The sequence below is a fragment of the Nilaparvata lugens genome, chromosome X (genome assembly GCF_014356525.2).
Source record: "Nilaparvata lugens isolate BPH chromosome X, ASM1435652v1, whole genome shotgun sequence".
Taxonomy (NCBI): Eukaryota; Metazoa; Arthropoda; class Insecta; order Hemiptera; family Delphacidae; genus Nilaparvata; species Nilaparvata lugens.
The window spans coordinates 41,452,943-41,597,121 of NC_052518.1; the positions used below are offsets into that span (position 1 = coordinate 41,452,943).

At 35.5% G+C, this 144,179-nt stretch overlaps 4 protein-coding genes and 1 long non-coding RNA gene across 5 annotated transcripts in view; 3 read left to right on the forward strand and 2 right to left on the reverse strand.

Annotated features, from left to right (window-relative positions):
- Window positions 1-1,184: 1,184 nt before the first annotated feature.
- On the reverse strand, window positions 1,185-2,132 carry LOC120355024 (tigger transposable element-derived protein 4-like). Its single transcript, XM_039443266.1, has one exon. The coding sequence runs from the start codon at window positions 2,130-2,132 to the stop codon at window positions 1,233-1,235; it is 900 nt and encodes a 299-aa protein (XP_039299200.1). The 3' UTR covers window positions 1,185-1,232.
- Window positions 2,133-14,911: 12,779 nt separating this feature from the next.
- LOC120354581 lies at window positions 14,912-97,941 on the forward strand. Its single transcript, XM_039441929.1, has 3 exons — window positions 14,912-15,293; window positions 88,963-89,270; window positions 97,833-97,941. Exons 1-3 carry the CDS (start codon window positions 15,159-15,161, stop codon window positions 97,939-97,941), a joined length of 552 nt encoding a protein of 183 aa, XP_039297863.1. The 5' UTR covers window positions 14,912-15,158.
- LOC120355026 lies at window positions 77,169-87,742 on the reverse strand. Its single transcript, XR_005573373.1, has 3 exons — window positions 87,549-87,742; window positions 87,175-87,443; window positions 77,169-77,316 (listed from the first exon to the last, which is right to left on the reverse strand). It is a non-coding gene; the product is annotated as an uncharacterized LOC120355026 (long non-coding RNA).
- A 42,424-nt stretch (window positions 97,942-140,365) lies between the features above and the next one.
- LOC120354582 lies at window positions 140,366-142,459 on the forward strand (the record flags this gene model as incomplete). Its single annotated transcript, XM_039441930.1, has 1 exon — window positions 140,366-142,459. A coding segment is annotated over exon 1 (2,079 nt), but the record flags the coding sequence as incomplete, so codon positions are not given.
- The window catches only part of LOC120355027, a 2,655-nt gene continuing 925 nt past the window's right edge, over window positions 142,450-144,179 (forward strand). Inside the window, exon 1 of the mRNA XM_039443268.1 lies at window positions 142,450-142,544. Within this exon, the coding sequence (XP_039299202.1) occupies window positions 142,466-142,544 (79 nt within the window). The 5' untranslated portion in view covers window positions 142,450-142,465. The remainder of the gene's footprint in view (window positions 142,545-144,179) is intronic.

Genomic DNA, 144,179 nt, shown 5'->3' on the forward strand with positions numbered 1-144,179 from the left:
TATCTTTGCAGTAAACACATGTATACGCCATGACAGTTTTGTTGGTCACATGAACTGATACTCCTTGCTCACTGGTTCTTCATCTTCATATCCACAGATGTCCGTGTTTGAAATGAAGCATTGTAACAGCTGTCTGTTTTTGAAACAGATGTTGGAAAACATGGATGGAAATAGCATATAAGAAGCCGTTCTTGATCGAAATGGAATGCACCATTGGAAAGAGCGCCAAAAATACTATAAGAATCAATAGTTAGTTGAATTTTGACCAGGAAGTCAGATGTCATTCTTTGATATTAGGCTACTCTACTATCAATCAAGATGTAGTACACCTAAACAACAGGAGGAGGAGGAGGAGGAGAACGGAGGACAAAGGAGGACAAAGGAGGAGGAGAATGGAGGACAAAGGAGGACGATGGAAGAGGAGGAGGAGGAGGAGGACAAAACAGCACAAGAGGAGGAAGAAACGCTCTCCTGTAAAAAATTTGCAACAGTCGACATGCATTGGTTCAAGGGAAATTCTAATCAAATTATCGTGAAAGAAATCGGAATCGTATATCAGGTAAATAGCTTTGTTGTGTTGCATTTCAAGTTGCCATTTGCAAAGTCGGAATTGAATGGTGAATTGCATAAGCAAGCAACATGGGCAGAGAACAATTATCACAAAATATGCTGGGAAGATGGTCATTTTATTTATAAAGACAAATTATTGATATCTTATCTTGAAGGATATGATAAAATCTACACAAAAGGTACAGAGAAAGCAAAGTTTCTTAGAAGGTTACACAAAAACATACAGTGAATATCGTTTATAGTGACCTTCAAGGGACCATCAGTTTTGGGTCACTATAACTGATAGTCACTATATCCGATACTAGGCTCAGGAAGTACTAAAGTATACATTAGTGAAAAAACAGCATAAATAATGACACTTACGTTTTCCTTGCAGCATTTTATTCCAGGTAAACACACTTTCCAAACTGAAACGTCCTTTATATTATTATAATGTACTGTAAATTTTTAATAATTTTTATGAAAATTGAAACGAAATCACAAACGAAGTCACATTCAAATGAAAGTCCCGGTTAATACAGTATACAAATATGGCCCGTTCAAAAACTCAGTAGGCTACTTCATAAATTTCATTTTAGTTTGAAAATACAGTAATTCAATGTTTCATAAAAAAAAACTTGAACTCAAAATAAGAAAAAATTGAACTCAAAAAAATGTTAAAATTAGGTCTTTTTCAAAAAGTCTGTAATTTTCGTTTGTTTTTTGCACTTTGAATTGTAGTACGATGTTTGAAACTGTTTCTCTAGATTAAATAGAACATTTTTTGTTGCTTCATCTGCTGTATTTGTGACACTAAGAAATTGGCAAATTGTCTTGATCGCTTTACAAGCTTCAGTCAGTGTTGGTGGATTGATTTCCTCATCATTATCATTGTCTTTCTCAGTGTTTGTAACGTCGTCTTCTTCTCTCAAAGTCGAAGTCAGCAATTCCTCATCACTTACAGCTGCCATCGTTTCCAAATCCTTGTCTACTTCTTCATACTCTTCAAAGAAATCCTGAGACACTGGTTGAGCCAAACTTCTCCCCCATTCTTGTAACGACTCTTCTGTGCATGCAGATTCAATAATGTTATCAGACTGCATTAAAAATCCTGCATGTCTGAAACAGTTTTTCACTGTAATGGATGTGACTTCATTCCAAGCTCTTTCTAACATTGTAATTGCGTCGAGTACAGAGACTTTTGTTTCACATCCTTCATCCAAATCTTGAATGATTTGTAGAATGAGACGTTTCCGATAGTTGACTTTCAGAGACCTTATAACACCTTGATCCAAGGGTTGCAAAACAGATGTTGTATTAGGCGGGAGGAACACCAACTTTATAAATGTAAGATTTTCAACATGTGGATGTGCTGGACAGTTATCTACCATCAACAATATTTTATCATTTTTCAATTTCAGTTCATTGTCCCATTTTCGTAGCCAGGAAGCGAACAATTCACTTGTCATCCACGCTCTTTTGTTACTTTCATATGTTACTGGCAATAAATTAACATTTTTGAAACAACGAGGTTTAGCACTTTTCCCTATAACCATCAGCTTGCGCTTATCACTTCCATCCATATTCACGGCAACTAAAACAGTTAGTCTGTCTTTTGACAATTTCCCCCCCTTGCACTTTTCACCTTTGAAACTTAATGTTTTTTCAGGAGTCAGTTTTAAGAAAATTCCAGTTTCATCAGCATTGTAAATTTTTTCATCTGGATAAATATCACGTAATTTTGGCCACACATTGTTTAACCAGTCTTCAGGAATACCAGTTGGAACTGCTGCTGCCTCACCACTTATTCTACCACTTGTGATTGCATGGCGCTGGCGAAATCGTTGTATCCATGCAGATGTAATATCGCGAGGTCTACCCAACTTCTCAGCCAAATCATTTGCTTTACTCTGCAAAATTGGACCGCTTATAGGAATATTATTCGCTCTTTGTATCTTGAACCATTTCAGCAACGCTTGATCTACGTCATTGTTTTGACTAGGACGAAGTTTTTTTGATTTCATAGAACTTGTCTCGAAGCTCTGCTTAATTTTATCGCGATTTTTCCATATTACCGAAATTGTTGAATGTCCAACCCCTAATTCCTTCGCTATGTCCCTATTTGCTTCACCATTCTCAATTCGCCAAATGATGTGCGATTTTTCTTCAATAGTGAAAGTCTTACGGGAAGAAGCCATATTATCAACACTGTATACAATTAAAATAAGAGTTCTGTTTGTAAAATTTAATGAAACATGCACTACACACACTAATATAACACACACTTTACAGTAACAATCCAATCACACATCAAACCGAAATACTGTAGGATGCAACCGAACCGAACGAAAGGCAGAATTGAACTGAATGTCTGAATAGGCCTATAATGTTCAGAGGAATGCACATTTCACGATTTCGTAATAAAAGACTGACCAATAATACGGCTCAACTAGAATAAATACAGACATGATGATTCCTGTCTGGAGAACATCCTGTTTACTTAACGTTTCGTCATTATATACGATATTATTTTCCTCATTTTGATAGAAATCCGGTCATAATAGCCGATATGTGATTATAATCGATGTCACTATAAGCGATATAATAAAGCATTGTACACATAGCAAACCAAACAAGGGGCAGCTTTCCGGTCACTATATCCGATAGGTCATTATAGCCGATGTCATAATAAACAATATTCACTGTATGTTGTTTACCGGATGAAATTGAGAAACCAAATTTTAGCTACTTTACAAGTTCATGGTGTTATAATGCCTGTGAAATTCATCATTGCAATCCAAGTGGGCGATGTGCCCTCTTCACCGCTCTTCATTATAATTCATTGATAATGAAAAATATGGACTTGTCTCCAAATTTCATGTGCAAAAACAATAGAATGCTTAGCATGAAAAAATGTCAATTCTATTCAAATACAGAAAAGAAAAACTTTGCAGGATATGGCTTTTTCTATAACGGACAAGAAATTCAATGTGTTTATTGTATGCAAGCATTGAGATATCATACTGCTCGCGTATGTTGCATTGGAGGGAAGGGACAGGAGCCATTTAATTTCTCTATATTAGTACAGACATATGTATAGTTTCTTCATTCGCTCATCATGGACCTGTGCAAGTGGATGCAAGCTGATAGTGAATTGGGAATGAGGTTAGAACAGTGTATTGATTGGTATGATGCTTGTGAAATTGCAATTAAACATTCAACTCATGAAAATCATCATTTGGTGAAACAACTAAAAGACATTTTATTAAACACAGTGAATTTGAACAATATAAATGATTATCTATGCTATTACAGACCCCATAAACTGTCTGTGAGTAAACTAATAAAAATTGAAGAGGAAGTGATGAATAATTGTGATGAATTGTGTAAATAAATTTCCAGTATATACTTGATTGTTTTCATTTCCATTGTACCTGCAATGTCTAGGTTTAATCGTTCAGTAATGCTTTGTTAGTTGAGCTGTAAAGATCTCACATGCATTGAAGCTCAATTCTATTTATAGAAGTGTGTAGTATAGTGTGCAGATATATGTTCATTCAAATAGTTTCTTATCACGTTTTACCTGTACATACACTCAACTGAAAAATATGGTTGATTGTTATAGCTTTTCAAAGTTCAAGAAATTATCTCATCTCTTGATATCAATTTCATTCAATGAATTTGATCTAATTGCAAAGAATAATAAATGTTTAGAAATATGAACTTCTGAAGAATGAATTAACATTTGAAATATTATAAATGCATAATATAGAAGTTTGTTTGTAGGAAACAAGTCACAAATATAATATAAAGGCAATAACATTTTACAGAACACACTACAGTTTTGTACCACTTTTTGTAGGTGAAAGAGGTTGTCACACTAGTTTTTGGAAGATTTACTGCTGAAACTCTCATAACTCTCTTCCTATCCTAATTTATAGTATCTATCAAGATTATAGTAAGTTTACAGCAAAATAATGTACATGTAGGTTTTAGATCTTCATTCAATTATCTTCCATATTGTGTGAATCACGATAACTATTTGTCTGTGTTGATGTTCTAGAGTTATCTATAATATAGCCTAATTGAGGAAATGATATTGGCTAATAGACAGACGTAGGTGACAGGGAATTCACGAATGACGCATCATCACACCAGAACTACTGAGCTGATTGACTTGAAATATTTTGCATATTGATTCTTAATTTACTGAGGATGGTTATAGGCCTATTTTGAATTTTTGAATATTCCAGTGGGTCAAGTTTTTAATTAGACCGCCATTGAGGAACACGGGTTATCTACTAATTATAATTTCAGAGAATCTCACATCTACAGAGCACACCCAACATACCCCAAATGTTTTCATTACATACTTTATTGGACGCAGGCCCGGCCTCAGGGATGAGCAGACTGTGTGGCCGCTCAGGGCGGCAGATTTTTGGGGCAGCAAATTTTAAGGAATGGAAAATTTTAAAATGCAAATGAATGATTAATTCATAATATTGGATCTGAATAGTAAAATTATATAAGAAGCTTCTCCAAACTCGAGCTAATGAAGACTTTTCTAAGAACAACACTGTCCCAGGAACATCTGAGTGGTCTAGCGAACATAAAATAGATCAGTCCCTAGATCTTGAAGAATTGATGAAGGAATTTTCCCATGCAAAGGTCAGACGAGTTCTACTTGATCAAACAGATGTGTTGATCAAACTTGTGTTGTAGAAACTGTAATTTCAATTGCTTAGAAAGTTAAGTAGGCCTTATACTCTCTTGCAGTCTATGTCTTGGCTAAAAATAAACTAAATAAAAATGAAGGCTGTGCAAAGGCTGAAAATAAACTTTCTACTGGTGATATTTTTCAAAATTTTTGATTTGTATATTATTAAGCTATCAAGATGAAAAGATTTCTTAGAACATTTTTCACCAAGTCATTACTTTTTGAGATATGAGCGCCTGAAGTTTGAATTTTTGGAACAGAACATTTCACATTCCACTTCAAGTCATCAACCTTTTATCTCCACCCATATCCATCAGTTTGATCCCCCCTCCACATCCAGATCTATCATTTTGTTTAATTAACCAACTTTTTATCCTAGTCAGATGTTTTTTTTGGATATAACCATCATATCGATGTTTTAATCGATGTTCTTCTGGTGTTAAAAAATCGTCCTTATTGAATGGGATCTCTGGTTTAGACATTTTAATTCTTCGAACAAAATTCTCTACACTATGTTCTAATGTGAAGCCATGACCTTCAAGCTCTGCCCAGTCGAATGTTCTTGAAGCCATTACACATTCTCCTATCAGATAACATGCGTATTGGTACATCGCATCATGAATATATTGTTTGAATTCAGAATTATTGTACACATAATCCATCATACTCTCTTCTAATAACCTAATTCCAGTCTTAAGATTATCATAACTAACAAATCCAACTTTTTCTTTTTCATACTCATCTTTAGTTAATAGATTATTAATACTAATCATCGCTTCTTCAGTAATTATCTTCAAACTTGATTTGAGATGATCAAATGACAATAGTCTAGCCTTCTCCTTATTAAAATCTGATATTGTCAAAACTGTTCTTTTAAGTTCTTCCAATTGTTTCTTCAAACTATCTTTGGATGTAATCAAATCTGCCTTTTCCTTATCAAAGTCTGATCTAGTTAGAACTGTTTTCTTATGCTCACTTAACTGATTTTCTAAATATTCCTTAGCATCTATTTCATTACTTTTACCATATGAAACACATCTAAACCTGTCCACAGATATGTTGTAACTGGAAGACTGAATAAGACTATAACTTCAACCTTTCCTGATACATTTCCGCTCAGCCAGATCGAAAATAACCTCCCACAATTGATCACCATCTGTGATTGTTGTTATATGATGATCATTGCTACATCCATAGTGGAAATGCCCACGTTCCTCAATTACAATATCTAAGAGTTCATACACTTCAGATAAGATTGAATACTTCAAACTCGAATTTGACCATTTACCATCATCAGACAATTCTTTATTATCATTTTCCTTATCTTCACTATCATTCTGAACACAATATTGTGAGAATCTAATGCTATTAGCCAATTCTGTAAATTCGTCCAAAGTTATTCCCATTAATAACCTGGACAACTTTTTGAATTTGGAATAACTAAAACAATGAGACATATTTGAGGTTATGTTCTATTAAACAAGAAGTACTCATGTACAACTGAACTGCAGCTCTAACAAGCTTATACTAAATCAAATCTAATACTTACCTTCTATTATATATGCTTTGCTTTCCACCTTTTCCACCTGACAGGAGGATATGGGTATATAAACTTGAAAGATGCATCAACTTTCAACTTCATATACCCCCATCTTTGTGCTGTACGAAGCGCAGGTGTTAGCTTGAAACGCTTCCTCATTTCAAAACTGAAACATTAATATGAATTCCATACTAAACTGCTATGAAAAAACTCATAATAATTTAATATAAAGAATTGATTTGTATACAGCTAAGAAATAGGCCTACTCTGTTATATTCCTTACTCTTCTAGTTTCCCACATCATCCAGAAGTACCAATGATAGTTTATCCTCCTGGTGAATACATCTCATAACATACTTCCCATTATTAAAACTTTCCAAAGTTTGTCCATTTAGGTCTGATAAAAACCTTTCTGGCAAAAATACCTCAAAAAACACACGTTGTCCTCACTTATTTTTCTCATATAATTGCAACACACTTCTCAATCCGAATGGTGTACGAACTATTCTTGCCTTATATACTGGATAGCTGGAGTCAGACTTCAAGTCACGTATCTGCGCAATGGGAATAATCTCCCCTGATGTCTCATTGAATTTAGTCAAATTGAACTGCTGCTGCTGCATCATGTAGGAGTAGAATAGCATGTCTCTGCACTCAACTGTTCTTAAACTGGGAATGAAAGCCACTTCACTATTGTATGCGGTATCACACTGTTTTCCCTCCTCCACTAATCAAGGTTTTTTATGTTTAAACCGGTTTGCAGTTCACCATTACTGTGACCATTCTTCTCTCTTCCATCCCAAGGTCAGACATGATTGAACATGTTTGCAAATGTCAATAACCCTAAGGATCCTCTTTGTTAGATGAACCTATATTGCGCAACACTTCATCACACTTTCAATTTGGATTAGTTTTTGAACATTCAATTTCATAGGTCAGTAATAACATAGGTAATCATTTATATCACAAACATTCACCGTGTTTAGAAGAATTAATTTTAATTGTTCAGCAATCATAACATCACGATTTTCACATTTTGCTTTTGCAATAGCTTCTTCACATAAATCAAACCAGTGTATGTAATCACGTAATTTTGATTCCAATTCTATATCAGCATACAACCAACATTTGGGATCCATTACAACAATGATCAGATCTGTTCATAACAGCACACTGGAATGAATTCTGTTTGTAGCAGAGCTTTTATATGAGTGGTACCAGAACTGAAAAATTTACTGGATTAGCAACATCACTCTTGCCTTGTGCATGTATAATTGATTTCCACACCATACACAAATTACCTTTTGCCCATTGTAGTAAAATCCTTGTCTCACATATTTGCGTTTGTTTTCCTTAGTATAAAATTGACACATCTTCATACTTTTCATTCACTCTGCTCCACATAAGTTATCCACTTTCAACCAAATACTTTCTCTGCCTTGGACAACATCAATGACAAATAATGTTTAGTGCTGAATAAAGCACATCTACCATCAACAATACTATTATGAATTTTGCAAACATAATAAGTCCAGCAATCAGAGAACTTTCTATAATTAGGCCTTTTAAAATTATCAGGTATTGTTTCAACATTATTATGAAATTTCTTTAAGAATTCCGCTTTTTCTCCACCCTTTGTATATACTCTATCTTGGTTTGCATGTTTTGTAAAATACTTTTTTACAGTAGAAGATGAGTGTATATTCTGGAATATTATGTTATTTTCTGAATGTAGTGTATGTAATTTCTTGAGAGGTGAATATAATAGCATTTCATCTTGATTTTGTAGTCTATTAATTGTGAAAAACCTGTGTTTGAACTGTTAGTCATAGGTGAAGTGTGTTCATGAACACATAAGACATGAATGATAAGCAGAATCTGAAGAAAGATGAAAATGTACATGGAGATGAAGTTGAAATTCCTATTTTAAATTTTGATGAACTAATTGTCACTACAAAAATGGCTGACATGAAGAAAAGTAAGCATGGCATGCTTTTTCCAAATCATATCTGATCAATATCAGTTGGTGGTTCTTCTTCTGGCAAGACAAACATTCTCCTAAACCTTATTTTCCATAGAAAAACATTATGTTTTCAAAGCTTATATTTGTTTAGTAAATCCTTATATCAGCCCAAGTATGTATTTTTGGAAAAAGTCTTCTCCACACTAAAATTCATAAAGTTTTGTATGTCGAATGATATTTCAAGCATACCAAATCCAAATGATTTAGAAAAGGATAGTTTGGTGATTTTTGATGACTTGCAATTGCAGAAAGTTGCACATATTCGAGATTATTTCAGCATGGGGAGACATATGAATATTGATGTGATATATCTAAACCAGTCCTATGCAACTATAACTAAGCATATAATCAGAGAAAATATGAATCTGATTTTGATTTTTCGAATAGACTTACTTTCTTTGAAGCTAGTCTATAGAGATTTTGCAGAGTCCGATATGAACTTTAACACTTTCAAAAATATGTGTTCAGATGTTTGGCTTTCATCCATGAAAATTGAGAAACAAATCAAAAATGAAATAAATGATTCTGAAGGTGAATTCAATATCAAGAAAGAGGAAGACCCAACTGATGATGAAGATTCTGTAGATGATGATGATGGAGATGAATCTGAATATTTCAGTGATGAAGAAGGGAAGACTGACAGAGGGCTAGATCCACCACCTTTAAGCAAATCTTTTCTAATTAGGAAAACCATGTTACAGGATATACTTGACAGTTATTTGGATACTTTTCATTCGTTAAAAAAGAAGTCTATTCCATTAGGTATACAGTATGATTCTAAAACAAGTTCATACTTCATGTGAAAAAAAGTCATGATCACATTCTCAGATAAACATATTTTTGTTGGAAAAGGTAAATTCTAAATAACAAGAGGTTTACTAGAATCATTATTCAAGGCGCGACCAAATGAGGATTATTATAGCATGAATGATATTTGCAATTATAAAAAGATTCTAATTGCAACAGGTGCATATTTAAACAGACTGGGTTATGTAAAGAGGAATAATGGGATTGAAATGCTGTTAGTTCAGAAACTATTCCCATCAAAAACACATAGAACTAGACGCTCAACAATGGGGAAAAGATTGAATTTCTTGAAAAATATAACAAATAATAGATCATATGTTTACTATGATGATCCAAATGAGTTTGTTATATGTTTGCAAATGCTATTAGAATCGCATAAAGCTTGTAACGATTCTCATTCAATCGAAATAAATTCAATTTTAGAAGAACTAAGAGAATCGCATATAATATATTGATAGGTGGGTGGGTAGCACAATTAAGTTATTGTTAGTATTCTAGAGATAGTCTAGATGGGAAGATGGTAACGTTGCGCTGTCATACTAGTAAAAAGAAGACTAACACACACAGATAGAAAGGGGTGATAGGTAGTGGTCTATTATCCACATTGGGTAATATTGCTAAAGGTATTGTGAATAAAGCGGGTAGCATTACTTCAGGCGTTCTGAATAGGACAATAGACTCCCCACCAATTGAGCTATACCTTCCAGGGGGCTACCAATACTGCGGTCCCAGCACAAAGCTAGACAAACGGCTTAAGCGAGGTGATCAAGGAGTTAATTCATTGGATAAAGCTTGTCGTATTCATGATATAAGTTACTCACAATCTTCAGATAACTTATCACGTTCAAGAGCAGATAAAATTTTAGCAGATAGTGCTTGGGCGATATTCAAGGATCCCAAAACAGACTATAGTCAGAAGTTATTAGCATATTTAGTCACATTAGCAATGAAGACAAAGTCGGCAATTGGATCTGGAATGAAATTACCACATATTCATAGAAAAAGGTCAACACAAAAGAAGTCCAGCAGGAAAGGGAGAAGTGAAGGTGTAACTAAAAGAAATAGTGAATATATATGGAGGGAGGCGATTAAACGTTTGATGAATCATGTTAAAGGAAAAGGTTATTATCTACTTATCAACTACTTTGGTGGTGGTAGTGGTGGTGGAAGAGTATTGGATTCTCCATCTGGATCAGTGCCACCTCATAATGTGCATGGTCTATTGATGAGGGAAAGTAAGAGGAGAAGGACATCAAAGCAATTAAAACATAGAGCAAGAGGAAGATCAAGGAAAGGTAGTAAAAATGATTGCCAAACTCAGTAAAGCTATGTCTGGTCATGATCTAGAACAATAGGCGGGATTGTTAAAAATTCTGCTGCATGGTGTGTATATGCTTCATATGCTGCCCAACAAAATCAACCATGATGAGATGTCTATTGTTAATCTGGATTCTCATACCGGACCAGGTACACATTGGGTGGCCTATGACAAACAAGGTGATAATGTATACTATTTTGATCCCATAGGCAATCTACAGCCACCATTACAATTGGTGAAGTACTGGAAGAAGCAGGAAGTTGTGAATGTATTTTATAATGCTGATAAGATACAAAAACCCAATACAAATATTTGTGGTCACCTATGTTTATTATTCTTGTCTGGTCAGTTGTAACTATTTTTAGGTGTGGTTAAGTACTACTACCGTGATTACTATGGTTGTGATAACGCTTTCTGGAAAGAGTAGTGATTTATATGAAAATCTACTACAAGTTTTGGATTTAGATAATAATATGGAATATGAGATTGAATTAGTGAACCTGTGGACTTTCAATTCTATTCCAAATGTTATTAAAGGGAAAAATTACAGTTTCAAATATGGTGATCAATTTAAAATGCTTGAAACAGGTTCTTATGAAATTGATAATATCATAAAAATTGAATGTAACTAGTAAAAGTCTAGCTATACGTGGGAATAATAATACAATGAAAACTGAAATCTATTCTGATAGACCTATTGATTTAACTCATAATGATTCAATTGGTGCAATACTGGGTTTTGAACATAAGGTGCTAAGTCCAAATATTTGGCATTATTCCAATAAACCTGTTTCAATATCAAACATCACATGTTTAGAAGTTTCATGTAATTTGGCTTGTGGGAGTTATAGCGATGGTGAGGAAAAACATACTATTTATGAGTTTCTCCCAAAGGTTCCTCCAGGATATTTAATTAATGAGACACCAAGTCCGATTGTATATGTGGGTTTAAATACACACAAGTTTCAGTGCATTTATGTCAAAGTGACTGACCAAAACGGATCCTTAGTCGATTTCAGAGGAGATAGATTAACAATTAAACTACATATACGAGAGAAGAAGTGAGATGGGATTCATTGTATTCAAATCGCATACCTCAAATCATAATCCATGCAGAGGAGATGAAACTTTTGAGAGGTTGAAGATGAGGAAAAAGAGGGAGGTAAATAAGAGTTGTAATAGGACGTTTAGTAGAGTTTCACATTTCAACGTGATAACATCTAAAAATGCAAGGATATTAGAAAAATTATGATTTTGAGTAAATTTGGATAATGTCATCTTCAATGGCCGCAATAAGTGAGATCTAGGATGTTGAGAGGCAAATACATTTCTTCAATGAAATAAAGAGTCTGGAATATCACACCCACACTCCTTATGCAAATCAACGCTTAACAAAATCTGATGAAATTAGAATTCCAATGAATTCACAAGATAATTATAGCCTTCCATGTAAATTCCATGTTCATTCTTATACAGGGTGATGTTACATGCAAGAAGAGTGTGAAAGATGACAAGGGAGAAACTAGTATTCAAGATGCAACATATAAACTAGTAAGTAATGCAATAGGATTTATGTTTGATGAAATAAGATATGAGTTGGCTGGTCATCCAATTGCAAAGTCATGTCTTGTAGGAATCACAAGTACAATTAAAGGCTTACTTTTGAAAAATGTATTTGATAAAAATACATATTTTCTAGCAGGTTTTGATCAAGAAGGATATACTTTGGACAATAACAAGTTCACTTTTTGTATTCCAGTGAGGTTGCTTCTAGCCTTTTTTGAAGATTTTCAACAAATAATATTGAACTTGAAACAAGAACTTGTATTATTAAGATCATCAACAGATATAAATAGTATTACTACAACAGATGGTCAAAGTGTATCAATCAACATTACAAAATTGCAGTGGAAAGTACCATATTTACAACTTGAGGATCATGTACAACATGAGGACCATATTTCCTTATGGCTCATTTCCTCATGGCTATATCCATGAGGATCATATTTACAACATGAGGACTAATTTCTCTCTAGCTTTAAGTTAGTTTTTAGTTTTTGACTTTTTCATGTACATTTTCATGTATGTTTTGGAAAGAAAATAAATGATTGATTACGACTCAAGTTTTTACATATACTAGATAGTGATCGTCCACTAAAATTAGCATTCCACAAATGGGAAATACATGAATATCCCATATTACCCACAACAAAGGTACTTAGTTGGACAATTAAAACTGCGGCACATACAGATGCACCAAAATATGTAATTTTAGCTTTTCAAACAAATAGAAAATTGCTCTTGAAGACTACAATGGCAAATTTTGACTTGTGCAAGCTGTATAATGTGAAATTATATTTGAATAGCATTTATTACCCTTATGACAATCTATTAGGTGATAAACAGTTAATGTATAAAATGATTTTAGACTTTGCAGGTAGTTATTCAAATTCACCAGTGAATTCTGAACATGGGAATGAAATTGATTATACCACATTTACAAAAGATACACCAATTTTGGTAATTGATTGTTTGCACCAGCCAAGTACATTGAAAGGATCAATAGATGTGCGACTCAAATTTGAATTTGTGAGTGATGTGCCTGCTTCAATCAGTGCTTATTGCATTTTAGTAAGTGATAATATTATAGAATATACCCCACTAACATCAATGGTTCGAGAGGTGCAGTAGTTTTACCAGTAGAGTGCATGGTGAGAGCAGGTTGTATATAACCTAAGACTGATTGAAAAAGCTTTAGTAGGATAAGAACCATGCTATCGAGCGGAACTTCAACATCATCATCGCGCAACTCTCTTTCATCATCCTTACTTCAAACTGTGAAGGAAGAAGAGGAGGACCAGAAGGACTATAATAGTTTATTATCTCGCTATACTGGTGACTTATCATTGGGGTTGAAGATGGGAGGAAATTGTCATTCAAAACCATCGAAGAAAGTGGAATATGCAGATGTCAGTGTGCAGTGCAACTTGGACAAGGAGGAGGAGGAAGAGCTGTTGATGAAGGAGGGAGGGGTTGCTGAGGGAGGAGATGATGGGGATTGCAGCACATTCAAACAGGTTAGAATTGATGATACATTTGCTGTTGTTGAGTTTCATGGATTCAAAGATGAGAATAATCAATTTATATTAAAGGAATTTGCAATGATTGATCCTAAAAATACTTATGTTATATTACATTTCTAACCACCATTTTCAAAATCACAGCAACCATGGAGAACCCATCGAGATGTATGTTGGTTAGAGTTTTATCATTACAAGATAAAATGGGAATTGGGTAAAATAGATTATTCTGATAATCTAATAGAAGCTTGTCTCAAAAACCATGATAGAGTAAATACAAAGGGTGGAGAAAAAGCGGAATTCCTAAAGAAATTTCATAATAATGTTGAAACAATACCTGATAATTTTAAAAGGCCTAATTATAGAAAGTTCTCTGATTGCTGGACTTATTATGTTTGCAAAATTCATAATAGTATTGTTGATGGTAGATGTGCTTTACTCAGCACTAAACATTATTTGTCATTGATGTTGTCCAAGGCAGAGAAAGTATTTGGTCGGAAAGTGGATTACTTATGTGAAGCAGAGTGAATGAAAAGTATGAAGATGTGTCCATTTTATACTGAGGAAAACAAACGCAAATATGCGAGACAAGGATTTTACTACAATGGGCAAGAGGTAATTTGTCTATGGTGTGGATATCAATTATACATGCACAAGGCGAGAGTGATATTGCTAATCCAGCAAATTTTTCAGTTCTGGTACCAATTCATATAAAAACTCTGCTACAAACAGAATCCATTCCAGTGTGCTGTTATGAACAGATCTGATCATTGTTGTAATGGATCCCGAATGTTGGTTGTATGCTGATATAGAATTGGAATCGAAATTACATGATTACATAGACTGGTTTGATTTATGTGAAGAAGCTATCGCAAAAGCAAAATGTGAAAATCGTGATGTTATGATTGCTGAACAATTAAAATTAATTTTTCTAAACACAGTGAATGTTTATGATATAAATGATTACCTATGTTATTACAGACCTATGAAATTGAATGTTCCTGAACTGCAAACCGGTTTAAACATGAAAACCTTGATGAGTGGAGGGGGGAAAACAGTGTGATACCGCATACAATACTGAAGTGGCTTTCATTCCCAGTTCAAGAACAGTTGAGTGCAGAGACATGCTATTCTACTCCTACATGATGCAGCAGCAGCAGCAGTTCAATTTGACTAAATTCAATGAGACATCAGGGGAGAGTATTGCCATTGTGCAGATACGTGACTTAAAGTCTGACTCCAGCTATCCAGTATATAAGGTGAGAATAGTTTGTACACCATTCGGATTGAGAAGTGTGTTGTGATTATATGAGAAAAATAAGCGAGGACAACATTGTTTTTTGACATATTTTCGCCAGAAAGGTTTTTTTAGATGTAAATGGACAAACTTTGGAAAGTTTTAATAATGGGAAGTATGTTATGAGATGTATTCACCAGGAGGATAAACCATCATTGGTACTTCTAGATGATGTAGGAAATTAGAAGAGTAAGGAATATCATCTTCATCCTCTCAAAAGTTTCATCTCCTCTGCATGGATTATGATTTGAGGTATGCGATTTGAATACAATGAATCCCATCTCACTTCTTCTCTTGTATATGTAGTTTAACTGTCAATCTATCTCCTCTGAAATCGACTACAGATCCATTTTGGTCAGTCACTCTGACATTAATGCACTGAAACTTGTGTGTATTTAAACCCACATATACAATCGGATTTGGTGGCTCATTAACCCTACAGTGCATGAAGTAGCCAAACGGCTACCGCTTTAAGAAAGCTTATTTCTATTCTCAATAAAAACCAATTGGCTACCTCATGCATTCATGTGATAGATGCTATCATCTGCTATCATTCTAGTTCATTTCTTATAACACAGATAGCGTGAAAGGCTCTTAGAACAACATTATTTCCAAGGCCTCCTAGATGTCAAGGAATTCAAAAACACTCATTTTCAAATGTGTATTTACCAAATTGGGTTTATGAATTTATGATATAAAAAATATAAATCATACAATCATAACTTGAAAATATAATTTACCTATTGAAAACATGTGTTTCATCTTCTAAAAAATTTTTATTTGCAATTTTTATCCAGTTGCTGACTGGCAACTCCATGCATCTACATATCTATTCAGTTTGCAGGTTATGTTTGTATTCTGTGTTTCCTGTTTGTGATTGAATCACGTACGGTTTTGGTAGTTTATCTGTTGAAATATCGGTGTTTTCAAGTTATATTTTGTTTTAGTAGTGTGAAATGTGTTTGTTTTAGTAGTTTGAAATGTGTTCAAATGAAGAAATATATTTAGTGGGATAAGATGGGGCATTACAACTACAAGAAAACATTTTATTTGGTGTTGACATTCCAAGTGGAAGTGAGTACGACAGTGATGATGATGAAGATGAACCAGTCCCAAAAAATAATGCTCTTTTCAACATATTAGATAAGGAAATATTACCTCAATCTGAATCGATAGTAAGTAATTTAGAGACTGATCAATGTAATGTGGAAACCAATCAACCCAGTACAAGCTCTGGTATCTGTCATCCACCTACTGCTTCCAGAACCAAAAAACCAGATCACCCAATTTCAAGCAATCTACGAAAAAATACAATTTGGAAAAAACAAAATCTGCAAAAAATTGAAACGGAATTCACAGACTTGCCAGAAATAATCAAATCTTTGAAAACTCCATATGATTTCTTCTCGTATTTTTTTGATAAAGACATTTTGAATTTGATTTCTGATCAAAGTACATTGTACAGTGTTCAAACTCAACCGCAGCGGCCATGTAAAATATCTGTGAATGACATTAGAAAATTCCTTGGTATTTGTGTTGTGATGTCAGTTGTATCCATCACTAATGTGAGATACTATTGGAATAGACTATTAGGAATTCCTCTTGTGTCAGAGACAATGACAGTCAATGAATTCGAGAATATAAGAAGATGGGTACATTTCAATGATAACACAAAAGCAATTCCTAGAGGTGAGGAGGGACATGACAAACTCTTCAAATTACGGCCTATCATTGACCATTTGAATAAAAAGTGCTCGGAAATACCTATGGAAGAGTCACTATCTGTGGATGAACAGATGTGTCCAACCAAAACAAGACATCATATGAAACAATACATGCCAAACAAGCCACACCACTATGGCTTCAAATTATTTTTATTGAGTGGAGTATCCGGTTTCATGTACTCATTTGAAGTGTATTCAGGACAGGAGAATGACAACTCAAACAGAAAAGAAAATGAGCCAGATTTAGGAGCTTCAAGCAACGTTGTTGTGAGACTATGCCGACCAGTTGCTGAGAATAGGAGACATAAAGTTTTTTTCGACAACTATTATACAAGCATACCACTTATGCTGTACTTGAAGAGCCGAGGAATTTTGTCATTGGGAACTGTGAGACGGAACCGAGTAACAAATTGCAAGCTTCCAGAAGAACATTTATTCAAAAAAGAACCTCGAGGTACAACTGTGGAATTTGTGGGTAATTTTGATGGGCATGAACTCTCAAACATTTCTTGGTGGGACAACCGTATAGTAACCGTATAGTAAATATGCTCTCATCGTTTGCTGGTACAAATCCCACAAAAAATGTGAAACGTTTCAATAGGAAAACGAAAAATTATGATACAGTTTCTTGTCCAGATGTTATATTGACATATAATAAGCACATGTGAGGAGTGGACCTAACCAACAGTCTGATTGGGAGATACAGGACAACTATGAGAACAAAAAAATGGTATATGAGGATCTTCTACCACCTTCTGGACCTCTCAATTGTGAATTCTTGGATTTTGTACAAAAAAGTTTTTGAAGCAGATGGGTCCAAGAAGACAATGAGCTTGCTGGACTTCAGATTGGAGTTGGCAGAAGTTCTCTGCAAGATTGGAACTTCAAGTATGAAGAGCAGGGGTCGTCCTTCAAATTTTGAAGCAGAGGAGCATCAGCCAAAACGTCAGCGCGCCAGTAGGGATACTCCTGATGATATTCGGCTTGATCGCATGGACCATTGGATGGAACATATTCCAAAAAAACAGAAGTGCAAAATTCCTGCATGTAAGGGATACACAAGAGTGAAATGTTCGAAATGTCAGGTCTACTTGTGTTTCAACAACAAAAACAATTGTTTCCTTAGCTATCATACTGAGAAAACATTGAAAGCATAGAAGATAAACAAATATTGATGAATAATATGATATTCTTTTAGACTAGAGTTGTTAGTAAGTTATTTTTTAGAGAAGAGTGTTTATTCAGATTTATTATAGTCAGATAGGTTTTATTATTGCCCTAATTAATTAATTTTTTTCCAAATTTATATGGTTTTTATGTTCAAGCTATTATTATTTCCTCTGAGTAGTTGTTGTGCAGCCTACTTTATTTCTCATAAACATTTCAATTTAGAGTTATTATTGTCCAAGTTAGGTTTAGGTTATTGCTATTCAATTTGGGTATATTCTTTTCATGGGTGGGGGGAGGGGTTTAAAATGCTTTGAAATTAAAGACAAATGTAACAGGATACAGTGATTGAGTGTAATAAATGAATTGTGATAATAAATAATGTGAATAGAGAAGTTGTATCAATTGTGTACCAATGAGTTCTCAAGATAACTTACTGATGGCAAACCACCTTCACTGCATGAAGTTGCCATTTGGCTACCATCGGAAAAATCATGGGGGGGGGCTGATATGGTGAGTGAAAATTTTTTTTATTATTTTTCCTCTACTAATAAAACCAAAATCTAAGTAAATCCATTTATTTTTACAATTTTGAAAAAATCATGCATTGTAGGGTAATTAAATATCCTGGAGGAACCTTTGGAAGAAACTCATAAATAGTATGTTTTTCCTCACCATCGCTATAACTCCCACAAGCCAAATTACATGAAACTTCTAAACATGTGATGTTTGATATTGAAACAGGTTTATTGGAATAATGCCAAATATTTGGACTTAGCACCTTATGTTCAAAACCCAGTATTGCACCGATTGAATCATTATGAGTTAAATCAATAGGTCTATCAGAATAGATTTCAGTTTTCATTGTATTATTATTCCCACGTATAACTAGACTTTTACTAGTTACATTCAATTTTTCTGTTATTGCTTTTACGATATTATCAATTTCATAAGAACCTGTTTCAAGCATTATAAATTGATCACCATATTTGAAACTGGAATTTTTCCCTTTAATAACATTTGGAATAGAATTGAAAGTCCACAGGTTCACTAATTCAATCCCATATTCCATATTATTATCTAAATCCGAAACTTGTGGTAGATTTTCATATAAATCACTACTCTTTCCAGAAAGCGTTATCACAACCATATTAATCATGGTAGTAGTACTTACCTCCACCTAAAAATAGTTACAACTGACCAGACAAGAATAATAAACATAGGTGACCACAAATACATTAAAATACATTCACAACTTCCTGCTTCTTCCACTACTTCACCAATTGTAATGGTGGCTGTAGATTGCCTATGGGATCAAAATAGTATACATTATCACCTTGTTTGTCATAGGCCACCCAATGTGTACCCGGTCCGGTATGAGAATCCAGATTAACAATAGACATCTCATCATGATGGATTCTGTTTGGCAGCATATCAAGAATATACACACCATGCAGCGGAATTTTTAACAATCCCACCCATTGTTTTAGATCATGACCAGACATAGCTTTACTGAGTTTGGCAATCATTTTTTACTACCTTTCCTTGATCTCCCTCTTGCTCTATGTTTTGATTGCTTTGATGTCCTTCTCCTCTTACTTTCCCTCATCAATAGACCATGCACATTATGAGGTGGCACTGATCCAGATGGAGAATCCAATACTCTTCCACCACCGCTACCACCACCAAAGTAGTTGAGGTATGGTCTGAGATAATAACCTTTTCCTTTAACATGATTCATCAAACGTTAGATCGCCTCCCTCCATAAATATTCACTATTTCTTTTAGTTACACCCTCACTTCTCCCTTTCCTGCTGGACTTCTTTTGTGTTGACCTTTTTCTACAAATATGTGGTAATTTCATTCCAGATCCAATTGCCGACTTTGTCTTCATTGCTAATGTGACTAAATATGCTAATACCTTCTGACTATAGTCTGTTTTGGGATCCTTGAATATCGCCCAAGCACTAACTGCTAAAATTTTATCTGCTCTTGAACGTGATAAGTTATCTGAAGATTGTGAGTAACTTTTATCATGAATATGACAAGCTTTATCCAAGGAATTAATTCCTTGATCACCTCGCTTAAGCCGTTTGTCTAGCTTTGTGCTGGGACCGCAGTATTAGTATAGGACCCCTGGAAGGTATAGCTCAATTGGTAGGGAGTCCATTGTCCTATTCAGAACGCCTGAAGTAATGCTACCCGCTTTATTCACAATACCTTTAGCAATATTACCCAATGTGGATAATAAACCACTACCAATCACCCCTTTCTATCTGTATGTGTTAGTCTTCTTTTTACTAGTATGACAGCGCAACGTTACCATCTTCCCATCTAGACTATCTCTTGAATACTAACAATAACTTAATTGTGCTACCCACCCACCTATCAATAAATTATATGCGATTCTCTTAGTTCTTCTAAAATTGAATTTATTTTGATTGAATGAGAATTGTTACCAGCTTTATGCGATTTTAATAGCATTTGCAAACGTGTAACAAACTCATTTGGATTATCATAGTAAACATATGATCTATTACTTGTTATATTCTTCAAGAAATTCAATCCTTTCCTCATTGTTGAGCGTGTAGTTCTACGTGTTTTTGATGAATAGTTTCTGAACTAACAGCAATTTAATCCCATTATTCCTTTTTACATAACCCAGTCTGTTTAAATGTGCACCTGTTGCAATTAGAATCTTTTTATAATTGCGAAAATCATTCATGCTACAATAATCCTTATTTGGTTGCGCCTTGAATAATAATTCTAGTAAACCTCTTGTTATTTTGAATTTACCTTTTCCAACAAAAATATGTTTATCTGTGAATGTGATCATGACTTTTTCCCATGAAGTATGAACTTGTTTTAGAATCATACTGTATACCTAATGGAATAGACTTCTTTTTTAACAAATGAAAAGTATCCAAATAACTGTCAAGTATATCCTGTAACATGGTTTCCCTAATTAGGAAAGATTTGCTTAAAGGAGGTGGATCTAGCCCTTTGTCAGTCTTCCCTTCTTCATCACTGAAATATTCAGATTCATCTTCATCATCATCATCTACAGAATCTTCATCATCAGTTGGGTCTTCCTCTTTCTTAATATAGAATTCACCTTCAGAATCATTTATTCCATTTTTGATTTGTTTCTCAATTTTCATTGATGATTCTTTTAATTCTTGAAGAGGATTTTTAATTGGTGCTAATCGTCTCTCCAAATTCAACTCTGATTCAGATTGCATACCTCATAGAATATTATATTTTTCAACAATTGATTTTCTCAAATCATGAATTTCATTTGTTAACACATCTCTACCATCCCTCACATCTGTAATCTTTCCTATTCTTTCCTCTTTTACCTTCACCCCACCTCCTCTATTAACAATCTTACTTACACCCATATTTACAGCAAACACTCAATAAGAGTACGGTTTGACAACTAACTCAATATTATAATTTATTCTGCTAAACTAACTCTCCATGTTCATCACTGAACTTTGTTGGATCCAAGAATGTGTCCAAATTTAATCTATACCTACTATCATGCAACTTATAATCAGTACAAATGGTGATAAAATTATGTCCATTACCCTTCATCCAAACATCTGAACACATATTTTTGAAAGTGTTAAAGTTCATATCGGACTCTGCAAAATCTCTATGGACTAGCTTCAAAGAAAGTAAGTCTATTCGAAAAATCAAAATCAGATTCATATTTTCTCTGATTATATGCTTAGGTATAGTTGCATAGGACTGGTTTAGATATATCACATCAATATTCATATGTCTCCCCATGCTGAAATAATCTCAAATACGTGCAGCTTTCTGCAATTGCAAGTCATCAAAAATCACCAAACTATCCTTTTCTAAATCATTTGTACTTGGTATGCTTGAAATATCATTCAACATAGAAAACTTTATGAATTTTAGTGTGGAGAAGACTTTTTCCAAAAATACATACTTGGGCTGATATAAGGATTTACTAAACAAATATAAGCTTTGAAAATGTAATGTTTTTCTATGGAAAATAAGTTTTAGGAGAATGTTTTCTTGCCAGAAGAAGAACCACCAACTGATATTGATCAGATATGATTTGGAAAAAGCATGCCATGCTTACTTTTGTTCATGTCAGCCATTTTTGTAGTGACAATTAGTTCATAAAAATTTAAAAAAGGAATTTAAACTTCATCTCCATGTACATTTTCTTCTTTCTTCAGATTCTGCTCATCATTCATGTCTTATGTGTTCATGAACACACTTCACCTACAACTAACAGTTCAAACACAGGTTTTTCACAAATAATAGACTACAAAATCAAGATGAAATGCTATTATATTCACCTCTCAAAAAATTACATACACTACATTCAGAAAATAACATAATATTCCAGAATATACACTCATCTTCTACTGTAAAAAAGTATTTTACAAAACATGCCACCCTTGCTAATGATACAATTTTCTATGTTCATGTTCAAAACATATTAATAACTATTACAAGCAAACGAATTAACTACATATATTCAATCTTTAATTACTAAATTTTTTCAATTTATAATGTACTAACAGTTGATTTTAGAAAAAGCTTTTTCATTTTGTCTTAAAATTAATGTAAGCTAGATTTGCGCATTTAATCATTGTTTCCATAAAAAGTTTATCTGTATCCATATCTGGTTTTGCTCTTTCTTTGATGAATTCCCTAATTTTATAAACAGAATATGATTATGAATCACAAAAACATCGTTCAGGAAGCTCATAGGCAGATTTCCTGCATATCCTCTCACTTAGTAATTTGCTACCAGAATAACATACACTCAAATGTAGCTGTCTTTCTAAATCACTTTTTCCTGGTCTCACAAACCATAGAAATTCATCAAGGTCTACAAAGTTTTTTCTGTAATTCGCTATTAAATCAACAAAACTCATGAGAATGTCACACAAATACAACATTGATAATGTGGAATTATGCTAGCTATGATATCCATGTCTCTGAAAGCAATATTATAACAATATTAGTATAATTGCTACAGACAATTACTTTTCTCTTTTAATCCTGCTTCTAGACCACACTGTTCTGATAAATTGTGAGAAAAATCTTCACCAGCTGATTTTAAAGTTTCATTCTCATTAATATGCTTTTGTATGATAGATACTTTCATAGCTAGAAAAGAACAGGGACATGTATCTGTTACATCAGGACAGCGTTTCCCTTCACGTTTTAACTTATCAAAATCTTTTTTCGACATATAACAGAATCTTAAATGTCCAAACTTTCTTTTAGCCCTTCCATCTAAGAACAAAAGATAGTCCTTTAATGTAAGACCAAGATTCCCATTCATAATTGCCAGTTGCAGTGAAATAATGATATATGCACGACTTTAGAGTTCTGTTGAAACGTTAAATAAATGCTGCATGAGAATTGGAGTAGACACTATAGTGATGTATCTTATAATGTTGTAGTAGAGCCTTTACTTGAGAATTATAAAATTCCTTCCCATTGTCTGTACAAAATAGCTTGATGCCAAGATTTCTCTTAAATATTGGTCTTAAAGCATCACTCACTTCACGAGCTGTTTTTGTCTTTAGTGGCACAGCATATGCAAACTTTGTAAATGCATTTATAACAGTTAAAATATATTTATAGTTCGAATTCATTTTAACAAAATCCCCCATTTCTATAAGGTCTGCCTGTAACATGTCATTAACCCCTTTTAGAATATAACTCCTTTTCATAAAGTTCTTACGGACAGGTTTATGCAACTCATTTGCCAACTGCTCTCGTACATTGCTCATTTTATCCTGTTCTCTCTTCAACTAGCAGATGGATACTAAAGTCTCAATCATATCCATGCTTCTTCTATACACATATTAATTACAATCAATATGGTTGAGGTTATCCTGTTCACTGCATTGGGATTTACTGTACCAACACTTCTTCTGTATCATTTCCATCATTATCTTCTTCAGCTACATTCAACTCTTTTTCAAGTCTAATATGATGTTCAATCTGATTATGTCCCCAGGCTAGTGTATTGATATTATCGGGTAGAATAAAGAATTTGTCATCAAGTGGGGAAATAGCTATCTTTGATATCCTAATCTCAAAAACATTATGCAGATATGAACGTAATATGTTGGATGATTCATAATGAATCTTCCTATTGAATAGAGAATCCTTATATATTTCAAATTTCAAATTATTATCAATTATATAATGTGACATGCCTTTAGCTATATTCTTATTAGCGATTTCATTTGATTTATTCACATATAAGAAAGAATAAAGCTTTGGTCTCAAACCTGAGAATTTTGTTATTATAAGCGAACACATTTCATCCCTCATGACACCGAGTTTCCTGTAATTGGTTAAACTATAACATTTGTGGGTGGGAGGGTATCCACTCATATCAAATAAATGTGAATTATTTCTCATATCCTCGTGAAAATCATCTGTTTCTATATGATAAAGAAAAGAATCTGTATCAGACATGAGTATTCTCACCCTTTGGTAATCATACATTTGGAGAATCTTATTATAATGAGAGTCATACATAACTAGTTTGCTGAAATCTAGAACTGTAAACCCACAATAAATTGGTTGGTTCAATACAATATCATACTTTTTCAACTCCACTCCAATCACATTTGCATTAAACATATTCCACTGCTTTACATTTGGGCATGATAATACTCTCACTAATCGCTTCTCATCTGTAATCAATCTCATATTCAATCTATTTCTAACACATTCAATTAATTTCCCATGAATCGAGTTCGTGAGATTCTTGTACTGTGTTGATTCAAATACATTCTTACTCTCCTGATGATGTTTTGTGTTGAGGTCAATATATTCTTTCAACCAAGCAGATTGGCTAAAAGCGATAATACAATGAATTTTTGTTAATTCCATTCCCAGTGTCAAATATAGTTTCAAATTTCGGTAATGTAATACATAATTCTTTCTACAATCCAGTGTGGCTAGAAGCTTGGTTGACACTCTCTGTGTGCATTGATTGTTGGTTCTTTGATATTTGGAAAATAGCTCTACAGGTGGTAAACCTCTTATTGGGGCAAGAGGGTAATCGTTGTGTTTATCATGAAGATGAGAGGGGTAATTTAAATCCACATCTAGGACATAGCCTGTTTTAGCATCATCTGGAATGTTAAATACATTGAAGGAAGTTATTTCCGTCTCTGTCAACCACCTGAAACCAACATATGGCAGATAATTTGTCATACAGAAACCATAAAAGCCGTTCGCATCAAGGTAGCAACAATAGGATGTAGGTTTTCCGCTATCATATACATTATTCATGTAGGGGTTGTTGGCTTCCACATATCTGTTTGGAATCACAGATAAACCACCTCATATTGATGATTCAAAGAGACGGTGCATACATGAATCAGTCAATAATTCCAATTTAACTTTAGTTTTATATAGCATAGCCTGAAATGAGTAATGAGCTAATGATAAAAATTAAGCTACATCAAGACCATAATTTTTATAGAAGATATATCTTAAATCTTCAAATACATCTGATAAGCAGAGGATGTCTCTCAAAAGATAATTATCATGATAATCACCAAAAGTTTTCATAGAACAAACCCTCCAAACCTCTTGTGCATGTTTATAATCAACTTCATCTAAAGCTTTCTCAGTTAGACTGTTATAAAAATGTTCCATAGATAGCAACCAGTTTTCATTGAATTTATGGGGTCCATCAATATAAGAATATGGATATACCTCTTTTCTTAAAAATAGTTTCTGTTGTGACTGATCCTTGAAAATTGAACACAGTCGTTTAAATTTTGTTCTATAGTCATCACAATCAGCTAGATTCTTCACTAAAGTATCTAATGAAGTATTTAAAAATTGTAAACTGTCTATGAATCTAATATGACCTAAACTGATTGTTAAAAATTTTTCACTGTTATTAGCAATTCATCTCAATTTATTGTTATTGAAAGCTAAAGCTTGTATTACAAAATGACTATCATACCCTCTAAAATTATGGAATACACAAGGAATGAAAGTAGGTTTCTTAGCACTAAGTTTACATGTTGCATGAGCAGCTTTTTCAAAATGACCAGTAGCTTGATTGTGATCCTTCACCTTAATATTGGCAGGTGTAAAAGGTTTTTGACAAAATCCACATGTTTGTGCATTATCAAACATAGATTGTTCTTCTTCTGTTAAGTCAAACATGGGCGTTTCTATAATCAAATCCTTGTAGAGTTCATCACCAATATTAGTAACATGTTTCAAAAATTTTCCAATAATATCTTCATCTACAAAACAAATATGGACCCATACAAATCTCTCTATTCTCATTCAGAACAACAAAAGCATAGCTGCAAGCGATATGTCTGGCGCGTTTTTCAGTATAAGACCTCAATCTTTGTGACTCACCCTCACCTGAGCTATCTCTGACTTCTTCTACTTCTTCCCCCCTTTTTTTTCATTATTCATTGGTATTATAAAATACTCAAAATCTGCATATATTATATACTTACAGTTTTTTGTAAATGTATAGTTTGTAAACTCAAGAATGTTCTTCCCAGGCTTTGGAAGACTGACTTTCTGTTCACCGAATTTGCTACAAATTTCAATGTGTTTTTGTAAATTTAACTTGCCATCAATATTAGTTCTCTTATTTGATGTAAACCGGTGAAAACAGAAAGGACATATATGAACAGATTTTCTACCATTTTTTAAATGACATAAAAGATGGCTAAGTCCATTCTTATTCTGACTTGTGTTTATAAGAACATAATGCGAACAGTTTGGGTAACATTCTCTAAATAGCAGAAGCAAATGTATATTATACTCTCTCTCTGTGTGTAGTCACACGGTATGAGAAAAATTTCTTACGGGCGCTGTCATAGGCGATGACAGTTATGCTTATATCATAACTTATAACAGTTATGCTTGGGTTTAATCCTTCAAATTTTAAAATATCACGTGAAGAAATTGGAAATTTTATAGAATCGGTTCTAAGTTCACTTTTAAATTGTTTCAAGTATTGAACATTCAAATTACTACGTCTATAATGAAAAAAAGCCAAGATGCTCCAAAGAAAACAATATGAATCATTATTTTTAATGTTTATCAGAACTCTCTTGTTGACAAGTTCTGGTGGTGTTTCTATATATGTTGAATCACCACCATAAATGGGATTATATTTTATAAAATTGATATCTAAATTTAAAATACAATTCACCACCCAATCAGAACCATGAGAAACAAATTGCTCCAAACCTGTATTTAACTTACTAGATGCTAAATCAAATTGATGTATTAATTCATCGGTATTTTGATTTATATTAATCATATTATAAGATTTGCTATGAAATGTTGCAATTGTCTCCATGTTCATAGTCTGTTCTTGACTATCAATGTTGGCGGTAAAGGTGCTATTTTTATCAGATGAACTTTTACAGCAATAAACCAACATATGTTCCCATCAAAAATCACTGAATCATTGATTAAAATCTTGAATATTGTTTCTTTCAAAGTTGTTAAAATCAACTGTAAATCCAACTGCGTTTCAATGATCGAAAATCTATATTTAACAACATTTCCATCAATAGCTGTAGTTTTTTCTAATGTATATTTCATAATACTCTTATAATAAATAATAATCGGATCTCACCAGTCTAGTGTTTTCTACTGTTGAGTGTTCGCTCTTGATGGGAATCCCTTGATAATACCTTGTCTAGTATAGTCAAAGTTTGCTGTAAGATGACTCCCTGATGTGGTGATCGAAAGTTCACTGTTCTCTGCAAACATGTGATTTTCTTTGATAATCACTATTGCTGATGGGATGATGCTTGCTTTGATTGGTAAAGTTGGAATTTGTTGTTTGTAAAATAAGGTGATATCCTGGAACAGTACAAGAATAATACTGTGAACTATTTGTCTTATACATAATAATTTATTGAGAATGATAGTAAAGTTGAAGATAATGGAGATAAAGAATTGTCAGATGATAGTAAATGGTTGAATTCAAGTTTAAAGTATTCAATCTTATCTGAAGTATATGAATTCTTATATATTGTAATTGAGGAATATGGATGTAGCAATGATAATCATATAATTACATTCACAGATAATAATCAATTGTGGGAGGTTATTTTTGATCTAGTTGAGTAGAAATGTATTAGGGAAGGTTAAAGTAAATGTCGTATCTAGCTTTTCAGTTACCTCATGTCTGTGGACAGGCTTGGACATGTTCCACATGGTGAAAGTAATGAGATAGATGCTAGGGAATATTTAGAAAATCAGTTATGTGAGCATAAGAAAATGGTTCTAACAAGATCTGACTTTGATAATGAAAAGGTGGATTTGGTAACATAAAAAAAATAGTTTGAAGAAACAATAGGAAAAACTTGAAAATAGTTTTGACAATATCAGATTTAAAATGGAGAAGGTTGAATTAGTCTCATTTAATCATCTCAAATCAAGTTTGAATGATTTTATTTGAAAAAGATGATCAGAAATTGAATCGAAATAAGTATTTGATGTATGTATATTATATTTGTTGTATATTTTTGAAAGGCCTTACCTTATTCCTTGGATTTGCTTGATAGGTGGTTCTGTATGAATCTCACATTGAACACTGGGTGAAGACTGAAGGTTGAGTGGAAAAGCTGGTCTATTTTATAGTAGGCCACTTACAAAAATTAAAAATGAAATTTAGTTTTCATGTTTCATCCTGCATAAGTTTGCAAACCAGTTTCCTCCACTCCAATTGTGGAAAAGTATATTATGAACCGTTGCAAAGAGAGAATGGAGAGAGGTGTGCGGAGGGTTTCAGAAAGTTTGATATAGTTAATTATATTCAATCACAGTTTTTAGATTGTGATCTTATTACATTCGACTTATAGTCCATCAAAAGGAAACTATACTATCATTTTGACAGTGTTCAATTCATGTTTGGATAATGATAATTACACCTATACTTTTAAAAGAGTGAACATCAATTCTACATTACAAAAAAATAATAATATTGTTCTAATGACTCTCAATCAGAGTATACAAATTTTTCACTTGAGAAGGAAATTGTAAATTCAAATTAATTATCACGAACATTGCGGGTTATCTTGAATAATGATAATTACACCTATGCTTTCAGAAAAATTGATAAAAATTCTACATTACAAAAGAATGCTAATCCAAAGACTCTCAATCAGAGTATAGAAAATGATTTTCCATTTGAAGAGGAAATGGTAAATTCAGTTGAAAAGGACAATTTAGATTCAGATGCATATTCAAATCATCTATCACAAACAGAGCAGGATAGTACATTTTTTATATTTGTTTCCTGTTTAAAAAAAGCTCTGAATTATAATTACAATAACTCATTGGAACTTGAAACAAGAAAGTGGTTTTATAGTATAAATTCCTTACATGATAGTGTTTGCAGTTTTTAAAAATCTTATAGAATATTAGATAATTGTGTAAGCGATTCCTTCAGCAATAGCAATTTGTTTGATTTGATAAATACAACTAAATTATTATATCGGTACAGTTTATGACAGTACTGTCAGAGACAAGACAAGAAATCCTATGCTTAACCTTTATCTATGGTACTGTCTATAACCGATAACTGATTTTGCAACAGTTTGGAATCTCTGCCGCTAGATGGAGGCACTCACCGGATAAACCATCAATACCTTTGAAATAGCAGACTACCTCAGGTGGGAAGTGGTTGATAGTGGGCGTGTGCTTGGGACTATGATGAGGGGGAACTTGTTTAGCTCTTGAGGCAACTGGTTTAGTTCCCCTCCCCCTCTGGGGGAGGGGGGGGTTGCCGCTTAGAGCCTCAGAGGAGGAGGTTGTTGGCCTTGGCACTGGTCCCCGGGTCCTGGGGGCAAGGCCACGCCCCTGTTTGGGTATGCTGTTCCTGTAATATCTTACTACTTATTTGAAAGAAAAACGCCGATATCTCTCCAGTCTTTGAAATGGAATTCACCTCGAAAGTGGAGATATTTTGTATCTATTTCCATTTACAATAATAATAGCATTTACTTTGCACCCAACCACAGCCAATTAACCAGTGACTGGTGGGTTATTTTTTATACTCTTTGCATTTTGGTTCTGTTAACTACTAGAAGATCGATATCCAAAGGGTCTGATTGAGACTCTGATTCGAAAATTGGTTTTCATGGTTGAGTATTGGAATAGATCAGAGATATCAAATTGAATTCTATAAAAGGAACTCAGGAACCAATTCAAGGAAAGTTGAGAGAATAGCAAATGTTATGCTAACAATACTCCCCTGTACAGGAGTCAACTCTATCATTGGAATTACTACATTTTTGAGAATCATAGTGATTCTAGATTAATCTGTGATTCTTCAAGTCAAGGCTTGGAATGAGCTTGTAAAATATAATTATCACACAAGAGACAATACAACATGATTTTTCATTACACAACATGAAGGAGAAAGAGAAAATAGCTCACGCCTCACTAACTTCATTCAGGTGGTTAGTTTTTAGCATATACAAGCAAAATATTATATTGCCAAGATCATTTCGTAGCCGGAGTTGAGAATACTTTTGAATGGGGATGAATGGTGATTCAGTTTTTTATCTCTTTTATAATTTGAACCATATAGATTAATTTTGAGGTCTCACAGCATTTTACAAGTCTTCTTTAGTTTTAGCATTTTGCATTTTCTCTGATATCGTATCAATCTTATTCCGGTCGCGTATTAATGGGGAGGATATTATTTCATAATTATACTTTTCCGACAGTTGCATAACTTGGCAAACATATAATGTATTCAAGAGTTTCAAGTATCATTTAATCTGTTAGATTTCATCAGGACGGCAAAAAATCAAACGTCCAAAAATCTATGTGTGTAACTGGCTTAACTATCACTGGCTTCACGAAGCTCAACAACTTTTGCAATATCAATATCAGTCAGACAAAATCCCGCTTGAATAGGAAATTCTACTTCACTGTATGACTCAAAAACTTTATTTCGCCATTAAACATGACATCCACAAACACTGTGGTTGAGTGGACATTACAGTCCAAACTTCGCCACGTCATTGAAATGAAGAAGTCATTCTATTCTATTTAATAAAAAAAGAAGTCATTCCATCCAGGATCTGCAATATTGAATCTCTAAGTTGATTTTTTCAATTTGGGAGGTGGTCATTATAATGCTGATCATTAATTAGTATTGCAAATATCAATTGATTTTTAGTAAGCCACAAGTCTGTGATTAACACTCCACATAGCTTTGAAACGGTTTGTCCTATTGATTTAAGGTTCTCAGTCTCACCATTCATTTCATATTGAAATACCGTATTGGAATAGAATGGAATCGTTACCTTCATTTCAACCTTGGAGGGCGGGGCCTACTTGCTTTGCTACCGCAAAGTTAAGTGATAGGCCTATCATGCATAACAAGACCAGCTTTCAATTTCCAATAAAGAAATACTATACGGTATGGAAAACTAGAGATAAATGACTTTTATCCAAATATATTTCATTCTATTTCGAGTTTCTAGAATATCAAGGTGAGAGGCCTACTAATTGTAGGGCACTGTTAATCCTACATTATAAAAAGCATGATTCCATTACTGAATAATGGATATTTTTTGGAAATTCATTAATATTACAATTTTCTTATAACATGCTCAGAAGATTCTCTTTTTCCTCTCAAATTATTTCTCCCAGACTTTTTATCGGTTTTTCTAAACACTTTTTTCTGTTCATGTTTTACTACAATCTGCCTATTACATGATAAACCATGATTTATAAAATATTCTTCCTCCTCATCTTATCTTTCCAGCCGATCCCACCTAGAAAAAGTAGTTTTTTTCATACATTGTTTGTCATTTATACTTTTCTTTCGCATTGTAATGAGTAATGTGTGATAGGATTAGTGTTCTCATAATTTTTTTTGTTACAGCAGCTGCTACAAACCGGTGCTGGCCGAAGGCATCCTGATGAAAGTTGGTATTGTCAGATGTCCCAGTTTGGCTAGGAATTTTTCAAATTTTCCATCATGCAAAAATCGTCGAAAATTTGGCTCCCCCCCGCACCCACCCGACCCGAGAAAATTCCGGCTGGATGGCGGGCTCCGCCCAAGTAGGTTAGGTAGAGTAGTTAGGGTAGGGTGGATTGGATGTAGTAGGCTAGGTAGGGTGGGATATTTGTTTAGGTAGAGCAGGTTAGTTGGGGTAGTTCAGATGAGGTGGGTTAGGTAGAGTAGGTTAAGGGGGATGGGATGGGTATAGTTGAGTTCAGTAGGGTAGAGTAGGTTAGGTAGGTTATTCGTTGATGGGGGCAATTTAATAAGTGTTGCACCATTTGAACATCACCATTTGACAATAACATTTTTATTTGTTCCAGCTCCTTCTTCAAATAGCCTAGCATTGCAGAAGGGACATCTGGAACAATTATTAGATTGTAGAGATTTATTTTTTAAATAGAAAGGTTTAATAAATTTCAGCTCCTCCCCAGAATACTGACCTAGAAGTCTATCATTTCTCAACTCTGTAGGAGAATTAGATGTTTTAGGTCATCCTCCCTTATCCATAGCAGGCCTACCAGGTGTGACATCAGAAATCACTTTATTACAACCATCATTGCTTGAAACTTTTTTGTGGGGCATCATTTATTTTTAGGGGGCCTACCAGGTCTTTTGCTCGGGTTTATATCATTAGATTCAGCACTTGTTGAGTCAGATACTTTGGGCTTTCCAACTCTTGCCTTTGGTGGCCTACCCCCCTTATTCTTGGGAATTACAGTAAATGATTGATTGTCTCTATCTGATAATACAACTGAACATTGAGCATAAAGTTCTAGATCATTGTGATTGTTTTTTAAGTTGTCGATATATTTATTATTTAGGGATGAAGTTGCAGCTTCAGGATGTTTTTCTAATATGACTGAGGTTTTTGTGAACAGCTTATAATCATCAATATATGATTTTGGAATATTCAATGCTATTTTTATCTCCTCATGGACTGACTGGCTTTTCAACATCTGAATCTCCTCCAGTGATTTCAACCACTATGACCTTATGAAGGATAGGTTGAGCTGTTTCCTGTGAAAAAATGGTTGGTGATATTTTGTAGATATTATAAGAGGCATGCCCCCATTCAAGTTCATGTGAAATATGAGCGGATTTTAATAGTAACTGAGCAAGGGCCATCAGATTACTACACTTGAATACACGACCTTTTCCTCCATCAACAGACTCATTGTTCTCATTGACAGAATGAGAATTGAACATATAGAAATCATTATCATCATCACACCACAATGAAAAAGCCCTACCCTGTACCACAAAAATGTAACCACTTTGACTATCATGCATGAATACATTTTGAAGTTCAGTATTCAATCCATTGACACCATCAACATATTATACTCCATACCCAACCATTTCATGCTTGATTCTGAAGTACATCATGTCATTGAATTGAAGAAACTCTGAAACTTCATCTACCAGTAAGAAAGGTTCTTCATGGGATGGACCAAGCTCATTCTTAGTTTTCCTATAATAAGCATCTCCTGATAATTATGATGACATCATTAATACTTTGCTGCGTGAATATGCTCCTTGAAACTGTGTTTATATAAACAATGTTCAAAGTGGATATACATACACATTGATTATTATTTGAAAGATATGAAAACAAGAACTCATTATCCTGAGAAATACTACCAGATTGTATAACACAAAAGGATTGTTGACATGGGTTAGTTTGAAAATACGAGTTTTCATCTCCCCCACCTCTTTCATCAGACATCAATATCTTATCTACAATGTTTGATTCTGGAGCTTTTAATATCCTCGCCTCATGAGAATTATCCTGATCCCTGTCAATTGGAAGTGTTTCCTCTGCTGAATGAATGCCACACAGGTTCCCTACATCCATGGAAACCTCTTCAGTATAACTCATCTCAGCTAATTCAATTTTCTCAATAGCAACCAAACTATACTCTGATGCTACATCCGATCCACAGTCATCAAGATCTCCTCTCTCCAACTCAACATCATGTGGTAGCATCTTCTCCCTTTCAGGTCTCTTCTCATCACAAGCCCATTTCTCATCGAACTTCTCTCATGATTTTGCAATCTCCTAGGCTTTCTCCTCCTTCTACATGAGGAAGAGGCTGGAACTTTCGCAGAAAATATGGAGTTTGAAGAGCCAGATAGCAATGATAAAGTATGATGCTGTAAGTCAGCAGATTCTTCACATGATATGAGTTTGGTGAGTGATGAAAATCTGTTGGTTACTGGAATTGGATGAAGCAGCAAGGTGTGTTTCTCAGCTGGAAGAGAGTTGCAATTGGCTGTTCTTGACTTATTCTGAACTAAGTTTCCTGAATTGGGAATGACTCTTCTTTTTTGGGTTGGTTTGTTGGGTTTGAGTTTTGAAAGATTGGATATGGAAAATGGCATAAGTTGTGGTGACTTGGTATTGGAAGATATCAACGTTTAGCCTTGGAAGGGGTTTGGTTAGGATTGAGTTGGTGAATTTCCAACAATAGAAACAGGAGTAAGAAGAGCATCCCTGTATGACACCCTCCCATCAGAGATGTGAGAGTCAACTGGAGTGATATAAGACAGCCCACTTGATTGGGGATTCTCAAAGCATTTCCCTGATTGAGGTTGAAGATAGGAGGTTGATGGAAAAGAGTGAAATTTCAACCAAGATAGTGGAGGAGATGGCAGAGTGTTAGGTGATGGTGGAGATGAATATGAATCAATGACACTCACCACATGTCTCAATATTTTACCAAGAAGTGCTGGAATTCCAGCAGGAGGCAGATGAAGACCATCCTTTGACAAAAGATGGCGTTTGACTTCTCCATGTTGCCCAACAAACACAGCATCATTATTGATGAAATAGCAGTTGGGAACTTTTGACAGCTGTTGCCTCATCAGTACATTGGTGACTGCAGCCTAGAAATGATGAAAAGGTAGTTAAAAAGAAATTTTCATAAGTATTATATCATAACATTCAAGAAGTCATTTATGAAATTTATTTATTTATTCGTGGAAACAATAAAAAATCATATAAATATGATTGAGAAGGAACAACAGGCTTGACCCAAAACTATTACATTCCCAAATTTTGATTACATGTCCAAAAAATAGGTTATGTTTCTTTTGTAAAAAGTTCAAGCTCAACTCTCGTCCAAAAATGAATATGGGATGCAAATTTCAAATTTAGAAAAATTAAAACACCAAATTATAGTTAAATATTACACTTGATTATCACTGCTTAATTATCAATGATAAGTTAAATTTATCTTTAACTTTTCAAACTTGAAATTCATTAAGAACAATTAAGATCAATCTCAGCCTATAAGTGGTGGAGAACAGCTATGAAGTTCTCATGAGTTAATAATCGAATGATTATTTCTTGAGAGAATCATCAAAGTGAGATGAATGATGGGAAAAAATTCTATTTCAAGTGGAAAAAAAAAATTTAAAGTATCTATGATTTTGAACTGCTTTCATTTCTGCCAATATATTCTGATTTATTATATAAAATTTGGGCAGATCTTCAAAAATCGATACAGATTTCCAACTTCCATTACATTGAAAAAACAAAATTAATCATTTCAAAATTGTCAAATATTCAATCTAATTTTGTGTAATTCAGAATGAACTCATGAAATAGCAGAGAAACCTGTTCCTCTGATTAATTTCAAAAATCACATTCACACGGCTTCTACCTTCCACAGAAGCAATTTATCACTATTTCACCTCAATATTATGCAATTTACCTTGCTGTTGCAGAAGTCAATGAAATACATGTGCCTTTGGTAGTCTCTGGACTGTCTCTGCCTCTCTGTCCCATACTGGAAATCGTTTCTCTGCCTAGGAAAAGTGATGTGTATCCTACAGGTGGGATTAACCATCAGGATCCTATCCACCAAATCATGCATTCGCTTGACAATGATTGGTGAACTATCAAAGCGGTCAGGAATATTATTAGTATCAAGATGAAGGACCACATCAGTGAATGAAGAGGTCTGTTCTACAATTGCAGAGTCAATGTCCTGCACCTTTCGACCAGACCTGAAGTTAACAGTGACCTGTAATAATGAAGAAGTTGATACAAATATTTGAATGAGTGGTACTATTGTGGAATGAATAACAAAAATTACTTCGAAAATTGGAATTGCTTGGAAATTCATGTCAAATTGGCTGAAAAAACAAGTAAACAGGAAATAAGAGTAATTTTATGAACCATTACCCTTCAAATTATTTAATATGTGAATCACACATACACATCAAAACTAACTATATGAAATAGTGAAAAGCTTCAATTTGACACATCAATTTTGATAAGTATTTAGTGACAAAGTACATATTTAGTAGTAGGTAATACAAAACTCACATCCAATCCAGTTTCAGCAAATTCATTCAAGTATTGATTGAACCACTTCCCCTGGCTTGCACTCACAATAAGGAGTTTATCCATTGTATTGATTAACTTGATGGTAGTCATGTCAGAAAGAAAATTGGAAAACATTGAATAACATTGTTTTTCAAGTTAATGTGCTTAAAGAAACACCTGAATTGGAAATTAAGAATCATATTAAATAGATACCAATCACTCATGATGAAGGAAATACGAAAAATACATTTAGAAATTTAAATTGGAATAACAAATTCAATTCAGTCTGTTGGCAATAAACAAAGCTCTGATACTGTGAAAATGAAGATTTGATACTATAATCTTAGATCATAACATCGAACAATGAAACTGTTCAAATTATAATACCGGTATCATGTTCAAACTTTTCAAGAAGGTATAATGTTCATACATTTCAATTGAAATGTTTAAAATATAATAGAACAGCCAGCAGCTGAAGGTTATATGAAACAATGCTTCTTCAATAACTAACCTTGAATAGTTTGATAAGAATCTCAATAAAACTGCACAGCAAATAATTGTGTACGAAGTTTGAAAACTTTAGCTTATTATACCTATCCTCGTTTGTTATCAGAAATCAATGAGATACTTCTGTCACCTCCAATAATTTCATGAACTAAAATAATGTGAGAAATGCCACTTTGTGAAAATGTAGAACATTTAGTTGACATTGAGGTACTGATTAGGCTACATCTAAATGTGAATACTATGAGTGAATAATGTGAACTACCCATTTAGTGGGTGGGTGCATAGTGAAGTAGTGAACAGTAAAATACCAAAGTGATTTTTTAAAGATACCAACCTTAAACTATAACACAGTAGAAAACCACTGAAGAATCTGATGATATCAGTGTCAAAGAACCACTGAAGAATCTTTTGATATCAGAGTCAAAAAATGACAAGGAATAATATTCTGTCCACAGTATAGAAAACTTGGGAAAAATACTCAATTCTTAACAATGTTCGAAACAAGATAGAGATATAGACAGCTCTGATCTGCTGTTGTGATGAGAATTCAGTTACACTTTGAATTTTAGCAGTTGCCAACCTGAAAAGCTGAATGATCATAATTTATATTATTTGAAACTCATAACATCTACAGTATCTTTCTACTGATGCAATGACAACACTCATGTGATAATTGATTTGAAATGAAATTTTTGATAGAATTGAAGATCCTGCATAATATCATTGAAATAAAAAGTTACAAGTCCAGACTCAAGAGTGACTTGAGAATTCTCCATTGTGACATTTCATCACTATAGGATGGATAATCCGGAAAGTATACCTCAATACAGAGCTGTGGGTGAGCATTTTGTCAAACAGAGGAAGCATCCATAATGCGTTCTATTCTATGGCAAAAGATTTTGAGACTCTGATTGTTTTTTTGATCATGAAGGTTGTTGAGTTAGGTCTGGGATTATAGCAGGTTAAAAGAAGATGAGCCAAAATGGAAAAATTGCCCAGTATCCCCCCTATTGAATTTTTTCAGTTAGTTAGCATGGAACTATTGTTGTTTTGGCCACTGAATGTAATATCAACAACAAAATTAAATGTGGAATCACAAAACCCATAATATCTGATGTGTGAGAACCAAAAATTTCCTGTGCCAGAATTGAAAAAAAAAATTGAAGTGGTCCTAGGTGACCCCTTGAATATTTGTTATTCTTCTCCATTGCTCTATCACTTTTTATTATTTTCTGACATATTTTAACATCATTTAAAAGTCCAGTGTGACTGAAGATTTTCTCAGGATTGCCAATAATCATACAGCCCCCTCAAGTGCCCCCTGGATTTATGTTTCTTGAATGTAATAAATAGCCTTATTTCAATGTGCTGAGTAAGATTGTTTCTAATGACTTTGCTGAGGAATTTACCAATGGAAAGTTTAAAAAATTATAGGTGGAGGGGGGGTTGATGGTGGTCCTGGGTGACTGGGTGAATTTTTCTGGTTGGTTTGTGCTCGACTCAAGTTTCTTTTGGCTGCTGGATGCAATCTCAAAAACAATATCTGATTTGTATATTACAAAACCCATCAAATCTTGACTGCTAAATTGTGAGGGCCAAAATCAGAAAAAATAAGGAAACTGCCCTTACATCCCTCAGATATCATTCCATCCAGTTTTTATAAGATGAATAGCCTTATTCCAATGTGCTGAATAACATTGTTCCTCTTGACTTTTCCATAAAATAACAAATTGAAAAGTTGAGAAAATTGAGGGGGTCCTAGATATCCTCTAAGGTAAAATATGTCATTTTTGCTATTTTTATCCACTCTTTCATTACTTTTGATCATTTTTTGACATATGTGAACATCATCTCACAGTTCAGTGTGACTGCAGATTTTTCGAAATTGCCAAAAATCACACAGCCCCCCTTGAGTGCCCCCTGGATTTAATTTTCGGTTTGATGATACACTATCAGCAGCATGGACGGCAGGTTATGTGATTCCAACATTGAAAACTGATGTAAAAAATACATAGACCATCAATTCATGACTGCAAAAATCCTCAAATATGAGCCAAAATTGACAAAAATCGAAAAATCACTCTTGCATCCCCCCCTTTATATTCTTATGGTTAGTTTCCTCAGCACTGATGTTTTTTTGACTGCTGAATTCGATTTTGAGCATAAAAAAACCTGTAAGTGTGATCCATAACCAGCACTGTATATGGGGGTCCACCCCACGCCCCCCTAGAATTCAGAAATTTGTTATTTGACAGTTTCTCTGTGGGTTATTTTTGGTCCTCTCTCTAATGATATCATTCAAAAAATTAAAGGATTCACAGTTTTTGCTGGGAATTTCACACTTTTTTTCTGAAATTTTTCTTCAAAAAATGAGGGGGCCCAGCCAGTCAGTAGGGGATTGAAAAAATCGATTTTTTGTCTGTGCGAGGCGATGTTTTGGTATCTTCTGAGTCGATTGACCTTGGATTCGGATCTGTAGCTATTCCCCCCCTCAATTTTCCAAAAATTGAGGGGGGCATTATCGACCCCAAAAGGAAAATTTTGAAAAATCAATAATTTTACCAATGCCTGCTAAAACACCTAGAGACATCCTGATGGAAGTTGGTATTGTCAGATGCCCCAGTTTGGCTGGGAATTTTTCAAATTTTCCATCATGCAAAAATCGTCGAAAATTAAGCTCCCCCCCGCACCCCACCCAACCCGGTCGAAATTTCATCCTTGCAATCTAGTAATGTAGGGGCGCTGAACAAAAAAGATATCTTAAACTTTGCTGAGAAATGTGCCGTTCAAAAGTTGAAAATATTGTGGGAGTCCTGGAGCCCCCCAAAATAATAAATTTCCAGATATCATAATCATTCCCATGGTTTCAACCTTTTGTCAATCGAATCCAACAGAGCACCAACCACCACATCAACCACCCTTGTCAGGAGGTTTTGAAACGCTCCGGCTATAGTATATATATAACTTGCCCTTTGCGCTCGGCGGTGGTTTTGCCCCCTGCACCCCTATTTGGGGTGGGTTAGCAGCCTCCACGTTTTGCGCTCCGGCTGGGAGGCAGGCTTTGCCTGCCCAATCGTAGGCAGGTTAGGTAGGGTGGGTGGGTTGGGTAGAGTAGGTTAGGTAGGGTGAGATAGGTATTTAGGAAGAGTAGGTTTGGTAAAGTGGGGTGGGTTATGTGTGGTTTGTTTGTTAGAATGGATCAAGTATAGTTAGGTGGAATAGGCTGGATAGAGTTGGGTAGTTGGATTGGATTGGTGAGGTGGGGTGGTTAGGTTGCAGAAATTAGGTTGGATAGGTTAGGTGAGATGGCTCATGTAGCATTTGTTAGGTAGTGTGGGATATGTAGAGTAGGTTGAGTAGGGTGCAACTGTATAGGTTTGAGTAGCAGCCTCTGTCTTTACAACCCGATTGTCTTTTACAACTGTATGGGTGAAAGCAGTTTAATTAGTTCAATAGAGTATCTTAGGTAGGGTAGGTTGTGAAGAGTAGGCCAGGTTGCAAATATTAGGTTGAGAAGGTTAGGTAGGTTAGTTCAGGTAGGGTGGGTTAGGTAGAGTAGGTTAATGGGTGGGGTCAATGAGTTTGGGGTGTTGGGGATAGGTTATACAGCATAGGTAAATTATTGAAGATTTTTTAGATTGAAGATTTAGATTGTCAGTAGATAGCAGACTCAATTTAATGAGAGATTCGTTCATTTCGGGTAGGGTAGGGTAGGGTTGGTGGGATTGGTTTGGTAGGCCAGGTAGAGTATAGGCTGGGTTCAAGTTTTGAAATGGAAATTTCGAAAAATCTTGAGGCACTGAACAAAAGATTTCTTTTGCATTTTGCTGAGAAGTGTGTGGTTCAAAAGTTGAAAATATTGGGGGGGTCCAGGAGGACCCCCAAGGTGAAATTGGTTATTTTTGCTATTTTCTATCCACTTAATCACTTTTGGTCATTTTTTGACATATGTCAACATATTTCACAGTTCAGTGCAACTTCAGATTTTTCGAAATTACCAGAAATCACACTAGCCCCCTCGAGTGCCCCCTGGATTTGTCTTTTGGCTTGATTATACACCATCAGTTCAATCCATCCAGTTCTCATTCATGATAAATAGCCTTTTTCCGATGTGCTGAGTGAGATTGTTCCTCTTGACTTTGCTTTGAAAAAGTTGAAAAAATTGAGGGGGTCCTTGGTCCCTCTCAAGGTAAATTCTGTCATATTTCTTCCCTTTTTTCATCACTTCCAATTATTGTCTGAGATATTCTAACATCATTATACCATTCAGTGTGACTGCATATTTTTCAAAATTTTCTCAAAAAAATGAGGGGGCCAGGCCCCCTATCGAGAAAATCTATGTTTGTCTGTAAGGCGATGTTCAGGGATCTCCATAGTTGATTGAGTTGGAATTCGAAACTGTAGCAATTCCCCCACTCAATTTTCCCAGAAATTGAGGGGGGCATCATTGACCCTAAAAATGGAAATTTCGTAAAATCAATGATTTTCCCAATGCCTGCTAGTACTCTCACAGACTTTCTGATGGAAGTTAGTATTGTCACATGCCCCAGTTTGGCTGGGAATTTTTCAAATTTTCATTACAAAAAAACTTATGAAAATTTCGCTCCCCCCCCCACACCCCCTGGAACACGGTCGAAATTTTATTGTGAGGATCAAGTAATTTTGAGGCACTGAACAAAAAATTTCCTTTGCACTTTGCTGAGAAATGTGCGGTTCAAAAGTTAAAAATATTGGGGGGGTCCTGGAGCCCCCCAAAATAGAAAATTTTCAGATATCATAACTATTCCTATGGTTTCAACCACTTGTCAAGCAAATACAATAGAGCATCAACCACCAAAACAACCACCTTTGTCAGGAGGTTTTCAGACACTCAGCCTGTAGTATATATATAACTCACACTCCTGTGCTCGGCGGGGGCTTCTCCCCCTGCACCCCTATTTGGGGTGGGTTAGCAGCCTCCACGCTTCGCGCTCTGGCCCGGCTGCGGGCTTCACCCGCCCAATCACCTTTTATGACTGTACTGTGTTGGGTAGCAGCCTCACCGCTTGGCGCTGCCAAGTAGGTTAGGTAGGGTAGTTTAGGTGGGGTGGATTAGATGGAGTGGGCTAGGTAGGGTGGGATAATTGATTAGGTAGAGTAGATTAGTTATGTTAGGTTAGTTAGGGTAGTTCAGATGAGGTGGGTTAGGTGGAGTAGGTTAAGTGGGGTAGGATGGGTATAGTTGAGTTCAGTAGGGTAGAGTAGTAGAGGTAGAGTTTAGATGAACAGGCCCAATCGCCTTTTATAACTATGTAGGGTTTAATAGCAGATTCCGCACTTTGCGCTCCAGGTGGTAGGCGGGCTTTGCCTGCCCAAGTAGGTTAGGTAGGGTAGTTTAGATAGGGTGGGTTATATAGAGTTGGTTAGGTAGGGTTGGATAGGTGAATAGGTAGAATAGGTCAGGTAGGGTAGTTTGGGTAAGGTGGGTAAGGTAGTGTAGGTTAAGTAGGGTGGGATAGGTAGTTTGGAGTTCAGTAGGATAGAGTAGTAGTAATAGAGGTTAGCAGAACTGGATGTCTGGGTCTAAGCATTGTTAATAACCTAGCAATCCAGAATGATGCACATCATAGGAATAAAGATTATGTTGGTAAAGTGGGGTGGGTTATGTGAGGTTTGTTTGTTAGAATGGTCCAAGTATAGTTGGGTTGAATAGGCTGGATAGAGTGAAGTAGTTAGATTGAATAGGTGTGGTTGGGTGGGTAAGGTGGTGTAGGTTAGATAGCATGAGGTATGTTAGGTAGAGTAGGTTGGATAGCATAATTTATGTAGGGTGGCTTGGGTGGAGTGGGTTAATTAGATTAACTGAGAGAGGGATGAGTAGGTAGGTTAGGTATAGAAGGACACAGAGGATGGATAGGGTAGATTAGGTTTGGTGGGATTGGTTGGGTAGGTCAGGTACAGTGGGTTAGGTTTAATCAGGTGTGCTAGATAGGATAGTAGTTCAGTAGTTTGTGTTGAGTGATTGCAGTATAGAATGGTGTACTTTAAAACTGCCATCGCATCTCTCATTTGTCTTCCCATACTGTTTTTATATAATGAATAGCCCTATTTCAATGTGCTCAACATAATAGTTCCTTATGTCTTTGCTGTGAAATTGAAGATTGGAATGTTGAAAAATTTAGGGGGCCCTGAGTAACACCAGAAATCAAATCTCTTGTATTTTACATTTTCCTTTTCTTTCTATCCTTTTCAATTATTTTTTGACATATTTCAACATCATTCTATTTTCCAGTTTGGTTGTAGATTCTTTTCAAATTACCGAAAATCACCCAGCACCTATATTGTCCCCCTGAGTGCCCCTCGGATTGAATTAATTTCAAGTTTCATAATGCACCATAGACAGCTAGTTATGCAATCTAAACAATGAAATATGATGTGAAAATCACAGAATCTATGATAATCTGGCTGTGACATTGTGGTGGTCAAAAGATTTCTGGGCCAAAATTGGAAAAAATCAAGAAACTGCCTTTACATCCATCATATATCAATCCAACCAGTTCTCATTTATGATAAATAGCCTCATCCCGATGTGCTGAGTAAGATAGTTCCTCTCGACTTGAATAGTTGTCAAGATTAGGTTAAATAGTCTAGGTAGGTTATTTCAGGTAGGGTGGCTTAGGTTTAGAAGGCTGGGTAATAGAGTGGTTTAAGTTGGGTGCAATAGAGTAGGTTGAATAGCATAATTTATGTGGGGTGGCTTAGGTGGGGTAGGTTAAGAAGTTCAACTGATAGAGGGTTGAATAGGTAGGTTGTTCCTAGAAGGCTCGATAGGGTAGGGTTGGTGGCATTAGTTTGGTAGGCCAGGTAGAGTATAGGCTAGGTTCAAGTTTTGAAATAGAGATTTTGAAAAATCCATAGTTATCCTGGAGCCTGCTGGGACTCCTAGAGACTTTCCTGTGCTAAGTAGGATAGTAGTTTGGTAGTTTGAGTTGAGTGATTACAGTATTGAATGGTGAACTTAAAAACTGCCTTTGCATCTCTCATATATGTCCAGAGTTGGAATTCGAAACTGTAGCGATTCCCCCCCTTAATTTCCCAAAAATTAAGGGTGGCATCATTGACACTAAAAATGGAAATTTCAAAAATCAATGATTTTCCTGATGCCTGCTGGGACTCTCACAGACTTTCTGATGAAAGTTTGGCTGGGTATTTTTCAAATTTTCATCACAAAGAAACTCATGCAAATTTTGTTCCCCCACGCACCCCCTGGAACACGGTCGAAATTCCATTGTGAGGATCAAGTAATGTTGAGGCACTGAACAACGAACTTCTTTTGTACTTTGCTGAGAAATGTGTGGTTCAAAAGTTGAAAATATTGGGTTAGGGGGTCCGGGAGGACCCCTAAGGTAAAATCTGTTATTTTTTATTCACTTTTTTATCACTTTTGATAATTTTTTGACATATGTCAACATCATTTCACAGTTCAGTGTGACTGCAAATTTTTCGAAATTGCCAAAAATCACACAGCCCCCCTCGAGTGCCCCCTGGATTTAATTTTCGGTTTGATGATACACTATCAGCAGCATAGACAGCAGGTTACATGATTCCAACATTGAAAACTTATGTAAAAAATACATAGACCATCAGTTCATGACTGCAAAAATCCTCAAATATAGGCCAAAATTGATAAAAATCGAAAAATCGCCCTTGCATCCCCCCTTAATATTTTCATGGTTAGTTTTTGCGGGACTAATGTTTTTTCAACTGCTGAATTTGATTTTGAGCATAGAAAAGCCTGTAAGTGTGATCCATAATCAGCACTGTATATGAGGGTCCCCCCATGCCCCCCTAGAATTGGGAAATTTTTTATTTGACAGTTTTTCTGTGGGTATTTTTGGTCCTCTTTCCAATGATATCATTCGAAAGATCAAAGGATTCACAGTTTTTGCTGGGAATTTCACACTTTTTTCTGAAAATTTTTTTCAAAAACATTAGGGGGCCTGGCCCCCTATTGAAAAAATTGATGTTTCATCTGTGCAAGGCAATGTTTTTGGATTTTCTGAGTCAATTGAGCTTGGATTCAAATTTGTAGCCATTCCCCCCCTAATTTTTCAAAAATTGAGGGGGGCATCATTGACCCCTAAAATGGAATTTTCGAATAATCCATAATTTTTCCAATGCCTGCAGGAAATCCTAGAAACTTTTGATGGAATTTAGAGTTGTCACATGCCCTAGTTTGGCTGGGAATTTTTCAAATTTTGACTCTTGAGATTGTTTTCAAAAAAATGAGGGGTCCGAGCCCCCTATTGCGAAAATCGATTGTTTGTCTGTGTTGTTTGTCTGTGCAAGGCAATGTCTTAGAATCTCCAGAGTCGATTGAGTGGGAATTCGAAACTGTGACGATTCCCCCCATGAATTTCCAAAAATTGAGGGGGGCATCATCAACCCCCAAAATGAAAATTTCGAAAAATCAATAATTTTCTCGATGCCTGCTAGTACTCTTACAGACTTTTTGATGAAAGTGAGTATTGTCACATGCCCCAGTTTAGCTGAGAATTTTTCAAATTATTATTGCAAAAAAACAGATGAAAATTCAGTTCCCCCCTACAACCCCTGCGACCCAGTCGAAATTTTATTTCAGCAATCTAGTAATGTTGAGGCACTGAACAAAGAATTACCCTTGCACTTTGCTGAGAAATGTGCGGTTCAAAAGTTGAAAATATTGGGGGGGGGGGGTCCGGGAGCCCCCCAAAATGAAAAATTCTCATATATCATAGTTATTCCTATGGTTTCAACCACTTGTCAAACGAATCCAACAGAGCACCAACCACCACAACAGCCACCCTTGTGAAAGGGTTTCAAAACGCTACGGCTCCAGTATATATTAACTCACGCTTCACGCTCGCACCCCCATGAGTGGTATGACTGTACAGGGGTGAGTAGCAGCCTCCAGTAGGTCAGGTACAGTAGGTTAGGTAGGATGAGATAGGTGATTAGGGAGAGTTGGTTAGGTGGGATGGCTAAGGTTATGTGGATAAGGTAGAGTAGATTGAGTGGGCCAGGGTAGGGTAGGGTATGGTAGTTCATGTTTGGTGGGTTAGGTAGAGTAGGTTAGGTAGGGTGGGATAGGTGATTAGGGAGAGTTGGTTAGGTAGGATGGCTAAGGTTATGTGGATTAGGTAGAGTAGATTGAGTAGGTTACCTTGGGTAAGGTAGGTTAGGGTGTCAAGATTGGGTTAAATAGTTTAGGAAGGTTAGTTATGGTAGGGTGGCTTAGGTTGGGTAGTATTTTTCAATAAAGTGGGTTAGGTGGGGTAGATTAATGAGGTTATATTGGGTAAGGTAGGTTCGGTTGTCAAGATTAGGTTGAATAGTTTAGGTAGATCATTTCAGGTAGGGTGGCTTAGGTTGAGTGGGTTGGGTAGGGTGGGGTAGGTAGAGTAGTTTAAGTAGGGTGCAATAGAGTGGGTTGAATAGCATAATTTATGTAGGGTGACTTAGGTGGGGTAGGATAAGTAGATTGACTGATAGAGGGTTGAATAGGTAGGTTGGGTAAAGAAGGATAGATATGGTAGGCTTGGTGGGTTTGGTTTGGTAGGTCAGGTAGAGTATAGGCTGGGTTCAAGTTTTGAAAAGGAAATTTCAAAAAATCCATAGTTCCAGTCAACAACTGTCCGATTTGAAATGCCCAACTCATCAATGATCACTTTTGCGGCTACATTTTTTGTCCACAAATATATGAAACCTATAATTTTCCACAATGGAAGCTTTGACTTTTCAAAAAAAGTTCCTTGTCTAAGATTCACAGAATAACCACATCTTTTCCTTTTCTCCTTGTTCTCAGATCTGTAATTATTGCAATACCATTTATAGCCGTCTGTTTCAGAATTACACTTCTGTAATGTCATTTTACATTCATCCCGACCACAAGCTGAACAAACTATAACACACTTTAAAATCCCCCATTTCATACACTTATCAATCAACAATTCCCCCTCATCACTCCACTTTTTTATATTCACCAGATTCACTTTTTCACCAGCCATTCTTATCTATAAAAATTATAACTTCAACATATCAAACTTTCATTCTACAATCCACACACGAAAAATTGAATTTATCCTCTGAAAGCTGATGCAGTTATACCATGTTGAAATAAGTTGAAAATAATCATGTTCAACAATTAAAAAAACTATATTATTGATTTATTATTCTTATAGAATATAATAAATAAAGATAAAAATTATGAATAAAATTTTGAGAATTTTTTATATTTTAAATTGTTTTTATATAAAATTATTGTAAAGCAATAGGAAACTAAAATCAAAATCTGAAATCGATACTTGAAATCGATCCAGGAGCTTCGTAGAGGAAATTATCGATATCAATAAATTGATAATTCTTTTCACCATCGGTAAACACCAATTTATCCTGCACCAATGAACTACATCACAGGCTATCATAGTGTTGATACTATTGTAATCATTTAAAGTACCATAATATGAATTATTTACTATAAAATAATAACATTCTGAGACAAATTTTATTTAAATTAATGTTAGAAATGAGCAAAAAATACAAGATACAAGTATTTCAACAGTAAATAAAGAGTAAAAATACTGACTAAGTACTGAAAATAAGGTTAGTTCATGTGAGATTTTCGAAGTTCCTTTATTATTATTCAGAATTATTTTTTTGAGTTGAAATGAGTCTAGCAACACCTATTTTTTCTACCTCTTTCATTTAAAAAAAAATTGAGTTGATATATTCAAAAATAGTGGGGCTACAAATGTGCCATAATTAGTAACATTAGCCGGTGGGTTAGGTAGAGTTGCTTAGGTAGGGTGGGATAGGTGATTAGGGAGAATTGGTTAGGTAGGACAGCTTCGGTAAGGTGGAGTAGATTGAGTAGGTTATCTCGAGTAGGGTAGGTTTGGGTGTCAAGATTGGGTTAAATAGTTTAGGAAGGTTAGTTATGGTAGGGTGGCTTAGGTTGGGTAGTACTTTTTGATGAGGTTGGTTAGGTAGGGTAGATTAAGTAGGTTATATTGGGTAGGGTAGGTTACGTTGTCAATATTAGGTTGAATAGTTTAGGTAGGTTATTTCAGGTAGGGTGGCTTGGGTTGAGTAGGTTGGGTAGGGTGGGGTAGGTAGAGTAGTTAAAGTAGGGTGCAATAGAGTGGGTTGAATAGCATAATTTATGTAGGGTGGCTTAGGTGGGGTAGGTTAAGTAGATTGACTGATAGAGGGTTGAATAGGTAGGTAAGGTAAAGGAGGATAGATAGGGTAGGGTTGGTGGGATTGGTTTGGTAGGCTAGGTAGAGTATAGGCTGGGTTCAAGTTTTGAAAAGGAAATTTCGAAAAATCCATAGTTCTCCTGGAGCCTGCTGGGACTCCTAGGGACTTTCCTGTGCTGGGTAGTATAGTAGTTTAGTAGTTCGAGTTTAGTGATTGCAGTATTGAATGGTGAACTTAAAAACTGCCTTTGCATCTCTCATATGTCTTTCCATACAGTTTTTATATAATAAATAGCCCCATTCCAATGTGCTCAACATGATAGTTCCTCATGTCTTTGCTATGGAATTGAACATTGGAAAGTTGAAAAATTTAGGGGGCCCTGAGTAAAACCAAAAATTGAATCTCTTGTATTTGATATTTTTTTGTATCCCTCTCTGTCCCATACTGGAAATAGTTTCTCTGCCTTGGAAAAATTGAAGAGATGTGTATCCTACAGGTAGGATTAACCATCAAGATCTTATCCACCAAATCATGCATTTGCTTGACAATGATTGGTGGACTATCAAAGCGGTCAGGAATATTGTTGGTACCAAGATGAAGGACCACATCAGTGGATGAACAGGTCTGTTCCACAATTGCGGAGTCAATTTCCTGCACCTTCCGACCAGACCTGAAGTTAACAGTGACCTGTAATAATGAAGAAGTGAAAATAAATATTTGAATGAGTGTCACTATTGTGGAATGAATAACAAAAATTCAAATTGCTTGGAAATGTATGTCAAATTGGCTTATTGTTGTGAATCAACAATGAATTCTGAGTTACATCAATCCATGTCATTAGATTAACTTCAGATAACTAAAGATACATTTCCAACTCTAGCTTGTAATTCACAAATATTATACCAAGTGAATTGAATGAAGTAGGGTCATGAAATTTACATTAAGTTAGAGTTCACAATAAGTTCCAGTTTATAATATTATTCACTCATAGTGATTGTTACATTGAGTAAAAAAGAAGTAAACAGAAAATAAGAGTAATTTTTTTGGAACATTGCCCTTCAAATGATTAAATATGTGAATCACACATACAAATCAAAAAACTAACTATATAAAATGGTAAAAAGATTCAATTTGACATATTTATTTTGATAAGAATTTACTGACTGACTGGTCCAGTAGATATAGTGCTTGCATTAATAGCAGCCTAGAGATCCTAGGGTTCAAATCTGGTAACTAACAAAAGTTTTCAGCCAGGTCACTCCCATGTCAACAAATGGGCATCTTAAACTGTGGATCCCAGCTTAAGTATGTAGTCATAAGGCCCATTAATGACTCAAATCATATGATTATTCAGGCGAGGTGGGATCTTCCTGGGCTCCCCATCAACAAAAAGGCCATACGAATCCAATTTTTAATGACGGTAACATACTCAACCATGTTGAAGATTCTAGATACTGATCTTACTAGATTATACATGATATTGATTATCATGCTTCGAGAAATTTCAGTTGCTCTTCGAATGAAGCAAAATGGTAACAAGTTATACTCTTGAATGTAGGCTATAATAAATATAAATGATGAAAATGGATTTCATGAGAATAGAGAAAATAGCCTTTATGTGCGAAATGCTATCAAAAGCCTGTGTGAGATCTAAAAATATCCCGACTGCTCTTTCTGAGTTATCTATCGAGTCAATGACAGATTCTATAAATTTTGTTGCTGCTGTCTTGACTGATTTTCCTTTACGGAACCCGTGCTGGAAGGAGTCAAGAAGTTCATTTTTCTCCAAATATTCAAGAAGCTGGTCAGAAACTACACGTTCGTAAATCTTGGAAATTGCTGGTAATAGAGAAATCGTACGGTAATTGTTAATATAATTTTCATCATTCTTTTTATGTACTGGGATAATTTTTGAAATGTTTAACTGCTCAGGAAATATTCCGGTAATTTAAGGGACGTGAGTTTTTTTGTCTCATTTACAATATAGATATAACTGTGATTAATTATTTTGAATTTGAAGTTGCAATGGGCATTGAGATTTTATTCATTAATTTTATAGAAGATGTCGATATAAAAAACTAAAATATAATTTTTTAAACAATAAATAAAGAGCGCAAATGATTTATACGTTATTAAGAATTAAAAATTTTTATGATAGTCTGTTTTCCTATTTTTTGTGGAAGTTTTTTACTGAACATGTTCCTCGAAAGAGCGGGTACAGTATATGTGAAATAATGATGATGTGGACATGGAAAGGATATAATATATCAATATTTTTGATGGATATGATATAATATTATTCCAAGGTGGGGTTCGATTATTAAGCAGAGCCAGTTCAAGTGCGGTCATTGGTTTAAAGGAGTACGGTAGCAGCCTTGAATCTTTCATCGTTTTGAGCGATAAGATACAATATCTTGTATAATAACAGCATACTTTATTGCTTGATGACAGGTTTATTGCATTTTATCAAAATTTGAGTCTCGTAATTCATCCATCAAACAAATTTATTCCTAGTAAATTAATATAATTCGCAATGTATGAAACTCGTGATTGAACTTAAAAATTCGCGGTTAAGTAGGAATAGGAAGTGATAAAAAGGTAACAGCTAACAAGAACCGCTATCCATCCGCTACAGTAGCGGTTACCAGGTTTAGGTACCAGGTTTCAAAGTGGCCTTTTTAATGATGATGATTGGTACGTCATCGTATCCTGCACTGTACTTACATTTCAAACTAGAGATAATTTTATCAAGTTTCATGTAATCAATAGTTTTGAATCTAAATTCTTGATTGATGAAAATTTGCAAAACCATCACTTTGTGTTGAGTTTTGAGAGTCTCCTATATCTATTTCCTCTTTCGAAAAGTAATTCAAGAAAAGTTCACATATTCTCTTTGGATTAGAACAAATCTGCTCTCCACTTTTTAAAGTTAGGTTTTTAAATAGTTTATTTTTATTTCCAACCTGCGTGTTTATTATTCTCCAAGTCTCTTTTATAACATTTTTGGAATTTTTTATTTTGTTATCATGATAGTTTTTTTTTTTTTTTGCTTTGAATTAGTTTCGCCCTCAATATCCTAGATCTTTCCCTAAGATTAATACATCAAGATCTATCCCTGGATAATCTTGCACTATTAGTTTGATTGTTGAGTTCTTCCTTATCTACTTTCAACTCTGGTGTTATCCATGACTCTTGGTTAATATTCTGTTTCTCCAACTTTCTTGGAAAATATGTATTAAAGTAATGGGAGAAGGCTTTATTGAATGTATCATATTTACATTTGACGTCGGAGTTAAATACATCAAGCCAAGTTTCCTGACTTAAAGCTGAAATGAACATTGAGATGTTGTCATCAGAGAAGCTTCTACAATATTTAAATATAAATTTATCTTTTTTACTTTTTTTTGCCTCATCTATTTTTATCTCAACAAGCTGTGCATCATGATCAGATAGTTGTGTATTTATTCCAGAAACACTGATTATCGAGCTGTCAATATTTGTGAAAACATTGTCAATGACTGACTCTGTAGTTTCGGTGATCCGAGTAGGAAAATCAACAATGTACCAGAAATTATAAGCGGTAAGAAGATTAATCACCTCTCTACTAGAGCGAGTACTTTTTGTCATGTCTATGTTAAAATCACCAATCAATATTACATCATTATACTTATGATTTGCAATATCTAACAACGTGTTTAGTTTCTGGATAAAAATACTTTCGTTTGTAGGTATGGGGGATCTATACAAACCCAAAATCAGCATCTTTCTTACACCATGTGTGCATTCCAACATACATATTTCTGATATTTTATCTTCCGTAAGATCTGAGATATTCTTAATTTTAGCCAGTTTAACATTCTGTAATTTTTTGTGAGTATCATTACACCTCCCCCCTGGTAGTTTTCCCTGGTGTAAGAAGTATTTAAAACATAATTTAAAAAATTTATGTGAGGTATTTGATGAGAATAAACTTTGTGCTCTGTGAGAACAACTATGTCAGGTTTTATGTCATCTAAAGTGATTTCTAGAGATTCAATAGCTGAAGAAAGATGTCTGATATTTTGATGTAATATTTTGACTTTTTTGTTTAAATTACCTATTATTGATTTGTTTGATGAATTTCTTCTACTATAACAAATATTATATCTATTATTATTATCAGAGTTCATGACTTCTATACCTTTATCAGTCTTAGTTACACAGTCTTGTTCAAGATTTTGTCTGATATGGAAATTTCTAAAAAATCAGTTTCTTCAAGGCACTCACCAGCCGACAGTACACCATTATCCACTATTTCAGAAGAATCCAGCCGACCAGAATGAAGCACTGAGCTCACTGAGACAGGAAAAACTGTTGGATTGGTTGATATAGGTCTTGTTCCGATTGAAGCAGCAATATCCAATATGATTTCACTGATATATTTCTTCCCCCGATAGTTCAGGGTTAGACCATGTGAAGTGTGGAACCGCGGCCCCAAAGAGCTCAAATCCGTAAAGTGGACGTTAGAGAAGTGTTTTGATAATTTTTCCAAACGTTCATTATTTCTCCGTATCTCCTTATTGACGCAAGACCAACTGGGAAGATCATGGCGATGCGGCACTGAGAAAATTGAAACATTGGTATGCTATAACCCCTCAAGTCTCCGTTTGTACAATCGGATAAAATTATCAGCCTCATTGCAGGCGACATCATTAGTTCCAGCAATAATCACAACAAGATCCTTCTTGTCCAAATCAGAGCATATACTCTCACATTCTTCTGTGACCTTTTCAAATTTTGCGCCCGGTTTCATCATATGAAAAACTCTATAATCACTCTTTGAACGAATTATATTGGAGACCCTCCTGCCCTGACTGGCAGAGAAACATCTTATTTTAGCTTCATGAGTTCTTCTACTAAGATTGCTACTTTGTGATTGTATTTTGTTAGCACCTTCAACGGATACACCAGAGCCTTCAGAGACTAAGCTCTTAGCTTCTCGTCCTGAGAAAGCCCTCTTAAATCTCTCCTCCATCTTAACCCCATCCTCCCAGCGACGTTGCCTCAATTCCATCAATTCCAGTTGTTTCCCTTTCAACTCTTTTTGAAGATTTGAGCAGTCTAGACATGTAATCTTTGTTTTCGTTTGAGTTGACTCATTAACAAAACTCTTACATTCAACAGTTTCTAGTCCATTTACTACTGACTGTGCACCGTTTTCGTTGACTATGGCTTCTCTTTCTCTGATAATCTTCCTCAATTCATCCTCGGACTCCAACAAATCATTTACCTTCAGTCTCAATTTTTTTATTTCATTTTCAGACTCCTCCTCAATGCTCAAAGACTCCTCAAAGCTTTGGACTCTCCTTTGTATCTCCTCATCTAATTTCTTCCTGAGATAAGAATTCTCCTCTGAAACCTCTGTCAAGTTGAACTGAAAATCCGAGTTGGTTTTCAAGCAGGCATCGAGACGATTCAATGTATAAATCAAATGAGGAACAATCTCAACTATTGAGTCACTTGAATAGCGTGAAGAAATGACTCCGAGTGCGCCATGTAACTCTATGGCCAACTCAATAACCTCATCATGCATCAGTCCCTCGCTCAGGTGCCCACCATCCTCACTCGACAATCTAGAAATCTCACTGTGAAGTGACCTCGTTAGCATTTTACTCATTTTGCAGTGTCAAATTAAAAAATAAAATACACCAACACGGAAATAACTTGAAGAAACTTTTCAATAATTCATTGCCTGGTATGACAAGAGCTTTGATAATGTGGGTTACTGGGAATAGAGAGGAAATAAAAATGCCTAGTGAGTGATCAAGACGGGAAAGCGGAAGCTCCTGAAACAGCAAGGGAACATAGGAAAGGAATTGAGAAAAGAAGAAACACAGGTTGATCGTCACACATGTAAAGACAATAGATTATAGGCTGATAGGCTTTACAACAATAAAATATTTGAAGTCAAAAGCGTATATCCATTCTTACTAGAAGAATTTTAGTGAATACTATGAAACTTAGAAAAACCTATTATCATTGTGGGGTTAGAAAAGTGCAATTTATGTATTGTTATGTTTAAAAAAATAAAAGTCCCGTCCGAATCCCTCCTCACAGGGATAATAAACCGATTTTCAGTAGCCGCTACCAGGTCTAGTAGACGCCAAAAGTAGATTTAAATAATAACAATAGAGTACTTAAAGTGAGAAAACGGAAAAAATGACATGAATTCAATAATTACTGTTCTGAACAAAGCTCAGGCTAGAGCTACCAGTGGACTGTAATTTACTATTCGAATAATCAAATACAAACAAGGGGCAAAATGTAATCTTCAATTTGAGCCAGGTTATTTGTACAGTTAAACTCTGCATTAATGAACAATAAAAAAGAGCAAAAACTCACCTGATTTAATCCAATTTTGTCTACTTGCCCTTCGAAGCCTTTATTAGGTGTTTTGATCAGATTCAGGGTGGGGAGAAATCTGGGAAAAAGACAGGTTTTCGCTTCCAGGCTGTTTTTTCGTATTGATTCTGTGTTCAATTTGCAGGTCATACACTGTGGTTTGAACAAAGCTCAAACTGGAGTCTTTATAAATTCAAATCTGATTCAAATTAATTCAATTTAACACTATTTACGCTGTTATACTCATAATTCACACACACTACACTCAAACAATTATCTATAAGAAATTTCCGATCGAAATTACATGACAAAAATACAAACTCGGTCTTCACAACAAGACAACAGGCTGACAAAACAAGACAAAAAATGGATGAAACAAGAATGACTGGGGCTTTTTTTCTCGACAAGCCAAATCAGCTGGACGGTCAGCACTGGTGCCAACAAGCCTGCTATTGGCAGAACTGTAGTCAGGAATTTTGGCGCTACGATTCGAATGCTCTGGCCAGACCATACCCCTGCCTCTGAAAAACTATTTTTCAGCCAAGTTACAAAAACTGAAAAAACCATAGAAAGGAAAAAATCCAGACATGCCAAAAAGAACAAAAAACACCAACACCAAAAAACAACACAAAGAAAAAATGCAACAAGCACAACAACTATTGAGTTGGGAGTGGATATAATTTTGTTACTAGGTCAAATACGGAAACAACGTTTACACTTAAAAACACAAATATGAATAATAGAGCGAGCAGACAGTATCCAGAATTTCTGTCTGATCAAGGACAACAATAACGAAGGTCCAGCATGACAATTCTTCTTGTGATGGTAATCAATCAACATCGATACAAAAGCGTCAGATTTTGGTAAGATAATCTGATGACAAGTCTCAAATTCCAGTCCAGCATGAGACAAACGACCGCCGACGTGAATCACACCTCTATCAATGAATGGAGACAGGCGACGTAGGCGCATAGAACAATCCTCTCCCTTCTCTAATTGCACAAATTCAGATGAAAAATGTATCTTCTGTACCACTTTACATAGATACCTCTCAGCAACATCGAAATCTGATTCTTCTGATTGGGGTAAGATTTGCAAGAATTTGAGAACAAGAATTACAATTCTCAAAAGACGACCATAATCCGAACAACGACCAATCAATGAATATACTGCATTGCTGTTACAATCAGGAGATTTTTTGACTGTCAACACTGACAGTTTTTTCGCCTCCGGTGGATCCACGATCTCTTCCATTTGAGTTCGGACGGGCCAATCGCATTCATCCTCTGCTATCCATCATGGACCTGAGAGCTACAACGGAAAGTTCACAAGCTCAACTGGTGATAAACCTCTAGACAAACAGTCAGCGGGATTTTCAATTCCGGCAACATGCATCCACTCCTGTATACAAGAATCCTGTATTTTTGCGACGCGATGACCAACAAAAGTTTGCCATTTCGCGGATGAAGCATTAATCCAACGCAAGGTGACTGTCGAATCAGAGAGTGCGACAATACGAGACACATGACAACGTTCACTAATAATAGTGACTACTGAATTCATGAGTTCTGCCAACAAGAGTGCCGCACACAACTCCAAACAAGGTATTGAAACAACTTTAGATGGGGCTACCTTGGACTTTGAACACAATAATACAACTCTTGACTCCTTGCTCTCCTTCTGCGACTTCACATAGATAACTGCACCATAACCAGACAATGATGCGTCACAAAAACCAATTAAACGGATGTGAGAATCCTGAAACAAACCAACGTGACGTGGAACAGCAAATTTCAACAATGAAGGCAACTCTTCTTGACAATTCTCCCAAAGAGTGCATATAGACTCAGGCGGCTTCTCGTCCCAATCCACTCCTAATTTCCACAGTTTCTCACAGTTCCAGACACCAAGTGGATCATAGATACGAGCCATCACTGACAGAATAGAACGCTTAGTAGCGACGACCTCACCACACTTGACGGAAAACTGAAACAGATCAGTACTAGGTTGTCAATTCAATCCCAAGATAGCCAAGGAGTTGTCTGCTTCGAAATCCTTGTACGAAAACGATTTCTCTTCCTCCGAGAATTTCTCCAACATTGATGGTGAATTTGAAGTCCGCTTTGTGAGTGAGAAACCTCCTCCCTCAAACAGCTGCTTGGACTGACGATACAGCTCCGCGGCCTCTGACTCTGTGGCGACAGATGTGACTAAGTCGTCCATGAACATGTCTCTTGGTATTCTCGCCTTGGCTGCTGGAAAATGATTTCCATCCTCCTCTACAAGCTGGTGGACGGTGCGAAGCGCCAAATATGGAGAGCTTGAAACACCAAAAACAACACAATTGAGCTGATAATTTTCGATCGGATCCTCCAGCGAAAATCTCCACAATACACGCTGATAACGACGGCAGGAATCCTCCACTAATATCTGTCGATACATTTGTTTAATGTCGGCAGTTAGTGCAATTGGGAACAAACGAAAATTAACTAACAAAACAGAAATGTCAGTCTGCAATTTGGGACCAGCATGAAGAACCTGGTTCAATGACAAACCTGATGATGTTCTGGAACCAGCATCAAATACAATTCGGATGGGCGTGGTAGTGCTCCTTGCTTTCACGATGGCGTGGTGCGGTATGTAGTAACCACCTCGGTCTGTCTGATCTGCTACAAACGACATGTGACCCTGACGTAGGTAATCGATCAATATTTCATGATATGAAATACGAGTATTGCTGTCAAGCTCTAGTCGTCTCTCCAAAGTCAGCAGTCCGCGTTCGGCGACAGCATACGAATCTCCCAAGCTGCTGGGTGGCTCTGCAAATGACAAGGCAACAAAAAAACGACCAGAATTCACACGATGTACAGACTTCCGAAAATTTACCTCACACTTCAACTCTTCCGGTCTCAGTTGACAGCTTGGTGCAGGGCACGATTCCAACTCCCAAAAACTTTCCACAAAACTATCCAACGATGGACTACTAATGAATGGACTACAGATGGCTGTAAAACAATTCGACACATTCGTTGTTGGAGTGAGAATCGGCGCTCTCCCCATCAGAATGTGACCAAAGACACTATTAACAGTCATCAATTCGTGCGATTCACCTATACTAGGACTCCCACGTAGCAAGTGAGGAACTAACTCTGCACCAATGATGCCATCTATTCTACTAGGAAGGTAGAATTTGTCGTCAGCCAGTGTGAGATTTTCAAGATGATGAAGTTTGGATCTGTCGATTTCACAAGAAGGCAACTTGTCGATGACTTTATCTACCACTGTGGCACCCATCGAAAACTTGATGGTAGGATCCAACTTCGACTGAATCGACACACAAGTACGACCTCGAACTTCACTAGTACCACCACCGGATCCACGAACAACGGTTTTCATGGGCTGGAATGGTAGTCTCAAACTCCGACACAATTTGGCTGTAACAAAATGACACTGACTCCCGGTGTCAACCAAGAAACGAACATCACAAAGCTGATCATTACAATCTCGAATATGTGCAGTGACAGTCGACAACACAATGGTCGAATTTTCTACATCGTTTGATGTAGAACAACAAATAATAGGTGATGTGCCACCTGCCTTGGAGTTCGACAAGGATGCAACACCTTCATTGGAACTTGATCTGGAAAAATGCAATAAAGAATGATGAGATTCTCGACATTGAGCACACTGAGTTTTACTACGACAATTTCTACTCAAATGATCCACATCAAGACAACGAAAACAACAAAACTTTCCTTTAAGCAAACAATAACGATCCCAAGGAGTCATTCTCAAGAAACTTGCACAATCTACCAACCGATGACCCGGTTTTGAGCACTTCAGACAATTGGGCTTTTTACTAGATGCATCGTCAGATGAATCATTAGATTGAACCACAAACACCTTTGATTTATTATCCTTTTTGTGCCTCATATTAACCTTTCGGCGGGCACGCCCTTTGGTGTCCCATGAGTGGGCGCGCGCCGCACTTTGTGAGGCTGATCAAACTTTTGGTTTTTGAAGGCAAAAGTCGCGTCTTATTCATGGGTAAAAGGATTGTTTCAAAGAAATATTATCATTACAATAATTAAAATTTATTTTGTCAACATTTGACCAGTAATAAACAGTAATGGTAAACTTTTTATAATAATAAATCCATCATAAAGAAATTTGATTTGAAATAGGAACTCATTTTACAAGAAAGTAGCTAGTAACAGAGCCATATTCTTTTAAATTTTAATGTAAAAAATAGCTTAATAGCACTTATAATGAACAAAAAAATAGGAAGATATAGCATGTAAATACCAAAGTAAGAAGTGTGCAAATGAATGAAAAATAGGTAATAATAATAACTAGGTATAAAAAGTTATATAGGTTGAAAAGTTATATAGGTAATATAAAAATGAATAAGTCATAATAATAATAAATATGTAGCACATGCCAAAGCAAATAAGGAAATTGGTAAATAACAAGTATAAAAATAATTGGAAACAAAATTATTTCAGTCTTCTTCGACAGCCTCTTGAGTACCTGTATTGCAGGTTTGGCATTGAACTTCCCGAATTGAATGATTTTTGCAAACATGTTTACCACATTTGTTGCAATGGATGGAAGTATTATTCCATTTATGACTCCCACAAATGTGACATGGTCCAATTCGTTTTTGGCAGGATTGCACAGGAGCTGGTGCTTCTCGATATTTTTCAAGAAAACAGGAGACATCCTTGGGAAGATTTTTCATTCCAGCTCTCTCTTTTAGTTGGCTGTCCATCAGCTGGAAACATAGAGCTCTTATAAAATGTCGTCGTCGAGTCTTCTTCTCTGGTTGATTGCTGTTGAAAATCACATTGGCATTGATGCTTGCCACGTCAAGAAATCGGAAAAAACATGCCATTGGCCATCGTCTTGTGATCCTTGAAGTTGAGTAGGCTGCACACATTTTGTCAACAGTATCCACCCCTCCTTTCGTGCTGTTGTAATCAAGGTTTACAACAGACTTGTTCGTGACCTCATCAATTTCATCAGTATCATGCATAGTTCATAGCAGTAGCACTCCTTTCGTGGGTTTGGTCATGACAGAGACAAGAGTAACATCGTATTGGAATCCAAACAGACAGGAATTCGCAGCTCGTGATTTCATAGGTAAAAACTCGGGTGGAATTTCTTTCTTGTTTTTTTTTAGAGTTCCCAAGAATGTAAGCCCATTTTCAAGCAAGTAGGTGGCCAAAGGATAGCTGCTGTAATAGTTGTCGGTGGTGAGGTTGCGATTAGATTTTCTGATTGGGTGAACTAGTCTTTTGACAACATCAATTGCCTTATTTGACACTGAGTGAGGACCTGGCTTTTGTTTACCGCAATACAACTCAACAGACCAAGTGTAAAATGTTTTGCTATCACAGAGAGCATAGAATTTTAGTCCATATTTTGCAGGTTTGTTTGGTATGTATTGCACAAAACCACAACGCCCCCGAAATGCAACTAACATTTCGTCAATTGTGACGAACTCACCCAGATTGTAACTATTTTGGCAGTTGTTAACAAATTGGGTTTGCAAATCTCGTATTGCTGCGATCCTGTCAGTCTTCTCTCTGTCCTTTCGAGTATGAACATTATCAAACCTGAGACAGCGCAGTGAAAATAAAAACCGCTTGTAGCTGAAAGTGGCACGAAGAATTGGCATTCCTGTTCCATGTTCACCATCCCACAACTCACGACAGTCAGTGTGTTTACCTTTTTTCAGTCCAATGAGGAACAACACCCCAATTAGAGCGAGTATTTCTGATTGACAAGTATTTTTGCAGTCCCTTTCTCTTGAATACTTGGTTTTTTCACGTTTATTGTCAATGAAGATGTTTGTATTATCGACTATGGAGCCAATCATATTCAAATCAAAAATTTTCAAAAACGCGTCCAATTCTGTGGCTGTGTCTCGGGCAGATATTATAGGACATGGAAAGATTTTAACAATGTTCTTTGCGCTGGTTCTAGATTGTGACGATACTGGTTTGCTGCACCAAATAGTTTCTTTGTCCTTACCTATAAAAAACGAAAAATCATCTGATTCTGGAGCACCAGGATGTTCAAAGTCCATAACCTGTTCATTTTCTTGTTCAGACTCAGAGTCGGTAAGTTGGTGGTGAAGTATTTCGTCCTCAAATTCATTTGCAATATCTGAATCGTCGATATTCTCTCTGTCCGGTTGGTCCATATTCTCTCGTTCTTCATCTTCAAGTTCTTGGAGAAGCTGGGAAATATCCTCATCTCGTACAAAACGTGCCCTGAAAAAATTGAAACTCAAATTAAAATTCTGGTAGTTTCGGGCTGTAACCCCCCAAAATATCTAAAGAAATTTATTTGAGAATATAAATTTTTTACCAATATAATTAGTTCGAACTCCCTGGTCTGGTTGAAGTTACTTTCCTCAAAACCATTTACGTCTGTGAACAGACGCCCTACTCACGCCCCAGTGAACAGAATAGCCTACTTGAAACAATAACTAAATGTATTATTCCTAGCTGAAACTTATGCGACCTTGAAAATTCCATCAATATGCTATATATGATTCAAAATGATGGTGGAAATAGCGAAAATATGTTAAAAAATGATATCTTCTAAGAATTTCTTGAAGACTGTTCTAATGATTAAAGAAAATTATGATGCTCAAATTAGATACTTATTCATTCCTATCAACTGCCACTAGTCTCATTTTAGGAAAAATGGCAGGGAATCTGTATTATTCTTGAGAAAATTTCATTTTATTTCAGGATTATTGGGATTATAGAAGGTTTCTTAGAAAAATTTCTTAGTGCAAGAGAAATAGCAAGATATTCTCTATATTTATGCCTAGTGACATTTTTGTATAAAATTGAATAAAATCACTGAATTTGAAATAACTTGAATAGCCTATAGAGTCCAGTAATATAGGGGTGAACCCCTTTCTAAATTCAAAGTCAGCGGTATTTTAGGGGTTCCCGTCCGGCCCTGGTTCAATCCCCCCCCCCCCATAAAATAAATTTCCAGATCCGCCACTGTTGGGAGATGGAATAAATTTCACCCCTGCTACCTCCCACCTATTCCCCCCTCTAACTACTTACTAGTTAGACAAGGAATTTTTAGTCTAACTAAAGACTATTAGTTTAGAAAATAGGTAAAAACCCACGTTGATACAGTCAAAATACATTGTACTTACATTGCTGGTGCTGATCTTGAAGCCTCACATGAGCAGGCGCCTGCAGCACTGAATGCGGTTGGTGTAGTGTTGTGACAGGGCGCGTGCTTCACTCCGTGTGGCAAATCTGACTCCTCTCTTTGAATGACTGAACACGACTGACAGGAAGTTATTCTATGACATTTCTTCATGCGAGCCAAGCGGAAATAAAGTGAACTAGGATTACATCTAGCTCCCAAGGCATTTCTCCCACTACTTCCCGCCAAAATTCAAACTTTACTGGAAATGCTGCACGCAGTGAGGCTGCGCGCCCGCCGAAAGGTTAAACGATTCAGTCTGTTTCTCATCAGAAGGAAGAGTCTTAATTTGCTTTTCAATGAATTTGACATAATTGGTATAAGTTGGCATAGCCTTGTCATGGACGGCTGATTCAAAATTTCTACGAGAACTTGGATCCAGCAATCTCAAGCCATGATAGAGGAATATCGAGTCTGACAAATCAGTGAGTCGCAATCTCTTCACTGCATTGATTGAACTGCAAAACCCATCCAAAATCGCAATACAACCTGCCTTTGATTCTGATTTTATTGGACGAAATTCAAAAATTTGTTTGAAATGGGCATTGACTTGCGCCCGTGGATCGTTATAGCGGGTCAATAATGCCTGCCAAATTATTTGATAATTGTTAGTCAATGGTGGCAAATGACGACAAATATTTGCTGCTTGTCCAGTAAGTCTACTTACAAGATATTGGACCTTCTGCTGATCGTTCAAACTCTTGTTGTCATACAAGAGACTTGTTGTCAAGAGAGACTTGTTGTCTCTCGGTTGTCAATGCCTTAAATAGTTCATAAAACACCGACCATTGAGTCTGGTTCCCATCAAATTTCGGAAGGTCGATTTTAGGCAGTACCGACTCGGACATGACCGGCTGTGCACTAGCTGCCACAGCTGCCGAAGATTGAGCAATAGCATCAGTCACCTCTTTCTGTTTGAGAGTGTTAGCCGCTACTTCAATATACTGAAACAGATCTTGATGTGAGTCATTGAATGCTACAACATGGTCTTTATTCAACTCAAATTCCAACTCATTAACCACTAATTCTGTCTTTTCATAATCCGAAATGGTCTGAGACACCCGAGGATACAAGATTGAAAATTGCTCAGCAACTTTTGGATCAGAGACATTTTTAGACAGTTCATAAATCCTTTGCAATCTGGCATACAATTGTTCCAGTTTAGTGCGATGCACCCTGATATGTTTCTGTAATTTTTCCTCCATCTTGTTGAATCAATAACTTGTTGAATTGAACAAACAAAATCATGCTGTGATTAACCTTCACTAACATGTATAACAAAATGGACAATACAAAATTCCAACAAACAAATTCCCGAAAATGAGCATAATGAGCCTAGTTTCAGGAAAATTACAATTTCAACTGAAATAAATTTAATTTCAGACAAATACAAATTGACAAGAAACCTTGCTCTAGAACAAGGCTACAACAAACTCAAGTTGAGCATAGATCAGACCATTCTGAACATGCCAACATTGGACAAATACGAAACTGCTTAAATCCAATGTGTGTGAATTAATCAATAAATTACAAATTCAAATTCATCACGGTTCGGAGGATCAGAAATGTTCTGAACAAAGCTCAGGCTAGAGCTACCAGTGGACTGTAATTTACTATTCGAATAATCAAATACAAACAAGGGGCAAAATGTAATCTTCAATTTGAGCCAGGTTATTTGTACAGTTAAACTCTGCATTAATGAACAATAAAAAAGAGCAAAAACTCACCTGATTTAATCCAATTTTGTCTACTTGCCCTTCGAAGCCTTTATTAGGTGTTTTGATCAGATTCAGGGTGGGGAGAAATCTGGGAAAAAGACAGGTTTTCGCTTCCAGGCTGTTTTTTCGTATTGATTCTGTGTTCAATTTGCAGGTCATACACTGTGGTTTGAACAAAGCTCAAACTGGAGTCTTTATAAATTCAAATCCGATTCAAATTAATTCAATTTAACACTATTTACGCTGTTATACTCATAATTCACACACACTACACTCAAACAATTATCTATAAGAAATTTCCGATCGAAATTACATGACAAAAATACAAACTCGGTCTTCACAACAAGACAACAGGCTGACAAAACAAGACAAAAAATGGATGAAACAAGAATGACTGGGGCTTTTTTTCTCGACAAGCCAAATCAGCTGGACGGTCGGCACTGGTGCCAACAAGCCTGCTATTGGCAGAACTGTAATCAGGGATTTTGGCGCTATGATTCGAATGCTCTGGCCAGACCAATTACAATAATAAGGCTGTTTAATTCATAAATAGTAAAAAATAGACTTAATTACAATTTTACGATATAATTCTAAACAAAAACACTTATTTTAGAGGCAGAATAATCAAATTGTTAAAAAAGATCACCATTACACTACTTCAACAAACAGAGTGCCCCAATATTAGATTTTATCAACTTGTAGGTTATACAATTCAAGAGATTTAGGTTATTACAGAATGACCCAAAAAGAATGGTCGGCTTTCAAGTGACTATAACTAGAATAATTTCCAACATACATTTTATTTCTATATATTATGAGCTTGTTCAATTGTCTAATTTCAGAAAACGTCATAATTAACAAAACTGCTTCAAAGTCGTTGACGTTCCATTAGGTGGCGTGATTATCTTTTGGCCTTTGTTTGCCGCTCTTCCTTTACAGTATCACATATGTTAATTATGACGTTTTCTGAAATTTGACAATTGAACAAACACAGAAATATAGAAAACTAAATGTATGTTGGAAATTATTCAAGTTATAGTAATTTAATAACCGACCATCCTTTTTGGGCCATTCTGTATCTTACAACAACACACAACGTTCACATTACACATGAGGAACTAATTTTATCATCGGAAGAAACATAAATTATCAGTCATACTAAATTAGGATATTTATTGAGAACAATATTTTCAATAAGTCAAAATCACACTGATTATCCAGAAGCGAAATGCTAGTTGCAATTCAATACAGAAGTGGAATTAGTGTTAATCTAGCTCTAGAAGATACACATTTACGAGTAACATTTTGAATGAATAACGCAACACATTGAAAAACTGGTTATTTATATAGTAATCAGTCTGCTACTATTTACATTTTATTTTACATACTACTATATTCATTTCATTTACATTTATGACAGACTGGCACACTGTCAAACGAGAGAAGGAGGTAGTAATTTCAAGCATCTTTAAAAATGAAATGTTAGTAGCAGACAGATTACTAAATAAATAACCATGCTTTTCAATGTGTTTCGTTATTCATTCAAAAAAGTGTTGATTTAAGTTTCATTACTTTATCTATAATTTCTTTACAAACTAAAACTTCAATCAGCCGCCATTTTTGGTAGAAGTATCATAGAACATTTTTATTGATGCCATATTTCTAGTTTTAAAAAAGTATTTAAAATGATGTAGCACAAAATGGGTGATTTATCAGAAGCAAAAGGATAGGCTACACGAGAAGGAACATAAGGAGGTACTCTTTCAACACCAGCAATTTTTGGTGATGTCTCATCACATTTCTTTCCCTTGCTCTTCATCGTTCCGGCCAAGATCTTTTTCAGAGCCATAGAATTCCATTCTTTGGCCTCATTCCAGTCGTATTCAGTATTATCATTCTTCAAAGTGATTCCCCTTCTTTTCTCATAAACAGCATTCAATTTTCTCTGCTTCTTGTCAGATTCCTTCTTCATCACTTTCTTATTGTCAGTCAAATTCCACTTGGACCCAGCTCCCCTTCTTCTACGTCTTCTCTGCTTGGAGGAGCGAGAATGATTGAGGGGCTGAGCGCAGCTGGCATCTGATGAATCATGAACAAGTGATTTATCAGAAATTTGATCTCTTGCAGATTCATTACTGCTCTCATGCGATAAGGAAGGAGAAGAGCTTCGCAGAGTTGAATATATACCTTCAGACATGGAATTGATCTGGCTGGATTGATGACGAGACATGGAAATTCGGCGATGTCTTCCTCTGCAAGTAACCAGTTGGTAACCATCAGGATCGATCAATTTGGCAGGAGAAGGAGATGAAAATACAGGTTGAATAGTGACCGGCGGTCTGGGTTTGGTCACTTTGGGTTGGATTCGAGGATGAGAGGATTTCGGTTGAGGTTTTGGTTCCTCAACTGCTTCATGTAGAATGAGCGCATCACGGTATGATGTAGCATCATCATCAATTGTTGATGTAGCAAGAGGGAGTGGAGCGGCGGGCGTGAGACTTGACATTTGTTGCGGACACAAAGGAGGAAAAGCCAATTCATAATTAAAGAGAGATGGAAGGTGAGGTGGACACTCTCTTAATCTACTGCAAACGCTAGAAATAACATTACCTATTAAAGCGATGATCCCTGCTCTTTGTAGTTGGAGCCCGTCTTTGGAAAGGAGACCTGTTTTCACAACATTCAACGAGACCATGAAAAGTGAGTTGTTGTTGATGACGTGACAGCGTTCGATTCTGTGGCTAACAATAGCATTAAAATTATCAAAAAGACCTATTTGCTGCATTTCCAGTCATGAAAATGATTGCATTTTTGTAATCCTTTTAAGAGGTTTAAGAGAGAAAGAGAAAGGAGGGAGAGATATTAGAGTTTTTTATTCATGTAAATTACAATATCTTCTGATTACTTATACTCGGATTTACAATAAATGACAGTATAGCTAATTATCCAACGATTGTTTCAAAATATTTATGTGAATGAAGATTGAATGCAATTTGAATATTGATAATATAATATTGTAATGTAACTACGGTACATAAAAGGGTGATGTTTCAACAAAAAAAGGGAAAAAAGAGTATTATTATTAATTATTCGTTGAATAATTAGCCATAGCCTACTGTCATAAATTATAAATTAGTGTATAAGACTGAATAAATTGTAACATACATTGATAAATAACTCTAATATAATCTTATCTCTCCCATTCTCTAAATCTATTTTAAATTGTAATTTATAAAACATCAATGAAATAAACAAATTGAGGACAAACAAATCCAATTTATAAATCGAAAAAGACAATGTAATAGTTCTTATCGTCTCATTGTGGCCTTAGAGACGAATTAAATTCCAATGATTATTTGACAGAGTGTAGATCAGTAGATGCTCAAGAAGGTCTATAAAACCAAGTCAAGATCTATCAAGGTTTCTATAGACCTTGCTCATAGTCAATAGCCTACATAATTAGTTGCTAAAACACACTAATAAACATAATAGGAAACTCGTGATGATGCATTGACTTTTATAACTTATTAAGATCCTATTATTTCTATTTTATTACTCATCAAGATCAAGATAGTATTTATAATGATATGGAATGAGAATGTGATTTCAAGTTTTGAATACTTGATAAAAAAAAATTAAATTTCATCATTATTTTTTGAGGATACGTTCAGCACGATATAGTTAATTGAATGAAAGTTTTTTCTCAACATGTAACATTTTGAGAAAGTTTTTAAATGAAAAAAAAATCAAGATAACTTAGTTCAAGGTATTTTGAGTATTTTAAACTACTACAAAAATCAATATTTTCAAAAAAAAAAATGTCTTTACTTCAACAAAACCTAGAAGTTTGAATGTGTCCACGAAATTCAATCAATTTATTTATTTCTCACCGAATTTGAAATGATCTGTTTCAAAAATTTAATTTTTAAGCGCTCATGCATCAAACATTGTTATTCAGAAAGAAGTTTTCGTGTGAGACGTTTCTATTTTCATTGCTTGATAGTGTCCAAATCCAAAAAAAGCTTTCAAAAATATTACCAGTAAAAGATTTGTCTAGTCTGTCGCACAGCCGTGACTGCGTGAGGTCATAGAACCATTGGCCTTGTTATAAGTTGTTGATGAGGAAAACAGACGTCACAGATGACAATAGTACAATATAAGTGTGAAACAGTTGACACTTGATCTAATAGTGATAAATTTCTCCTCTTCGATCTTCTCTGAACTACTCAGTCAAATGACGCGTTATTGTAAATGTTCACTTGATTCAGATATGAAACATTCTTAATAAAAATTTCACTGTTAATCAACTACATACAGTGTTAAGGCTATTTTCCCAATACTTTGTCAACTTTATAGAGGTTCAACTTAATAGCCCGTGCAGGCTATTTGCTGATACTAGTTATTACTTTGTCAAATTCATATATCGCTTTAAACCTAGAGCTTAATATATCTACTGAAAATAAATTTCTCTTCTACAATTAAATACCAATAATAAATTTCGACTTTCTATCGCCAAGGGCTTCCAAGATTGGAGTTAAACTACTAAGTATGATAATCTGTAAAATTGAATTTCACTCATTGCTTATGCGACGGAAATGCAATGAGATGATCATACACCGGGCAGGATTCAAATCCACAACCATAGACAACATTAGCAGACTAAATGTGTGCTTGTTTCTAGTTAGCTGAAATTATGAGACATACTTTACAGAAGCATAAAATAATAAATAAAGTACTGCCGACCAAGGAGTCGGAATACATACCTTGAAATAGCAAGTGTGACGAGATAATTGGTCCTTCTCGCTTTCTCATTGAGAAAAACAATGTTCTCAGCAGACATTTTCGACCCCGAAAAGCCACTCACTGCTCGAGGGAGAATTGATGACACGTAGATACTACTATTGGTATACTACTATATGGATACTACTATACTACACGTCTGATGTCATCGATCAATTTCTCAAAGCGTCCGACAATAGTGCTAGGTGCATCTCCATCAGACAAATTGTTTGTACCCAAGTGTAAAATGATGTGTTGGTTGTGCTTAACTGCTTCAGGAACACAATCCATATCTTGTATTTTGCGCCCAGATTTCGAGTCCACACCAACCTACAACAAAAGATGAATTTTGTTATTGACAGTCTGTTACGAACAGAAAAGTTGATATACTTTGCATGTGCATACTCCCTTTGTAAGGGTGACCATTTTAAGAGCCATCTTAATCCCATTTATGAGTTTAAAAATCGTTTCCCGGAACCCACCTAGAACTGTAGATCCATCTCTCATAATCATGATAAATAAACAAAGTGTTTCAGATACTGTTGCTGGTGAGATGTTGTGATATCTATCCATACTGAAAACACTGGGATGTTGTAAAAAAACATCTCTAGTGTATTTTTAAATAACAAACATGGAAATGAAATTTATTCTCCTTTTGCATAGCAAAATTTTTACAATAAAGAATCTCTCTCTTAGAATTAAAGTGGCAGCAATTGTGTATAGGCGCAGCCAGTGTCATGAGTCTTAGTTACATAAATTAAATACTATATAGTTGCTATTTTAAAAACTTAAGCAAAGTATTATACGGCCATTGCGGTACAAGTGTATTTTAATGAGTAAATAATGATAAAACATGATTTAGAAAAGCAAAACAAAAGTTTTATTAAGTTTTATAATAATGAAATAATACTCCTATATTGATTAAGTATGAACTAAGGTGAAAAATGTAAATAACTAATTAAAGAATCAAGAAATTTAGAAATTGACCAAGCATACATAAGTTTTATTGTAGCTGAGTTATGTGATGGGTTCTCAGGAGAGAATTGGAAAAAATTATCTATTTCTTTTTTCTGAAATAGCCAGTCATTTACTATGGATGAAAATTCTTTCAAAGTTCTACTTCTTCTACCAGCATGTGGGATGGTGTTAAAAAGTTTTGGACCTAAGTCTTATACCTAAGAAAGATTTTGAAAAAAACCTAAAATTTATTCTAGGTAGTCTTGATACTAGGTCCAATCTTCTTCTTTCGGAAAAGCTGGGCCTGATAAACCCATCGTTTCCACTTCGCAAAAAGAAAATTCTCAAGACTTTGAAAACAAAAAGGTGGCGAAGAGGGAGAATACGTAGTCTCTTGTACAAAGGAAACGAAGGCTCTCTTCGACTTTTGAATAATATTTGTCTGATAGAATGTTTTTGTAGTTTGTGCAGAGGACTAAATTGCACTTTTGCAGCTCTCCCCAACATACAATACCGTATTCTAGTTTCGAATTTATTAAACCATAATATACTGTACGTAGTGTACTTGTATCACATAAATCCCTCAAGTGATAGAATTTACAAAGGTATTTATTGATATCTTTCTTCATGTTATTTATATGCGTTTTCCAGTTCAGAGTTGAATCAATAAAAATACCAAGGTATTTTATTTCCTCAACTTGCTCTATAGGAGGACATTGACATAATAAATCATCTATACAGCTATTTAGATGAAAAATAACTGGTTGTTCATAAATTTTTGGTGCACGCAAAGAGAAATAAATAAATTTAGTTTTTTCTACATTGATTGCTAATCTATTTTCAAGATACCAGTGCTGAAGAAATTTACAATCATGGTTTATTCTATTGTACAGTTCTTCCCACGATTTTCCTGATCTAACTAATACCGTGTCGTCCGCATAACAGAAGATTTTTCAATTGAAATCGGCATCACATAGGTCATTCACAAATATTATAAAGATAATAGCTGAAAGTACTGATCCCTGTGGGAGTCCTGAAGTTACATTTGAAAAAGAACTACATGTATCATTAATTTTTGTACATTGAACTCTATCGCTTAGAAAAGATTAAAACCATTGTAGGGCCACGCCCCTTACCCCCGTAGATTCCAACTTATTTAAGAGAAGACCATGCTCAACCGTATCATATGCTTTTCTCACATCTAAAAATAAAGCATTTACAATGAGACCATCATTCACATTGTTATATATAATTCTCATAAAGTCGACTAGGGCACGCTTAGTATTGAAACCTTCACGAAAGCCATATTGGTTTTTACTGAAAAAAATCATATCTGTTTAAGAATTTTAATAATCTGGTTTTCATTAGTTTCTCTAATTTTTTTGAGAAGATGGAGAGCAGCACTAAGTAGTTAATCTACTTAGCAGATAAGTAGTAGTAATCTACTTAGTAGATAAGTACTTAGTAGTGGTTAAGTAGTTTATCTCCACCTTTGAAAATTGGTATGACTACTGTTCTTTTCAACTCAAAAGCTGTCATCTTCGGTGTGAAAAATTGTTCAATTTTTCAGTGTGAAAATTGTTTAATTATGGATAGATATCTCACCAGCAACAGTATCTGAAACCCTTTGTTTATTTATCACGATTGTGAGAAATGAACCTATTTTGAGAGATTATGTGAGATGAGAGATGGCTCACTTTTTCAGTGTGAAAATTTGTCATCTTCAGAGTGTAAAATTGTCATCTTCAGAGTGAAAAATTGTATTTTTTACACTGAAGATGACATCATTGGTGTTGAAACCTGTTTGTAATCTAACAATAAACTAGTGATAGTTTCGACAACATCCCAGTGTTTTCATTAAAACAAAGTGTTTCTGAAATGGACCGATAAACTTCGAGAGTAGGTAGTTTTGAAAATAAAGAACAAAGTTTCGGTAAAAATGTGTTTTAAAATGCTTAGCTGCCAAGAAAATAATGGAGGAAGAATGCATATTCAAATTATTAATTTTATAAATTTGTGGCAGCCTCTTATATACAGCTAGCTGGAAACTAGAATAAAACCAGTAGTATGAAATAAGTAGCTTCAATGATAGTTGAGATGATGGGAAAGATATGTCAAAAACCGTAATTTTCCAAGGGTACAGGTATATAAGTAGGATGATCTGAACATTCGTACAAAAATCTATGCCAATACTAGGCAAATGCTTTACCTGAAGATTAGTGTAAAACCAATGAAACTAAACAAATGTAGTAATTGTTATTTAGTGATTTGTAAACGGTATCCTTCAGATAATGCTGTAAAATTACAAGCATTCATAAAATAAACAAATGTTGCAATAGTTTTTTATAGTGATTTGTAACCGGTATTGTTCAGATAATTCTGTAAAATTACAAAATTTTATAATAATTATTGTTTATTTTGATTTATACTGTTTATTACCTTGAACTCGCATTTGATTTTTTTCAAGTACAACTCGAAGAATTTTGTCTGGGAGTCAACAATGATCAGGCATTGGTCATTCGACGTTGTCATTTTTTCACTAGACACTTTCAACACTGTGAACAAAAGATCCAATTATAAAACTCATTGTAAAAAAATATAATATACAAGCCAATTATTTGTATTTTAATAATTTATTCAGTTGGCTGTACATTTTAAAACAACTTTACAATTTGTCTTTCTAAAATAATCTGAGAGGAGCGATCATCAATTGAGTCTTTCCAATAAAATCCCAATATTGAAATATTCAAAAATTTCCAATTATTAGCAATTACATTTAGAATTCACTATATCGCAGTCAATGGAGGCTCTTCTTAATTTCATATCTATGTTTTCCTCCAGTAGAGAAAATTTAAAATGTTGGTTTCACATTTTATAACGTTTTAAAGGTACGGTAATATGAATTTTGATAAGTCCAGTATTAGATTAATCAATGTTGGTTTCCATTGTATCGCTTTGTATCAATGTCAAATGCATTGTTTGCAATTCATCACTATTCTCTCAAGAATTAGTTTGATATGAATTTCATGATCTGAAAATTCAAATTTGAATGCTATTTGGATGACGTTTTTTTACAATAATTGTTACATTGAAGAGTCAAAGAATCAATTTAATCCATTTGGAAGTAAAACAGTGCAATTTGAACAGTGGATAGTCACTTCAGTTGCTCAATTAATCTCGGCCTGTGATGGAGGAAGTCATTTTGAGAACCATAACATTCTTTCGCATTAAAAAAGTTGCATTATTACTAGAAATGTTATTTGTAATATTTATTATAGGTACTGAACATTCATTTTTTTTGATTATAGACATTAAAACTACTTTATTCTAGATCACGACAAAAGATAAATAGGGAATTGTGAGATGAGGATAACATCCATAGTTAAATTTAAATAGCATTAATTTGGAAGCTCTGATAAAATGATGATTGTGAACGGAACAGATTCTGGCTTGGTATTTCTTTTTCATGGTCAGTGAGAATATCAAACTTTAGAATAATTTGTTCTCACACACCTACATGTGATATATTGCTAATATTTGATAACATTTGTAAATATTTGAACCAAATGAGCAACAAATTAATCTCTTTTCAGCTTGAAATTTTACAACTCATCAGGAGTAGTGTTATCATAATAGTGTAGACTATCACTAGTATGCCTACCCTTTTATTTTCCTTGTTCACTTGATCTGATGATATTCATCCCATTATCAAGTGTTTAAATTATAAAGAGTAATCAAACAAGAAAAAACACAACAACGCTATGAAAAGAAATTTTGGATACGGTATCCATTTTTTATAAAATAAGGATAAGATATTTTTATTTATTTTATTTTTTCGTGGATACAATAAATATATGAGGGAGTCCAATACATAATATTTATATCATCAAACTTCATTGAAAAACATTCATTGAAAACTTCATTGAAACTAGAATTATCAAATTGTGATACCTCTGACTCGTATTGAGAAGGCACACTTCAAATTAATAAGTTCTGTGAGCAGACAACGAAAACCTGATTTTTATCAACAGCGTGGTTAAATCAAGAAAATTATAATATTTTCAAGAGTATTGAAAAATGAAAATATAGATTCAGCGCATGTCAAAACAATAGATAAAATATAAAAACGCGTTGGCTGTTTCCCCTTCCTAGCGTCAAATCGAATAGCAAATACATAACAAAAAATACACATCGATGGATTTGCAATGAAAGTGGCTACATTAATTACTTGACTCATTTTTCTTTAAAATTATTTGCTTCGAAGTTAATCGAAAAAAAACAAATTGCAAAACCCCTAAATTGTTACACATATATTATTTTATCGAGAAAACTGAATTAACTAATATTGTAGTCCATAATGCAACGAATCGAATGACATATGATAGAACTCTTTCCGATCAATGGTTATAGAGATAATTGATTTCCCGTGATTACCTGCACTTTACAACTTTGATGGGGGCTAGAGGTAAAAGCTCCAAAGGGATTTCATTTGGGAGAATGACCCTCTGGGAGGGTTCTATGATGGTGATGGAATGGTTCTAGGGATGGTGAAAGATTCTTAGATTCTGCTTTTATTTAATTTTCGGACCGAAAAAACCTTTATTGACGGGGCTACTAGAAGAAACAATGACATTCAACCTATTACTCCCGCATTTTACATTACTTTTAAACCACAACAAACTGGAATTTGTCGATGAGCCTTTCTAGGTTTGTGACAAATAAATTAAACTCCTGAGGTTGTGATAAAAAACGATACTGGAACACCGTGAATTTATACAGTACAATTATTATTGCACGAGAATAAACAATGTGGATTTTAAATAGATTTTCATAAATTTAAGCCATGAATATAAAAGTTGATGTGAAACTGGTTAGTATGTACATTGTATATGAAAATTACAGTTTACATTCAAATTATATTAGAAATTTCATCATATTTCACAGTAAAAATAAGAAATGTATCTATAACATCTTGAAAGTTGAAAATTTTTTTTATAGGAAATGGAAAACTATTATTGTCTCTTCACGTAGCAGAAGAGCAAAGAATAAAGGAATCCTCATCTTTTTAAGGAAAAAAATGAGTCAGATAAAACACGAGACATTATTCGTCGGTAATCATAGTGATCACATTATTAGAATTACCATCTCATGAAACATTCATCAGCAAAGAACATTTTCGTTAAATTCGGTTCTAGCGTGATTAGGCATCAACTATTTACTTGATTATTCAAAAAGTATTATTGCTGAATATATATAATACGATAAGAATATGATCAAATTTACTTTTTCATGGCTAATCAATATTTTTTAGTACATGAAATGGAAATATTCTAATAAGTAGCAAAATATGTTTTTTTCAAAATTGAATTACTGAGTAATTCATGAAAAAATTACTAGCCTATATTACTAAAAAGTACAAATTTCATTTCAGTTACGTGCAAATCTGGCAAATGAAAATTTTGGGTTTACACTGGACTACAAGAATTATTATTCATAAATAATCTTACCTTTATGGAAATTCTGGATGAGAGTAGTATTAAGAATCACTAAAAGTAATAGTATTAAAAAATACTGGATGCTATAAAGCGTAGATAGTAGCTGAGCCTAGATATGTCTGCGCTGAAACAGTTGCCTTGAGCTGGAGCTAGAATAGGTAGTTGAAGATTCAATCACGAAGGTAGAATTCCAACTGAGGTGTCCATGCGAAAAGAAGGTTTCAAACACATGTTTCACTTTCAGCCAAAGTCATTGTTGAGAAAGCGGGTCTTTCCCAAAAGCTTGGAAAGTACATATTGTATTAGCGCTAGTCATTTTCGAGAAAAGCAGCCTTTCACAAAAGCTTCTCAGTTCTGAAAAGATTCATTCCGGGAAAGCTGATACTACCTGGAATAGGATTACTGACCCTTTCTTTCAGACACCCAGTGTTGACAGATGTCATCCTTTCATAGCCTTCGTCATCGTCGCATTCCATTCATTTCTGAAATCATTCTAGATCTAGATAGTGTCGTCTTACTAAGAATTTTGTTTGTTCTATTTTACAGACAAGGTAAACCTAACCACTATAGATTGTATAAAACACGTTGAGACTTTACCCCATTCGATGAAATAACAGCATTTCCAAATGATGTCAAATTGCGACTTTCTTAAAATTTATAATTTAACCACAGAATATTGTGTGTAGAATACCATATCAGATATTCCAGTAGTCATAGCCTAGTGGTCCGAGCTATTAATAGCATGTATGTTGACACCCCATTCAGCCGCTCTCCTTAATTTTGAAACTCCTCAGAGACCAAACAATGTTCCTCCTACTGATTCTGACAATAGGAGAAATAATTATAATTATTTCTGATTAAATTTCACGCTTGAATTAAAATTTAATTTCCTTTCAATCCTGAAATGTTTTTAGCACTACTGGTTGAATGTGGTCTCAGTAGAATATCGGAAATGATATTCTACATACAATTCATTGGTTTAATTATAAATGGTACCTACATATTGAATTTAAAGTCAAAAGTGGGCTTTCATATACCTTTCTACTAAAGTTGTCATGTTAAAGTTAGTGTTACTGACGAATGCAGATCAGCAGATGCTCATAGCAATAGTCACTAGTTCTAGCTTAAAGTTTCTAGAAAATTCTTAAGCAAATGGATCGTAATATCGACGGTTGAATGTTACGTTCTAAAATATTTTTTGAGAAGTAAATGTTCATGAACTGAATTTTACTCGTACCCTCACATGTATCTATACATGATTACATGTATCTATACCATCAACTCATTTCATGGGTGTTTATGCCTCATATACTTAATAAAATATTGTCACATGCAATGTTTACACTGTTCACATTATTATCGTAGTCTATCAGGAAAGACAGATCCTTCAATCCTGAAAGAAAATTACAATAGAGTGCCCACTCATTCTGTCACTCACGATCTCTCACTCACTCTCTCTCTCTCTCTCTCTCTCTCTCTCTCTCTCTCTCTCTCTCTCTCTCTCTCTCACTCACGATCTCTCACTCTCTCACTCACGATTTCACACTCTCTCTCTATCACACTCAATTCCTGGACTGTTTGAAATGTTCAGTCACTCTCCAGTGAACACACACACACCTAACACACACACAATGCAACTATACAGTCATTGTTTAGAGAAGTAGATTTACCCACAGGCATTATTCCAGGAAAACTGTCCGACTATTCCTTCTAAACATGAAAAACTTGACAAGCTATTTGATATGGTTGTTATTGTTCAACGCCTTCGTTTACTCATATGGTTGAAATACTCGAGAATTTAGACTATATTTTCAGTTCACATAGACTATATAGCTTTTACTCATAGCTTAACTTAGAAGCATCTGGAGACATTCGAAATTACAAAAATAATATTCAATGTAGATTGAATAAAGAATAATATGAAACATCCATAAAACATAATATCCAGAAACTTAAAGAAAACATAATTTCGAACAATATGTGAGCTCACTTGCCCAATGAATTTGCACCCACACTCTAAATTTATTTTGCACGTTTGTATTTATATGTAGTTAAAATAGCATAGTCATTGTTTATTAACTTTTTATTTAGATAAAAAATAGCCCGAAATAAGACTTACACGATTGAACACAATTAACAGTCCAAAAAATTTTCTTTTAGAAGTAAAGAATTTGAAGGGATTATATAGAAAGTACAGATACATATTAAACTTTATAAACGATAAAAAATGTTTAATTCATTGAACATTATAAATTGTGTAAGCTAATTAGGAATTTCCAAATGATAATCAGGCTCTTCGGTGGTTCATTCATCTTATCAGTATAATTTCGTCAATTTGTGTAGAGAATGCAGTTTTGGAATGATTTATGGATTGCAACCAAGAAACCATTAATGTCGGTAAAGTGAGATGACCTGTCAAAAGAGATTAAAAGTAAGTAAAAATAGGCTATGTTATATTATAAACAAAAGCCAAGTTACAAGGTCTGGATAAGTATTGGAGTTAATAGTAGATGCATTTCAAGAGAACTGATGGGTTTTTTTGCTCGAAATCCCCACCCCCACACTGCATGTTAACGGCTTCCCACATGTTTGGCATGTGTCTCTGTTCTATAAATTGATGAGATGCACTTGTTGTACCTACAACTTGAAGGGGCTCGTGTCTAGGGTAGAGTAGTCGTGTACTCGTGTAGAGTACTCGTGTGTCGAGTAGAGGGATTTTGGGACATTGAAGCCACTTTTTTGCTCGAAATCCCCTCCCCCCTCCCCCCTCGTCCATCCCGCCACCCCTTCCCCATGCCCGCAGGGTGGGGGGTGTTCTAAAAATAAATTTCCCCTCCCTCTCTTTCTCTCTCTCTCTCTCTCTCTCATCCTCTCCTTCTCCCTCTCCCTCTCCTTCTCCTTCTCCCTCTCTCTTATCTTATCTTATCTAATCTAATCTTATCTTATCTAATCTAATTTTCCCCTCCCCCAGTGAGGACGAGGGGGATGAAGAAGGAGAGAGTGATCTCTCTCTCTCTCAGTGAGGGAAAAAATAATTTCCCTGTGAGGGAAAAAATAATTTCCCTGTGAGGGAAAAAAAATTTCCCTTTGAGGGAAAAAATCTCTACTGACAGTTTAAAGTGAATCCATATTACTACATCTAATGCTGTCAAATTAATGTGAATCCATATTTCTACATCTATACTGTCAAATTAAAGTGAATCCATATTTCTACATCTATACTGTCAAATTAAAGTGAATGCATATTTCTACATCTATACTGACAGATTAAAGTGAATCCATATTTCTACATCTAATGCTATACTGACAGATTGAAGTGAATGCTAGATAAGGGAAAAAATCCCTTTGAGAGGGAAAAATTCCCTTGGTGACAGATTGAAGTGAATCCTTTTTGCTATACTGTACTAGTGAATCCTTTTTGCTATGCTGACAGATTGAAGTGAATCCTTTTTGCTATACTGTACTAGTGAATCCTTTTTGCTATGCTGAGAGATTGAAGTGAATCCTTCACTTTGCAGCTACGCTTTACACCGCTTACCAGTCTTTTTGAGATTTTATGTTTTCGGGGTCAATACGACCCCTTTATACTGTGCTAACCCCATTTTTTCTGTAATTATTTCGGCTACCTGATTTTCTGTAAGGTTATGTTGTTTGGCTTCTATTCAGTTCATATGGAAAATAACCCAGGCATATCTGGATACGATATCATGTGCTATCCTGTGTATGAATAAATTAAGAAAGTCTATGAATGGAGCCGAACACTGCAGTCTCATGACAGTACCCTCTTCCGAATTTTTAATTGCCTCAGCTATTTCATCACGAACGCTTTTCACAACGACTTCCATCTCGTTTTTCTTAATAAAATCTCCAATATCATTTTTAGTTGCATACTTTTCTGCAATTTGATTAATCAGAATAGCAATGGCATCTTTTGTAATGAATTGTTCAATACCGTCCATAATATTAGCTTTTATTGCACTTGCCATTTCAGATAATCGTTCTTCGAACTCTTCCATTGTTAATGAAGAACTACTCAATTTCTGCAAAGTAGATTCTAAATATTGCTTATCAATTAGCGATGGCTGTGTTTCATTTACTTCAGTAAAAATTTCTGTACTAAGCTGTTTTTATTTAGTATTGAGATAGTTTCTGTCCAGCACCTCCAAATTCTTAATTTTATCTGATATGGCTTTCAATTTCTCATCTAAATAAGCTTTATCAACTTTATCGTTGTTAATACTCACCAACTGGGATGAAAAGCTGTCTGTTAAAGTTTTCACTTCTCCTAGAGCAGATTCTAAAGTTAGAGTTCTCTCTGCAATAGCTTTATCAATATTAGCACTAATTTTGTAATGTACTTAGAATATGTTCTCTTTCAATTATGCTCACTCCAATATTCTTTGTATTTTCCGAAACGAGTTTGGTTATTTGCGAATCTAAATAAAATTTCACAGCTTCGCTGATTCCTTGTTGATTTATCGATTCGATTATCTTCTGCGTTATCAAGTCAATATCACACGTAAGATTAGCAACAGCAGCCCCAGCACTAGGTGTATCAATTCGACCGAATCGATGCAGAGTCATCGTAACACTAAACAATTAGTTTTGCTTCTTTTAGCTCTTCAATTATAGACGCGATCTCAATATCATGTCCAGTGTTGCCAGAAGCTTTTGAGGAATAGAGTAAATTTATTCTTCCCACTAATTCGTCAAAATTATCAAAGTATTGATAAATTCTATCATGAGAATTATTTTTTGCAAATTTCAATAAACCCCATCCCTTCTTTTTACTAATTTTTTTACTGGGAAATAACTTCTGAATCATTTGCGATTTAATTCCCTGATTTCGTTTAACATACCCTCTTCGATCTAAATGTATGCCTGTAAGTGTTAAGATTTTTTTATACTTATCCAGATCTCTCTGATTATAAAGATTCGAATTTGGTCTTGAACTGAATAATAACTCAAGTGGACCGTGAGTTATTCGAAATCTGTCTTTACCAATATCTATATAACCATCGTCGAATATTACTTGCTGATTTCCAATATAATACACGTCATCTTTAGAATTGTATGAAATTCCATAACTAATTGAATTATTCAATTTTTCCGCATGAAACGTTTTTAGATATTGTGACAGCACATCATCGTTTTTACTAGAACCAAGTAAACTGTTTTCAAATTTAGTCAAGCTTAAAAAATTGTCTGTTGAACTCTCATCTTCCTCATCATCCTCCTCATTATCATCAATTTTCATACTCTCTTGTTCCTCTTTTACTTCTTCCTTTTCTACACCAGAGTGAAAACTAGATTTGGTTTTGCCCAATTCAATTATAGGTTATATCAATGGTGAGAGCGTTTTCCTATTGTATTCCTCCGATCGTCTTTCAAAATTAACTAAGCTTTTATGCTTGTCGCTGATTACTTTTCTCAATTTCTTAATCTTTTCGATTAAACTCTCCTTCTTGTTATTACCTATGTTCCTTCCTCTCCTCCTCCTATATGTTTTAGACAACATGACTGTACAAAGAATTAATCTCTACTGAACGGAAAGAATTGTGTCCAGTGAATCCCGATATTTTCCTTCCTTTATATCACATTCTTTCAAAATTGTAACAAAATTATGGGGTTTACGATTCCAAACTGTATGACAAAGTTTACTGAAATCTTTATAAGAATTAATTTGAGACTCAATAAATCCATCTTAAAAATTATAATCATATTTGCATTGTCTCTAGTGAAATGTTTCTGTGTAGCTCCATAACTCTGGATTAAATATGCTGTGTCAATATTTCGATGACGTCCGATAGTAAAATATTCTCTTATCTGTGGCACATTGCTCAGTTGTAAGTCATCAAAAATTACTAAGCTATATTCGGGGATACGGTTCGGATGGGGAATTTGGCTCACATCCTCTTTCACGTGAAATCCGATATTTTTCAAACCTGCAAATACCTTCTTGAGAAAAACATATTTTGGTTGATATAAGCTCTTGCTAAATAAGTAAATGTGCTTAAATCTTAAGCCATTTTCAGCAAATACTAAATTGAATAAGAGATTTGTTTTTCCTCCAGCACTGGGAGAAATAATTAACATTCTTGCATTATGAGGAAGTAAGTCTCCATTTTTACATAATGAAGGCTTTTCTTTATCTGTAATTAATTTATCAAAGTTAACAATTGGTATTTGACTCATGATTACAAACGTACAGAATATGATCTGATAAGCTACTGAAAATTTTTACAAAAGTTAGATCAGTGCCGCTATGAATAAGAGCAATGACCGAGCATACATGCATTAGCATAGAGGGGCGTATCAAGAGATTGGAATGTAGACACCACTCTCCACCTCCTGTCATCATCATCAGACAGAGGATGGATGTATCTACCTTCTCTGTTCCTCACCCTCTTTTCTGCTTATCGGCTATTGAGTGTGCAAAGATTCTTATATTACGAAATGGAACTATGGATTGAAATGAGAACCAATGTTTGATAATAATACTTCTATTATATTTTCAACGAATGTACATCATGATATTTACAATAGATTATTTACAATAAATGTACATGATATTCTCAATAGATTACAAAAGATTATTTTTCATCTAATAATTGATCTTTACTAATATAACTAGGTGTTGAAAATCAGATCCATTTCACTAACAATCCTTTTTTATCACGTTTTAATATTTTTTCAATCAAATACACTTGTCTCTCCGATTTGTTTAATTGTGTTTTTTTAATTTCTTCTGTATAAAACCGACCACTAATTACTTCACCGTTTAGATCTCTCAGTGAGTAGGTTATAGGTTTAGAAGGAAATATAGAGTGAATCACAAAATACTCTGCGCTCCAGTTTATGTTATAAGATTTATCGAAGAATAATCGTTTCTTCAAGATTCGCACGATATCACCTAGCTTAAATTTTGGTTTTGAATTTTTCAATTTATATTGTCTATTGAATGCAGAATTCAATGACATCAAAACATGAGTACGATTTTTCTTACCAACATCCTTAGGTTTCATTCTAATGGATGAATGTGTTGTTGCATTATAATCACGAACTAAACTGTCTAGCTCTGATATCCAGTTTTTGGTTCCACGCTCAGTTAAATATCTTTAAATTTTTGCTTTAATTGTTCTATTAAACCTTTCAACTATGGAGGCCTTCTTATCGGTAAAAACATGGTAATGTTTAATACTATATCTATCTAATAACGCTTTAACTTTTGAATTAAAGAATTCTGTTCCCTGATCTGTTTGGAACAGCTTAACTCCCTTATTTTTAGAAATAATTGGTTCGAGAGCATTAAATACAGATTGGCTTGTCTTGTCTTTTAATGGTACACAATATGCAAATTTTGAAAAACAATTAATAACAACTAAGATATATTTATAACCCTTATTAAAATGCAATAAACTTGTCATCTCAATAAGGTCGGCTTGAAGCAGGTCTTTTTCACTTTTCAGTTCATATTTGCGAGTGGCATAGTTCACACATGGCGTTAAATACAGATTGGCTTGTCTTGTCTTTTAATGGTACACAATATGCAAATTTTGAAAAACAATTAATAACAACTAAGATATATTTATAACCCTTATTAAAATGCAATAAACTTGTCATCTCAATAAGGTCGGCTTGAAGCAGGTCTTTTTCACTTTTCAGTTCATATTTGCGAGTGGCATAGTTCACACACAGCACGCTATGAAGCTCTAAAGCTAGCTTAGATCTAATAATATTCATGATAATATTTACAACAGACAAATCAAAATAAGTGGTGTTGGATGATTGTCACGGAACATACTGAGCAATCAGTTAGAGTGTTGTGGGCACTCTATAATGTCCAAAAGGGAGAGTGTCAACACCGTTCTCAGCAATGTACCTCTTATCATCATAAGGACTTAAACAGATTTTTGCACATTCAACCTGATACATGGTGTGATTAGAGGACCTCATCATATTAAATTTTTCTACATGTTCACTACGTTCAAACAATGATTTCTTATATAAATTAAAATTAAGTTTTCTACATTTCACTCCGGTCTGTACACCCTTTGCTACACATTTATTTACAGGTTCTTCATTCTCGTTACATACTAAAAAGGAGTAAAGTTTCGATCTTAGGCCTACAAATCTATGGACAGGTTTTGAGGCAGTCTCATCCTTGAACTTTCCTACAACTTTATTTCTCTCCATGGAAAAGCAAGGGTGGCAAGGTGGATAGTTAGAAGTATCGAAAAGGCTCAAATTTTCTTTAATCAACTGATACACATCTTCGACTTTTAGGTTTAGAAGAAAACTGTCAGTATCAGTCATACAGAGTTCTATACAATCCCATGGTATAATTTTTTGTAATTTGCAATAGAAAAAATCGTACATATGGAATTTACTCAACTCCAGTACGGAAAAGCCGGAATAGACAGCCTTGTTCATTTTTAGTTCCAACTTGTGAGAGAAAACCGTGATCACGTTCGGACTAATTATTTGCCAGCATTTACATAGTGGATTTGAAATGTACTTATCTAACCGTTTTTCATCCGTGATAATTTTAACATTGATTTGCTTACGACTAGATTGAATTGTCTTGCCAAAGATAAGATTGCAACAGGCCTTAAAGAAGGATATTTCAAATTTATTTTTCGCGTTCTGTCTATTCCGGATATTGAAGTCGATGTAGCTTTTCAGCCAGGGAGATTGGGAAAAGCTAATGACGTGATGCACTTTCAATAATTGCAAGCCGAGCTGAAGGTAGAGCTTTAAATTGACGTAGTGAACAATGTACTTTTCACGGTCGAAAAGTGTGTTCATGAGTTTTCTGGATCCAGTTTGACCATTCTCATTTGTTTGGTGGTTCGAGAGCAATTCGCGCGGCGGTGTTTGGTGGAGAGGTGCGAGTGGGAAGCTGGCGTGCTTATCATGTAACTCTTGAGGGTACTTGAGATCACATTCTATTATATATCCGGTTTCTGAATTGCTGTCCAAATTCGCAAAATCAAGCTTGGAAATTTCTTCCTCTGAGAGGAATTTGAAATTTCCAACAGATAAGCTTTGGCTCATAGCTTCCGAGTATAAACTGTTTGCATCGATATAAAGGAGATAATTACTCGGTTTTAAAGGATCGTATGTTTCGGGTAGATGTTTGTTATTCGCTTCACAATAACGTTTACCGATGAATGACACCCCACCCCTCATCACTGCCTCAAACATAAGATGCATGTCAGGATGAGTAATCAATTCTAGTTCGAATTTAGTGTGTTTCAGCATACAATTCCAGGTGAAGTGAGCGAGGGAAAGAAAATGGGTGACATCAAGGCCGTATGAGCTAAAAAGCGTAGACCTCATGGATTCAAAAACTTCCGCTAATAGCATTACATCCAAACATAAATAAAAATCGTGATATTCACCCAGATTTTTCAGCTTGAATGTTGAGAACACTCTTTGTGCATGCTCATATTCTTCGCGAGACAGAGGTGTATCAGTTAAATCATTATGAAAACATTCGATAGGAGGAAGCGATGTTTCCGCGAATTTTTCGGGACAGCTCATGTACGAGTAAGGATATACTCCTTTTTTCAACAAGAGCTGTCTGTGTTCGCGAGGTGGATCATGAAACACCGAAAATAATTGCTCGAACTTCTTTTACATGTCTGTACTTTCTACCAAATTACGCACCAATACTTCCAAGGATTCAGAGATAAACTTGTAGGAATCTAAAAATTTAATTTTGCCTACTGAAAGTGTCAAAAATCTCTCTGACGTATTTGCAATGCAGGAAATTTCTTTTTTACATTTACTGAGCGCTTTCAGAATGAAATGCGAATCAAAACCGGAGAAATTATGAAAATAACACGAAATGTACTCCGGAGTACGAGCTGTTAAATTACAAGAAACATTTGCCGCACACAAGTTATTACCGGTTTCATGCGCGTGGTGACGACATTTAATATCGCTGTCTAAAAACGGTTCAGCACAAAGCCCGCAGTTTACCGAATTTTGAAATTCACACTCTTGACTTTCGGATAAAGCTTGCATCGGAATTTCTCGTTTCATATCCTCATACAAAATGTCGCCGAGATCTGTAATTTCCTGAAGAAATTTCTCCATGATTTTTTCGTCTAAACTACTCGATCTATGGAGTACAGGTTCGTAGGCGATTTCCCCGTTAACATCGATAACAACAAAACAATAGCCACAGGGAATATGTCGCGCCGTTTTCTTTGTGTAACTACGAGTAATTCCATCAGAATCGGATTCATCATCATCATTATTATTGATATTAACAACATAAGTTTCTAAATCCCCGTGAATGGTGTACTCTTTCTTCAACGTCGCGCCTAGTTTCTTGAATTTAATTGTCTCTCCGCATTTAGGATATGAAATGCGCTGAGATTCAAACTTGGAACAAAGTTCCACATGTTTCAACAAATTTGCTTCACCGTTGGCATTCTTAGTTTTGTTCGATGTGAACCGGTGAAAACAGAAATTACAAATGTGTACTTGACCGTGGTGTTTTGAAAGGTGGGGGAGGAGACGTGATAGCCTGTTTTTCCCGTTCGCGGTATTAATTAAACAGAAATGAGTTTTACCTGCATCGGCTTTTAGCATTAAAAGATTAATTTGGTGTTTACGCGTGCGGAAAATGCTTGTACGGAAAGGGAAAAACTTTTTGTTCTCGTACGCAATCACATGAATTGCAATATCCGGATTCAGCATTTCAAATTTCTTAATATCGCGTGTTGTCACCAGGAAATTTACTCCTCGCGTATTAAGTGTGTGAGCAAACTTACTCAAATACTTTACAGTCAAGCGCGAGTTCCTTGACTTCTGATGGAAATACGCGAGCACTGACCATAAAAAGCATTTTTCGTCAGAGAGATTTTTGACATTTGTAATACAATTTTTGTTTTTCAAAAACTGGGGTGTTTGAATGAAACTGGATGTGTATATAGGATTAAATTTAATCATGTTCACATCCAGTGATTCAATTTTCTTTAGCACCCATCCACTCCCATGTCTTACAAAATTTTCGAAAGATGAGAGGATTTTTCTCACGGCCAACATGAAATGATCGTTAAAATCTTCATAGTTCTCAAGCACGTTGAGCGCTATGTTGGAGTAACTATGTAGATTTATTAGAGATGAGACAGTCTCGCTAACCTCATCATCCATCACCACTAATTTATACAGCAAAACATTTAATACTATAAACCACTTTACATTCCCATCATGGCGTGCCACATGTTCCCTAATTATATCGAAAACTCGACGTTTCAACCTCTCAAGCACGTTGATGATGTCGATATCCTCAGCCTCATCATCGAGGGTGATGCGATGGCGGACTGCGCTTGAATTCACGCCACGTAGTCTGCGTTCCCTTGGCATGATTCAGAAAAACAAAAGAATAACGATCAGGATGACATAGAGTACAACAGCATGTTTAGTTGTGAATTGGCATTGGTAGAAGAAGGCTGTGTGTGAAAATGATATCTCAAGATCACATAATGTTGTATGAAAGATTAAGATTATTATCTTTTGATAAAAGATGGTCGAAATCTTCTCCGCATTTGTCCGCGGAAAACATGGCAAAAGAGGGATTTATATTCTCATCTGCACCAGACATTGTGCGATGTGTATTTTGTTCAATTTGTTTGGGAAAATGGGAAGAAAGTGACATACGAGCAATAGAACATGCAAGGTACAGTCCAAACTGTAGAAGGAAAGATAATATAACAATTGAAGAGGAGAATTTCGATAATAATATTCTACGAGAATATGAAGAAAGATATTTGACTTTTAATTGTGTAGAAGATTCATCTGTTCAAGGAGAGTATTTTGAAAAGCATCATCTACATTGTGACTTTTGTAAATCATTATGCAATAAAGCAGAGTATTTTGCGAGAAATGGTTATTTCTTACATAAAAATCCATTCTATCTGCAATGTGCCTATTGCAAATATATTATTGAAAATCCATTTGAAAAAGTAATACATTTACCGTTTTGTTAATATGAAGAGTGTGAGAAAGAAGAGCGGGGGTTGGATGTTCCGGATATAGCGTATCGTAAAGATGAGGTAAAATCGCATGCATGCAGTATATTGTAGAAGGTTTTTATCCTCCAAGGACAAAAACTGTGCTCCGAGGACAAAAACTGTGCTCTGAGGACAAAAACTGTGCTCCGAGGACAAAAACTGTCCTCCGAGGACAAAAATTGTCCTCCGAGGACAAAAAAATTGTCCTCGAAGGATAAAATTAAAGTAAAAATGAACTTACATGGGTTGATTTGACAAAATGACAGCTATCTCCTCGGCTATGCTTCTCTCAGCTCAGGTAGCTCCTCGACTGTGGTTGTCTCAGCTTTGCTATCTCCTCGGCTATGCTTCTCTCAGCTCAGGTAGCTCCTCGACTGTGGTTGTCTCAGCTCAGGTATCGTCTCAGCTTAGCTAGCTCCTCGGCTATGCTTGTCTCAGCTCAGGTATGTTTCCCTCACGAGAGCACAACTGCTTATGAGACCGGAAACCGAGTTGTGAGGTGAGAAAATGCTGTGAAAAACAATGAAATATTTAATAACTGCAACCAAATATTAGAAATCAATAAGTAAGTGTTATTTCAAAAATATCAGAATGTAACGGATTATACTTATTTACAATCAAATGTCTGCGTTGTGCTGGTGGTAAACCTCTGGGGAGTTAAGTACAGCATGCTCCAATTGCACACGCCCCCTCGTATGCTCTGTCTCACTTGTACAAGCCTGCAACAGACAGAGAAACGACTTGGTATAAAATCAGTTGCCTCAGAGGAAAATCACCATTTACGTTAGAGAAGAGTTAAGTGAACTTATATACCCTACATGAACTTCTCCCCAATCATCATCTACACAATGGATTCATCATCATCTTCAAGCTTCATCATACCAGACAGCCCACCAACAGAGCAGCAGCTCAACTACTGGCAGCAGCAGAAGCAGCAGCAGAAAGCTCGCAGCTCGGCTGCCACCTCCGCTCCCATGGCTGCCGCCTCCACTGTCTCCGCCGGCTCCTCCTCCGCCTCACCCCTGAAAAGACAGGGAATCTTCGTTCAACGAGAGAGGAGTGAGGAGATCGCGATTCCGGACAGTCCTCTGCCACAATCTACACCGGCTACCTGGGCGCCGCGACGAGCGGTGCTGTCAACTCAACCCACCAAGCAGCCGGTGAAGAGGAGGCTAGTTTTTGAGGACGAGGGCGTGCTCACTCAATCGAAAATTAGCTTAAAGATATATTATTATTATTGTATTAACATGTAATGTGCACAAAATCTTTATAAAATGTGAATTAGTTTTTTTAAAACTAATTTCCAATGGATAAAATCTTTTGTGTACATTACAAGTCATTACTGATTCTTATACTGTGAGCGAAGTCAAGACTGAGCTTGACTCCTAATTGTGCTATCAAACCAATCCGAACACAGATAAATTTTCATGATGGTTGCATTGAAATTTGGATAAAAATTCAAAATAAACATGTTTTAGTAATTTCGATAACAAATTTGAATATGTTGCATGAAAGATTATACTGAAACAATTCAATTATCTAGCAATTTGAATTGAGTTCAAGTAATCGGAGAATTTCCGAGTTATTACTTATATATCATTATCATTACTTACTATATCAAATTACTGATTCAAATAATGCATAAACTGTTCATAATATTTCGTGTGAAACAAAATTATTGTTGATAAAAATGAGCATGTAATGAACTGAAATATTGATTTGAATAATACATTGTTATTTGAATTATGAAAAATCTGTTCACATGCATAAACTGTTTATAATATTTCGTGTGAAACAAAATTATTTTTGATAAAAATGAGCATGTAATGAACTGAAATATTTTTCGAGTCAATTATCTAGCAATTTGAATTGAGTTCAAGTAATCGGAGAATTTCCGAGTTATTACTTACTTTCAGTTTTGAGTAGTGAATCTGTTGAGCAAGTTCTCCTCTCTCTCTCTCTCTCTCATATGATTTGATGATGAAAAATCTGAAACAAATGAGAGTCTAATGAAATATTTTTTCAACAGAAACGTGTGCCGGAAGACGACAGCTCGATCGTGCCTCTCTTGAGGGAGGAGGAGGAGGAAGTGGAGACAGAGGACGAGGACTTCCTGAGATTATTGAATAGCCGCACCGAGAAGCCATGGACGCCTCTCCGCGAGCTGGAAGAGGGGTTGCCATATCCGATATGTGACGTGAGAGAGGCGTCCAACCAGCACGGGCGGCGAATTGTGCTCAAAATCCGGGTACCCGGACTACGCACAACAGATGTTTATCTTCCAGAAAGATTTACCCGGATTTTGAGCACAAAAGACATTGAAAATTTTAAATTAAAGTGCAAAACCTTATTCTATAAAAATTGTTCTCAATTCTCACTTGTTATACACAGTTCACTAGAAGTAGTAGTAAAACACGTACACAACCAGACATTCAGTCAGCACTATGCACTTTTATTATGAGGATGTCTTTTTATAGCTTGTTGTACGCATGCACAAGGGCGTCAGACACAGCAGGCACAGCAGTCAAGGCCAACTTCAGTCAAAGGTCGGGCATTGCTCCCTCACATCTGTTTTGGCACTCGCTCATAGGCGGAACACTTCCTCCTTTCAAATTGTGTTTGTCTTTTCAGATTTGCTATTTGAAAAGAATAATTCTTTGAAAGAAAATTCTTTTCAAATAGCAAATCTGAAAAGGTGAATTCGATTTCAAAGGTGAATTCATTTCTAAATTAATAGAAAATTCAATTTTTTTTAGATTAAGTTAGTGTAATGATTAATTAACTTTAGTTAATGTTCAACCATTGAGTTGAAAGGTAATGAAAAATGGTATGTAGGAGAAAGCAAACTCCAAGGAAACGAGGCAGAGGTATCTTAAGCTCTGCTGCCAGAGTACTTAAGTGAGCGGCGGGTGCTGCTACAGGTATTACTTCAACTATTTTAAATAAATTGATCGATATTACACCTGTGGAGATCCCAATAGCCCCTGGCTACCATTATTGTGGCCCTGGCACGAAACTTGAAAAGTGATTAGCAAGAGGTGACCCGGGAATTAACAAACTTGACCAGGCTTGTAAGGCACACAATATAGGATATTCACAATATAGTGATAATGCAAATCGATCGAAAGCTGACAGAGCACTAGCGAACGCAGCGTGGGAGATTTTTAAAAATCCGAAAACTCCTCTTGCAGAGAGAGGACTCAGCTACCTAGTTACAAACGTGATGAAAGCTAAAAATTACTTTGGTGGTTCTTTGAGAAAGAAGAAGAAGAAGAAGAATGAGGGGAAAAGTTATAGTAATGATATTAGGCGCAAAGCTATAGCTCAGTTGAAAAAGCATATTGCAGGAAGAGGGTATTTTTTGAAGCCTTTTCCTAGTATTAGTGGGGGCAGAATTTTAATTCCACCCCTACCCCCATCATCATATGGAGTGAGTTTATTCCTCCAAGTTAAGAAACGAAGAACAACAACAAAGAAGAGTAGGAAGAAGACAAAGAAGAGTAGGAAGAAGTAAAAGACATGAATATTGAAGGAGAATTGAGTAATTATGATTTGATTGATTGGTCGAAATTATTACAGATTCAGCTAAGAGGCATATATATGCTAGATGCATTACCTAAAAAAATTCTAAAAAACGAGAATGCCAATGTGAATTTAGCAAGGGAAAGCGAGGATGGCACACATTGGGTAGCATATAAGAAAGTTGGCTCTAATGTTTGGTATTTTGATCCAATTGGAAATTTACAACCGCCATACAAATTGGACAAATATTGGAAAAAAGAAAATGGAGTAAATATATTTCATAATGTTGAGCACATGCAACCATTAAAAAGCGATTTTTGTGGTCATCTCACATTATTGTTTCTTGCAAATCAGTTGTAATTAAGTGTTTGTGCTGAATGCACACACACACACACACACACACACACACACACACACACACACAAGATGGTTGTTAATCTAACACAAGTAACTTCTATGAACATTCACAAGAAATTATAGAATTGGATAAAAATCATGAATGGGAAATTGGATTGATTAATTTTTGTAGTTACAATAGTATTGCAAACATTAACATAGGGACAAATTCCAGCTTCAAATATGGCGATAGATTAATCGAGTTGGATATGGGTGCATATGAACTTGAAGATATTATAAAATCTCTAAAGAATAAATTGAATATTGATGAGAAGAAGAATAAACTTATTATATGTGCAAACGCAAATACTATGAAGATTGAAATTCATTCTGATAAGCCTATTGATTGAACACGTTCTGATTCGATTGCTAAGATACTTGGTTTTGATAATGTTGTTTTGCAGCCAAATAAATGGCATTGTTCTCAGCATTTGGTTAACATAACAAGCATTGGTAGTATTGTAGTTGAGTGTAATTTAGCATGTGGTAGTTACTCTGACGGAAAACAAAAACATATAATCTAAGAATTTTTACCAAAGGTTCCTTACGGCTATTTAATAAACGAAGTACCCTCTCCAATTATTCATGTACCTTTGAATACGCATCGAATTCAAACTATTAATGTAAAGGTAATGGACCAGAACGGATCGTTTATTGATTTCCGTGGAGATACAATTACAATTAGGTTACACATACGTGAAAAGTAATGGGCTATCTTGTTTTCAATCCATGTTCAAATAAGATGTGTACACGTGATGTCATTAGAGAGACGAACGTGAGAGCGTCAACACCTAAAAACAAATGTGCTTTGTCGGCTAAAAGCGTGAGAATATTAGAAAAGTTGGGTTTTATAGTTGATTGGCGTCATGTACGGCGCAGCAATTAGTGAAATTCTGGATGTGGAGACAGACCTTCAGTTTTATAATGATATTACTAAATTCCGATTTCATACTCATACAGTTTATTCGGGACAGGAAATAAAAAACTCTGACGAGGCGCGTATTGGCATAAATTCTTTAGATGTCTATCCTTTACCTTGCAAATCATTCATATTTATTGAGGGGACAGTTAACTGTACAAAACCGGGAACAGACCCAGCCGATGCACCAGTTGCAGCAGACTATAAATTAAGCAGTAACGTAATCGGCAACCTTTTTGATGAAATACGATATGAATTAGCAGGTCAGCAAATTTCTAAATCAGCTATTCTAGTGAAGAATACTCTCGATAAAAACACATATCACTTGACTGGTTTTGACAGAGCAGGATATGAGCTAACAGATAATAAATTCACTTTCTGTGTACCGCTCAAATTAATCCTCCCGTTTTTTGAAGATTTTCAAAGAATAATTTTAAATTTGAAACAGGAACTCGTCTTATTGAGGTTGCCGACAGATCTAAATTGTGTTGAGTTGGCAAGTGGAACAAACGTTAGTGTGAAAATTACAAAACTGCAATGAAGAATGCCCTACATAACTTTAGAAGATCATGTAAGACTGAAATTTTTGAGACTGCTCGATGCTGACACTCCACTGGAATTAGGTTTCCGTCATTGGGAAATTTGTGAATTACCAAATTTGCAAAATTCACTTAACCATTCTTGGGCAGTTTGCACCACATCGAGTTTTGATAGTCCAAAATACGTTATAATTGCATTTCAAACTGATCGTAAGAATAAAATTAAAAAATCAATATCTATTTTCGATAGCTGCGGTATTTACAATGTTAAAGTATATTTGATCAGCGAGTATTATCCATATGAAAATCTGCTAGGAGAAAAAGGAGGTATTATACGATTATATACGGTATTATTATAGGAGGTTGTAGATTGTTCACACCAAGCAAGTCATTTGAAATCATCGACAGATGTTCGTATTGAAATGGAATTTAATAGTGCAGTACCTGCAAATCCTTCTGCCTATTGCTTTTTAATTAGCGATCGTGTGATGGAGTACACACCTCTAACGAGCATGGTGAAAGAAGTTCAGTAATTTGCGTACCGGGTATATAAGGTGTGCACTCTGACAAATTTGGTTCATTATCAGTTTCACCTTTGAACAGACAACATGTCCTATTCTTTGTGTCCTGATATTTTGGACAAGCCACAAACTCGCTCTATTGGTATTCAGTGCGATCTTGATTCTGATAGTTTCTATTATGAAGCAAGGTGCAGTACACCGAAGCCGCTGCAGGTGGAGGAGGAGAAATGAGAAGAGGAGGGGAAGGAGAAAGAGGAAGGATTCAACGAACCCGCCGAAGATGAAGAAGTGGACAAGGAAGCGAGTGCGAAAATTGCTACAGTTGATCTTCACTGGCTTAAACAAGATTGTAATCAAATTATTGTGAAAGAACTTGCCATAATTGATCAGTTTAATAATTATATTGTATTCCATTTCAAATCACCATTCGCAAAGACAGAATTGAGTGCAAAATTGTATAACGATGTAACATGGTTAGAACGTCACTATCATAAAATAAAATGGGAAGATGGAGATTTAGAATACAGTGACTAATTAATACGTGATTACCTTGTAGGTTATGAGAAAATTTTCACAAAAGGAACTGAGAGAGCAAAGTTTTTAAGAAGATTACATACTAACGTTCAATGTATACCTGAGGATTTTCCAAAACCCAATTTCAGCTTTTTCACTAGTTCATGGTGTTATGCTGTGTGTAACATTCATAAAAATAGACCACATTCTCGCTGTGCTTTATTCTCTGCGCAACATTATAATTCTTTGTTGTTTAAAAATATGTATCAAACAAATAATTTCTTGTGCGAAAACAATCGAATGCAAAGTATGAAAATGGCGCCGATGTACATGAATTCACAGAAAAGAAACTTTGCTTGTTATGGATTCTTCTACAACGGAAAAGAGATTCAGTGTGTTTATTGCATGCATGCATTGAGACTGCATAAAGCACATACATGTTGTCTGTCATCAATAAATGAAGAAAGGCTGCTTAATTACTCCATAATAGTACCTGCCTACACATAGTTTTCTTCATTCGCTCAACAACATGGATCTGACAAAGTGGTTAGCTGCCAACAACGAGTTGGAAGTGAGGTTAAAAAACTGTATTGATTGGTATGATGAATGCGAAATTGCTATTAAGAAATCATCTCGTGAAAATTATAGTTTGGCGAAGCAATTGAAAGACATTTTTCTAAGCACGGTTAATTTAAATGACATAAGAGACTATCTATGTTATTATCGTCCTCATAATTTGTCTATAGATAAGCTAATTAGAATTGAAGATGAAATTATGTATTGTTGTAGTGAAATGTGTAAATGAACTTTTTCTATGTTGAAAACAAATTTTTCATTCAGATATTTCCTTGTGCATTTTGGTTTAGTTTCAGTCTAGACTAGATTGAGCAAGCACGTATCGAAAAAGTTATGCCCACCTCATTTTGCTGTTAGCACGCGGGCTGCAATCAATTTTTGCTGTTTGCACGTGAGCTGCAATTAATTTTTTTAGAAGCGAGATACGCCCCCCTCACAGACAACTGTTACAGCTAAGTAGAGCTCGTGCCTTATCAATTAATTTTTTTAGAAGCGAGATACGCCCCTCCTCACAGACATCTGTTACAGCTAAGTGCACCTCCTACCTTATCAATTATAGTTCATACCAATCAAGGACATGCAGTGTTTTAGCTTTGCAAAATTCAAAAAATTAACTCGGCTCTTGATGTCAATTTCATTTAATGAATTTGATTCAATTGCAAAGAATATTAAATTTTCAACAGGATTCCAAAATGTTGATTTACCGTTAACAAAAACAGAAAATGTACACTTTCCGATTTTATCTGAGATTTTCGAATTGCTCGATATTCTAGACAGCGGCCATCTACATTATTGTAGTGCAAATGATTTGTCAACTATTGTTACAAATTCCGACAAACTTTGGAAATGCTTGTATGACATTGCAGATAAAAAATGTAAAAGAACAACTTAGATCATTGACCTCTCTCTGTTGAGATATGTCAGACATCAATAGACCTTGATTTCCCCAAGTGAAATAGGTCTGAGGATATCTATACCTATTTTTGGATATGCTAGCTCATTCTAAATTTACTATAGAAATTATCGGAGAAACACTTAAACAATAAGGCCTGCGGTTTGTAGGTGTTGTTTGAATTCTCCTTCTCTAGCCTTTCGTAACGAAAAGATCACTGGGCAGAGAGAAGCATATGGTTTCACTTTAATCTGACAGTATAGGAACGCTCGATGAAAATGGAACTTAGTTAGTCGTTGTCTATATTCTTGCTTCACTCGCCTTTCGTAATAGAGAATAGCAAAAAAGGAATTTAGAAGGAAGGGTGCCAGTAAGAGATGGAGTGAGTAAAAGAAGGAGAGAGCAGATGTGCAATCTGGCTAGAGTTGTTCAATCTCTGTCTGCTACTTGTGAGAAGCGAGGGGGCGTATCCTGCTCTCTCTCTCTAAAACCTTGAGCCAAGCGCTGGCCATTAAGTGTTTGTCATCACCATCATGATAAGGAAAGCCCGCGTAGCATGCGTTCTTATCCATTAAGTTAATACCATCAACATGTTGATAAGGAAAGTTTGTGTAGCACGCGATGTACTTTCATTAAGCACACACACTTGGCTCTAATCGCTCAAGCTAATAAGATCAAAAATGAGTGAGAATTTTGATTATACAAGTTTCAATGAATTCTCAATTGAATTCTCAATTCCACCTAGTCAGGTGGAAAGCAAACCATTATTATTATTAAGCATTAGATGTAGAAATATGCATTCACTTTAATTTGACAGTATAGATGTAAAGATAAGGATTCACTTTAATTTGACAGTATAGATGTAGTAATATGGATTGACTAGTACAGTATAGCAAAAAGGATTCACTTCAATCTGTCACCAAGGGAATTTTTCCCTCTCAAAGGGATTTTTTTCCCTCATCTAGCATCCACTTCAATCTGTCAGTATAGCATTAGATGTAGAAATATGCATTCACTTTAAATTGACAGTATAGATGTAGTAATATGGATTCACTTCAATTTGACAGTATAGATGTAGTAGTATGGATTCACTTTAATTTGTCAGCGAATGGATTCACTTTAATCTGTCAGTAGAGAATTTTTCCCTCAGAGGGAAATTATTTTTTCCCTCACTGAGAGAGAGAGAGAGAGAGATCACTCTCTCCTTCTTCATCCCCCTCGTCCTCACTGGGGGAGGGGAAGATTAGATTAAATAAGATAAGATAAGAGAGAGAGGGTGAGAGGGAGAAGGAGAAGGAGAGGGAGAGAGAGAAGGAGAGGGAGAATTGAATTGAATTGAATTGAATCGCTGCCTTTATTAAAAACCTAGGAGGGCGAAGTTAGGGCGCAGCCGGCCCTCTCTTACACTTAACCCTCCATACAATTCTAAGTTACAACTAAAACAACATCATAAACAATGAACTAAAGTAAAAGAAAACAATAACTTAGAAAATTTACAAGAAAAAATATATATAAATATAATAACTATATTTAATTTTTTATTATATTATAATTATTTATAATTATATATAAATATAATAAAAATAAAAAAAAAAGAGAAAACTCGAACTCCTTTCGAATTTGAGTACGTAAAGGTGGTTATGCAGAAAGGAAGAAGAGAAAAGTGAATACAGTTGAGAATTTTCAGTCCAAATCCATAGATTATTCCGGTAGAAGAAAGGGAAGAAGGGAGAAGAAAGAAAAGAAAAGGAAGAGAGAAAGAAGGAAGAAAGAGAGGAACCACACATACACACACACACATATATACACTATATAGACTTGAATTACGGGTTAGGGAGCATTCCAGCCGAGTCCACCACCTCTGATCCACCGCAAGACAGCCGTGCCGAACCGGCGACGTCCCTCAACTAGCTTCAGCTCAGCAGGCAAAGAATTCCATAAACTACAGGCTGTCACAAGGAACGACTTATTGAACATAACAGTCCTATGTGTTGGGACAGCCAGCTGATGGGATCCATGCCGCATTCCTCCACGGCCAAAATCACCCAAGTAACGGTACTCCACTGCCAGATACTTAGGCGTTTTGGTTTTCAATATCTTATGCAGGAAGCACAAAGCATGATGTGATCTACTCTCACGCAGCTTCATGAGTTCAAGTCTGTTAAAGTATTCGGTCACATGGTCGTCACATCTCAGGTTGAAGATAAAGCGAACACAATAATTATGTGCACGCTGCATCCTCTGCAAAAGTTGAACTGTCATGTCAAGAGTCACAATGTCACAGTAGTTGAAGATTGGGAAAATCAGAGTCTTGACCAGCATAACCTTTGTAGGAAAGGGAATGAAGTCAGAGATCCTCTTCAATGTCATGATCCCCCCAATGACCCTGTTACAAGTCTGAGTCACGTGGCTGGTCCAGTCAAGAGTCCTTGTCATTGTCAGTCCCAAATTTTTCACGTCAGAGCTGTATTCCAATTGTATGTTATTCAATGTTATGTATGGTCCGTTAGATATGTCAATTGTGTTTAAAAGTCTTGAGTAACCTATCACTATAGATTTCGATTTTGTCTCGTTAATTTTTAGTCCATTATTCTCAGTCCACTGTACCAAACGAGTCAAGTCAGCATTGACCTCATCAACTGTGACGCCAAAGTCATTTTTCTTGCAGTGTCGGTATATTTGTAAATCGTCTGCATACAGGTGATGTCTGGTCGTAAGTAGAGTGCTTGTCACGTCATTTATGTAAATGCTGAACAATAGAGGACCCAATACCGAACCCTGAGGAACTCCTCTGTTCACTTCACGCCACCGTGAAGAGGCATCCCCAACTCTCACACACTGACACCGACCCCGAAGATAGGACCTCACCCATGCCACAGTGGAGTTGGAAAAACCTAATTTTCTGAGTTTGTAGAGTAGAGTAGGATGGAAAATACTGTCGAATGCCTTGCTAAAATCTATTAGGACTAGAACTGTTAGCTCTCTATTATCCATGGCCCTACGGATGTGGTGGTGCTACAGAGGTGGTGCTATGACCACTACGGAACCCCGATTGAAAGTCACCAATCAATCCAGAGCCATGAACGAATGTGCTCAATTGAGAGTGAACAATGATTTCCAGAACCCTTGACAAGACGGACAATAAGCTAATAGGCCTGTAATCAGATGGAGAGAGAGGGTTAGGGATTTTGTTCAAGGGGATCACAATAGATGACTTCCAGCCATCAGGAAATGAGAGAGAGAGATTTGATTTGATTTGATTGATTTGATTGAGTACTTTATTCATGTAGATTACAGTATATACTGGCTTATACACTTATATACAATAGCTTACAATACAGCAAAATTATAGATGAATTTACATAATATAGACTAAGAAAATAATTATTGAACTGTATATGATATGAAAAAGCAGTTTGTAATATAATAACTATAGATAATAATCATATTGTTATGCATCTACATAAATTGGCGGAGCTTTGGACATATCAATGTCCATTCTTCGGAAAGAATATTAAAAATATCCTCCCCACTAACTCTCTACCAAAACGTTAATTTCGTTATTTAAACTAAGGATTTATTTATTAATGGAAATATTGTAAAAGTTTTAATCAATATGAATATTAAGAGAAAAAAAAAACAGAAAATTGATAGAGTAAAATAATTATATAGGTAGATAAGATCAAATAATTGATTAATAAAATGAAGTAGGCTGAAAGTAGATCAGGGTTATCAACTTTCAGTAATATACAGCATTATGCAGTGGATAATTGAAATAACATGAGTTTATATATATATATATATATATCTATACAATTCGTTCTATAACATGGTTTAAAGGTTTGTATTTGTGGGATGGGTGGGGGATGGATGTCATGTGATCGTTCTAGGGCCGGACAGTTTCAGTCATTTGTTCCAAAAGATGTTTTTTTAAAGTTAGGATGAAGCTCGCTCGGCTCTCGATGGACCTGATAGAAACAGGAAGTGCATTCCATGCACGACAGGCACTGACTAAGAAGGATTTTGTGAAAATAGTAGTTCGATGATTGGGTATCCTTAAAGTACTTTCTCCGGTTCTAGTATGTGAAGCATCTATCCTCCTACCTTCAGAGACAAATTTGAAATCATCTTTAAAATAGTTCGGATTACCGTATATCAAGATATCTCTAACAAGCTTGACTATTCGAAAAAGCCTCTGATCGGGAAGCTTTAATGTTGAACTAGCAATGTGGGCTGGGGTGATATGATCATGGCATTGGAGAGAGTAGACGAAACGTAGACAATAATTTTGGCAACGCTGTAGTTTATCATTCAGAGTGACTTGCATATCGTTAAGAACAGAATTACAATACATTAAATGTGGGAAGATGAGAGATTGAACCAATAATAATTAATGTTTCTAGGGAGGATATCGTGCATTTTCTTCAATGCATGCATGGCTGAGAATACCTTTTTACAAGTTTTGTTCACTTGTTCTGACCAGTCAAGAGTATTATTCATAATAATGCCTAAATTTTTAACTGAGCTACAGTAAGGAATGTCATTACCGTCTACACTAATTTTGTGAATCAATTCAAGGTCAATATTGTTTATAAGACGAGAATATCCAATTATAATGGGTTGTGTTTTGATGGGATTAAGCTTAAGGCCATTTTTCTTTGTCCATTCCACTATCGAATTGATATCCTGATTCATTATTCCAACTGTTTCATTTATTTTTGTTATGGGACAGCTTAAATAGATTTGAAGGTCGTCTGCATAAGTATGGAAACTGGAGAATTTGATAATGGAAGAAAGGTCATTAGCATATAAAGTGAAGAGGAGAGGGCCTAAAATTGAACCTTGTGGTACTCCATGCATAACGTTTTTCCAAGTTGACTTTTTGTCACCGACAGATACACATTGTTTCCTACCTAATAGATAGGATTTAAACCAAACTAACGAGTTGTGACTGAAACCAAGAATAGCCAACTTATTCAGAAGGACTGTATGATCAACAGTATCGAATGCTTTAGAAAAATCAAATAGGGTGAGGATGGTGCATTTTCTTTGGTCCATAGCTAACCTTATATCATCAGTGACACGAAGCAGAGCTGTCTCAGTTGAATGGAATTTTCTAAAGCCTGATTGAAAGTTATGAAGCTTACTATTGTTGTCTAGAAATTTTACAACTTGAGCATGAATGAGTCTTTCTAGCACTTTGGACAATGCAGGTAAAATACTGATTGGTCTAAAATCCTCAACTTTATTGGGTGATGGAACTTTATTTAGAGGGCGAACCAGAGCAAACTTCCAGTTTTCAGGGAAAATGCCTTCTTCAAGTGACTTGTTGAAAATGTATGTAATGGTTGGTAAAACAGCAAATAACATCTTCTTGATAAATTTAATAGGAATTTTGTCTACACCCATAGCATTACTATGAATACGTTGAATTGCTCTGAAAGTGTCTTCTTCTGAGATTGGATGGAAATGAAATTGATCAGTGATTGGTAAATCTAAGTTTGTAACCTGCTCTTCAAGATCATCAATGTGATTAGCAATGACAACTTCTTCGCGTTGGTTAGAGTGTGAAACGAAATGGTCATTTATATTATTCAATGGTAAGTCAATTTGTGGATTCGATTTCTCTTTGCCAAGCCCGAATTCTTTTATTCCCTGCCAAAGTGATTTAGAGTCTTGTCGATTGTTTGTCATAAACGAATTCAAGTACCTAATCTTTGAGTTACGTAATTCCTGTTTAACCCTATTTCTAAGGCTCCTATACTCTATCAAACTGTCCAAGTCAAATGTCTTTTTAAATTTTCTATGTGCTTTGTCTCTACGTCCCATCATCTTAAGTATGTCTTCAGTCATCCACGGTACTCATTGTTTTCTATTAATCCTCCTTGTCACATAAGGTGCATGTTTGTCATACAAAGTCAAAGTCCAATTCTCGAAAGTCTTGACCATGTCATCAACTGAGGGTAATGCTTCAATTTGATGCCATGGAGTCTGAGCCACATCAGTCAGGAAGGCGGCTTCATCAAAGTTTTTGAAGTCTCTATAAGTGATAATTTTCTGGTCTGGCTTGGGTATCTTATGGGAAAGTACACAGTAGATCAAATCATGTCTAGAAATAGCTGGGACTGAGATTTGGCCTGCTTGAACAACCTCATTGGGATCACTAACAATGAGAAGGTCAATGAGTGTGTCTGATTCATTAGTATGATGAGTTGGATCGAGAGGTAAAATAGTCATGTTTAGGCATTGGAAAATTGTAGTCAGTTGAAAGTAGTCAAAGTTACGATTTGTCATGTTCAAGTCGGTGTTCATATCCCCCATAACTAGTATACGGTTATAACAAGGCATAAGAGAAAGCAAGGCACTTTCGAAATCTGTGAAATGACCTATTTTTGGTGGGCGATAACAGATACCAACGAGTAATTTATCAGTACTAGATAAGGATAATTCAAGTAGCATAAACTCTGGTCTGGAACAATACTCTTGTTTAGATGTGATTAAAACTTTTGTTTTGATACCTTCTTTCACATAAATTGCTACACCCCCACAAGCTTCATTCAATCTATCATCCCGGAAAAGATTATATCCAGGCAATGCAACAAAATTTGATGAAATACTAGGCTTCAAAAATGATTCGGAAATTCCGATTATATTGAAGTCCTGAAAACGGAAGATTGCTCTGAGTTCATCAATGTGGCAACTGAGGGATTGTACGTTAAGGTGAGCAGCCTTGAAAAGTTTTTTGAAAGAGTGGAGCTTATTTGCTAGAAACATACCTGCGTCATTATTACTATTATTGAAATAATCATACCTACTTGAGGCGAGCGAGCTGACGTGTCAGTGAGAGGCATCATGGAAGCAGCAGACCAATCGTGAACCGACCTCAGAACAACACATGACGGGGAAAATGGGGATGAAACTGATAAAACTTAACCTAAATGAAAAAGTCTCTTGATTCGAGTGCATTCAGCATGCCTTGACAGTTCGGCTCCCTTCACTATTTAAAGCACTAGTTCAAAACAAAATTCACTAAACACAATAAGATGTAGATGTGTGGAGTTCCAGTGATGAATAATCCTAATGGTGAATAAGACGAAGATTGAGGAAGAACTGGTAGTGGGAGATCTGGTCCAAGTGGAGATAGAGCGAGTAGGTATCCAGTAGTGGAAGAATCGGGTCCAAGTGGAGGTAAGCGAGAAGGAATCCAGTAGTGGAAGATCGAGTCCAAGTGGAGACAGAGAGAGATGGAATCCAGTGGTGGAAAATCGAGTCCAAGTGGAGATAGAGAGAGATGGAATCCAGTAGTGGAAGATCGTGTTCATGGTGGAGATAGAGCGAAATGGGATCCAGTAAAAACTGAAAAAGAGAAGAATAAGCCAGCAGAAAAATGAAAAATCTTTGAAGAAAGTTATCAATTGAGAAAAGATACATAATACAACTGATAATGAATAATATCCCCATAAAATTGAAGAGGAATAGTATGATTCAATGTGGGAAAGAATCGAATATTATATGGATAAATATATGGATATTATAATATAATATATGGATACTAGTAGAAGGTAATCAGATAGAAAGAGAAAAGGTAGGAAGATAAATAGATATAGAAAGAGAAACATTTGAACATGCTGGATAGCTAGTGAAAAAATCACAGGGAAAATAATGATAACAATGGGGAAGAAAAGAAGAGAAAGAAGGAATGTGCACAAATTGAGAAGAACTTATGAAACTGAACTATAGAATAAGAAATAGAACATCGTATTGTGATCTTGAATTAATCAAGGAGAGAAGAAGAAGAAGGAAAGGAGAAGAAAAGAAAAAGAAAGAGAAGAAGAAGAAGAAGAAGAAGAAGAAGAAGAAGAAGAAGAAGAAGAAGAAGAAGAAGAAGACGAAGAAGAAGAAGAATAGAAAAGAATAATAATCATCATCGCAAACAACAATATTCAAGTAATCATTATAAATATAAGATCAAGAAGAGAAATTAGAAAGAAAAATAAGAAGTAGAGGAGACGATAGAGAAAGTGCTAGATTATTTTAGATGAGTTTTAAATAGGATTGAACGGTGAAGTGTGAAAAATATTATATAGTATTAGAAGTATAATTAACTATTGGGAGTTGCAATAACAATAAAAGTAGTAAATTGAGAACTGTAATATTTTAGTGATGAATGTCTAAGATAACATTAAATGAAACACAGCCCCTATATAAGCATATGAACAGACTACCCACCCCTCCGTTCTATCAATAATTCTTCACACATTTGCTTCTATTGCTCGAGCTGTGGCAACAGTAGGAGATATCATTATGTACACCTAATATAGAAGAGATTACTATCTTTACCTATAGATTACATCCATATCTATAACGTATGTTAATCATCCAATTTATTTGAAATTCAGCATTTCGAAAATTATTAATTATGGAAATAATTTTGGTAAGAGATGTAATAATTATTAGTAAGAATAGAGATAATGATTCTCTAAGTACCCTCTGGAGTATAGTAGTTGATGCATTGAACGTAGTTTTGGGAATAAATATCAAGATAAATTATTAATCAGTATTAACAAATGTGGATCTCCTCAGTTTGAAATAATTGCCTCATACATAATCATAAATAGCAGTGGAAAGATTCATTTATAGAACAGAAAGCCAGCTCATGAAAAATGCCAAGGTATATCTATTGTGAAATGTTTTAATACGAATTTCCTATTTTTGTAGTGAAGGGCACCTTAGTAATCGAATCCTGAAATGATTTAATTTACCTTTATTTTTTGAAGGTCGGTCATCCTCTCGACTGTGTGGACCCTCTTGGATCCTCCCTCGCCGATAGAGATCTTGATCCTCCCGTCCGATGACCAGACATTCCTATGCCCATGACGGTCGGCCGCAGCGTTGAGGATCTTGAGGCGCTCAGCAGTCAGATCCTCGCGAATGGTGACGCCGGAACCCTTCAGCTTCCTCTTAGCGTCGAAGATCATCTTCCTGGTCCGGTAGCTGCAGAGTCGAACTATGATGGGTCAGTCCTTGGGTTTAGCTTGCCCTTGTTGAGGTGGTTGACGCCTTCCAACGCGATGCGAGCGGTTGACATCCGCCATAGTCACGGGCACGTTCAGCTTCTTGTTAAAGACATCGAGCGCCAGCAGGTCCGTGTCTTCTTTGTCACTCTCCGGGATCCCAAAAATATGTATAGAATGTTGGCGCCCATATTGCTCGAGGTCGTCGACCTTCAGGTGACAAGACACCTCCAGTTCACGAATTCTATCATGCAGCTGTTTGTTCTCCTCCTTCAATGCCTGAAGTTCCTCGAAAATAGATTTCACAGCCATTGATACAGCACTGTGGACAGACTCTTCGATTTGCTGTCGAATAATGAGGAGGGTCTCTTCGGACAATGCTCCAGAAATAGCTGGCTTCGGAGCATTGACCTCATTCTTCGGTGTGCCTCTATTCGGTCGAACCATCGTGTACCGCTAGGTGGATTTACACTTTTATAGGCGAGAAGGTGAACTGAAGATTTAGGAATGTTTTTTCAAGATAAATAAAAAGAGTGTGATTTAATCAAAAATATAATTTCACTATTGAATTAAGCTCGAGAAACTGAATAACTAGATGTATAATTTGAAGTGAATTGAACTGTATAACCCTATGAAATATCTGTTAGAAGACGGAGCCGAACTGACACACGTTTACTCACTCGACATAGAATGTGAAGAGAGAGAGAGAATGAGAGAGAGAGAGAGAGAGAGTGGGAGTGAGGGAGAGAGGGGGGAAATCTATTTTCAGAACACCCCCCACCCACCGGGTTGGGGGAAGAGGAGGCGGGATGGATCAGGGGGAGAGGGGGGAGGGGATTTCAAGCAAAAAAGTGGCTTCAATGTCCCAAAATCCCTCTACTCACTTGTATAAAAAAGATCGCTCCACACGCGTTGTTGTTGTCAGCTCTAGCTCTAAGCAGCTGCTAAACTAAAAGTGAGTAGGATATTGGAATGAAAAATCATTTGAAGGCAGAAAACATTTATTTACACATTTCACCACAACTATTCATAATTTCATCTTCAATTTTAATTAGCTTATCTATACACAAATTATGAGGACGATAATAACATAGATAGTCTCTTATGTCATTTAAATTAACCGTGCTTAGAAAAATGTCTTTCAATTGTTTCACCAAACTATAATTTTCACAAGTTGATTTCCCAATTGCACTTTCACACTCATCATACCAATCAATACAGATTTTTAACCTCACTTCCAACTCGTTGTCAGCAGCCAACCACTTTCTCGGATCCATGATAAGCGAATGAACAAAACTAAGTGTATGCAGTAACTATTATAGAGTAATTGAGTGGTCTTTCTTCATTAATTGCCGACAGACAACATGTACGTGCTTTATGCAGTCTCAATGCATGCATGCAATAAACACACTAAATCTCTTTTCCGTTGTAGAAGAATCCATAACAAGCAAAGTTTCTTTTCTGTGAATTCGTGTACATCATCGCCATTTTCATACTTTGCATTCGATTGTTTTTGCACAAGAAATTATTTGTTTGATACATATTTTTAAACAACAAAGAATTATAATGTTGAGCACTGAACAAAGCCCACCGACCATCTGGTCTATTTTTATGAATGTTACACACAGCATAACACCATGAACTAGTGAAAAAGCTGGAGTCGGGTTTTGCAAAATCCTCTGGTATACATTGAACGTTAGTATGTAATCTTTTCAAAAACTTTGCTTTCTCAGTTCCTTTTATGAAAATTTTCTCATAACCTACAAGGTAATCACATATTAATGAGTCAGTGTATTCTAAATCTCCATCCTCCCATTTTATTTTATGATAGTGACGTTCTAACCATGTTACATCGTTATACAATTTTGCACTCAATTCTGTCTTTGCAAATGGTGATTTGAAATGGAATACAATATAATTATTAAACTGATCAATTATGGCAAGTTCTTTCACAATAATTTGATTACAATCTTGTTTAAACCAGTGAAGATCAACCGTAGCAATTTTTGTACTCGCTTGCTTGTCCACTTCTTTCTCTTCGCCGGTGGACTCATTGAATCCTTTGTCTTTCTCCCTCTCCTCTTCTCATTTCTGCTCCTCCTCCTCCTCCACCTGCAGCGGCTTCTGGATCAATGTACTGCACCTTGCTTCATAATAGAAACTATCGGAATCAAGATCACACTGGATACTGGTAGTTTGTGCCTTGTCCAAAATATCAGAACACAAAGAATAGGACATTTTAGATTTTACCTGTTCAAAGGTGAAACTGATAATGAACCAAATTTGTCAAAGTGCACACCTTATATAATATTGCAGCCGGTGCGCTCTATAAATAAAATTACTGAACTTCTTTCACCATGCTCGTCAGAGGTGTGTACTCCATCACACAATCGCTAATTAAAACGCAATAGGTGAAGTATTTGCAGGTACTGCACTATTAAATTCCATTTCAATACAAACATCTGTCGATGATTTCAAATGACTTGCTTGGTGTGAACAATCTACAACAATCAGCGGTGTTGATTCACAAAACTTTTTTAAGCTAATTTCTGTTCTGAGTTCGCTATTGATTGAATGATTATAATACAAGTGCGCGAAATCCAAAAACATCCGGTATAATACCTCCTTTTTACCTAGCAGATTTTCATATGGATAATACTCGCTGTTCAAATATACTTTAACATTGTAAATACCGCAGCTATCGAAATTAGATATTGATTTTTCAATTTTATTCTTACGATCAGTTTGAAATGCAATTATAACGTATTTTTGACTATCAAAACTCAATGTGGTGCGAACTGCCCAAGAATGGTTAAGTGAATTTTGCAAATTTGGTAATTCACAAATTTCCCAATGCTGGAAACCTAATTTCAGTGGAGTGTCAGCATCGAGCAGTCTCAAAAATTTCAGTCTTACATGATCTTCTAAAGTTATGTAGGGCATTCTCCATTGCAGTTTTGTAATTTTCACACTAACGCTTGTTCCACTTGCGGACTCAACACAATTTAGGTCTGTCCGTGACCTCAATAAGACAAGTTCCTGTTTCAAATTTAAAATTATTCTTTGAAAATCTTCAAAAAACGGGAGGATTAATTTCAGCGGTACACAGAAAGTGAATTTATTATCCGTTAGCTCATATCCTGCTCTGTGAAAACCTGCCAGGTGATATGTGTTTTTATCGAGCGTATTCTTCACTAGAATAGCTTTAATTGTGGATGTTAATCCAATCAATCTTGATTTAGAAATTGGCTGACCTGCTAATTCATATCGTATTTCATCAAAAAGGTTGCTGATTACGTAACTGCTTAATTTATAGTCTGCCGCAACTGGTGCATCAGCCGGGTCTGTTCCTGGTTTTGTACAGTTAACTGTTCCCTCAATAAATATAAATGATTTGCAAGGTAAAGAATAGACATCTAAAGAATTTATGCCAATACGTGCCTTGTCAGAGTTTTTTATTTCCTGTCCCGAATAAACTGTATGAGTGTGAAATTGGAATTTGGTTATATCATTATAAAACTGAAGGTCTGTCTCCACGTCCAGAATTTCACTAATTGCTGCCGCTCCTCCTCCTCCTCCTTACATTCCGCCAATCAACTATAAAACCTAACTTTTCTAATATTCTCGCACTTTTAGCCGACAAAGCACGTTTGTTTTTAAGTGTTGATGCTCTCACGTTTGTCTCTTTAATGACATTTTGTCTACATGTCTTATTTGAACGTGGATTGAAAACAAGATAACCCATTACGTTTATTTTTATTTTTCACGTATGTGTAACCCAATTGTAATTGTATCTCCATGGAAATCAATAAACGATCCGTTCTGGTCTGTTACCTTTACATTAATAGTTTGAATTCGATGCGTATTCAAAGGTACATAAATAATTGGAGAGGGTACTTCGTTTATTAAATAGCCGCTAGAAACCTTTGGTAAAAATTCGTAGATTATATGTTTTTGTTTTCCATCAGAGTAACTACCACATGCTAAATTACACTCAACTACAATACTACCAATGCTTATATGTTAACCAAATGCTGAGAATAATGCCATTTATTTGGCTGCAAAACAACATTATCAAAACCAAGTATCTTACCAATCGAATCAGTACGTGTTAAATCAATGGCTTTATCAGAATGAATTTCAATCTTCATAGTATTTACATTTGGGCGTATAATAAGTTCATTCTTCTTCTTCTCATCAATATTCAATCTATTCTTTGAAGATTTTATAATATCCTCAACTTCATATGCACCCGTATCCAGCTCAATTAATCTATCGCCATATTTGAAGCTGGAATTTGTTCCTTTGTTAATGTTTGCAATACTATTGTAACTACAAAAATTAATCAATCCAATTTCCCATTCACGATTTTTATCCAATTCTATAATTTCTTGTAAATGTTCGTAGAGGTTACTTGTGTTAGATCTTAATGTAATAACAACCATCTTGTAATGTGTGTTCAGTACAAACACTTAATTACAACTGATTTGCTAGAAACAATAATGTAAGATGACTACAAAAATCGCTATTTAATGGTTGCATGTGCTCTACATTATAAAATATATTTACTCCAATTTCTTTTTTCCAATATTTGTCCAATTCGTATGGCGGTTCTAAATTTCCAATTGGATCAAAATACCAAACATTGGAGCCGACTTTTTTATATGCAACCCAATGTTTACCATCCTCGCTTTCCCTCGCTAAATTCACAATGGCATTCTCGTTTTTTAGAATTTTTTTGGGTAATGCATCTAGCATATATATACCTCTTAACCGAATCTGTAATAATTTCGACCAATCAATCAAATCATAATTACTCAATTCTTCTTCAATATTCATGTCTTCTTCTTCTTCTTCTTCCTACTCTTCTTTGTTGTTCTACGTCTCTTAACTTGTTTCTGAGGGAATGCAAAGGTGAATGCAATTTGAAAAGGGGGAAATGATGCCGGCATCGCACGTGCGCCCACCCTCATCTGCAGGAACACGTGCCAAACAGATGTGGGAGGGAGCGAGTCACCGAAGCCGGCGCTTGGCTGTACGGCTCTGTGTGTGTGTGTGTGTGTGTGTGGTGTGTGTGTGTGTGTGTGTGTGTGTGTGTGTGTGTGTGTGTGTGCGTGTGTGTCTGTGTAGCAGTGAAGACTACTGAGCATGCTCGCAACAAAACTATAAAAGGGGCGCTCACCTATTTAAATATCATTCACAACAGAGTGTAAGCACGTTAACCATTTCTTCCGTGTATGTCTCTACTATTCATTATGAATTGAACAGGTAAGAATTGAAAACAATTTTTATAAAAACAATATTACAATTTATTATTATTATTAATCACTACATTCATCTATACAATTCGTAACACATAAGTCAACGAATTGTATAGATATAAAAATTGTTATTGCTTAACAATTTTTATATTGGACCAATTTGGTGACCTATGTGTTACCATCATCAAAAAATTTTCACACTTGAGGTTAAATTGGTGTATTTTCTCTGAGCTAATGCAGGAAGCAAATCATTGCGGTAAATACACCTCACTCGTAGATTTGCTTCCTCCATTGGTAATTTTTAAAATTACTTGTCATCCGTGAATATATGTTTGTTCCCTCGCGCCAATAATGGGGTAGGGAGTGTGCTCCTTTAACTCCCTCAGCGGGATCCACGGTTTAGGCGTTGGTGCATTTACAATTGTTACGAACTCCATCTCATCCTCCTCCTCCCTTCGTTGCAGCTCCTTCATCAGTGGGAGCATGAATGAGTTCTCGTCCATTCCAGCATGTTTCTGTTGAAAAATATTTGATTAGTGTCTTATTTGTTTCAGATTATCATCATACTAGAGAACTTGATCAATAGATTATTGATCTCTACATCAGGTTATTGTCATAATCTCAACTTGACATCATCGAATTGGCATTCTCTGCATAAAGTGAGTAATATCAGTTATTGAAATAATATTGGTAACAAATAATTATTGCATGATCATTCTAATCAGTTCAAATAATATTTCCTTACCATCAATTTCTAATCATTCCAAATAATATTGCTAACAAATAATTTATGCATGATCGATTACTTTAAACAATAATATCTCATAATTCCATTTCTAATCTGTTCAAATAATATTTCCTTGCAATCAATTTCCAATCACTTCAAGGGAATATTGCTAACAAATAATTGTTGCATGATCCAGTACTTTAAACAATAATATCTCATAATTCGATTTCTAATCAGTTCAAATAATATTTCCTTGCATTCAATTTCTAATCATTTCAAATAATATTGATAACAAATAATTTATGCATGGTCAAATACTTTAAACAATAATATCTCATAATTCCATTTCTAATCAGTTCAAATAATATTGCTAACAAATAATTTATGCATGATCGATTACTTTGAACAATAATATCTCATAATTCCATTTCTAATCAATTCAAATAATATTTCCTTGCAATCAATTTCTAATCACTTCAAGGAAATATTGCTGACAAATAATTGTTGCATGATCGAGTACTTTAAACAATAATATCTCATAATTCAATTTCTTATCAGTTCAAATAATATTTCCTTGCATTCGATTTCTAATCACTTCAAATAATATTTCCTTGGCATCAATTTCTAATCATTTCAAATAATATTGATAACAAATAATTTATGCATGATCGATTACTTTAAACAATAATATCTCATAATTCCATTTCTAATCAGTTCAAATAATATTTCCTTGCAATCAATTTCTAATCACTTCAAGGAAATATTGCTAACAAATAAGTGTTGCATGATCGAGTACTTTAAACAATAATATCTCATAATTCAATTCCTTATCAGTTCAAATGATATTTCCTTGCATTCAATTTCTAATCACTTCAAATAATATTTCCTTGCCATCAATTTCTAATCGCTTCAAATGATATTTGTATCAAATAATCAAAGACTTGTATGTGCACAGATTTTTTTAACAATCAATCATGGAAAAAATCTGTGCATACACACAAGTTAATAATATTTGTTGAAACTAACCTTTGTTTGTGAGGAGATTGACTCCTCCTCATCCCCGCTAACTTCAGCCTCCTCCTCAAACGTCAACTTCCACTTCCCCTGCTTCTGCCTGTTGTTTGGTAGTGTAGTTAGCACCGCTCGCCGCAGTGCCCAGGTAGCAGCTGGAGCCAAGCGTTGAATAGGGCTGTCCCCGACCACGATCTCGCCACCCGGCGGTGGTGGTTCCACGTTGAGTGGAGCGGGTGCAGCAGTGGACGACTCAGCAGCAGCGATGGCAGCTTTGCGCTGCCAATAGTTGAGCATGTTCTGGTGTGCTGGTGGGCTATCCGGCAGCACGTATGATGGAGAAGATGTTGATGGAGAACTCATCGTGAAGTGCACTCAAAGTAGACTCAGATGTAAATGATAATTTTCCTCTCATCACTTCTGTTTATATACCATACGTTTCTCTCTCTGTTCCAGGCTCGTGCGAGTGAGAGTGAAGCGTGCTACAAGGCAAAAAAAATTCAAATTTCTCCCCTACAACACGCGCTCCCACATCGTTATCGGCAACATTCAGATTTGTAAGTATTCTCTCTCCTATCACAAAAAACTGTCACTCAATCATTTTTCGAAAAGCATCCTCATACATGTGTTGGAAGATGAAAAAAAATCTCGTCTAGAACTCTGCATGGGACGGTGAAAACACCTGCTAGAAGCTGAAAAAAATCTCCTCCATGTCAACTCACTCAAACATATTTTGAATAGGCTCTCATGATGCTCATTGATTTCTGTTCAGTTATTAAATATTTCATTGTTTTCACACCATTTCAACATAGGGCTCACTCAAACATTTTTTGAATAGCATTCTCGTCTCACAATTGATTTCTAATATTATCAGTTATTAAATATTTCATTGTTTTCAGAACATTTCAACATAGGGCTCAGTCAAACATACTTTGAATAGCATTCTCGCCTCTCGATTGATTTCTAATATTATCAGTTATTAAATATTTCATTGTTTTCACAGCATTTTCTCACCTCTCAACTTGAGTTCCGGACCTCATAACCAGTTGAGCTCTCGTTGAGGCAACACACCTGAGAGGAATCAATCTGAAAGGAAGCATAGCCACCTGTGCAGTTGAGGAGATTCACGCAGCATCAACCAGTACATGTAAGTACATTTTTACTTTGATTTTATCCTCTGTGGATGAGAGGAAAATTGTTCTCGGAGGACAATATTTGTCCTCGGAGGACAGTTTTTGTCCTCGGAGGACAGTTTTTGTCCTCGGAGGTGAGGATTTTTCTCATCGGAGGACAATTTTTGTCATCGGAGGACAGTTTTTGTCCTCGGAGGGGAGGATTTTTGTTATCGGAGGACAATATTTGTGCTTGGAGGATAAAAAACCTTCCACAACATACTGCATGCATGCAATTTTACCTCATCTTTACGATACGGTATATTATCCGGAATATCCTCCCCCTGCTCTTCTTTCTCACACTCTTCATATAAACAAAACGGTAAAAGCATTACTTTTTCAAATGGATTTTCGATAATATATTTGCAATAGACACATTGCAGATAGAATGGATTTTTATGTAAGAAATAACCATTTCTCGCAAAATACTCTGCTTTATTGGATAATGATTTACAAAAGTCACAATGTAGATGATGCTTTTCAAAATACTCTCCTTTAACGGATGAATCTTCTACACGATTAAAAGTTAAATATCTTTCTTCATATTGGCGTAGAATATTATTATCGAAATTCTCCTCTTCAATTGTTATATCATATTTCCTTCTACAGTTCCGGCTGTACCTTGCATGTTCTATTGCTGGTATGTCACTTTCTTCCCATTTTCCCAAACAAATTGAACAAAATACACATCGCACAATGTCTGGCGCAGATGAGAATATAAATCCCTCTTTTGCCATGTTTTCTGCGGACAAATGCAGAGAAGATTTCGTCCATCTTTTATCAAAAGATAATAATCTTAATCTTTCATGCAACATTATGTGATCTTGAGATATCATTTTCACACACAGCCTTCTTCTACCAATGCTGATTCACAACTGATTCAAAAACATACATGAAACTCTATGTAAACCTGATCGTTATTCTTTCATTTTTCATAATCTAACATCATGCCGAGGGAACGCAGACTACACGGTGTCAATTCCGCAGCGGTGTGTCATCGCATAACCGTCAACGATCCCAAGGAAATCAATATCGAAAACGTGCTCGAGAGATCGAAACGGTGCGTTTTCGATATAATTAGGGAGCACGCAGCATGTCATGATGCCAACGTGAAGTGGTTCATTGTGCTGAATGGTTTTTTGTATAAATTAGTGGTGATGGATGATGAGGTTAGCGAGACTGTCTCATCTCTAATAAATCTTCATAGTTACTCCAACATAGCGCTAAACGTGCTTGAGAACTATGAAGATTTTAACGAACATTTCATGTTGGCTGTGAGAAGAATCATGTCATCTTTTGACAACTTTGTTTGACACTGCAGCGGTTGGGTTTTGAAGAAAATTGAGTCACTGGATGTGAACGTGATTAAATTTAATCCAATCTCCACATCCAGTTTCATTCAAACACCACAATTTTTCTAAAACAAAAAATGTATTATAAATGTCAAAAATCTGTCTGACGAAAAATGCTTTTTATGGTCAGTCCTCGCGTATTTCCATCAGAAACCAAGGAACTCGGAATGACTGTTAAGTATTTGAGCAAGTTTGCTCACACACTTAATACGCGAGGAGTAAATTTTCCGGTGACGACACGCGATATTAAGAAATTTGAAATGCTAAATCCGGATATTGCAATTCACATCTTCGCGTATGACAACAAAAAGTTTTTCCCCTACCGCACAAGCATTTTCTGCACTCATAAGCACCAAATTAATCTTTTAATGCTAAAAGGTGATGCAGGAAAAACTCATTTCTGTTTAGTTAATACCGCGAATGGGAAAAACGGGCTATCATGTCTTCTCTCCCACCTTTCAAAATGCAACAGTCAAGTAATGTAATTTCTGTTTCCATAGATTTACATCGAAGAAATCTGAAAATTGTGATGATAAAGCAAATTTGATGAAACATGAACAGCTTTGTTCCAAGTTTCAATCACAGCATGTTTCATATCCTAAATGCGGAGAGACAATTAAATTCAAGAAACTAGGTGCTACGTTGAAGAAAAAGTACATCATTTATGCGGATTAAGAAACTTACGTTGTTAATATCGATAATAATGATGATGATGAATCCGATTGGGATGAAATCAGTCATAGCTATACAAAGAAAACAGCATGACATATTCCCTGCTGCTATTGTTTTGTTGTTATCGATGTTAACGGGGAAATTGCTTACGGACCTGTACTCCATAGATCGAGTAGTTTAGATGAAAAAATCATGGAGAAATTTCTTCAGGAAATTACAGATCTTGGCGACATTTTGTATGAGGATATGAAACGAGAAATTCCGATGCAAGCTTTATCCGAAAGTCAAGAGCGCGAATTTCAAAATTCGGTAAACTGCGGGCTTTGTGCTGAAGCGTTTTTAGACACCGATATTGAATGTCGTCACCACGCGCACGAAACCGGAAATTACCTATGTGTGGCACACATTTCTTGTAATTCATCGGCTCGTACTCCGGAGTACATTTCGTGTTATTTTCACAATTTCTCCGGGTTTGATTCGCATTTTATTCTGAAAGCGCTCGGTAAATGTAAAAAAGAAATTTCCTGCATCGCAAATACGTCAGAGAGATTTTTGACACTTTCAGTGGGCAAAATTAAATTTTTAGATTCCTACAAGTTTATCTCTGAATCCTTGGAAGTATTGGTGCATAATTTGGTGCGAAGTACAGACATGGAAGAGAAATTTGAACGTTTATTTTCAGTGTTCCATGACCCACCGCACGAACACAGACAACTCTTGTTGAAAAAAGGAATATATCCTTACTCATACATGAGTTGTCCTGAAAAATTTGCAGAAACATCGCTTCCTCCCATCGAATGTTTTTATAATGATTTAACTGATACACCTCTGTCTCGCGAAGAATATGAGCATGCGCAAAGAGTGTTCTCGACATTCAAGCTGAAATCGCTCAGTGAATATCACAATTTCTATTCATGTTTGGACGTGATGCTATTAGCGGAAGTTTTTGAATCCATGAGGTCTACGCTTTTTAGCTCATACGGCCTTGATGTCACCCATTTTCTTTCCCTCACGCACTTTACTTGGAATTGTATGTTGAAACACACTAAAGTTGAACTACCAATGATTACTCATCCTGACATGCATCTCATGTTTGAGGCAGGGATGAGGGGTGGGGTGTCATTCATCGGTAAACGTTATTGTGAAGCAAATAACAAACATCTACCCGAAACATACAAGCCTTCAAAACCGAGTAATTATCTCCTTTATATCGATGCAAACAGTTTATACTCGGAAGCTATGAGCCGAAGCTTACCTCTTGGAAATTTCAAATTCCTCTCAGAGGAAGAAATTTCCAAGCTTGATTTCGTGAATTTGGACAGCAATTCAGAAACCGGATATATAATAGAATGCGATCTCAAGTACCCCCAGGAGTTACATGATAATCATGCCAGCTTCCCACTCGCGCCTCTCCACCAAACACCGCTACACAAATTGCTGTCAAACTACCAAACAAATGAGAACGGTCAAACTGGAACCAAAAAGCTCATGAACACACTTTTTGAACGTGAAAAGTACATTGTCCATTACCTCAATTTAAAGCTCTACCTTCAGCTCGGCTTGCAATTATCGAAAGTACATCACGTCATTAGCTTTTCCCAATCTCCCTGGCTGAAAAGCTACATCGACTTCAATATCCGGAATAGACAGAATGCGAAAAATAAATTTGAAATATCCTTCTTTAAGGCCTGTTGCAATATTATCTTTGGCAAGACGATACAATCAAGTTGCATGCAAATCAATGTTAAAATTATCACGGATGAAGAACGGTTAGATAAGTACATTTCAAATCTGTTATGTAAATGCTGGCAAATAATTAGTCCGAACGTGATCGCGGTTTTCTCTTGCAAGTTAGAACTAAAAATAAACAAGCCTGTCTATTCCAGGTTTTCCGTACTGGAGTTGAGTAAATTCCATATGTACGATTTTTTCTATTGCAAATTACAAAAAATTATACCGTGGGATCGCGTAGAACTCTGTATGACCGATACAGATAGTTTTCTTTCAAACGTAAAAGTCAAAGACGTGTATCAGTTGATTAAAGAAAATTTGACCCTTTTCGACACTAGTAATTACCCTCCTCACCACCCATGCTTTTCCATGGAGAGAAATAAAGTTGTAGGAAAGTTCAAGGATGAGACAGCCTCGAGGCCTGTCCATAGATTTGTAGGGCTTTGATCCAAAGTTTACTCATATTTAGTATGTAACGAGAATGAAGAACCTGTGAATAAATGTGTAGCAAAGGGTGTACAGACCGGAGTGAAATGTAGAAAACTTAATTTTAATTTATATAAGAAATCATTGATTGAACGTTGTGAACACATTGAAAAATTCAATATGATGAGGTCCTATAATCAGACAATGTATCAGATTGAATGTGCAAAAATCTTAAAATGAGTCCTTATGATGATAAGAGATATATTGCTGAGAACGGTGTGGACACTTTACCTTTTGGACATTATAGAGTGCCAACAACACTCTGAACTGATTGCTCAGTATGTCCTACGAGGAGCATCCATCACCACTAATTTTGATTTCGTGTTGTAAATATGAATATTATTAGATCTAAGATAGCATTAGAACTCCATAGTGTACCACGCGTTAACTATCTCACTCGCAAATATGAGTTGAAAAGTGGAAAAGACTTGCTTCAAGCCGATCTCATTGAGATGAGCAGTTTATCACGTTTTAATAAAGGTTATAGGTATATCTTAGCTGTTATTAATTGTTTTTCAAAATTCGCATATTGTGTACTATTAAAAGACAAGTCAAGTCAATCTGTATTTGATGCACTCGAGCCAATTATTTCTAAAAATAAGGGAGTTGAGTTGTTTCAATCAGATCAGGGAACAGAATTCTTTAATTCAAAAGTTAAAGCGTTATTAGATAGATACAGTATTAAACATTATCATGTTTTTAGCGATAAGAAAGCCTCCATAGTTGAAAGGTTCAATAGAACAATTAAAGCAAAAATTTATAGATATTTAACTGAACGTGGAACCAAAAACTGTATATCACAGCTAGACAGTTTGGTTTGTGATTATAATACAACAATGCACACTTCAATTAGAATGAAACCTAAAGATGTGAGGAAGAAAGATCGTAATCGTGTTTTAATGTCTTTGAATTCTGCATTCAATAGATGATATAAATTGAAAAATTCAAAACCAAAATTTAAGCTAGGAGATGTTGTACAAATCTCAAAGAGAAGGGTTCTTTTCGATAAATCTCATAACATAAATTGGAGTGCAGAGTATTTTGTAATTCATTCCATATTCCCTTCTCAACCTGTAACGTATAGCTTGCGAGATCTAAACGGAGAAGTAATTAGTGGTAGGTTTTACAGAGAAGAAATTAAAAAAACAGAATTAAACGAATCGGAGAGACAAGTATATCTGATTGAAAAAATATTAAAGCTCAACAAAAAAGGATAGCTTGTTAAGTGGATTGGATTTGAACGCCTAGTTATATTAGTAGAAGTCAACTATTAGATGAAAAATAATCTATATCACATTGTAATACATTCCATTCAGTGTAAATATGACAAAGATTTGGTGTAAATATAATACGTCTTTATCAAAAAACGCTTGTCAGTTTCATTTTCGTCATTTGCTGAGGCTTAGATAAGGCCAAGCAACAGATGCATTCTAGTAAAGAGGGTACGGGAAAGAGAGGGAACGATATGTTGAAGTGAGAAACTTCTATCAGTGCATTGCAAGGGGAGAGCGAGCGCCTGTTGCTTGCATCCCGATGTGATAAGCTATACACACAGCCATGTGGTGTCTAGAGCACACCCTCCTCCTCCTCCCTGATAACTTACAAAAAATGATTAGTTCCTTATCAGATCACATGCTGTACACATGTCTAACATGAGTAATATCCCGATAGTGAATTTCAACAATGTTATAAGAGAGAAAGAAATGCCAACATGGTGTAAAAATGGTGAGTTGTTACCTCATGATACAAGGATCCTTATAATAGGCTCGTCAGGCTGTGGCAAGACCAATTTGCTATTTAATTTTATTTTTTCAAAGAATGGGTTGAGATTTAAAACTATATACTTGCATACGAAAAGCGAGTATCAAGATAAGTACTTGTTTTTGAGAAAAGTCTTTTCAAAAATGAAAGATGTTGAATTTCATATAAACAACAATTCTGAATCTATACCTCACCCGAACAAAATATCAGAATATTCTTTAGCTATATTTGACGACTTACAACTTAATCATGTACCTCAAATAAGAGAATATTTTACTATGGGACGACATTGTAATATTGACACTGCATATTTGATTCAGAGTTATGGAGCTACACAGAAACATTTCACTAGGGACAATGCAAATATGATTATAATCTTCAAGATAGATTTATCGAGTCTGAAATTAATTCACAGAGATCATGTTGGAGGAGATATTTCTTATAAAGATTTTGCTGAACTTTGTCATAAAGTTTTGAATCGTAAACCTCATAATTTTGTAACTATTATGACTGAGTGTGGAATTAATAGCAGCAAGTACCGAGATTCGCTCAATACGTTTCTTACCATTCAGTAGAGATTAATTCTTTGTGCAGTCATGTTGTCTAAAACACGCAGCAGGAAGCTGAATAGAAAGAACGTTGGTTTAATCAAAAAGATTAAGAAATTGAGAAAAGTGATCAGCGACAAGCATAAAAGCTTAGTTAATTTTGAAAAACGATCAGAGGAATACAATAGAAAAACGCTCTCACCGTTGACAGAGCCCATAATTGAACTGGGAAAAAACTAATCTAGTTTTCACTCCAATCATGGTGTTAAACCAAAAAAGGAAGAGGTAAAAGAGGAAGAAGAAGAAGAGAGCATGGAGATTGATGATGAGCAGTCGACAGGCAATCTTTCAAGCTCGACTAAATTTGAAAACAGTTTACTTGGTTCTAGTAAAAACGATGATGTGCTGTCACAATATCTAAAAACGTTTCATGTGGAAAAATTGAATAATTCAATTAGTTATGGAATTTCATACAATTCTAAAGATGACGTGTATTATATTGGAAATCAGCAAGTAATATTCGATAACGGTTATATAGATATTTATAATGAAAGATTTCGTTCAACACACGGTCTACTTAAGTTATTATTCAGTTCAAGACCGAATTCGAATCTTTATAATCAGAGAGATCTGGATAAGTATAAAAAAATCTTAACACTCACAGGCATACATTTAGATCGAAGAGGCTATGTTAAACGAAATCAGGGAATTAGATCGCAAATGATTCAGAAGTTATTTCCCAGTAAAAAAATTAGTAAAAAGAAGGGATGGGGTTTATTGAAATTTGCAAAAAATAATTCTCATGATAAATTTATCAATACTTTGATAATTTTGATGAATTAGTGGAAAGATTAAATTTACTCTATTCCTCAAAAGCTTCTGGCAACACTGGACATGATGTTGAGATCGCCTCTATAATTGAAGAGCTAAAAGAAGCAAAACTAATTGTTCAGTGTTACGATGACTCTGCATCGATTCGGTCGGATTGATACACCTAGTGCTGGCAGTGGTGCTGCTGCTGCTAATCTTAAGTGTGATATTGATTTGATAACACAGAAAATAATCGAATCGATAAATCAACAAGGAATCAGCGAAGCTGTGAAATTTTATTTAGATTCGCAAATAACCAAACTCGTTTCGGAAAATACAAAGAATATTGGAGTGAGCATAATTGAAAGAGAACATATTCTAAGTTCATTACAAAATTTTAGCGCTAATATCAATAAAGTTATTGCGGAGAGAACTCTAACTTTAGAATCTGCTCTAGGAGAAGTGAAAACTTTAACAGACAGCTTTTCATCCCAGTTGAACAGTATTAACAACGATAAAGTTGATAAAGCTTATTTAGATGAGGAATTAAAAGCCATATCAGATAAAACCTGCTCTGAGCTATCAATGAGAGAGGTCGAGTTTCGATTGCGCTGCCGTTTATCTGTAGATAAGAGCGTCCTGTTAAAATGACTAGCTGCGCCAAGTGTTTAAAACCGGTGAATCGTAGCTCTAAAGAAAAAGTGAGTTGTGATATTTGCAGGAGTTTCTTTCATTCGTCGTGTGTGAAGTTGACCGAGAGTGACATGAATTTCTTGTCATCTGCGGCTGATGGTGGCGGTTGGTCCTGCGACAAGTGCATGCAGAAAAAACGTCTGGCTCGGTCTTGCAGCGATTCTACGCCTGTACGGTCGACGTCGGCGCCGTCGGTCATCGAGTCGGGTACCACTATGGATGAGCTCAAAAGCATGCTCAAAAGGATTGAAGATGATTTCGGTAAATCATTGAACTCATGCCACGAAAAGCTCGATGAGAACTGTCAGTTACTTCTTAAGCAAAATGAAGTCATCTCTAAACTTCATGAAACTATTTCCACTTTAGAAACCGAAAATAAGGGTTTAAAGAATAAAATAAGTGAACTTCAGATAAGGTTAGAGGACAGTGAGCAATATTCTCGTGCTAATACACTCAAGATATTTGGTGTACCTGAAACTCCAAACGAGAACACTTTAGATAAGGTGATAGAGGTTGGTAAGGCACTTGACATAGAAGTTCGTGCTGAGATGATTGATGTGTGCCATCGATTGAAGAAGCAGAACAATCGGTCAACTCCTGGTATAATAGTGCGGTTTGTACGAAGAACTGATAAGGAGTTAATGTTACAGAAAAGACGTGTGAAACGCACACTGTCAACACGTCATCTGGGACTTCCATCGGATACACCCATATATTTAAATCAATCTTTGTCCCGAGCAAGACGGATTTTGTTTGCGAAAGCACGGCAAATAAAAATTGACAAAAAATACAAGTTTCTGTGGGTCGACAAAGGAGGCAATATAAAGATTAAACGAGAAGAAGGCAGCAAAGCAATTCTTATCTCTAGTGATGTCGACTTACAAAGACTCTAGATTTCAACAACCTTTAGTTTGTTATCAGAATGTTGGTGGATTGAGAACTAAACTTCATGAGTTATCTCTTGCACTCCTGAATTCTTCTTGTGAGATTATCGTCTTATCTGAAACCTGGCTGACTGAGGACATTAGAGACGGTGAATTCTGTGATGGCAAATACAAAATTTATCGATGCGACCTTAACCCAACATTATCAGGTAGAACGAGAGGCGGGGGCGTGCTGGTGGCTGTTGCTGCTTTGTTGTCGACTGCATTGGTGAGTGTGCGTGCGGAGGTCAGATCCGAATCACTCACTGTCAGACTGCGTCTGCCTGGACGAACTATCAACATCACAGCAGTTTATCTGAGACCAACAGCTGGACTCCTCGATTATCAGAACTTTGTAGAGAGTATTGAAAACGAGTACGGTTTGATAAACGATGACAATATTATTGTTGGCGATTTCAATCTGAATGAGATTACTGATTATAATTTCAACTTCTCTGTCGGCTCCAGTAAGGCTAGATGTATTGCTCAATTAATGAGTCTGTTAAATTTGAATTTTTTCAATAATGTTCCAAATATAAATGGAAGAACTCTTGATTTAATCTTGAGTAATATCCCGTTGAATGTTACCAGGCAAGACGATCCCACGCTTGCTGAAAATAGTCACCACCCTGCTCTTGTTTTTCACATTGGAATGACTCACGTAGCTTTCCTTCCCACTAGCATTTCTTACTATAATTTTAAAAAAGCAGATTTTCATAAGCTTTATATAACTTTACAAAATTCTGATTGGGACAGTTTATACTTGATTGAGGATGTTGATAAAGCCGTTGATTATTATTATGATTTGTTGCTTAAGGCTATGAATCAATGTATTCCAACAATAAATAAAATAAGTAGTATTAAGTATCCACGTTGGTTTAACAATGATATCATAAAAAATCTCAAATTAAAAAATAAGTTAGCCCGTTTGAGAAAGTTTTCAAATCATTACAAGGAAAGGTTTCGAGAAGTTCGAACTAAACTGAAGTTTCAAATAACAGTTGCATATCACAGCTACATAACAGGTGTACAAAACAGTGCTAAAACTAACATTAAAAGTTTTTGGAACTACGTGAAGGATAGAAGAGCAAATAGAACCGTACCTGGGGAATATGAAATTGACAATGTGAAGATTCCTGCTAGAGAAGTATCTCAAGCATTTGCTGATCATTTTGCATCTGTTTATGATAATGATACTCACTTTGTTCTCGACGACATAGTAGGTCCCAATAACAATTTCAAAATAAACGGTGTCTCAGACTCTTTTAATATAAGAATCATTACTGAGGGAGAAGTAGCTGAATCTATTAAAAACCTAAAACCTAAAAGATCTTGTGGTCCAGATAACATACCCCCCTATATAATAAAGGGCTGTGGGGAAATTTTGATTAGGCCTCTACACTATTTATTCAACCTGTCCATCCGTAAAAACAAGTTTCCTAGAAGGTGGAAGGAGGCAAGAGTCACTCCGATTCCTAAGGGTGGAAAATTAAATGATTTGAAAAATTTCAGGCCAATATCCAACTTGAATGCAACTGCAATAGTATTCGAGTATGTACTGTTTGAGCATATTTTCAATAATTTTAAAAACATTATAACGGTTAGTCAGCATGGTTTCCTTAAAAAACGATCAACTGTCAGTAATCTTCTCCTATTTACTAATTACATTTCAAGTCACCTTGATAGAGGCATACGTGTTGATGCAATTTACCTCGATTATTCCAGAGCTTTTGATAAGGTAGACCACAAAATCCTTCTGCAGAAAATGTTTGCCTTTGGTTTCACATCCGAAATGGTTGCCTTCTTTCACTCATACCTCAGTCAGCGTTTATTCTTTGTGTATTTCAATAATATTAGATCAAAATGTTTCACGAGTGGTTCAGGTGTGCCCCAGGGGAGTAATCTTGGGCCTCTTTTGTTCCTTTTACTTATTAATGACATTCCAGAGTGTATTAAAAACAGTAATTGTCTCATTTATGCAGATGATGTTAAAATTTATCGAACTATACAGGATGATCAGGACTCTCAGATGTTACAGGAGGATTTGGGCAGGTTGAATGATTGGAGTGAAAAAAACAATCTGGCATTAAATGTGAAGAAATGTAAATTTATTGTCTTCACTAGACAGCAACATATTTTTGCTGACTACAAATTATTAGATGAACATCTTGAAAGAGTTTATGTGATTAAGGATTTGGGTGTCTACATAGACTCCACTCTCACCTTCAGAGATCACATTAATTACATCCTTAATATTTCAAATAAGATGCTAGGATTTATCATAAGAAATGTCAGACACTTCACAGACATTGATTTAATCAAGATGCTGTATCTGGCCCTGGTGAGAAGTAGACTTGAGTATTGTGCAGTTGTTTGGAGTCCTTATCAAGAGATATATATTAGTAGTATCGAACGCATACAAAATAAATTCCTCAGATTCATGTATTACAAGAAGTATGGACATTCATGCCCGTATGACTTTTCTATGAGGTGTCTGAGAGCCAGTTTTCAAATTATGTCGTTGAAGAACAGGCGGGATTTCGTATCATTAATTGTTTTATTTAAAATATTGAATAATCATTTAGACATTCCGAATATTATCGAACTCTTTAGTATCTTTGTTCCGTTAAATAGACCTAGATTAAATATGTTTTTTGCTTTGGATAGAATATACACTGTACATCATGCAAATTGCTTCTTACAAAAAACTGTTAGATTGTACAATTCTTTGAATACGATTCTAGATATATTCGCTGATAATTTGCGCAATTTTAGTGAACAATGCTATCAAGCTCTTAAATTATAAATGTTTAATCAATTTTCAGACCATAAAAATTTAAAATTCAAATTCTTCTTCTATAATAGGCTTGCTACCTATTCTCTTTTTTCAATTTGCCTTTTTTCTTCTTTAGTCTTTTTTCTATTTTCTTTTGTGTCTTGTGTTATTTCCTATTTATATTCTTTCTTCCAAACTATTTTTATTGTTATTTTTAGTTTTTTTTTCTTTCTTACTAATTCAGTTTCAGTTTGTGTAAACAATTGATTTTCAATGAGGCTTGTTTTGGCATAAAGCTGTAAGCCTCTTTATGTTGTTGTAATTTTTCTATTCATGTAAATAAAAATTAAGAATTTGGAGGTGCTGGACAGGAACTATCTCAATACAAAATTAAAACAGCTTAGTACAGAAATTTTTACTAAAGTAAATGAAACACACCCATTGCCAATTGATAAGCAATACTTAGAATCTACTTTGCAGAAATTGACTAGTTCTTCATTAACAAAGGAAGAGTTTGAAAAACGATTATCTGAAATGGCGAGTGCAATAAAAGCTAATATTATGGACGGTATTGAACAATTCATTACAAAAGATGCCATTGCTATTCTGATTAATCGAATTGCAGAAAAGTATGCAACTAAAAATGATATAGGAGATTTTATTAAGAAAAACGAGATGGAAGTCACTGTGAAAAGCGTTCGTGATGAAATAGCTGAGGCAATTAAAAATTCGGAAGAGGGCTCTGTTATGAGACTCCAATGTTCGGCTCCATTCATAGATTATCTTAATTTATTCATCCACAGAGTGGCCTTCAATATCGTGAGTGGATACGCACGCGTGAGTTTTAATATAAACTGGATAGAGGCCAAACAACATAACCTTACAGAAAATCAGGTAGCCAAAATTATTACAGAAAAAATGGGTTTAGCACAGTACCAAGGGGTCGTATTGACCCCGAAAACATGAAATCTTGTAAAAGGATAACACTTGCGTGAGAGAGTGAAATTTGAAGCATGGTGAATTTAAACGGTTAAACACATGCTGCTTCAAGATGAAGACGGCGAGTATAAAGGGTTTGGTCCCTGAAATTATGTGGAAGGATAACACTTAACATATTATGGGAGAGTGAAATTTGAAGTATAATGAACTTTAACGGTTAAACACATGTCGCTTCAAATTTCAGTCTAGACATTTTTTCATGTGTCTATGATTGAATGTAACGGTTTTTCGATGCAGGAGTTATCGGGCTTATCTGTAGAAGGGGACCTCACAGGGAGCAGAGCGCACATGTCATTTGTCTAGACAAGGGAGTCTAGCACGCACACGAGCAGGCGCACGCGTCACTTTAGTCTAAATGCTCGAACTGTCAACATGCTGTCTAACTATTTCGATTGGGGAAGTTCCAACGAGTTCTCTGTAGAAGCAAATCCACTACTTGATTTGGGTTTTGAATTCTATCCTTATGATTGGTTTGTGCTAACAAAGGTAACATTTGCCGATAATGGCGAAATTCACCTTGAAATTATCGATGTTGATAGTGAAGGTGACTTTAAACATACTATTAAGTTGCCAAAAGAATATTCAGTGGTTTTGAATGAGGATAACATCAGAAGTTTTAATTCTTGTTCATGGGAATTAAATGTGAGCGGAAATTGCATCTTCTTAAGACAGTTTCATGGTAACTATAGACGTTGAGTATTATTTTCCCCGAGTGATATAGGTCTGAGAATATGTAAGTATTTTTAGATATGCTAGCTCATTCCAATTATACTTACATATTGTCGGAGAAAACACTTAAACAATAACGACTGGCATGTTTGTACAGCAAAAGAGCTCAATTTTTTACACATTCATGAACAGTTTGATTGAACTCTTGACTGTCAGTTGGAAACCAAGCATAATATGACCCATTATAGAACTTAGATCATTGTAGAGATTCACTAGTACAGTATAGCATTAGAGAAAAGGATTCACTTCAATCTGTCAGCAAGGGAATTTTTTCCCCCTCAAAGGGAAATTATTTTTTCCCTCACTTTTTCCATCCCCCTCATCTATACTGGGCAAGGAGGAGGGGTTAGAAAGAGAGAGAGAGAAAGATATATCTCTCTCTTTTCATCCCCCTCATTTTCACTGGGCAAGGGGAAGGGGTTAGAGAGAGATATCTTCCTCTCTTTTCAACCCCCTCATCACCACTGGGCAGGGGGAAGGGAAAATCTATTTTTAGAACACCCCCAACACCCCCCACCCGCAGGGCCCGGGGAATGGGTGGCGGGATGGTCGAGGTTGGAGTGGGGGGAGGGGATTTCGAGCAAAAAAACCCGTCAGTTCTCTTGAAATGCATCTACTGTTAATGGAGCTATAATATAATATAAAATATACTATTATATAGCTATATAATGTCTCTCATTTACAACTTCTGAATTTCTCAGTAAATCAGAAAAAAATTATGATTTTTTTTTTTTTTGTAAGGATATAATATGCACTACAATAAAATTTAGACAAAACATAGACCCAAAAACAGCGTTTTTGTGCTTTCTCAGCTTTTTCAAGAACTAATAGACAGAAATTCTAAAAATTTGATACAAAGATTCAGCTTAAGCCTGGTGCATACTTGCGTCATTTCTAGTCGTGGTTTTACAACCAGAGCGACAACAAGGTAATTGCGTTAGAGGTGCAAAAGTGTTAAAAGGGCTTTGAAATTACGCCAGATATTCGTTTTCGCAACATTTTTGGTGTTTTTTTTTTTAACTTTTTTGAGAACAAACGAACAAGAAACGTTCAAATTTGGTTAAAGGTTCAGATAGGATGTAGAAGTTTTGTGTCAAAGGACATCAAAATTTTGCAAACCATACGCCAAAAATTGGCGATTCTTCACTTCTTATTCGAGAACTAAACCATTATCCATAGACGACGAAAGTCTCAGCTGTTTTTCCAAGGATGAATTATCCTTCCAATGTCCTTCAGCGAGTTTCCCCAGGAATGAGACCTAGTGCGATCGAATTTTTATATCATAAACCTATCATGTTCCAAATTTTATGAATATCGTTAGAGCCGTTTTCGAGAACCGTTGGACATAAATAACTAACCAAAATAACCATATAAATAACCAATAAATATATACAGAAATTGCTCGCTTAAGGCCGTGCAAAGGCTAAAAATAAACTTTCTACTGGTGATATTTTTCAAAGTTTTCGATTTTTATACCATCAAGCTATCAAAATGGAACAGTTTTCTCAGGGAAACATTTTTTTCCAATCATTACTTTTTCGAGATATGAGCGCCTAAAGTTTGCATTTTTGGGACAGAACTTTTCAAATTCGGTAAGAGATAAATCCATGAAATTTAGAGGATGAATTCTTCATGGTAATTTTGATTAAATAAAACAAAAATTTTCTGAAGATATACATTTCTGAGAAAGTTATTCAATTTACTAAAAATGACCTAAAATAATTTCTAGTTGAGTTATTTTTGGTCATTTTTGGGTAATTGAATAACTTTCTCAAAAATTTATATTTTTAAAAGATTTTTGTTTTATTCAATCAACAATACCGTGAAGAATTTATCCTCTGAATCTCATGGATTGAACTATTACCGAATTTGAAATGTTCTGTTCCAAAAATTTAAACTTTAGCCGCTCATATCTCAAAAAGTAATGATCGGGGAAAAATGTTTTCCTGAGAAAAATGGAAAAGTCAACGCTTATGACATCATCCTTACATTTATCGCTTTAGTTTCAATTCAGCTCTTTTTGAACGAGCGTTAGCGAGTTTTCACTTTTGACTCAAGACCAAAATCGTTGTACTTATGTATATTATGTTTGTTTGTCAGTATGTTTTGCAATAACTTTTAAACGTTTTGAACAGCTTCGAATTCTGAACACATATTCTTCAAACCTTTTAACAGATAAGAAAAAATATGTTGTGATTTAGTCAGCTGGATTTTCAATCACATGCAATTTCGACAATTTTTCAAGGTTGTGAGATAAATTTTGTAGGAAATTTTGCAAGCTTAAATTTTGTATAGAATAGTAATGTCCGTAAGACGAATAGTTTTGGAGATCTATAAGCGAGGAACCAAAAAATGGTACCTGAGAACCACCCCCACCACCTTAGCACAGGGGGTAGAGGAGGGGACTTTTGATATGTTCACCTCCATACTACCCCAAACAGAACTGCGGGGTCAAAAATCGTCTTCCTGACTTTTCCTTCTATACAATTTTTTGAGCATTGATTGCCTGTACTTGTTAGTATTATTAGTTTAGGGATTTTGAATTTTGATTCTGAATTATTTACCCATTTACGGAGTAACTATAAAGCTCTTAGGACTCACATAGGCCTACAGGCATGTGAAAATCATGCAGGTGAAACAGCTTATTAGGTATCTCTTTTCAAAATATAATTTTGCAGTATGTTTAATTGGGGATCATATACTAATTAAAAAACTACTTTTCATCTTGAATCCACCATACTGATTCTAGTTTAGATTTTAATTGATTTTAACTAGATTGAAATATAATAATTGTCACATCCAAATCACTTTACGTGGAAAATTATAATCATAATCAAAATCGACAAATATTTTTTCAACTCCAAGCTACATTGTTGATATCAACCTTTTCGAGAACTGATGGATAGGAAACGATCATATCCGTTACAGGGGCTCAGCATAGGTCCAAAATTTCTTATAGAAAGAGCTCTAAAAGTATGCCAGCGATACGACCGAAGTCGGCGTTTTCCAGTGTTCTATTGCGTGGTCTCAGTCAACTTGTAATTGATTCGAGACTGAAAGTCTGTATATCAGTATTTCACGGGAGCAAGCAAGCTCAAATAAAGATTGCAGGCGAGCGAAGTGAGCCTGCCGGCTTGTCATTATATATATGTAGTTTGTGTGTCACAGATGAATAGGCTATAACACAATTCATCACATGTTAAAAGGCAATAAAACGAAAGTACCGAGTGTATTCAGTAAAGCAATTTTTGATCATCGAGCACAATCAATGAACACCAGAATTGACCAAAGTTTTTCCCAAAGTATTCAAATCAAATCAAACTGTTTATTCCTCAAAAACAAAAAACACAATACATGTTATAGCAGCAATAAAACTCAGAATATACACAGAATTATAACATGACTATGAGCCTAGTAGCCCATGTTGGTATTATGTATATAAAATAAAATTTCTAAAAATACATGACCATGATTAACAAAACTGTCACTGTTAAATTAATAAACATTGATAACTATTATTGCTGTTAACACAAATAACTGTTGAATAGGAGGAAGGTCCCCGCATGGGCTGTGCCTGTGCGCGGGGACCGAGTTGCATTGGATTTTGATCAAGTACTGCACCGTGTAATAGTTTATTATTATTTTTAAGAAGAAAAATAAACATACACATATATGTTCACATATGCATGAGAGAGCATGTTCACATATTCACATATAGACCTACACATACAAATGCATACCGTACATACATAGCGAGAGAGAGAGAGAGAGAGAGAGAGATTGATTGATTGATTGATTGATTGATTGATTGATTGAGTACTTTATTTATGTAGATTACAATATATACTGGCTTATACACTTATATACAATAGCTTACAATACAGCAAAGTTATAGATGAATTTACATAATATAGACTAAGAAAATAACTATTGAACTGTATATGACATGAAAAAGCAATTTGTAATATAATAACTGTAGATAATAATCATATTGTTATGCATCTACATAAATTGGCGGAGCTTTGGACATATCAATGTCCATTCTTTGGGATGAATATTAAAAATATCCTCCCCACTAACTCTCTACCAAAACGTTAATTTCGTTATTTAAACTAAGGATTTATTTATTAATGGAAATATTGTAAAAGTTTTAATCAATATGAATATAGAAGAGAAAAAAAACAGAAAATTGATAAAGTAAAATAATTATATAGGTAGATATGATCAAATAATTGATTAATAAAATGAAGTAGGCTGAAAGTAGATCAGGGTTATCAAATTTCAGTAATATACAGCAGTATGCAGTGGATAATTGAAATAACATGAGTTTATATAATATATATATATACAATTCGTTCTATAACATGGTTTAAAGGTTTATATTGGTGTAATGGGTGAGGGATGGTTGTCATGTGATCGTTCTAGGGCCGGACAGTTTCAGTCATTTGTTCCAAAATATGTTTTTTTAAAGTCAGGTTGAAGCTCGCTCGGCTCTCGATAGACCTGATAGAAACAGGAAGTGTATTCCATGCACGACAGGCACTGACTAAGAAGGATTTTGTGAAAATAGTAGTTCGATGATTGGGTATCCTTAAAGTACTTTCTCCGGTTCTAGTATGTGAAGCATCTATCCTCCTACCTTCAGAGACAAATTTGAAATCATCTTTAAAATAGTTCGGATTACCGTATTTCAAGATATCTCTAACAAGCTTGACTATTCGAAAAAGCCTCTGATCGGGAAGCTTCAATGTTGAACTAGCAATGTGGGCTGGGGTGATATGATCATGGCGTTGGAGAGAGTAGACGAAACGTAGACAATAATTTTGGCAACGCTGTAGTTTATCATTCAGAGTGACTTGCATATCATTAAGAACAGAATTACAATACATTAAATGTGGGAAGATGAGAGATTGAACCAATAATAATTTAATGTTTCTAGGGAGGATATCGTGCATTTTCTTCAATGCATGCATGGCTGAGAATACCTTTTTACAAGTTTTGTTCACTTGTTCTGACCAGTCAAGAGTATTATTCATAATAATGCCTAAATTTTTAACTGAGCTACAGTAAGGAATGTCATTACCGTCTACACTAATTTTGTGAATCGATTCAAGGTCAATATTGTTTATAAGACGAGAATATCCAATTATAATGGGTTGTGTTTTGATGGGATTAAGCTTAAGGCCATTTTTCTTTGTCCATTCCACTATCGAATTGATATCCTGATTCATTATTCCAACTGTTTCATTAATTTTTGTTATGGGACAGCTTAAATAGATTTGAAGGTCGTCTGCATAAGTATGGAAACTGGAGAATTTGATAATGGAAGAAAGGTCATTAGCATACAAAGTGAAGAGGAGAGGGCCTAAAATTGAACCTTGTGGTACTCCATGCATAACGTTTTTCCAAGTTGACTTTTTGTCACCGACAGATACACATTGTTTCCTACCTAATAGATAGGATTTAAACCAAACTAACGAGTTGTGACTGAAACCAAGAATAGCCAACTTATTCAGAAGGACTGTATGATCAACAGTATCAATGCTTTAGAAAAATCAAATAGGGTGAGGATGGTGCATTTTCTTTGGTCCATAGCTAACCTTATATCATCAGTGACACGAAGCAGAGCTGTCTCAGTTGAATGGAATTTTCTAAAGCCTGATTGAAAGTTATGAAGCTTACTATTGTTGTCTAGAAATTTTACAACTTGAGCATGAATGAGTCTTTCTAGCACTTTGGACAATGCAGGTAAAATACTGATTGGTCTAAAATCCTCAACTTTATTGGGTGATGGAACTTTATTCAGAGGGCGAACCAGAGCAAACTTCCAGTTTTCAGGGAAAATGCCTTCTTCAAGTGACTTGTTGAAAATGTATGTAATGGTTGGTAAAATAGCAAATAACATCTTCTTGATAAATTTAATAGGAATTTTGTCTACACCCGTAGCATTACTATGAATACGTTGAATTGCTCTGAAAGTGTCTTCTTCTGAGATTGGATGGAAATGAAATTGATCAGTGATTGGTAAATCTAAGTTTGTAACCTGCTCTTCAAGATCATCTATATGATTAGCAATGACAACTTCGTCGCGTTGGTTAGAGTGTGAAACGAAATGGTCATTTATATTATTCAATGGTAAGTCAATTTGTGGATTCGATTTCTGTTTGCCAAGCCCGAATTCTTTTATTCCCTGCCAAAGTGATTTAGAGTCTTGTCTATTGTTTGTCATAAACGAATTCAAGTACCTAATCTTTGAGTTCCGTAATTCCTGTTTAACCCTATTTCTAAGGCTCCTATACTCTATCAAACTGTCCAAGTCAAATGTCTTTTTGAATTTTCTATGTGCTTTGTCTCTACGTCCCATCATCTTAAGGATGTCTTCAGTCATCCACGGTACTCGTCGTTTTCTATTAATCCTCCTTGTCACATAGGGTGCATGTTTGTCATACAAAGTCAAAGTCCAATTCTCGAAAGTCTTAACCATGTCATCAACTGAGGGTAATGCTTCAATTTGATGCCATGGAGTCTGAGCCACATCAGTCAGGAAGGCGGCTTCATCAAAGTTTTTGAAGTCTCTATAAGTGATAATTTTCTGTTCTGGCTTGGGTATCTTATGGGAAAGTACACAGTAGATCAAATCATGTCTAGAAATAGCTGGGACTGAGATTTGGCCTGCTTGAACAACCTCATTAGGATCACTAACAATGAGAAGGTCAATGAGTGTGTCTGATTCATTAGTATGATGGGTTGGATCGAGGGGTAAAATAGTCATGTTTAGGCATTGGAAAATTGTAGTCAGTTGAAAGTAGTCAAAGTTACGATTCGTCATGTTCAAGTCGGTTTTCATATCCCCCATAACTAGTATACGGTTATAACAAGGCATAAGAGAAAGCAAGGCACTTTCGAAATCTGTGAAATGACCTATTTTTGGTGGGCGATAACAGATACCAACGAGTAATTTATCATTACTAGATAAGGATAATTCAAGTAGCATAAACTCTGGTCTGGAACAATACTCTTGTTTAGATGTGATTAAAACTTTTGTTTTGATACCATCTTTCACATAAATTGCTACACCCCCACAAGCTTTATTTAATCTATCATTCCGGAAAAGATTATATCCAGGCAATGCAACAAAATTTGATGAAATACTAGGCTTCAAAAATGATTCGGAAATTCCGATTATATTGAAGTCCTGAAAACGGAAGATTGCTCTGAGTTCATCAATGTGGCAACTAAGGGATTGTACGTTAAGGTGAGCAGCCTTGAAAAGTTTTTTGAAAGAGTGGAGCTTATTTGCTAGAAACATACCTGCGTCATTATTACTATTATTGAAATAATCATACCTACTTGAGGGCGAGCGAGCTGACGTGTCAGTGAGAGGCATCATGGAAGCAGCAGACCAATCGTGAACCGACCTCAGAACGACACATGACGGGGGAAATGGGGATGAAACTGATAAAACTTAACCTAAATGAAAAAGTCTCTTGATTCGAGTGCATTCAGTATGCCTTGACAGTTCGGCTCCCTTCACTATTTAAAGTACTAGTTCAAAAATTCACTAAACACAATAAGATGTAGATGTGTGGAGTTTCGGTAATGAATAATCCTAATGGTGAATAAGATGAAGATTGAGGAAGAACTGGTAGTGGGAGAGAGAGAGAGAGAGAGAGAGAGAGAGAGATAAGAATATAAGGATGATGAGGAAATTAATGTAGAATAGGATCTAAAATCTGAAGAGAAGATATAATATTATAGAACTGAGAATACAAAAATAAGATTGATTGATTGATTGATTGAGTACTTTATTTATGTAGATTACAATATATACTGGCTTATACACTTGTATACAATAGCTTACAATACAGCAAAGTTATAGATGAATTTACATAATGTAGACTAAGAAAATAACTATTGAAATGTATATTATATGAAAAAGCAATTTGTAATATAATAACTATAGATAATAATCATATTGTTATGCATCTACATAAATTGGCGGAGCTTTGGACATATCAATGTCCATTCTTTGGGAAGAATATTGTGTTGTGGGAAAACAGCTTTTATGTTTTTACTCTAGGGGAATTATCTATTGGAAGTGAACTATAACCAATCAATATTCATTTGATGAATTAATAGATTACTATGGCATTTCTTCCCACCTTACCATTCATCAAATCGATTTATAAGGCTAAATAATTTTTTTAAAGGAAAATATCAACTTAGTTCGAGTTGATACAGTAATGTATAGGAAGTTGAGTTCAATTTTTCGACTTGATATCATCTGGTGAAATTTGAACAATATAACATTTTAATTTGGAGATTGATTAATTAGTTTATTGATCATATCAGCAATTATTAGTTTTATATTACATTTCAAATTGAGGGTTGAGTTTAGGGTCTCAACCAACTTATTTTTTAATTCCTCACACTTACCTTTCAAATCAATGTGAAGCGACTGTATTTAAATTCACACCATTCTTCTACAACGGATGATTATTATTTTCAAGGGTGCCCAGGGGATGCATATTACTTAGGGGGGAGAGTTTCTTAATTCAGTGGGGGGAGGGCGCGTTCACCCGTGTTATCATAACAATAATTCCAATCTTTTAATTTGTTCCTTTCAATAGCTTCAATACTTCACATTGAGTTGTTTGCCTATTGTAAATTCCAACCATCAATATGTGGTATGCGAATAGATACTATAGATGATATTATAGACTAACATGATAGAACATAATTTCGACTTAGATTACATCATCATCAGTATGTTCAATGTCCTTTTGAATGATATTCTATTGATTTGGAATGTTTACTCAAAATCAAGAGGAAGTAGACTTTCAATGATATAAAATGAAACACATGTTGCAATCTATTATTATGACAATGAGTTGAGTAGGAGACGTTGAAGCGAGCGGTTGTGTTTTCGGAAGCTCTCTTATCGAGTTTGATAATGCCGTTAGATTGTGTGATTTACCGGTTACGAGTCGAAATGTTTGTTGCTGTGTTCGGTGCTATTCTTTTTAGGTTAAACAATGTCTGTAAATCAGCAGTAAATTGTAAAAGTTGTAATATTCTTGCAGCGTGTGTTATTTTGATTCTGTTGGCCATCGCTGGCATTGAGTCTAACCCGGGTCCACAGAGGACTGTCGATGATTTGTTTCAAAAATTAGAAAATATAGAAAAATAATTGTTGACATTCCCGAAATAAAAAGTGCTGTGTTGAACATAAATAAGGATATTGTGGTATTGAATAATGAGGTTGCTATGCTTAAGAAACATTGTGATCGTCTTTCTAAGGAAAACAGCCAATTAAAGGTAGACGTGGATCGCTTAGAGGGATTTTCAAGACGTAACAACTTAGTGTTCTACAACATTCAAGAGGAGAACGGGGAGAACAGTAACATGTGCGAGGTCATGATCAAAGATATTATTCGGACAAAATTGAATGTGAATATGGAGCCATATGACATAGAGCGAGCGCATAGAATTGGTCGCCAAGCTGCAAACGGTAGGCCAATTATTGTAAAGCTTTTGAATTTTAAGAAAAAGCTAGGAATCTTAAGTCAGAGGCGGAGATTCAAAGACTGTAATATCGTAGTAGAAGAGGATTTCACGGCTCGCGTCAGAGGTACACGTAGAGAACTAAAAAAATTCTTGTCGATTGCTAGGAGAGATGGAAATCACGCTGTTTTACAATACGACAAACTTATAGTCAATGGTCGCCCTTATTCGCTGGAAGAGCTGAAAAATAAATTTGAAAGTAGGAGCGATCAGGATCTGAAAGGTGATGATGAGAATCAAATAAGGGTGGATTTATGTATGAACTCTGCTTTAGTTCATGATGGGTCTTCGGCATCGGACCAAATTATAAATGACGAGACAATTCAGGTCGTCCACGAAAGTCTTTCACAAATATCTTCAATTAAAAATGAATCTATTAGTCAATTGTCTCAGACTGCGGCATCAAGATTGAAGATGGGAGCAAAAGCGCTCATCCACGTGGAGGGGGACAACCCAGTCAAGAAACCTAACCTGCGCGCCCGAGGATCAACTCAGATCGTACTTCCAGGGTGCTCCGGTCTAATACGGCGGCAGCGGGGTCACAAATAAATGCGACAAAGTCCTCGAAGACCCCTGCAACAAAACCTTCTGGAATGAAAGCATGGCTAGCAGGAGGAAAAACCGTCACACCCTCCCGCCATAGCGCTACTTCGAGGAGCGGTCGGCGACTCTCACAATAGCAGACAGGGAAGACTGGAGAGAGCAGCCGTTCGGCAGTAGGCCTACTGCCAATCAGCAACAAAGCAGCTCGATCCAGAAGCGAGGAGATGGAGGTGACAGGTAGAAAAGCAAACAAAGTCAGGGTAGGATCAACAGAGAATATTTCAGAATGTTTAAAAATTCTATTTTGGGACTCTCATGGTCTTAAAAACTTTCTGAATTTAGATAAAACCCAGACGGAACAGTTCAAAAAAATTGATATAATTTGCTTGAGTGAAACCTGGTTAGTGGACTCTTCTAATTTTAAGTTTCAGTCATTTAAAGATTATATAGTTTTTAGTACACCAACCAAGAAAGAAATGAATTCGAGAGGTAGGGCTAGCGGAGGTTTAATTATATTATTAATAAAAAGTAATTTAAAAGTATCCTTGATTGAGGCTAAGGACTTCATGCTTATGGTTAAAGTCAATTGTCCTGTAGGCAGTATTATTATTTGTTCAATTTACATGGAACCTGATAGAAATACAAGTTCTGTTAATGAGCTCCAAGATTGCCTATTGAAGCATGAGTTATTGCTTTCATATTTTCCGGTTGTGATTGGCGGCGATTTTAACTTGAGAATAGGAGAGTTGAATCAGTGCTTCGAGAGCGAGGTATTCAACAACTCAGATCTTTGCGCTGATAGAATATCACGAGACGGTTTTGTTTCAAGGAATGCTCAAAAATTAGTCAGTATTATGGAGGATAATTTATTTTTTGTTTTGAATGGTAGAAGTAGAAGTGATATTCCAGGTCAATTCACTTTCAATAATACTAACGGAAGTAGTGTGAAAGATTTCGTCTGGGTGAACTTAGATAGCTTTCCTTATATTTCAGATATGGAGGTTTCCGATTTAGTTCTGACTTCCGATCACCTACCGCTTTTTGTTTCTACTGAAATTAGTTCGGATAGGGTGATAGAGACTTTTTCAAATAAGCGTCAAACAAAGTTCTGCTGGAACGATTCATGTAAATCAGAATATGGTAGTGATTTCGTAGCGCCAAATAGATTATGTGATAATGTGGAAAATGTTCAGAATTTGGCTGACAATTTGATGAAGGGTATCATAGAAAAAGCAGATTCTCTAGGCATGATGAAAAATGTTGTAAGAGTCACCGAGTTCAGCAATAAGCCCTGGTATGATAGGCATTGTAATGAATTGAAGAGGCAGTTACGCAAAGCATACAGACATTTTAAAAGTAGAACTAAAGATCTAAGGGCACTAAATCATTTCATGAACTGAAATATGTTGTACAAGAGTACAGTAGAACAGAAAAGAAAGAATTCAATGATAATATAAGACAAAAGTTTGAAAATGTTAAAAACGCGAAAGAATTCTGGGGAACGGTACGGCTGGTCAGGGGGAAAAAGAATGCAGAATTTAACCACATTAACTTGGAGGAATGGGCGAGATTTTTTACAGAGAAATATGAACCAACTACTATTGGAAAGAATTGTATATTGTTCGATGTAAGACATCCACTTATCGATAAACCAGTAGATTTGTTAGAGTTAGAGAATAAACTGAGAAGGCTAAAGAATGGGAGTGCACCGGGCTTGGATATGATTTCATACGAATTTTTCAAATTTTTAGCTTTCGAAGGAAAAGAGTTGATGATTCACCTATTCAATTCAATATTAGAGACGAGTGAAATTCCAACAACTTGGTCAAGGCTTAAAATATTCTTGCTGTTTAAGAAGGGCTGTAAACTGGATCCCAAGAACTACAGAGGTATAGCGATTGCGAATTGTATCCTCAAACTTTTCACCGGCATAATAACGGACAGATTGGCACTGTGGGCGGATGAGTGCGGAATGATGGAGGAGAGTCAGTCGGGATTCCGTGAAGGCCGTTCATGCGTTGACAATATTTTTGTACTGGATACAATAGTTGAATATTATATGCAATTTAAAAAAAGGAAAGTATACGTAATTTTCATTGATTATGAATCGGCGTTCGACTCCGTCCCTCATGATCGCCTTTGGCAGAAATTGAGAGCACTTGGCATAAGTAGGAGAATTATTAACATCTTTCAAAACCTGTATTGTAACTTGACTTTAGTAGTTGAAAATAGGTCCAAAGGGGTTTATTCTGAGCCAATAGCAATGACTAAAGGCGTGTTACAGGGAGACCCTGCCAGCCCCCTCCTCTTCGCCCTCTACACATCAGGTATAGAGTCGTTTTTTAGAGAGAGAGGATTGCATGGCCTGAATCTTGACGGCGACAATGATGTGTTAATGCTGCAATAAGCCGATGACATAGTCATTCTGGCTGATAGCATTTCAGACGTGCGAAATAAATTGAAATGTTTGGACCAATACAGTGCAGGAGTAGGTCTCAAGGTGAATGCTAACAAAACCAAAATACTGACTTTCCATAGAGGTCGATTAAGCAAATGTCATAAATCCAGTTTCAAGCTCGGGGAGGAAAAAATAGAATTGTGTAGCCAGTATAATTATTTAGGAGTTATATTTCAATCTTCAGGAAGATATACAGAGATGTTAAGACGATGAATAAGTAGGGCTAAAGCGGAATCAACAGTGGCGATTAATGTTTTGTCTAGAGTCAGATCAGAGAAATGGATGGAAAAGATGAAGTTGTTTGATACCGTTGTCATCCCATCCTGCCTATATGGTTCAGAGGTTTGGGGTTTGGGTTATGAAGAAGCAATAGAGAAAGCACAGTTATTCTTCTTGAAACGTTTACTGCTGCCAATTCGAATGATTAGATGCGTAACACAGTTGAGATTATCGGCAAAAAGTACATTCATTCAAATTAATGGTAACAGGTATCAAGTTGAGCCACAGAGAATATGCCCCGCTTGTGAATCACACTTAGAAACAATTCTGCATTTTCTTCTTGTTTGTCCCTCTTATGAAGACCTTAGGATTCAATACATTGCGCCTCATGTTCATAACATAGTTCAAAATGTTGATAAAATAATGGTTTTATTATCTAATTTTAATGTTGAGAAAATTGAACATGTTTATCAATATACTACTAAGGCACTGGCTAGGAGGGATACTATGGTCTCTGAAATCGTAAGGGCTACATAACCAATAACGATTCTTCTCGATGGAAATATTTTAAAATGGTTTTTGTTAATTGAGTAGGTTCTTTTTATTGGAAGTGAAGTCTGTAAACTAATTGAATTAGATAAGTTTGACTAAAATTGTTAAGTTAATACTGTTTATTGATTGTAATGTAGGTACTTCCATTGTGCGTGGTTGTATGCAGATTTATAATTGGATCTTGTTATTAGTTTGATCTGCTGCCAAACATTTTTTTCATGTTGTTTAATTTAGTCATTGTTAGAATTTGTTATACTCAACTCATTTGTATGGTTATACCGTGTACAAATAAAATGATTTATTTTTATTATTATTATTATTATTATTATGACAATAATCCAAGTTTATGCTCCACGAAGTTCCATGATGAATTTGCAATTTAAATATTTGCAATTGCATTTCTTTTGTTATTCCAAATTCTCCAGTTAATTATTAATTAAAATATAATTTTATATGAGAGATTTTGAATATTAACATTAATAATTAGAGCTCACACATAATATTAAAATTCATATTCATAATCATTTATTATGATGACTGCTGCAATAGATTAAAATATCAACATTTCGATATCGTTGTCTTTTCAAGTTTTCTTCAATTTTTAAATGAGAAAGTAAGACTTTCAAAGATACAGAGAAATTTTAAGACTTTCAAGATACAGAGTATTAAATACAGACTTTTGAATACCGATTTCCATTCAGGATGATTCACTGAAGTTTATACTTTTGACCAAGCTTATACTTGAAATCGTTTTGGATAGGGCCTATGAGATACTTAGGTTTCACTCCAATTGAAATTTCGTGGGGTTACTAGCCCCCCTCCACCGTCTATGCGTTCTTGAAATTATTCTTGGGTTCTCTCTAAATCAATAAAATTCTTGTGTGGGGGTCCCAAAAAAGCTAGTGATGTAGTATGACTGACGAAAATTTGTATAGATGGGGGGGAGTGTGTATAGAAGCTAATTTTTTCTGAATAAATGAAGGGGATGGTAAGGGGTCAACCGAGTAAAGTAAGTTTGATAATGATGTTTATGTGTTGTGAAAATCATTACTTCAATACTTCAGTATCTTATCATTTAGAACACTTTATAAAACTTTAATAGCATACACTTGATAATACTCGATAATACTTTAATATACTCAGCAATACACAAAATTATGGTGGGGAGGCTACTGATCCATGACAGACGGCAATCATAAGTGTGGTGATTTAAATTTCGACAATGTATAGGATGTATTGGGCCATCTATACATGGTCCCGTGTGGGGACTTGCCAGTTACCTCCATCGGGCGCGTCCCCGTTGGAATCGGGGAATGCTCACCGGCCCTGCAGCCAGCAGCGTCGGGGGGTAGTGGTGAAATAAAATAGCCACCGTGAAAGAAAAACTGGACTGGTCCTCCAGGTTGGGGGTTGGGGTAGGGCTAACAATCCTACCCCGTAAAAAGAACTACGTTACGAAAACCACTAAATGTGCCGCGGAACAGGACAGGAATTACAGGATTGATTTGGAAACAGACAATGACTTGATTAGGAAACGGATGAAAAAACGAAAGAGGAGAAGAAGAGATATGTTGATTGCTTCTTGGAATGTCACAAGTTTAAATAGAGCCGGTAGCACAATGAGACTGAGACAAGAACTAGAAAAGTATAGAATTGGAATTGTAGCTCTACAGGAAATAAGATGGAAAGGGAATGGAATAATGGACCTAGGTAATCATACCATATTCTACAGTGGACACGACCATAACACATTTGGAACAGGATTTCTTGTACACAAGAATTTTAAGGACAAAGTTATAGGATTCAAAGCAATAAATGAAAGGATTTGTTTGCTGAGAATAAAAGAAAAATTCTTTAATATAAGTTTGATATGTGTTCATGCACCCACCAATGAAGCAGATGGAAATAATAAAGATCAATTCTATGAGAAACTGGAAAATGTCTATAAAGATACCCCTGAGTATGATGTTAAAATAATCCTTGGTGACTTCAATGCTAAACTTGGACGAGAACAGTGTTACAGGCCAACTATTGGACCCTACAGCCTACACAATGAAAGCAATGAGAATGGCCTGAGAATGATTGATTTTGCAGGAGGAAACAACATGACCATTAGTAGTACCTTTTTTAAACACAAGGACGTTCACAAAATGACGTGGTTATCCCCAGATGGACGGACAAAAAATCAAATTGATCATGTTATGATTGACAGACGTCACGGCTCAGATATCCTTGATGTGAGAAGTCTTCGTGGAGCTGATTGTGACACAGATCACTTCATGATAAGATTGAAATACAGGCAAAGAATAAATAACACTGGGTTCTCCAAAGGCAAGAAACAACTAAAGTTCGACTGTGAAAAGCTACTCAAAAACCAAAGTCTGAAAGAAGCCTACCAACAAAGATCACAAGATAAGCTAGAAGAATACCAGCATGCGGGGGACACAACAGCAGAACAGAAATGGAAAAATCTGAGACATAGTATTGTGATGAGTGCTCAGGAGACAATCGGATACAAGAGAAAGGAAGTCAGAAATACATGGATAGATGAAGAATGCATACAAGCCCTTGAAGAGAGAAATAAGGCAAGAATAAGTATGTTGAATAGGAGAACAAGGGCAACAATGAACCTGTTCCAAGAGAAGAGATCGTCTGCCAGACAAGTCTGCCGTAGAAAGAAAAGAGATTTTGAAAAGAGGAAGCTGGAAGAAATCATGGCATATGCTGAAACAAAGGATGCAAGAAAGATGTACCTGAGGATACGTGAAGGAAAAGCTGGTTTCCAACCACGAACAAATTTCTGCACAGATAAGGAAGGCAACCTCATTGGTGGCGAAGAAGAAGTCATTGAACGATGGAAAGAATATTTCAGTGATTTACTTGGAGAGATTGCAGAAGAGGATGGTGGAATGGAAGGAATCACCCGTATAGGTCCAGAACCATTCAGCCACGACCCCCAACTACATGAAATGGAAGAAGCCATTGGTTCGATGAAGAACAACAAAGCGCCTGGAGAAGATGCAATCACGGCAGAAATGATCAAAACTGGTGGCCCTGCGCTCCTCAGCACATTACATAGTTTGATAGTGCAAATCTGGAGAGAAGAAGAAATGCCTGAAGACTGGCACACGGCGTTAATATGTCCTATCCACAAAAAAGGAAGCAAAATCGACTGCACAAACTACAGAGGAATAGCCTTGTTAAGTGTTGCTTATAAGATATTGACCAAAATAATTGCCAAGAGATTGAAACCATATATGGATGAGATAATAGGAGACTATCAATGTGGATTTAGGCCGAACAGATCATGTACAGATCATATATTCACAATACGCACAATTTTAGAGAAATGCTATGAGTACAATATAAGTCTACATCAACTTTACATAGACTATAAACAAGTATTTGATAGCATAAAAAGAGATAGTCTCATTAAAGCTATGATAGAATTTGGTATACCTTGTAAGCTGGTGAGATTGGTCAGAATGACACTCAAAGAGACTAAATATAAAATAAAGGTGCAAGGGAGACTATCTAGCAGTTTCATGGCAAGCAAAGGTCTGAGACAAGGAGATGTTTTATCAGCAATGCTGTTCAACATAAGTTTGGAGAAAGTAATGCGAAATTTGACTGTCAATCCAAATGGAACAATCATGGATAGAACATTGCAATATATGGCATATGCGGATGATGTGGTTTTGATTGCTAGGAACAAAAGAGCTCTGGAAGAAGGTTTCAACCAACTGGAAATTGGCTCTCAGAATACAGGACTCACCATAAATGCAAACAAGACAAAATACATGTTCAACAGCAGGATAGATGGTCAAGAAAACGAAAGGCAACTAGTGATGGGCAATAGTATCTTTGAAAGAGTTGACGAATTCAAGTACTTAGGTGCTATGATAACACATAGAAATGAAGTGCAGGTAGATATCAAAGCAAAGCTGTCAGCAGGTAATCGATGCTATTATGCCATGAAACATTTTTTGAATTCCCGGCTCATCACTAGGAAAGTGAAAATACAAGTATATATCACCGTTATTAGACCAGTAGTGCTTTATGGTGCAGAAACTTGGGTCCCAACTCAAAAAGACGAAGCGCTACTTAATGTCTGGGAAAGAAAAATCCTCCGGAAAATATATGGACCTATCTTCAGTAATGGAGAATGGAGGATACGTACTAATCAGGAGTTACGAGAGCTTTTCGGAAACCCAGACATTGTGAGTGAGATAAAAGTTAGGCGTCTTAGCTGGCTGGGACACCTTGAACGAATGAGTGACTCCAGGAGTGCGAAAAAAGTCCACAGAATGAATCCAGGTGGAAGAAGATTAAAGGGAAGACCGAGAATGCGCTGGATTGATGACATAGAGAATGACCTGAAAGAAATGGGTATCAGAGGTTGGAGGAGAAAGGTGCAAGACCGAGACGAATGGAGAGGCATATTGCGGAAGGCCAAGACCCTCAATGGGTTGTAGAGCCACGGAGTAAGAGTAAGTAAGTATACATGGTCGAAGACTCAAGACCATAGCTCTCTAGAATCGACATCCACGAAAATAACATTCACAATTTAAAACTATCATAAACTAGAACTTCGCTTTGCTCTTTGAATAGAAAATAGAATTAGTGTTAAGAAGCCAATCAAATAAATGAATTCTATATAATAAGAAGCCAATTGATTGTAAAAGTGTGAATTATTAGTGTGTAATAGTGGGTATTATTGCAGTTTTTTTGTGTATCAGGTCTAAACCTGAGGTTAAATTCTTAAAGTATTTTTCATTGAAGTTCCTGGCTCGTAGTTATTAGTTGCTAAGATAGGTGACGATTAAATATTGCTGAGAATCTGTGCATTTGGATGAACGAATCCACTGTAAGTTCCCAACTAATCACAGATTCAAATAGATGTTTAATAGTAGTATAATATCAATAAATTTTACAGGAGAGGAGAAACTCTCCGCCGTTTACATTGGTGCACAACGGTAGGATAGACTGCAAGAGTGTCTTACGAACCTCATGTCTAAGAAGTGAGATAAGAAAGAAGTAAGGATAAGAAGTAAGAACTTCATTTAGTTCTTAGTTCTTGAAGACCTAAACTTTATTTTAGTTCTTTGTAATCAATATTCCACGTTGTGCCATGAAGATTAACCAAATCATGGTATGAAGAAATTCTCGGCGACATAATTTTGATATCCGGTGTGAGGTGAAGAGGTTTATAGAACACCTCCACCGGTTACAGATTGATATCCGGTGTGAGGTAAATTGGTTCATGAAACACCTCCACCGGTTCATTACAAAAGACCATTCCAGTATTCAATGTATTGATATCACTGCGACTTTGATGTTGCCTCTTCTTACAAAAATAAATACTTC

What these genes read in the sequence shown, in the direction of transcription:
- LOC120354581 (XM_039441929.1), top strand. Translation starts at nt 15,159, where the DNA reads ATGCTATTCTACTCCTACATGATGCAGCAGCAGCAGCAGTTCAATTTG. An exon ending in CCAGCTATCCAGTATATAAG is followed by an intron (nt 15,294 to 88,962) that starts GTGAGAATAGTT and finishes TTTTTTCAACAG; the next exon opens with AAACGTGTGCCGGAAGACGA. An exon ending in ATTGAAAATTTTAAATTAAA is followed by an intron (nt 89,271 to 97,832) that starts GTGCAAAACCTT and finishes GTGGTGCTACAG; the next exon opens with AGGTGGTGCTATGACCACTA.
- LOC120355024 (XM_039443266.1), bottom strand. Translation starts at nt 2,132, where the DNA reads ATGGATGGAAGTGATAAGCGCAAGCTGATGGTTATAGGGAAAAGTGCT.